We start from the raw sequence: 144179 nt of genomic DNA, 5'->3' as shown, positions 1-144179 counted from the left end.
TCCCGAAGGGGGCCAGTCTGGAAGGCGAGCCATCCTCTCTACCTGGCTCAAGGATAAGGAGAGCGAGGCCCCCTTCTTGGACAGACATGGGGTCTGCACCCCGACCCCGGGGCTGGAACTGAATTAAACTGTATTCTAAACGGAAAGCACACCTGTTCCAGGCCAGGAAGGCCTGCAGCTTCTCCCGGGGCCTCTCTCTGGGCAGGTAAGCTCCCACCCCCAGGAGGCCCGTCCTCCTACCTGACAGGCAGCGGGAGGCACTCCCCTGCCCTGCAGACATTTATCTGTCGCTGAAGGCCTCCCTTAATCCTTCCTAAATCTCCACAGGAGGCAAGAAAACACAGTGAAGCTGAACAAGGCGCAGTTAAAGCAGCCGGATTGGAAGCTGCTTCAGACGGGTTTTGTGGCCACCGTCACCTTTCAGAGTCTCCAGAGTGGCAAATCCCCGTCTCAGGACCCAAGAGGAAGCTGCCAACCAGGGTCCTAACTAGAGACGCCGTAGGCGGGAGCTCCTAGAGTGAGGCAGGATGGGATGAGGGCCACGGGGGGCAGGGCTCAGGGCTGCAGCTTTGGATGCAAACAGGTCTCCCTAACCCGTCTCCCACTGGGTTACTGAATCGCCCTGGGCCTCACTTTCCTCTCCGTGAAGTGGGGGTGCCCGCATGAACCGCCGAGGGTCCACAGGAGCCGAGTGAAGAACACAGCACAATGCCCGAGACACAGCAGGTCCTCAGCATGCGGCGGCCTGCGGGAGGCCCCAAGGACACCCACGTCCAAATCCCCGAACCTGCGAGTACGTCACCTTCGTGGCAAAAGGGCCTCTGCAGATGTGCTCAAGTCCAGGACCTGAGATGGGAGGTGATGCTGGACTATCTGGGGGTGGGGGGCCCAGGGTCCTCACGGGGTCCTTATGAGCAGAAGAGGCAGTCAGGGAAGGTGATGTGACCGTGGGGAGCTGCGCCGGTGCTGGTGTGAAGGTAGAGGAAGGGGCCGCGAGAAAAGGACAGCAGTGGGGCCTCGAGAAGCTGCAAAGGCAGGAAACGGATTCTCCCCGGAGCTTCCAGAAGGATCCAGCCTGCCCACACCTGGATGTTAGCCCAGGGGGACCCATGTTGGATGGAGTCTGATGTCCAGAAGAACAAGCTGATAAAATCGGTGTCTTTTAAGCTGCTACATTTATGGGTCACTTGCACCGCACTAGAAACGCATACAGTCCTCAAGCTAAGCAGATCCCTCCCTGGAAAAGGCAGTGTGGGAGCGGAAAGTCTTACAGCCCACACAGGCCAGGTGGGCTGGGGGCGTGGCCTCTGACTGCCCTGAGCCCACAGGTGTCTTGAAGGCATTAAACGTGAGTACATATTAGCATATAATAAGTCCTCAAAAAACACCACGTGCCCCTGATGCAGGCTGGAAGGGAAAGGGCCTTTGGTAGCAAACACTAGTCCAAGATAATTAAGTAGGTTTTTGTTCAGTTTTGTTCTCTTTTGTTTAAGGAAAGGAGTGGAGGTGGGGAGAGGTGGCTGAGACAGTACCAGAGGCCACCAGGAGAGGGCAGCCTAGAGCCTGGGCAAAAAGTCACCAAAATTCTTAGTTTTTAAGCAAAAAGGGAGCGCTTTTACCAGCCTGTCTTACAACATAGCACAGCCCTCTCTGAAGATTACAAGAAAAACAATGAGGTTTTGCCATGAGGTTTTACAAGAGCACACTGGGGAGAACTTTACCACCCTTGACGGAAAGACAGTCACGCAGCTTACAGTTTTTTGTATAGTGGAATTCACTTGGAGTAAGAATTTTTTTTAAATAAATGTTATTTATTTTATTTATCTTTGGCTGCACTGGGTCTCCGTTGCTGTGCGCGGGCTTTTCTCTAGTTGCATCGAGCGGGGGCTACTCTTTGTTGTGGTGCGCGAGCTTCTCATTGCAGTGGCGTCTCTTGTTGCAGAGCATGGGCTGTAGGCGCACGGGCTCAGTAGTTGTGGCTCACGGGCTCTAGAGCGCGGGCTTCAGTAGTTGTGGCACACGGGCTTAGTTGCTCCGTGGCATGTGGGATATTCCCGGACCAGGGCTCGAACCCATGTCCCCTGCATTGGCAGGTGGATTCCTAACCACTGCACCGCCAGGGAAGCCCCGCTGGAGTAAGAATTGCTCCTTCAAAGAGTCAGAATAACAGGAACATTCTTTGAAAAAATGAGTGCTGGCTTCCTCACTCGCTCTCAGTTTGTGGTTAGTTCTGGCATCCACCTAACCATGCTCCAAAGAAAAAGAAAGAAGGACACAAGGAAGGAAGGAGGGAAGGACCTAGAATCGGAGGCCCCTGCAAACACTGAGGACCCCAGAACCAGGCAGAAAGGACCACCTGCAGACGGAGGGCCCTCTCTCCCGCACAGCCCCCGCATACCACAGAGGTGGTGACAGGAAGCCCAGCCTGGTCAGGTGGGCGGCCTCCTTCAGACCAGGGTTGTCAGCTTTTCTCAGGAGCCTCATCGAGGTCCCCCAGGCTCTGAGCCGCAGCGGGAGTGGTTTATGACACTGTCCCGAGCCTCAGCCCTGCCCCCATCAAGTGTGTGCCAGGACGGCTGGCTCCTGTAGGCTTTCTCTGCTGTGTCCCCAACGTGGGCAGAGTCTGAGAGCTGAGTGAGAGTGTGGTTCTGGGACTGTCTGCCACATGCCCGGAATCGCACATTCCTGCTGTCATCGCAGAATCCTGCTCTTCTAAAACCAAGGCCAGTTTTGCCAACCCAAGGTGTCCACCAAGTTTGGACCCACTTCAGATGGGCCCTTCCACATCAGCAACTGCAGTCAAGCACTTCTGGATAAACTGGGCCTCTGTTTGTTCCAAACGTTCAAGGTGAGAAACAATTAGCACGTCTGAATGCCTGATAATTGCCGGTTTTATGACGGTGCCCCTGAACATCTGGGGTGTCTCTTGTCCGCTCAAGTGCTCTAGAAACCATCTCCGTTCACATTACAGGGGAGATGTAAATAAGCTAAGAGCGTGGGTCTGAACATGAGGGAAAACAGAGCGAACTGCATGCATTTAGGCCAATCTCTCAACCTCCTCAATCTTCAGTTTCTGATCCATACAATGGGAATAATTTTACCTCCCCAGAAAGGCTTTTGGGAGGATTACACGGGACGTGTGCCGAGGCTGGCACAGACCCGGCTGGGACGCAATGTTATAAGTATATAAAGTTTCACATTCCCTCATCCTAAGTCTCCATTAAAATACGTATTTCTGAAATGCAAAAATCTTAATCTTCAAACTGCAGTGTGGATGAGTCCGTCATCCTCACGTCTAACTGGTGTGTGTGCCTCTGAGATGAGGATTTTTATTTCATGACAGTTGACTAGAGAGGGCACAGGGGGTAGAGGGTGCTGGGGGGCGCTCCTGATCCATGGCCTTAGGGACCCAGTGAGGAAGGCCAGGCACTAGCACCTCCCTCCAGGCTGCAGGGGGAGCAACAGAAGCGGTGGCCGGGCCCGCACGCGGTGTGGTGGCCGAGGGCAGGGGCTGCAGTCCTTGGCCTCCTTTTGGTTTTAAACACGGCTATCAGGGCCCTCCATCGGCGTGAGCTTTGGCGCGTGGGCAGCGCATAAAGCAGGCTTTTTGTGCTTTATCACTGTGCTGTTCTTACCTCTTATCTGATAGAAGCCACTTTCTAAGTATATAAACTCTTTCTAAACCTCTTAACTCTGCGACCAGGCAAAATTATAGCAGGGAAAGGCTGCTGAGAAACCCAAAACAGCACTGGTCCCTGAAAAGGCAAGGCTGGCCCCAAAGACAGCCAGAGGGGTACCATGGTCTCCACCACTACCACGGGCTCCGGGTGGTCCTTTTCAGGGGACACCTGAGGCACCACCAATAGAAGGCAGTGAGGTCTGGGTGCTCAAAGGAGCCTCCTTTGGCTTCAAGAGCAAGGAAAGTTCTGGCTTAGAGCCAGTGGAAGCCACCCGCTGGGGCTCAGTCCTGCTTCACCTCCACTCACCTCCATGTCTTGGTTAAGACCAGGATTCCCAGTGCATAATCTCCTGGCTTCCCGGAAGAGGGCGGCTAAGACGGCCAGCAGAGAGTTCACATTCTGGGGTGGGGGGATGAGATAGACAGCCCTGACTTAATATATGTAATGATTCAGTCATGTCCTGGCCAAAGAGAGAGTCTGAAGTGGTGACTATTCATTTCCTCTGTTCAACAAATATGTACCGAGTGCCCAGACATGCTCTCTGCAATCCAGTGTGCTGGACGTGGATACTAATTTACAAAGGAGCAGAAGGCCGCTAGGGCAAGAGTTAAGGCCAAGGCCCAAGAAACAAAGGATGGATAGAGGCTCAGGGCAGAGCATGAAACATGCTCTGAGCCTCCAGAGGGAAAGACAGGCACCTGCTAGCATGCACAGCTCTTGCTTTCCCAAAGGTAGGGATTGCATTAGGCTGCACGTCACAAGAAACTCGACTGTGGTGTTTTATCCTTATTTTTCTCATCTCTCAGGGGACAGTGAAAGTCTGCAGTTTTTCAAGGTTGCCACCTGAGATCCAGTTCCCACGCCACCATCCTCACAGTCACAAGATGGCTGCTCTGCCCCGGACATCACATCCATATTCCAGGCAGGAGAAAAAGGTAAGGGCAAAAGAAAGAAGGCATGGCCAGCTGAGTCTGTTACTCTTTACCATGAAAAAAACAGCTTTCCCACAAGTCTCATCTAACAGAAAAACCTAGTCAGATCCCATTGACCAGAAAAGGGCCATATTGCCACCTTGGTGTAAAAGTCTACCAGAGGTGTGAGTATATTAAACAGGGCTCAGTGTGAGCCAACCAGATCAGGACAGAAGAGGTTTCATTAGTAAGGAAGAGGTTCCGGTAGTAAGGAAGAGGGACAGAATGGATACTGGACAGGCAACCTGCAGTGTCCAGTGATTCATAGCACACATGGTGGCTTTGTCGTGCGTGCCATTTATTTGAACATTCCGAGCAGCTCCCGCTTATCTGTGAGTTGACGGAGGGGACTCAGAAACACCACAGTGTCAGCGTTTTCTGGCTCATTCATGACTTCATTTGACAACACTGGTTGCACACCCACGGCCCCACAAGGCAGGCATGACACTGGGTGATAGGTGTGCAGTCAGACTTGCTCAGCGTCTGGTCCATGCCTCTAGCGACACCTTCCACCCTGGCAAGAGTGTTACCTGTCTTCACAGAGGAGGGTAAAGAGGCTATTCTCAACATACTTGTAAAGACAAGATAGCGGTACTTCTGGCCACAGTCATTACACTGTGGCAATTTCTTAGATGCCGATTCCAGACCCCTGCATGCATTTGGTCTCTCCTCAACCATCCCTCCCTCTGTGTGACTTGATACACAAATGAGCCATTCGTTCTACAAGGCATTGCCTGTTACTCTGCTTTGGGTAGGGTGCTGGAAGCTGGGGAAACCTTTATGTGGCAGACACTGATGCTTGTCTCCTCGGTACCCATTCCTCCCTTCTTCCTTCCTAAGACCCCCAACTCTGCTCCAAGTAGCAATTTACTCATCTACCAGGTGATGGATCATAACAGGTCTAAGTCAGACTTTGCAATTCTCTGCGTCCCAGCCTCCCCACCTGTCTCCACTGGGAGTGGAATGTGACCTAGTCCTTGCCAGTGAGAACTTCAGCAAGGGTTCTGAGAAAGTGTCTGCTTTTCTGATACAGGGAAGAGATGCAGATGGTGCTACTACTCCCCCCTGTTTTCTAGCTTGCTGTGAACTCAAATGCAATGCCTGGAGCCACAGCAGCCAGTTTACGATGATCAGGCAATACACTGACAAACTAAAGATGGTAGAATGATAAGAATAAAGATTAGGCGTGAGATGGTGCCACTGACCTGATCAGCCCTTGACTACCTGCCTCTTCACGGTTATGTGAGAAAAATTAAACCCCATTCATTTAAGATTCTGTTAATTGGGTTTTATCCTGTTGGCCCAGGACATTCTAAATGTTAAACCAGAGTGACGGGGCTGCTGCCCTCATGAACCTTACAGTTTAAGTAAGAAAGATGATTGACCAGATAATATAAATTCTCCAATGAGAAAGCAAAGTGTGGTCAAGGGCACAAGATGGTCATAAACTCACTGGGATATGGGAGAGGGAAGGCTTTTCTGAGGCAGTCTCAGTAAATGAAGTCATCAGAAACAAAGCACCTCTTTCTGTATTATCTGAACTCGAGGGGCAATGTCCAGACCCCTCTTCCCCTGCCCTGGCAGACAACATTTTCACACACATCACCCTCTTCTCCAGGAGCGAGGACAGATACGACCCATCCATGCTGGTTTCCCACAAAGCCGCCCCTCAATCTCCCATCCTTGTGGGGTTTTACCTTGAAGCTGGTCTGGGTTTTCGCGGAACTCTGCCCGCCATGAGAGAGCGATGCAGGTCAGTGCATCAGCTACGGCCGGGCTGACCGTTAATTATTAACAAAGCCGAGAAAAAGACACCAGCTTAGCCACTACCCAATGCTAAACTATGGTGTAGAGAACGCTCTGTTGTCACGGAAGGAAAAGGGCTCAACCATCCTATTTTAGATATTACCATGCACCAGTGATCATGGCCATCAGTGAATGATCCTGGAAACAAACCACGGTGTAAGAGTGTGTGCAGTTACATTCGAGTGCTCGCCAGGAGGAGCACAGACAGGAAACACAACGTGGAGGGGATCTAGGAACTACAGATCAGCTAAACAAACACTCCAGACGGCATACGTAGCGGTTCTGCCCGCCATTCAAAAGGATCCCAATACCATAGTATCTGCTACCCTACTGGGGAAAACTGTTTGGAGCCTAATTAGCGTGAAATTTTTTGAATGCAAATGCTTTTTCATTTAGACATAAAACAAAATGCCACAACATTTCTTCCATCCATTTATCATAAACAAGTTAATTACTGTGTAACAAATCTCTCCTTCTGGAGCCTGGATGTTTGGGGCTGCCGGTGAGCTTACTCCGGCAAAGAGAAGGAACCGCAAAGCGGTCATTAACGGCTTATGGCGCATTTAGAATAAAACGGGGACTCTGTGAAGCTTTGCTTGTCAAATTAAGGTTAAGCTCTCTCCGCTGGCATAACTCAATTGTAAGTAGTCATTATCTATTTAACTTGATTCCTACCAGGATAACAGAAATATTGGGCCACTTACTTATTTTCGACACATGCATCTTCACTGTGGTCCTGTCGTTTGCAAAGTTTTCTACATAAACAAAGGTTTTTATCTGCCGTGGCTTGAGTGTATGCAGTGGTAGCTTTTGCCTCCATATGTGTAAAATTATTTCTAAGATAAAACCTCTCTGTCCCTGAGAACACAGAGGGAGTGGCACACGCAGGTGAGGGAGATACTCTGTGATTTCCCCCTCAACCAGGTTTGGGTTGGGCCTCATCGCGGGTATAAGTAAGTGCCGAGAATATGAGTCTTGCATCCACACAGTCCGTGAGCTGGTCCAAGTTCACGTACGATGATGGACTCCTGGGGCACACGGGGCAGGCCAGCATCCAGCCAGTGACCAAGGCTTCCCCATCACATGGGCTAGGAGCAGAGGGCAGGTCAGCCTGGACCCGCACAGTGCACCAGGAGAGAGAGGAGATGCTAGTCGGAAATCTTACATTTTATTAAGAAAAGTAAGAGAATCATCTGTCATTCTCTTCCATAGTAGGTAGCACCTGCTGTTACAAAAATAGAGGTACTTTTTCTTAAATTCCTGAGTAAAATTGATATGCCAAGATCTTAAGCTTAGCTGCATACTGGGGAGGTGGCAAGGATGCCAGCCTCAGGACACACAAACAGCAGGACTGCAGCAAGCCGCCCCTGATTTGCACTGAGAGTGAGAGAGTCTTCCGGGCCTTCTCTGTGCACACACAGGGATTCTCATAAACCCACAGATCCTGAAAGGCGGTCTAAAATGACACACACTGTGCAATTAACAAAGCATCTCTTGAAAACTCTTACCATAGATGCTCACTCCCACAGCATACCCAGCCCGCTTCTAGGCCAACTGCCAAGAGGTTGGGTTTTTTTGTTGTTGTTTTTTGTTTTTTGATAATCAATGAAAGAGTCAATAGTATCACACCCCTATATTAATAGTCAACTCAGATGACAACAAATAAGTTAGAAAAGCTGGACTCGGTGCAAAGTAAGATCCTGATTAACATAACCAGGCACACACAGTAGGTCAACGAGCTGTCTCCACAGACAGGATGTGAAGAATCAACCAACTCTGTGAGCGTTCCCCCGCACACGAAGGATCTGCTGTTGGTGCTCGTGGCGGGGACGCTGTATTCCCTAAAACAGAAAACTGGGCAGGAAGTCAGCAGCCTGAGCATGATTTTGCCCTGAATATTGAAACTTAGCTTTGATGCTTCCACTAAAGTTTGTTCCCTCCATCACTTTGGAATCGGCTAAACACAGCCGCTTCTGGGAAGCCGATGCGGGGAGGGAAGGCACGCGCCGAGGTGTTTGTGGTGCCACTTTGAAACCTCAAGGAAGGAAGAACTGATTTATTTCCCCTCCCATGCAAATACAAAGGTTAGTTAGTTTGTCTTGAGAGGGAAACAGGTCGATATGCAGAATGATCAATTGTCATTTGAGTTCTGAAGCTGCCTCTGACTTCCCCATCACAAATGTGGATATCGTCCTGCAGTTACAATAAAGCTAACCGGCAGCTCCCTCCTGCACGTGTTTCCGTGCTGTCAGTGGGACAGTAATGAAAACTCATGGCACATTTGCGAACAGAACGTCTGTGGGCTTATTTACTGCATCCCCAACAACATCGTCTGCTTTATCATGCATTTCAAAGCAGGGATAATTTAAGAATCCAGAATTTCATACACAGAAATACTTGGTAAGAAGGTCTCTCTCTCTCTCTGCACATTATTTGGGTGACGCTACATCCGAATTCCAGTTTGTTGCCCAGGAAATGATTCACCTCACTCAAAAATGACAGGGATTCTGAACCATTCACCTGTGATGCAAAAGGCCATTTAGGTGGACCGAGCTGCACCTCCACTGACCTCGCCACCATTTTTTTTTTTTTTTGCAAAGAGCCTGGCTCAAAGCCAGCCGAGCCTCTTTTTCTGTGGGTGGTAATGTTTCCCTAATCCAGAGCATGGTATGCCATTTCATTTACATGTCTGCCTTACCTTTGAGGACCTTCTCTCCTTCCAGAATATTTTGGGAGATTAATGCCGTGTAATCTTCTTCAGAGAATCCAGCTTTGCAGGTCTCCCTGGCTGTAAGATCTCCATTGTGGGCCTGAGAACAAAAACAAGAGAGGTCAGAAAAAACACAGGTTCACGGAAATTGCATCCAACCCACGTTTAGTCGGGCCTCCTGCATGCAAGGTCTCCAGCTATGACAAGCCTTGGTCCACCAGAGCCTCCTCCCAGACATAATCTGGGGTCTGCCCCTGTGGTCTCCACGTTGGCCGGGGACAGGGGGCATGCAGCAGGGAGGGAGGGCCGGCGGATGGAGAGGCTGAGGGCCTGTCAGGGCCTCACCCACACGTGGCAGAAGGGAAGGTCTGAGGACTGTCCAGCAGCAGAGCCAGGAGTTAGCAAATGCAGACACAGAGGAGGGGCGGCCAAGGGAGCAGGCTCCTGCCAGGGCTGTGTCACCCTCCCACCCCAGTGCTCAGGCTTGGGCCGAGGTGGGCCAGCAGGCCTTCTCCTCCCTGTGGTGGCCAGGAGGAAGGAGAGGGGCAGGGCAGGAAAGGAGATTCTCCAAGACTCAGCTCCACCTCGGAGCTTGGCTCTCGGGAAGGCTGCAGGGAGGCGGCCGAGGCTTCCACCCACCCTCCACTTCTTGGACGCTTGTCCACTTTTGGAGCCCTCATCTCCAGCCTAACCAGGCCAGAGCTTCCCTAACTGACCAAAGAAGGTGGGTGTCCTCCTGTCCTGTCCCCCGGCGCACCCTGGGCTATCCTGCCCAGTGGGAGGTCTAGAACCCTGATCGCTGGGAGGGCAGGGAAGTGTGGAGGTGGGCGAAGAGCCCCTCCCAGGCTGCGGGGAGTGGCAGCTAGGTCAGCTGCGTAGGGATGGGGAACGGAGGGAGAGGCTGCATGTGCGACGGGAAGCCAGCCCCGCGTCAGAAGAAGGAACGCCACAGCTCCCGGCCCCGCGGCGAGCGCAGGAGCAGGGGCGCAGCCCGAACCCCGCAGTCGCGCCGTCGCGGGGCCACCAAGCGGAACGCACCTCCCCGCCTCCTCCAGGCCTGCGCGCCGCCGCCCGCCCGTCCTCGGCTCCGGAGGCTGCCCCAGCCCGCAGCTCCCGGGACCCTCACGCCGGCCTGGACGCGGCGCCCCCATCAAAAAGCACCAAGGGGAGGCAGGGCAGGGCGGAGGGTCACTCCTCGGGTAAAGCTCCACACCGCGGCTCCGTGCCTCGGGAACGAAGCTCCAAATAGGACCGAAGCCCGGGGATACCTAACTCGCCCAGGAAAGTTTCCACCCGCCCGGGCGTGGGTCGAGCGCACCCAAGCGCCCCGAGCCGCAGAGCGGGCCTCCGGCCGCGGGCACTTGTTTATTTCCGAGGTTACAACAGCGAGGCCCTGGAGGAGCAGCGAGGCCGATCGGCCACGAGAGGGGGTTCCTGCAACTCTCGCGGCCCCGCTGCCTTACCCTAGGGGCGCCCCCCGGCGCAGCCTGCACGCTGCCCTCGGGACCTGCACCCTGCAGGCGCAGCGCAGGGCTGGGGACAGAGCTCGCGGGGCTCCGCAGGAAGAAGGCGGGCGCCCGGACCGCGCTCCCGGGTGCACCTCACCCTGCTCCTGCCTGGCGCCTGGCTCTCCGGCCCCGCTCCGAGACGCGAGGGCCCCGCCGAACACTGGCTGCAGCAGGCGCCGCTGGAAGTCCACGCCGAGAATGCCCCTCGGTCCACATCCGCCGCCCACCAGCAGCGGCGGCTCCTGCCAGCACCCAGAGAACGAGGACGGAGGCGGCGCCGCGCCGGGAGCACCGGCCCCCAGCAGGGGCGGCCAGACCGGGTGTCCCCAACACCCTGATTTCCGGCCGGCCGCCGCCAGCTCCCCTCGTCCTCAGCCCTAGCCCGGGCTGGGCTCGCCAACTCCGGAGGAGCGCGGCGAGCGGGCGACGGAGGGCTCGCCGGCTCCGCCAGCGGGCAGCCTGCCCCAGCGCGGGAGAGCCAAGCTCCGGGGCAGCGGCCGCGGACCTGGGGTGGCTGAGGAATGCTCGGCGGGTCCGCTTCGGGCAGAGCTCCCCGCGTCCCGCACTCCGCAACGCACCGCCGCTCCCCGCTGACCCGGCGGCTCCTCGCTCCTGCCGACCGCAGGCGGCTCCGCGGAGCGCGGGAGCCGGCTGGATGCAGCGGTGCGCGCGCCGGGGACGCCCGGCGCGGGCCGGGGAAGCCCGGGAAAGCCCCGCCGGGCGAGTGCGCGCCCCGCCAGCTCCGGGGGCGGCCCCGCGCTGCCTGGGCTGCCGAGCGGCCCGGACGCGAGGCGCAACTTACCCGGAGCGCGCCGGAGAGCGAGAGCAGCACGAGGAGCACGCCGGAGCCCACGGTCATCTTCCCCGCCGCGCCGCGCCCCGGCGCCCGCCCGATGCCTGGCGCCCGGAGCCCGTTCCCCGCCGCCGCCCCGATCGCGCCGCTCCGATCGCTGCCGCCGCCGCTCAAGCGGGCCCAGCGCCTCCAGCCAGGCTGAGCCGCCGCGACTGCCGCCCGGCTCCGGGAGCGAGGCCAAGTCCGGCCGGCGGCGGGCTCCCTCGGGCGGGTGCGTCCGCCGGCCTCTCAGCCGCCCGCGCCTCTGTTCCGCGCGTTCGGAACTGCAGGTGAAGCCGCGCGGCGGCCCCGCCGAGGCCCCGCCCCGCCGCCCGGCCCCTGCGCTCGCTCGGCCTGACGCGGGCCTTAAAGGCGCCGCGCCCTCCGCGCTGCACCCGCGCACCCCGCGTCCCCGCCCAGCCGCCGCGCCCCACCTTACCACTCGGCCCGGACAGGGCATCTAGAACCCGGGTCAGCCGAAGGGGCCGAGGACACAAAGTCTACCGGGGAAAAAGGGGCGGGGGGAGCTGTGAGGTCTGAACAAGGGATGGTGGCCCCAGATCCCAAACTATGGGTACGCCTTCGGGATGGGGAGACCCAGATGCCTTAGTCCAGCTCCCTGCCTGGGCCCACAGTGGGGGTAGGCACCCCCATCCGTCCTGTATGCTTCAGGTGTCTTCCCACTAACTCTCCTGACCCAGGCCCACCTCCTGGCCTTGCACATCTTTGGGGCTCCCAGGAATTAGCCCTGAGAGACCAGCCCATTAGGAAAGCGGAAAGCGCAGAGAGAGGGCCTGCAGGCTGCATCGACACCCAGGGTGAGGGAAAGCTCCAGGTCTGGGCCCTGGCCGTGGTGGACCCTTAAGGACCAAGGAAGGGGCTAATTCCTGTTTGTGCATCAAAATACACTGTTAGGCCTGAGAAGCCAAGGAAGAATTTAGAGGCCCCAAGAAGAAAAGGCAGAAATTCCCCCGCAGAAGAGCGGTCAGGAGCTCTAGCCGGACAGGCCAGGCGGTGCCTGCTTGGGTGATTTCTGAACTGGGGGAACACCTCTTTAAGGGCTCATCAAGTGAAAAATATGGACAGCTTGGAAAGTGAGTAAATGTTTCTGCACGTTCCCTTTTGGTTTGAAGATTTTAAGAAAAGTGGTTTTGTTTGCTCAGATATTTCAAATTTTCTTTGTCTTGGTTTGGAGAGCTCTGTGTCCAGAATACATTAGTTCTGGTTTAAGAAATATGCTGCAAAGGAGGGGGAAGAAGATTGACTGAACTGTTGAGCTCCAAGGTCAGGGCCAACTTGGGCAGGAGAGCAGGAGAGCTGTAGCACAGCCCTGCCTCCCCTGGAACCCTTGCACCTGGGTTGGGGGGCCTGCTGGTTAGCGTGCTGCCTTGGACTGAAGGAAGTCAGGGTCTAGACAACAGCAGAGGGGCAAGGCAAGTGTGTATCTGAGAGCAAGCGACTTGTGGCTTCTCACCCAGTAACTGTGCGACGGTTAAAGGGGACACTGCATCAGTAACGGCCTGCCACACCTGGCCAGAGCCCCATCGGTTCCCAGCCTGGCGGGATAGGGCCAGGGTGCCCCTGTACGTGGCTGAGTGTGCCTGGCTCACCTTTACGCTCAGACTTCAGCACAGATCCTTTGTCACCAGTGACCTTTCATGGACAGACCCACCCAAGACCCACGCTGGGAGAAGTTCCACTCCTCAGCGCTGTGCTCACACCTCTCAAAGACCTCTCCAATTCCCCCCTTACTCAGGGTACTTCAGCACAGCAGGGAGCTGACAGAGGCCAGCCACGGTCCTTGCAATAGTTCTGAAATGTCCATCACGGGGACCTGCCTTTGTCTCAGAAGGTCCGAGTATGATGCAGATTTTGCTCTCGGGAGAGACTTCCAGAACCCAGCACTTGCTTGCTGTACTTCCTGAAACTGCTCCGTGCAAACACGTGTGACAACTTAAATTACAAAGACAGTGGTGTTGGGTTGGGGGGTCCTGAGGCCCAAACACTGGGGGAAAAACCCCTCCCCCTCGCCCTCCCCCCCCCACCGTCTCCTGCCGCTGAGTGTCTCAGAGTCTTGAGTCCGCTGAAGTGCGTGATGACTTGCAGACCTGGAAGGCCCATTCTGACTCTAATCAGCCTTGGGGGAGGAGCACGTGGGGGAGCTTTGTTTGAATTAACTCCTAGGGCTGTCCTGACTCCAGAGTGGGGTCTGCTGTCATACCCATTGCTCCCCTGGGCAGGGGAGGGGGAGGTGTGGGGAGGCCAGGCGGAGGCTGCAGGACCAGTGTTCTCACCCCGGCCCTGCACCCCTGGCCTGGGGAGCATTTTTCTTCCCCAAACTCATTTGCTGGAGGAGACGTCGTACACAATATATTGAATATGATGTCTTATGGGAACTCACATGTTTAGGAATATGGTTTCAGAAACACTGCAGTAACTGATGCAAGTCCAGTAGAGAGCATTGGTTTATCAGGCTTGCTGTGAATGAAGCAGAGGGCGCACTGAGAGGAAGGAAAAGACCGTCTGAAATACAGGGCAGTGGCTTCCAGAGGACGGTCCCCAGAGCAGCAGCACAGACTCCCCTCAGGGACTTGTTGAAAATGCGGACCCTCAGGCCACACACCAGGCCTCCTGAATGGGAGTCTGCATGGGAACCCACCCTCCCTCCAGCCCACCTCTGTCCTCACGTGATCTGCTTCAGAATCCTAGCGGGGGCTTGTGAAAAATGCAGACTCCTGGGCTCCACCTGACACCCACTGGCTTGGAGCTTTGGGGAATGGGGCCCGGGACCTGGCCTTTTAACAGCCTCTTAGGTTGGTGTTCATGCACCACTGGCCTACCCAAAGGCCATAGGCAGCTTCTGGGAGCATCTATAAATGCTACCTCCTGGGCCGCACCCTGGACCTACTGAATCTGGGTGTTTCAGGGCGGAGCTGGGGTTGGAGACACAGCTGCCGTGAGGGAGGGCTCCAGCCGCCCGGCTCTGCCCAGTGCCAGCAGGCTAAGCCCACCTGGCGAGGAGCTATCCTCTCAGGCTGCTGGGTAGAGCCCCCAGAGAAGAGCGTGTTTCTGTTTCTAAGAGAGAGTAGGAAAATTCCACGGGGAGGGTAGCCTGTGAGTGACGGTCTCCTGTTGACTGATGGCCCTGCAGGTGTTTGCTAAGACTCCTTGTTGAGGTTGCTGGTGGGAAGGGCTTCAGCTTTGGAAGCAAACCGAATGCTTGCATCGGGGCTACTTTTCCCTGCCTTGTCCTCTGACGTTCATTTGTTTCTCCTCCATTTATCATTATTTTCTAGATACTTCAATGTTAGACAAAAAACTGTTTTGTAAAGAAAGCAGGAAGAAGTTAGCAAAAGGCGGGTCCCTAGAATAAAACAGAATCTTTGTGGACAATTGAAGATATTCAGGCGCTACAGAAAAGATTGCAATCAGCCTGCCACCCGCTTGAGAAAACCTCCCCACATGGAACCCAGAAGAACAATCTTAAAGGAAAAAGCAAGAGAGAGAGAGAGAGAGACAGGCCAGCACAGACAGCTCTCTGCCTTCAATTCCACTGACTCTCACCCTTGGAGAAGGTTGATGCTGGGGAGAAAGAGAACAGCCGCTATTATTATTTGGGGGTTTTTTTTTGAATTTTATTTAATTTATTTTTTTATACAGCAGGTTCTTATTAGTTATCCATTTTATACATATTAGTGTATACATGTCAATCCCAATCGCCCAGTTCATCACAGCACCCCCCCACACAGCCGCTATTATTACTGTTTTTGTTTTCATTGACATCACCTCTCCCTTAACACGTGTTGATATGTAGGGTGGGCCGGGCCCTGCGTGGAGGGCTTTCGAACTGTTATCTCCTGTAATCCTCATGAACAGAGGAGGTGGTCTTTCCCACGTTCCCAGCCTCACCCCATCTTCTTCCTTTTCCCACCTTAGGCCAGTCACGCCAAGCCCGCCACCACCCTGGACCCCTGTCAGGGAGCACGTGCGTCCTTCCGGCTTCCGTGCCCGTGCCCCCACTGTGCCCTCTGTCGGGAACCCACCAGCCTTCGTGTGGGAGGCGACCCCTCTGTCTCCAACCGGCCTTTCTTCAGGGGCAAGGGGCTGTCTTTGGCTGCCTTCTGACTTCATATACACCTCACACTGTCCCACTGTCCTATTGTCGTGGAGGTTTTTTCTTTATGCCCCCTACCCCCCGAAACTCCAAGAGTCTGAGGGCAGGGGGCCCGGTGTAGTCACTTCTCCCTACATAGCCCAGGATCCAGTCCCCAGTGGCTGGATGAATAAAGCAGCGACAACAATTCTGGCTCGATTCAGCAGCTCTCCTGAGCGTCTGGGTACCTTCCTACACGCCCCCATTAGACAGAAGGGGAAACCAAGGCCTGGAGCAAGCAGAGGGCTTGAACCACCTCCCAGTCACCCAGGACTTTTCACATCTGATTCTTGGTTTGTCTAATGTCTGCAGTGGAGCAGGGCCACCTCTGCCTGGCCCACGGCTCTCTCCTCAGCCCTGACAGTGCCAGCCCAGCCTGGGCAAATTTCTGAATAAATAAACATCTCAGTGGATGATCAGAAAATCCGGGAGGGATGAAGCATCTTCTGGACAACTTTGGAGGAGTGGGGAGGGGTCTGGTGATGCTGCAACCGAACACTTGCCCCACGCCTAGGAGGAAGGAACACGGATGGTTTCTCTTCTCTCTTCTCATAAACTCTGGGGCAGAAGAACGAGAATTGGGGCCAGAGGAGGTGGTTCAGCGTGCAGGCGCCAACAGCAAGGGATTTGGAAGGCGGGTGGGTGAGGGAGTGCAAGGAGGATGATAAAAACAAATGTCTGAGGAAAGGAAACCAATTAAACAGTAAAATAGATAATATTAGATTCAAGGGGAAGGAGAAAACGGGGGAGACGCTGGAAATATGAGTAGACTGAGAGTGGCAACGAAACACAGGAGAGACCAAGAAAATGGAAAGGAAGTGGGAAGTGGCCTTTCCAAGTTAAAACATCTGCCTGGAATTATGAGCTTCTCTGAGCTGGATGATGTCCTGTTGGCTTCAGCTCTTCTGGGTTCCCAGGGGAAATGGCTTCTACCTACAGTCACTGGTCAGATCCTTTCAAGTTATGTTTAACCTGGTTTTAGTACTGAACTTTGGGGGGTTAGCACTGATCACCTTCTCCAGAACACCAGTCTCAGGGCTGTTGAGAGGTGGCTGGATTCCTTGGCAGGGGGTGACAGCCCCGGTCCACTCTGCGCAGGTGCAGTGGGACGTGCCTTGGAGGCCTAAGTTGGGGCACTCTGCTAAGTGCGGGGGCCAGGGATGCTGTCCTGTCCTCAAGAAGCAAGCCCTCAATTTGCCTTTGCTTCTTGGTCTGTGGCTGAAGCTGTAATGGAGAAGGCTCTGCAGAGGCAGATGGACGAAGCCAACTGCTCAAAAAACACAACCCCCATTAGAGATTCACTTCTTTGGGATAAGGCAGGGATTCTCAAACTTTAGTCAAGCCACAGGACCTCCTGACAAGTGTCTCAAAATATGGGTGCGTGGAGCCCAGCCAGACCCGGCGATTCCCATTGAGCTAATATCAGGTAGGGCCTGAGCAACTCTGCTCCCCACGTCCCCAGCTGAGTTAGGATGCACGCCGGAGGGTAAGGCATGAAACCACTTCTGAATGTTTCCATCTTGAAAGGTGACTTGATTTCTGATAACTTTCTAGAAAGGGCACTCCCATGGGTTGGCCAAATGAATGCGTGATTTGAGGGAGGGAACTGTGGCCGGGGTCTGGAGGTGGCAGGGAGATCACTCGTCCAGGCGGGGTATGGCAGGGGATTCTCAGGATGGTTGGGAGGGTCTCAAGGCTGCTGGGCTCTGTGTGTGAAATGAGAAAAGCCCTGAAGAAAGAAAGGAGGCGGGGGGGACAGTACACACACGGTCACCAGTCTACACAGCAGGCGACCCAGCTCTGAAGCTAAACTCCGTAGAACTGATCCCCAGGAATAAGGCTCCTACCGTAGAACATGGCCTAGGACTGATCCTCGCTGCACTAGGAAAAGGCAGGTGCTGGGTGGGTTGGTGGAGAAGGATGCTGGAATCATACAAGATGTAGCGCTTTCAGACTGGCTTCTTTGACTTAGCAATGTGCGTTTGCCTTTACATTTCCTCCACATCTTTTTATCACTCCATTGTATGGATGTACCACGGTTTAACTATCCATTCGCCTATTTAAGGACATCTTGTCTGCTTCCGATACCCCTGGGTTTTTAACTAGTGAAGACTACAGGCTCTTCTTTCCCACTTCCCCCCAACGTGAATTTCAGATAAGCCAACGGCTTCTTTCCTGACCCACGTGGTCCTTTGCATCTATGATCCCAACTTTGGAGGTGGTGGATGGGTTGGGTTACCCCCCCACCCCCAGCCTTTGGCATGAGCTTGCGCGTGGGGCCGGTGGTCATGGTGCTCAGGCATCTCCCTCCCATCACCGCCCCCTCCAGGGCAATAACCTCTGGCCCCGCGTGAGCCGCCTGCCGTGGACCCTGCTGGTCACGCCCGTCGTCTCCTGAGCCCTGGTGAGCACCGTTCACAGCAGGGATTTGTAGACACCGTTTACAAAGTTGCCCTCACCCTCTCCCACTTGGGAAGTGGCAAGCCCGAAGCACTCTGCGTTTATAAACAGTCTCCTTCTTTTGGAGATTTCAGTGCTCTCTCGTTTATAAATTACTGCTGGGGAAGGCACATTCTCAATAAATGCTCATTGCTCTTAAGAGAGAATGATCTTCGCTGGGCCCCAGGGCCTTCCCCACCCAGGGGCCAATTTACCGCACTGGAAATTCAGTGTCCAGAGGAATATTGGGAAAGTGCTAGAGAGGTAATGCAGCCAGAAGAGGGCTGGGGGCACCGGCCAGCAGCAGCCACTCCCATGGTCCAGATGGAACCAGGGAAGAAGAGCCTTCCCTACTGACCCTATTCCTGGGCCAAAGGGTTTAAACGCATCATCTCATTTTATTCTCATGCCCATTTTCTGAAGGAGGGTCCATTGTGATCCCCATTTACTCAGGAAGAAACGAGGCTTATAGACAAAGCAGCCACTCTGCCTGTAGGAGATTAAAGGTGGCAGTCAATTCTTTGTTCTCTTTCCGTTGAGAAGTGAAGCTGGATTCTCCTCCCCTGAATCCCGGCTGGCCTTCCTGACTTGTTTGGGCAAACGTGGTAGAACTGACTTCTGGGACCTCTGACAATAGATCGTAAGAAGCCTCGCAGCTCCCAGGGGGGCCATTGGGACCCCCCCTCTCTGGGCCCCTGAGCTGCCGTGTAAGAAGTCTAACCACCTGAAGCCACCTTGCTGAGAAAGCCGTGTGCAGGGGGCCTTCCAGCTGTGCCCACCTCATGAGCGAAGCTCCCCAGGACCTTCCAGACCAGTCCATCCACCAGCTGAGTAGCTCCGAGGGACCTTCGTTGATATCACGTGGAACAGAATTCCTGTTCCAATTCCTGACCCGCAACATGGTGAGATGAAATCGGAGGTGAATGATTTAAGACACTGAGTTACGGGTGATTTGTTACCCAGCAGTGGATAACTAGCTGTAACACACCCACCTTCAAGGCTGGGAAACCACAGACCCACCCCAGCTGCCTCCAGTGCCTGCTCACTTAGCTGCTCATGGGTGAGACACAGGGAGGAAACATCACTTCTAGGAGCCGTGTTGCAGGTGAGCTCGCAGGCCGTCCCACTGCTGCCCTTTGATGTGCAGGAGGGAGGAGGGGCGTGCTCATCCTGGGCTTGCAGGGAACAGCCATTCCACAACAGCAGAGTTAGCCAGGCATCTCGTTGATTCAGCCACAATCACAGGACCTGGACCCTGGAAATCCAACCGTGTCCCTGATGTTTGCTTCCCTCATACAGCCGGAAGGAAGTAGTCGTTCCCAGGAGGCCTCAGTGCAGCGCGCAAGCCCTTTGACATCCCCCACTTCACATATGAAATGCGTCATTCTGCTCACACTCTTGTTTGCAGGGGAAAAGCAAGATGGGAGTCTTGCATCTCTACTCATGTTTTCTCCAACCCCAGAAGGAGACGGGGAGGAGGAGGGGAAAGACAAAAAAAAAAAAGAGTGAAACAATGCATTTCAAAGAGACAAAATACAGGTTACACGTCCCTCCTTGGGACTCTGCCCTGGTGTTTTCCTAAACACTGAGCAGCCTGGGATGAGGCCAGAGGGTTCCTGGGAGATGCCAGTGGGCTGTGGTGAGTTGGGTCTGGAGCGATCGCAGAGAGAACTGGGAACATTAGTTGCCTCTTATTGCTCCCTGAATAGACATGCACCGTGACGGGAAAATCTGTTGGGGAAAATGGGGTATAACGCATCTCTAAGAGGGTAAATGTGGGAACAAAGCCAGGGATGTGTTTCTATCATTCCTGGTTTTCCTGACATCGGAGGCCAGACCCCGTGACACTGGCCCGAGCCCCTGCTGAGGGACCCCTGCATTGGAGGGGTGGCCTCTGTGAGGCTTGCTCCCCAGTAATCCAGCTGCACGGCCAAGGAAGGAACAAAACCTTCCAAAGGTGACTCCGGGGAGCTGGTTTGTCCCCCGAGCAGCAGCAGGAGGCTCTGTCCCGACTGGCCCTGCTCTACAAGCTCACCTTGCCCCAGACGTTTGGGACGTGCCGTTTGCCAAATGCAGTCCCAGACCCTGGAAGAGCAGAGACGTTTAGGGTCCTGGCCAGGGTCTCGGGGGCCCTGCGGTGGGCTCTGCGCTGAAGTGTGCGCTCTGGTCGGGTCACACCACTCAGGTGCACGTAGCAGCCAGTGGCGGTTGCCCAGCTCAAGCCCCTGCAGGGCCTTCTTCCACCTCCAGGGGAGACTCAGCCCCACACAGCTGAGCCCAAAGTGTGTGCACGGAGGTCGGGGTACAGATCACTTCCTGGGGGAAACCGGCAACCAGTGGTGGGTGGGATTTAGTGGATAACTACCCCTGCCCCCATTCCCATCCTTCGCCAGGACAACTTCTCAAGTCATCAGAGTGCAAAGTGGTCCCATTGTACAGAGCAAACGTTTCACTTAATAGTGAACAGAGAGCAGCACTTTTTGGAGCAGGAGCCCAGGCGCTCAGTCAGAAACGAGCTCTGTACACACCCTCCACCTTCCCTGTCTCCCTGCTCCTGAGACCATCTTTATTGTTTTATGAATGCAAGTTCATTCACTCATTGGCTCATTCATTCTTTTTTTTTTTATTATTGTGATAAGAACAGTTAACATGACATCTACTTTCTAGACAAATTTTTAAGTACACAATAAAGTATTGGCAACTATGGGCTCCATGTTGAACAGGAGATCTCTAGAACTTATTCAAGCTTTACACCCATTGAACGGTAACTCCCCATTTCCCCCCAGGCCCTGGAAACCACCGGTCTACTCTCTATTTCTGTGGGTCTGACTGTTTTCGATAACTCATGTAAGGGGAATCGTGCAGTATTTGTCCTTCCAGGTTCATCTGTGTTGTTGTATATGGTAGTTTTCCTTCTTTTTTAAGGCTGAATAATATTCTATTGTTTGTATGTACCACATTTTCAGTGGATGGACATGTAGATTGTCTCCACCTTTTGGCTACTGTGGATAATGCTGCAATGATCATGGTAGTGCATATACATTCTTCTCAAGCACACATGAAGTATTCTCCATGATAGATCATGTATTAGGTCACAGAGCACGTCTTAACAAATTTAAGAAGATCGAGATCATGTCAGATATCTTTTCTGATCATAATTGAATGAAACTAGAAACAAATAGCAGAAGGAATACTGGAAAATTCACAGGTATGTGGAAATTAAACAGCACACTCCTAAACAACCAATGGGTCAAAGAAGAAATCAAAAGGGATTTTAGAAAATGTCTTGAGACAAATGAAAACAAAAACACAACATGACCCAATTTATGGGATGCAGCAAAAGCAGTACTAAGAGGAAAATTTATAACGATAAATGGCTACATGAAAAAAGAAGAAACATCTCAAACAAACAAACAAACAAACCCAGCCTGACATCACGCCTCTAGGAACTAGAAAAACAAAAAACAAAACAAAACAAAACAAACTAAGCCCAAAGTTAGCAGACCGAAGGATAGTAAAGGTTAGAGAAGAAATAATTGAAATAGAGATTTAAAAAAATAGAAATCAATGAAACTAAGAGTTGTTATTTTGGAAAGACAAACAAAATTGACAAAACTTCAGCTAGACTAAGAAAAAAAACTAAGAAAAAAAGAGAGAAGTCAAATAAAATCAGAAATGAAAGAGAAGACATTACAATGATTCCACAGAAATACAAAGGATCATAAGAGGTTACTATGAACAACTGTACACCAACAAATTAAACGATTTTGAAGAAACATATAAATTCCCAGAAATATACAACCTACCAAAACTGAATAAAGAAGACATAGAAAATCTGAATGGACCAATAATGACTAAGGAGATTGAATCAGTGATCAAAAACCTCCTAACAAAGAAAAGCCCAGGAGCAGGTGCCTTCACTGGTGAATTCTACATTTAAAGAAAAATGAACACCAGTCCTTCTCAAATGTTTCCAAAAAATTAAAGAGGACAGAACACTTCCAAATGCATTTTGTGAGGCTGGCATACCCTGATACCAAAGCCAGAAAAAGACACAAGAAGGTTATTTTCATCAGGCACTATCCCTGACGAACATACGCAAAAATCCTCAACAAAATACTAGCAAACTGAATACAACAGCACATTAAAAGAATAATCTGTCCCAGGGATTTGTCCCTGGGATACGAGGATGGTTCAATATACAAACATCAATTAATGTGATGCACCACATTAACAGAAGTAAGGGAAAGTCACATGATTATATCAGTCGATCTGGAGAAAGTATTTGACAAAATTCAAGATCCTTTCATAGTAAAAATTCCCAAGAAGCTAGGAATGGAAAGAAACTCTCTCAACATAATAAAGGCCATATATGACAATCACACTGCTAACATCATACTCAAGGGTGAAAAACTAAAAACTTTTCCTTTACAATGAGGAGTAAGGCAAGGATGCCCACTCTCATCACTTCTGTTCAATACAGCCCTGGAAGTCCTAGCCAGAGCAGTTGGGCAAGAAAAAGAAATAAGAAGGCATCCAAATGGGAAAGGAAGAAGTAAAGTTATCTCTGTTTGCAGATGACATGATCACATATGTAGAAAACCCTAAAGACTCCACACACACACAAACCCTGTTAGAATGAATAACTCAGTAAAATTGCAGGATAAAAAACAACATACAGAAATCAGTTGAGATTATCTTTAAATAAACTGTCTGCACCTTAGTCTCTGTCTCAGGCTCTACTTTCAGGGAATCCAACTGAGACCAGAGGACCCAAGACACGGTCCGCGTGTATTTTCAGCAGGACCTCCTCCCCAGAAGCATCCCTGCATCAAGAAAGACTGGCCCTGTGCCTTGCACAACCACAGCAATTGACTCTGCAAAACCACGTTGCTGGCTGCCCTGAAAGTCACAAAACTACGGCAGAGGCAGACAGAAAGTTTAAATCACACTTATATAAAATAAAAATCCAAGTCCTGGTTTTCCAACCACTCATCTGACATGGGGCTCTTACCTCCCAGGCTCATCTGAATCAAGGAAAGCTTCCACTCAATGGGAGACACAGGCCTCCAGCCGAGCCGGCATTTTTCATGGTAATCAGAAACCCAGGTATTTTCTGAGCTCCCCGCTACTTTCCTGAGGTTAGAACAAAGTCAGGACGGTGGCCACACGTGTCACAAAATTCAATGGCAGCCCTGCCACATCCAGGGGCATGTTTGCATAGCCTTATACGTAATTGTGTGTACTCATTTACATAGATTTTCCTGTTGCGTTCAAGATGCCATTGACTCCAGCTATGTAAAATAAAGTAAATTTAACAGTTCGACTTAAGTGTGTTCATGCATATTATCTACACATGTTCCCTCCATTGGGAGAGGGGAGCCCATGGCAGCCAGCTGGGCAGAGATCTCAGTCATCTGACCCTTTCTCTGAATCCAAGGTCAGGAGCTGGGAGAGCTGGGACTAAAGCCCATCTAGAGGCTGGGAGAGTATCGGGTTGCCTCTAAAGCAGGAAAAAGTGGGTTGGGGATAAAATGCTGAGAGGAATAGGCGATACACAGCTGCAAAGAAAAGACCATGGAGAAAGTCTGCTTTCCCTTTTTATCTTAAAGTGATGCATTTCTTCCATACAAGCTGATCACTTTGCACGCTGACAGCCTGAGACGTTGGATTTACAAAGGACAGAACTTGAAGGAATTCAAAAACTACCACTAACTTCGAATTAGACTTTTGTGGTTGCAAGGAAATCTAAACAATTGCAAAGTGTTGGGGAGACTCTGATTCTTGGTATTTGGGTTCTAAGTTGTATTATCAGGATATTGTTTTTCAGTCGGAAGAGAGTGAACCCCAACTCACACTGGCTTATGTTTAAAAAAACAGAAGAATATATATTGGCTTAGGTAACCCAAAAGCCAAGACATCATTAGCTTCAGGCATGGCTGGATCCAGGTGCTGAATAGACTTCACTTGTCCCCTTCTGTATTGCATGCATAGCTTCATTTTGAATGAGGCTTTCTCCTTCTACTAGCAAGATGTTTATACTAGCAGCTCGACATTTATACCCTGCCTTCCCAGTAACACAAGCAGCAGGATAACTGACCTTATTCAACCGTCTCAGCAACAGTCCTGGAATGAGCCTCATTGGACCAAGCTGGTCATCTTAGCTCTCTGAACTAGTCACTGTGCCAGGCTGATTCGATGCTCTGATTGGCCAGGTCTGGGTCACATGACCACACTGGAGACAGGGGTGAGTCAATCCACCTGAACCTCACTGATGGGGAAGTTAACCCCCAATGAACACTGAGGGTCTGTTACCAGGAGAAGGGGGATGGATGCTGGGAAGGCAGGAGCCACAGACACCCACAAAACAATGACACTGAGCCTGAGTGCTCAGGCCTGGGTCTGGGGTCCTTCCCTCGCAGCCCAAGGTAGCCCTTACTCTGTAGGTATGTCCTCTGGGAGTTTATATATGAGTATATCTAAGCATAAATTTTGGGAAATGGGCTGTTGTCAAAAGGTCCATATATTTGTAAAATTCCTAAACGTTCATTTTGCTCTTTAGATGCAGCCCTAAAAGAAAATAAGTAAATAAATAAATAAAAGACTTGCTTTGAGCAAGCAACTTGCGTCTCTGGCCAGAACGAGCCACTTTAATTATTCAGACTACCGCATGGCGGACCCTCCTCATGACCGTGACTCCAGGCCACCGCGGGGCCAGCGTGGAGGGGGTGCACACTTGCCTCCCGAGCCCCGCGGCTCCTGCTACCCCGGTCCCTCAGCCCCTCTGCCCAGGTAGCCCAGCCTGCATGTGCTCCCCTCGTACGGAGTGGAGTGCTTTCAGCTCAGGTCACTGAACAGAGACCCGAGGAGCTAGGTGTCTCTTCTAAATCAATAGGAAAATGATGGCTGCGAATTTTCACCTTCACAGGGTGAGGCTCCAGCAGAGCGGGTTTGAGCAGTAACGCTGAGACTAAATGGAATTTCAGGGGTGATGGAGGCAAGGGCTGAGGGAGGCATAAATTCATATGCATTGTGAAAAATATGGCCTGGCTCTAAAGGACGTGGCGCGGGGCCAGGAGATGAGTAGACACGGGCCTCGTGTTTACCCAGCATGCTTCAGTAGACTTTCAATCTATTTACAGGTATGCATGACAAACTGCCTTGAATGTATGAGTTATTGGTTCTGCTATAAATGAAATTAATAATACAAGGTGGAGGAGGTGTAGTAATAACACATCACTGAAGCTGGCTAAGCTTGGAGACCAGAGATCAGCTTCCAAGAGAGGGAGGTTTCTAACAACTGCGGTGTATTGCCAATTGACCCAGACGCCCTGGGGGGTTACCTGACTAGGAAGAGGAGGGGCTGCCTCGTGCACGTGGTTAGCTAGTGGGTGAATCCAGGAGGGGGAAACTGTCAAACGAAATCACGTCCCTCCATCACGGTGTTTTTGAGGGTCCTCGATGTCCAGTCTTCTTGCCAAGGAGACTGTTATGGAAACAGGAGGTTGCCCCTCATTTACAGATGGAGAAACTTAGGCACGACATCTGTGGGTACATCTCCCCTTCTCTCCGAGGCGACGGTGGGAGAGGTTGGTGATCCTGAGCTGTCATGTGAAAATAACCACAAAGCTGTGCTTCTAGCAGACCATCACAAAGGGGCTCCAATGTCGGTCCAAGCTACACGTAAGCTTCGTGAGATTTGGGGGGGTCTCCAGTCTCATTCATGATGGCGACCCTGTTTCCCCGATGGTGCTGGGAGAGGCTAGCGCCTCACCACTGGGCGGATGGCGGATCATCTGCCCAGTCCTTGAGGGCACGTGTTGTAAGCAACAGTCCCACAGCTCAGGGCAGGGGCATTATTATTACCGTCACTGCCGCTTATGAATGAGGAAGTAGATGATGCTCGGAGAGATGGGCAAGTCTCTCCCCATGAGCTCAGGGCAGACGGGGCTCCCACCCACCGGGCGATCTTTGGTCACGAAGCACAGAAGATTTGCAGAAAAGTCTTTACAGGAGGTAGAAGTGGGGATTGGCAAAGGTGATGTTTGTTTTCCTGAAACGTGCAAATGCACACAGTTCTGTGTGCTCTATGGGCATTTTTTCCCATTCATCAAAATATGAAACCTGAATAATTCACCCAAACTCATATCCAATCAATCCATGTAAAACCTCACCAAGATTGACAGGGGTGGAAGGTGAGCTGCACGTCTGCCAGCCTCTGGGTTTCCCATAGCTCTGAGCAAACACAAATTAGGAAGAACAGAAACCGTGCAGGAGGGTGGCCCAGCTGGGGTGCCATTCCCTTTCCCAGCTCTGTCGGCACGTGGGAAGGATTCCCATTTATTTGTCAGAGGCCAGAAAGCTTTATAATTATTGCAATAAAGCAGTGGTTTGAAAGTGACATCAAGTTGCTGGCAGCGTAATGACGCCTTGGCAGGAAGTGCTGTCGGACAGTGGAGCTGGGGGTGCGGACTTGGTGGGGCCTTTGTTTTGGCTGCTACTAGGTGCCCATCTCTGTCAGACCCTTCAATGGGCAGCATTTGATTGGGGAATATGTGCTTTTTACGAGCAGTCAGAGACCCTCGAACAGGATCGAATTTGTCTGTACCCTCAGTTTCCCCCATCTTCGGAGCTCAGTGACCTATTCATTTGGTGACAAAGTAGCTGAAGGCCACTCAGAGTGAATTGACCGGGTGTGGCCTGGGGTGACCTGGGTTGTCCTGGGTTGACCTGGATTTGGCTTGGATTGTCCTGGGTTGGCCTGGGCTGGCCTGGGTTTGGCCTGGGTTTGGCCCGGGTTGGCCTGACTTTGACCATTCACTCTAGGCCCAGCTTCCCCTGAGGCTTCTTGGAGGATGGGCATTTCTCCTGGGAAGGGTTGCTCTGAGGCTACACGCCCTTCTCTGAACGCACCCGGGAAAGCTTTTGGGGTGGGCGTGGGAGACGCCAGGGGCTCCAGCAGGGCAGTTGGGATGAATACGAATCCAGGGGCTGTGAGTCCAAGACTAAGAGCTGGGACTGGGACCAGGGGAAATCAGGGAGGCGCCCAGGGTGCAGGTGTGAGGCAGCCATCACTCCAGGGCTCCGCAGGTGCAGGGGCATCCCTGGGGGGCCTACATCCTGAGGGCCTACCTTGCTTCACCCCAGTCTGGGGCCTGCTGGCACACTGCCTCAGAAGTGATGATGGATGAGAGCTTCTCACTGGTGGGAGAGTCGGGATGTGCAGCTCACCCCTTCACTTGAATCTCGGTTCACGTTGCCCTGCGATGAGGTGAGAAGCAGGCTGTTAGTGAGGGCAGAAGCTGAGCTCTAACTTGAGACCCTGTGCTCACCTGCTCAGTTAGTGACGGCATCACAGTCACTCAGCATCAGAGGGATAATTTACAACCCGGACCTGGTCCATTCAGATTGGACGTGGCTGATCCTAGCTCCTGGGGTTGCAACATGGAGGACCTCAATGAAAGCATCGTCCGCAGGGGTGGAGGGACATAGACACATTTTTGGAGACTTCCAGGGAGGCTGAGGCATGGGTTCAGTTCCCCGCTCATTGGCTTACTTGCTGTGTGACCTTGAGCAAGTGAGTTAACCTCTCTGAGCTCAGCTTCCTGTTCTGTAGAGAAATAATGACGACTCACGTGCAGGCAGATGGTGAGGAATGGTGAATTTGATACGTGTAGGGCAGGGGTGCATTTTGGCAATGTCTGGAACCCTTTTATTGTCACAGTTGGGGCCAGGGCAGGGGTGGGGACAGAGGTCAATACTGGTATCTAGTGGGTAAAGGCCAGGGATATTGCTAAACGTCTTCTAGTGCACAGGACGGCCCCACTGCAGAGAAGAATTGGGTCTTAAGGGCCACTAATGCTGAGGCTGGGAAGCTGGTGAAAGCGCCGTGTGTGGGCAGCAGGGCTAGAATTAGAATCACCTCCTAACCTCCAGCTGAAGGCCAAGGGCGATGGACGCGGGCCCCACCGGCGAGCAGCAGCCGTTCCCTCACGACCACAGAAACCTTTGCTCCTCTCTGGGCATTTGACGGTGAGAAGCATACTCTTTGGAAGTGTTGCCTTTCCTTACTTTAACACTTGCTGGTTGTGCTTGGCACATGCGGAAACAGTAGTCGGGCCCAGGCCCGGCTCACAGGGGCCTTCCCTTCTGGTGGAAGAGGCAAGGACAGACACGGGATGCACATACCAGAGGCTTGCAGTCGGGGGACCCTTGCTGAGAGGACAGGGGACAGAACTCCTGGGGGAGAATATCTGTGTGGGGGGGACCCACCCTTGCTGGGGGATCTGGAAGGCCCCCCAAAGAGGTGACCTCAGAGCATCCCAGGCAGAGGGAGTGGCCAGGCCAAAGCTGGGAGGGGCCCATTCTGGCCAGCCCCTCCTGGCCTCAGCTGAGCAGACAGATGGACATGGGACCCAGAGGTCAGTGGCCGGCAGCTGGGAAACCAGCCGGACACGTGGTGGGCATGGGGCAGGCAATCCCAGTCCTGTCTGGACAAGGGGGCCAGGAAGGAAGCAGATGTGACTCAGACAAAGAGCAGGAGCCTGACGCTTATGAGAAACAGCAAGACCTTGCCTTAAAAGGAGTCGGTGTGACGATCAAGTCAACCACTGAAGAAAAGAGGTGGTCCGACCCCTCCTTAGAAGGATGCTGGCCACTGTCGGCCAGGCGCTCACGACTCTCTGCCTCTGGTCAATCAGAGCTCCTCGTTTGTGGACAACTTGCTCTGCGGCTGCTGGAGGGACAAGGGTGTGCCCTGTTCCCACGGCAAAGGGACACTCCCCACCCTCACCCCAAAGCCAGCCATCGGGGTCTACGTTTCTCTTTGAACATCCAGGGTCTCACCGCACAGCCTGCAAAAGCACCCTGAGTGGAGAAATACATGTGCTCGGCCCTAAATACAATAAATATTTGGGTCCAGCGCTTCATCTTTAAGTTCAGGAGAGTGTAGCTCTATTACTTTTTCTTAAATACATGATCACTTATTTCCTTGGAATGTGTGTATATGTGCATACAGATAGGTAAGATAGATCCATTAATAGATGATAGATAGGTAGGTAGGTAGGTAGGTAGATAGACAGATAGATAGATCTTACTTTTGTGTCAGCACCTCCCACACACAAATATTAGGTTGGACCACTAGACCATTTCATCATTTCATATGGTTCTGCCAACCCATTAATACAGACACGTGTGCATTCTCTAATTCCGTTTCATTCATAGTTTGTTACCGTCTGTGAATGCCAATCTAGCTCTAGGATATGCAGAGAGCTCTAGGGACAAAACGAAAAAGTGATTTTAAAAAAACACCCGTTTTTCCATTGTATATATGCACCACATCTTCTTTATCCATTCCTCCGCTGATGGACATTTAGGTTGCTTCCATGTCCTGGCTATTGTGGATATATGTGTACGTATAACTGATTCACTTTACTGTACACCTGAAACTAACACAACATTGTAAATCAACTCTACTCCAACAAAAATTGAAAAAAAAAAAGTTTTTCCCTCAGTCACCGAAACCCGCCAGACTGGCAGCCGGGCATGCCTGGGGCTCTCAGCCGCTAAGTGGCGCTGTCTGCAGCTCGGCTGGGTTTGGAGCGGTAGCCACGCCTGTCGGGAGGTTAGAGGTTTGGGCATTATCATCCGACCAGTAGTGATGGATCCTGTCCTTCCCCAGGCCACGAAGACACATGAGATGCACAAGGTGGTGGGTTGCAGGGAAAACTGAAAAGAGGCAGGAATTTGCTTGCAAAAAGCGGTGAAGGGCAAATAAAGTGCAGAGATTGTGAGGCGCAAATACAAGGCCTTTGGTTTTATCTCCAGGAAGTAAGAAGAAAATAGAATAGTTCACATTTCAAAAAGCTCTGGCGTGTGGGAAATGAAACATCTTTCCCTCGTGTAGGGAACAATGCCGCCCTTGCCAGCACTGTCAAGAGACTGCAAAGGGCTGACCTCAGATTAGAGGCCCGAGACGGTTTTCTCACTTGGTTCCTCTTCATATTTTGTGTCTGTTCCATCGGCTGAAGGCTGCCGTCTGAGCACTGCATGGAGATAAGTGAGGCCCGAGTCTCCCCAGGGTCCAGCCAGGGTAGAGCTCCAGGGCCAGAGAGCGAGGCCAGCGGTGCAGAGGCAGAGGCAGAAAATTATCAGCTCCCCTCACCAGAGAATAAGTGGCCTGCAAGTCTGTAACTATTAAAAAGAACCCTGCCATAGGCCTCTATCTCCTTACAGCCACCCTATCACTATGAGTTCTGAAGTTTGCCTTTTGTGGCTCATAGCCCCTTCCCTTTTTCAGTCCTTTAAAATTTTTTTATTTCCTTTTTTTTAACTTCCTTTCTAAATCGTGGCTTAACTCCCATGGAGTACTCACCCGGGGCAAGCTCTCCTCATGGCAGATCTCATTTAACCCTTCAAACAGTTCTGCAGAGTAGACACGTCCACTGCCCCCACTTTGCAGAAGTAAAGGTGGGCAACCTGACTCCAGAGCTGCATTAGTTTCCTACAGCTGCTGGAACAAATTATCGCAAACTTCGTGGCTTAAACAATGAAATGTATTATCTCACAGTCTGGAGGTCAGAGTCTGAAATCTGTCTCATGGGGCTAAGATCAAGGTGTCCACACGGCTGTGTCCTTCCGGAGGCTCCAGGGGAGAATCCATTTCCTGGCTTTTCCAGCTTCTAGAGGTGCCTGCATCTCTCAGCTCCTGGCCCCTTCCTCTGTCTTCAAACCCAGCAGCAGTGAGTCAAGTCTTTCTCACACCTTCTTTGACACCCATTCCATCATCGCATCTCTCTTTCTCTGACCACAGCGGGGAACGGTTCTTTGCTTTCAAGGACCCATGACATTGGGTTCACCCAGATGACCCAGGACCATCTCCCACCTCAAAGTTGACAGCCTTAATCACAGGTGCAAAGTCCCTTTGCCATGGAAGGTGCATATTCACAGGTTTGGGGCATTAGGATGTGGGCATATTTGGGGGACGCATTATTCTGCTGACCGCAAGTGCCCACAGCTGCCCGAGTCGTCTGCCCAAGCCTTACAACCATCATTTCAGATGGTGATTTCACTTCTGTTTTATATCTCATGATCTGCCTTGCTACCCTCTGCTGTTGGCTTTTGAGAGTCTTCCAATTTCTAGCTGTAAAAATTGTTGCCTCTATGTTAAATGCTCCCCAAACAATGTGTACATTTTGCACATTCTGAATAGACAGTGTCCCAACCCCATGTCCCCATTCACAGCCCCTCCACGTCTGCCACTGTTTGGTGGACGGCTCACCTCTGCCATAAATCCAAACCCAGAGCTCCAAGGTGAGTGGGGCTTCCCAGGGCCAGTTCCAAAAAAGATGCCCCACCCCAAGGGCCGCTGGCTTGCTCGTTTATCTGACCCAGATAATGGGTTAAATGCAGCAGGCCTGGGTAGTGTGGCCACTTTACGCAGGAATTTAGCCAGAATATCAACTCCCTTTAAGACAATTTCTGCCTGATCTGATTTAACTTGCTCAGAGTGTGTGTGAGATAGATTTTCAACCTGAAATTGAGGCGTGGACCCTGAGCGTGTTCTGAGCGGCAAACGGCGTGAGCCTGTGCGTGGTGGGCAGAGGGGACGTGGGGATGGGGAAATACACCCTCCTTCAGCTAGGACCCGCTGTTTGCCTTGGAGGGTGAAGACAGTTTGAGATGCTGACATGGAGAGAAGGGGGCGGACGCAGTGGGCAGCAGAGAGCTCGGGCAGGACTCTGATCGCAGGCAGCCTGGCCAAAGCTCAGGGGCAGGTCCGTGTTTCCCTAAGTGGGAAGCATTTGTGAAAGATGCAGACTCCCGGGCCGCTCCCCAGGAAGCGTAGGTTCGAGCCGGGGTAAAGTCCAGGGGATTCTTATGAGTGGGGAACCTGGATGGGCTTCAGCTCCACCTCTTTTTAAAAAATTTATTTTATTGAAGTATAGTTAACTTATAACGTTGCGTTAATTTCCGCTGTACAGCAAAGTGATTCAGTTGTACATATATATACCTTCTTTTTCACATTCTTTTCCATTGTGGTTTATCACAGGATATTTGATATAGCTCCCTGCGCTCTACAGTAGGGCCTTGTTGTTTATCCATCCTATATATAATAGTTTGCATCTGCTAATCCCAAACTCCCAATCCATCAGTCCCCCACCCCTCCCCCCTTGGCAACCACAAGTCTGTCCTCTATGGCTGTGAGCCTGTTTCTGTTTTGTAGATAGGTTCATTTGTGTCATATTTTAGATTCCACATATAAGTGATACGGTATGGTATTTGTCTTTCTCTGTCTGACTTACCTCACTTACTATGATAACGTCTAGGTCCATCCATGTTGCTGCAAATGGCACTATTTCATCCTTTTTTATGGCCTTCAGCTCCACCTCTTGTAGCCGAGTCTATTCTCACTTGCTCTCCTCTGACCTCAAGGATGCTGAAATACACCTGCGGCTGCCCGGTGCCGATTTACACCAGGAGCACACTAGGTTCTGGGAGTATAAAGGTGAAAGGGTTTCAGGAAAGACCGACACAGCAGAGAGAGACATGCAAAGAAAACGCCCAGAATGATCCTCTGTCACTCCCCTCTCTCTTTCCTGCACGCACATGCAAGTATGAGTCCTCTTTTCTGCACACAGACACACAGAGAGACACAAACACAGATGCGTGTACGGACACATGCAGACTCACACACACAGACACACATGCAGACACACAGACACAGACACATACTAACCTTGTGCCTGAATTGTTTTGCTTTAAGGGCTTAAAGTCTTGCAGAAAAAAAAGAAAAAAGTAATTCCTTGTAATAATGGAAGGGATTTAGCATACTTACGGCTCTCACATATTTATTTAGCATTTACTCAATTGCTAGACCTCATGTTAGGATGAAGGACACAATACACGTGCTCACCTCCTGGCACCTTGTGAGTTCCTTAATTTAATTAACTTGCCAGCCAGGCGTGCTGTGGGAAGCACCCCCGTCTCCTCCGTGAGACACCCAAGGCCACAGTGGACTGTGGCCACACTCAGACAGCAGGTGTGTGAGTGAGTAGAACTGACCCTGGGGCAGCCAGACTCACTCCCCCCCCCACGCAAGCTCATTGCTGGGCAGAGCACACATGAGCCTCCCACATCCTACCCGGACCTTGGCTGGGCCCCAGCCATGGGGCTGTAACTTCTAAAGTTAGACAGGATCACCCACCAACCCCGAGAGACACAGGAGCCCAGGTAGGGATGGCCACTGTCCTGGCCGCGGCCCCAGGAGATGGACTGATGCTCTGAGATGCATCCGTCCCCTGGCATCCACCCTCTTGGGCTCCTGGTGTCTTTCGAAGGGATTGGCCTGCCCCACACACTCTACAAATGACCATCAAGTGAACAAGTTCTAAAACTACATAGCGGTGATGTTACGCTTAACGCCACTGCACTGTCTTCTTTAAAATGATTCAAACAGTAAATTTAGAACATGTGATGGGGAGAAGGGCTTTGTGGTTATTAAAAATATTTTGGAAAAATGTGGAATATCCTCTTCTTGCATTCAAAGAGGTTGTATAATTTTTTTTAACCCACAGACTAATACGCATGATTTCCACCCTATGGATAACAGAGGTGAAGGCTGTTGGGGTCATTTGGGGGGCCCGGCATCTATTCCCCCTCCTGGCCTTACACCAGCGTCCCTCCAGGGAGCGACCCTTGCCCCGTCGGGTGGGGCTGAGGCAGGAAGCAGAGCCAGCACCTGCCACCCATTCAGGAGGCCAGAGGGACGGGGTGGCTTCCTTCTCCCTTTACCTCCTGCCGTCCGAGGGCCTGGCCACGTCTGAGCGCCGTCAGCCTGCTCTCCATGAACTCTGGCCTTTGGGCCTGTGGCTTGAGGATGGCAGGAAGTGTGGGCCCTGTGGGCGGGACCACCCCTGAGGTTCTCGGGATCTTCTCTGTCTAAGCTGCTTCTCCGGCCACCTTCCCACTGGGAACGTTCCAGACCCCCCCAGTCTGTCGTGTCCAACCCAACTGCCTGTTAAAATCCCCTGGTGATATTTTTAAAAAGGACTGATTCCCACAGCCCGACCCTCGCAGAAAGTATTCTTTAACTGGCTCACGTGATCTGGGTATTGACATTTTAAAATCTTCCCAGGTGATTCTAACATATAGCCAGGGTTGAGGCTGCCGCTCCAAAACTAAACCCCTTTTCTCTCCCTTAGTGACTGGAATCAGTCTCTTGACTTGTAAAGGAAGAACACTGCAGTGTGCCCAGGAATACACACTGGGAACCAGTATGTGCCTAGATGTAGGAGGCTGGGCCAGCCCTGGTTGGTTTTCGGTTTTTTGTCTTTCCTTAGGAGTGATGAGTGTTGACTTCGTCTTGCTGGAACCCCCAAGGAGCCATCTCCCTTCCCCATGCGGAGGCCCCAGATGAGGATCTGAATGTCTGGGAGAGCATGTAACTGGCCTGCGGTGTTGACCCGGTGCCCTTTCTCTGGTCTAAGAGCAGCTGCAGCCTTAGCGGAACAAATATTGAAGAGCTGCACACCCCGTGGGTGCAAGGCTGACTTTGAGAGATCACGTTTCAGTAGGGCCGCCGCTCCCTTGCGATCAATACAATAACCTCAGAGCAAGTGTTTGGACCAGGATGCGGGTTCTCAAGGAGAAAAGACAATATCCTCGCATGGAGTTCGATGGGACGGGCGTGGCTAATCTCCGCCATCCCGCAGCGGGGCCAGAAAATCTTGGGCTGTCATTTTCCTGGGAAGCCCAGTCGGACAGCATCCTAAATAACACTTGTCAAATGTAGGGCTCTTAGCACGAGGATCGAAACGCTGAAACTGGCAAGTAAATCTATAAATCTTGTTTTCCTCGTTTAAAAATGTCATTCACTCTGGATCATGGCCTGGGTGCTCTGACGCATCAGGAGATACTTGCTGCTGCTGAAAACGCGAGTCTGGAATGGTCTTTATCCTGCCAGGGCGACAGCGGCTGCAAGGCTCCTCACCGGATTCCAGGAGTTGGAAGAGAGAAAAAGCCCTCCTCCCCCCGCCCCCCCACGCCCAGTGAGGAAACCTGGGTAGCGGTGCCCAGGACGGTCCTTACTTGACAAGCTGTCGTTTACATGTGGTTTTGTTAACTCCAAAAAGTTCAAGGTTATTTTTCATTACCAGCGATGTTTTAATTGCTGGCTCTAATTAACCCTTATATTAATTCCACATGTGCAATAAAAGGCACCGCAAGTGGGCCCCCCTGGGGTATGTTTTTTTCTTAATAAATTTATTTATTTATTTTAAATTTATTTTTGGCTGCATTGGGTCTTCGTTGCCACGTGTGGGTTTTCTCTAGTTGTGGCGAGCGGGGGCTACTCTTCGTTGTGTTGTGCGGGTTTCTCATTGCTGTGGCTTCTCTTGCTGTACAGCACAGGCTCTAGGCGTGCGGGCTCAGTAGTTGTGGCGCACGGGCTTAGTTGCTCCGCAGCATGTGGGATCTTCCTGGACCAGGGATCGAACCCGTGACCCCTGCATTGGCAGGTGGATTCTTAACAACTGCGCCACCAGGGAAGTACCCCAGGGTATGTATTTCAGTTTAGGTACAATGTGTAATGCAAATTGACAGGTACAGTAGCCAAAGAAATAGATATAAGACATTCAGACTAAAGGTTTTTTTTTTTTTTTAAAAAACAATGACAGAGTGATGGATGAATAAGCACAGTTTTCATGGAAGGATTATATATCTAGATCCTGGAGGTTGGGACGAGCCTGACCACAAGGCTGACCATCTGAAGACCAATGGCCAATCCCAAGGCCAGTGTCATGGACATGTTTTAGGTTCACCCATGTTTATTCAATTCTATGCTGTCCAGTACAAGAGCCAGAGGCGGGTATTTAAATTTAATTAACTGAAACGAACCTAACTTTTATATTCCTTGGGCGCACTGCGCTAACCACTTGTCGGTAGTTGGCAACATATCGGACAGAACACGCATAGAGCATTCCAGCATCCCAAAGTTCTACTGGACGGCAAGAGCCAACCCTCCGAATAATGCCCTTTTATTGTCTCCTTGAATCTTTGCGCTTTTATCTTCCACGGCTGTAATAAAACGGGCGATTGCCAATGCAGGTGAGGATTTCTCATATGTACATACAACTGACGCTTTTTTTTTTTTTTTTTTTTGGCGGTACGCGGGCCTCTCACTGTCGTGGCCTCTCCCGTTGCGGAGCACAGGCTCCGGACGCGCAGGCTCAGCGGCCATGGCTCACGGGCCCAGCCGCTCCGCAGCATGTTGGGGTCTTCCCGGACCGGGGCACGAACCCACGTCCCCTGCATCGGCAGGCGGACTCTCAACCACTGCGCCACCAGGAAAGCCCCTGATTAGCCATTTTAATTCCATTTGTGACCTTAATTTCCCTGTGCCACGCACCCTAACATATTCACGGGTTTGGAAGGTTAAGATGTGGCCATCTTTGAGGCGGGTGGCATTGTCCTGATAACTGCTACTGAAGGTAGTAAAAGGCAAGCAAAAATCTCAGTGTTTTACTTTATGGTATCATAGCTTTAATTGTAAAATGGACCATCGTGACGTGTCAAAGGTGGAGATGTTGAGACAAACTCCACTGTGTTTTTTCCAGTTTCTTACTAGTAGGGAGGAGGGTTGACAAATAAACCAACTGAGTCATGTTTCCTTTCTTCCACAGAAACACATCACAATAAGGCCTCCCCCAGATGCCAGCCCTCAGCCAGGCACAAAGGAGTAAGACCAGAGGTGGGTGGTTAGTGTTTTCTGCCCTTTCTGAGCTAATGATTAGGGAGGGTTATGCATTCTCTCTCTGTCTCGTAAGGTGTTTTTCAGACCTGCCCACACTCTCTTTTGTACACTGATGGCATTATATATGTGGTACCTTGTTTATTAATTAATTCCTTAGCCCGGAACCTTCTGTAACAATTACATCATGGCTGATGACAAATCGCCTTTGTTTAATGATACTAGTTTTCCAGTATGATAGGTAAGGAGATTATTTAATGAGGCTGAAGCCAATGTTACTTAACACTGCATTACTTAACATTACAGCATTATTTAATAAAACAAATTTTTAAATGATGCTGGGGAATTAGGTGCGTAACTCTCATTATTGTTAATGGTTGTTGCATACCTAATTCCCTGCTCAGCGCACTCACATCTGGGCTGCAGCTCCTCCTCCTGTGGAAATGAGCTTACCAGCTTCTGCACAGAACATCCGGGGCCCAGGTATAAATAACCGCAGCGCTGCTTCTTTGTGTGTGCAGAAAGCAGCCCTGACCCCAGGAGAGGTAGTGCCTGTACGTAGATTCAGTTTGACAATCAGAGGCATGTAAGGGTCATTACCAAGGAAATGAGGTAAACATCTAATTAGTTTTTATTGACTTTCACACTCGGAATATAAATCTTGGGACTAGGTAGGACTCATCGCCTTCTGGGGTCTTAGTCTGGCATTTATGTATTTTAACAAGATGGCTTATTCCTCAGTTGGCAGCTGGAGAATGGGCAGATCGGTGAGTGATGCTGGAAGGTGACGTCTGCTTGAACTGGAGCACAGCGGGGATGGGGTGGGGCCTCCCTTACGAACCACTGGCTGTGTGCTCTGCTCTCTGGGGGAAAGAAGTGCTGATCTACCTGGGATTCGGACTTTTGGCAGGAACCCAACCAGACCAGAGGAGAGTCTTGTTCTCTCAGACTGAGCAGCACAGCATGGCCACGGCAGGTTGAGAGCTTGTGTGGCATTAAAGTCAGCTCCACGAGGGCAGAGGGCATGCTCGTCTTGCTCACGCTGAGTCTCTGTGCTTGTCACAGTGCCTGGAACATAGCAAGCACTTCATAAATGATTGTCCAATTTCTGGCCAGGACAGATTTCAATAATTGACATTTAAATGTGGAGGTAGGTGTTCAGGACCTTTTTGTTGGCAAGTGGCAGAGATCCACATAAATCTGGACTGAACCCCCCCCCCGAGAAAAACATGTACAGGCTCATGTGCAAAAGAAGTCCAGGGCCATTAGACTTCAGGTATGGCTGGATCCAGGTGATCAAATTACTTTGTGAAGTTTCACTCTCTCTCTTTTTTCTTTCCTTTATGATGGTTTACCGAGTTGGTAAGAGAGTTCTCTTTCTCAGTAATTTCCAGCCAAAGTGCTGTGATTGTGTCTCATTGGTGTGTCTTAGGTGTGGGCAATGAGTTGATAGTTGTGGCTGTGGGGGTGGGCTCTGCAGACTCCGTGCCTGGGTCTGAGATCAGTCTCAGCTGAACACATGGACTCAGGATGGGGCAAGGTTCCTTCCCAAAGGAAAAATGGTGCCCTCATGGTAAACTGTGGAAAGCAGGCATGAGTCACCTTCTTCTGTGGGAAGGGTCACCTGTCACACCAGTAAAGCCATGGAGATGGGTAAAATAAAAGCCAGAAGCCCTGAGTCTGGTAAACGTTTTGCTACCCATGTTGTAATTTTTGTTAAATATCTTCATTTCAATGCAGCCAGTGACCTTTGCTCTGCCCACCTCATGGGCTTTTGTGAGGAGTGAGTAGAACGATATTATCCGACACGGCATTTTGTCGCTGGTGAGTACAGGTTGGGCAAATGCACCACGATCTCAGGTTCTCCCATCAATACAAAGCACTTGAATTTCAGAGAAACAGGGAATGATTTTCTAGGATATTGAAAAAATATCTGTTTATCTGATATTGACATATAACTAACTAGATTTTTTTTTTTTTGCTAAATCTGGCAACCTTACTATGATCATTATGTAAGTCCAATACATTTCCCCCTTTTCCACGTTGAGGCTTTGTCTTCTTTCTTCTCCAAGTGTCCAGGAAGGTGGTGGTCCCTGCACCTGGGTGCCATCTGTGGTGCTGGTCAGCGTGGCTCAGGGGATCCCCAAGGCTGTCACCCTGACATGGAGCAGAGACTGTGGCTTCCCCAGAAGACAGGCCCAGAGGATGCATCATTTCCCAAATGGAAAGGTCAGGGTATGTGTATGAAATGTGTTCAGGCATGAAGGGAATGAAGGGAGGGAGGAGAGTTTGTTTTCCAAATCCCAGTTCCCAATTTCAGGAGGTATTTTTGTGCAATGTAAAGAAAATTGTCTTAGATTAAATAAAGGAAGTGTGATTTCATGAATTTGGAATCAGGCATGTGGAAGTCATTTCTTAAAGGCCCAAAATATACATTATTCGTAAAGAATTTCAATTCACCGGTGTGTTTAGGAACATTTGCTGAGAACTCCGTGTGTGTCCTGGCGTGGCTGGTCCTGGGGACGCTCGAGTTTACTGGCCAGTCTGGGAAACCTGTAAGTTACAGATAAGTAAGGAAGGGGTCAAAGGTCAGAGATATGAGCAAAATGCTGATCCTGCCTTAGGTGGCTAAGGACACCTTCCCTAAGGTGACAGTGATTACATCTACCATTACACCTACACCTGCATCTACACCTACACTGACGTCTACACCTACACCTACATCCACACCTACATCTACATCCACACCTACACCTACAGCAACACCTACATCTACATCCACACCTACACCTACGTCTACTACATCCACACCTAAACCTACACCTACATCCACACCTACACCTACAGCAACACCTACATCTACATCCACACCTACACCTACGTCTACTACATCCACACCTAAACCTACACCTACATCTACACCTACACCTACATCCACACCTACATCTACATCCACACCTACACCTACATCTACTACATCCACACCTACACCTACACCGACATATACACCTACACCTACATCCACACCTACATCTACATCCACACCTACATCCACACCTACATCCACACCTACACCTACACCTGCATCTATACCTACACTGACGTCTACACCTACACCTACATCCACACCTACATCTACATCCACACCTACACCTACAGCAACACCTACATCTACATCCACACCTACACCTACGTCTACTACATCCACACCTAAACCTACACCTACATCATCTACACCTACACCTACATCCACACCTACATCTACATCCACACCTACACCTACATCTACTACATCCACACCTACACCTACATCCACACCTACACCTACATCTACTACATCCACACCTACACCTATACCTGCACCTACACCTTCACCTATACCTACACTTACATCTACATCCACACCTACATCTACATCTACATCCACACCTACGTCTACATCCACACCTACGTCTACACTTACATCTACTACATCCACCCTTACACCTACATCTACCTCTACACCTACACCTACATCTTCCTCTACACCTACATCTATAGCTACACCTACACCTACATCTACATCCACACCTACACCTACATCTACCTCCGTACCTACACCTATATCTACATCTACACCTACATCTACATCTATATCCACACCTACACCTACCCCTACATCTACATCTACCTTTACCTCTACATATATATCCACATCATCTGTATACAGAGAGATAGATATCAAAATGTGTAGGTCTTAAAGCTATGGCTTTCTTCAATGAATCCCCATCCAGATGCAGAGCATGCCCAGCACCCAGAAGCCTCTCTGCTCTTGAGGTGACAATTAACTTAGATATTGAAGCAAGGATAGAAAGTGGCCACTGAAGAATGGAAAAGGTGTATGCTTGGTGGAGAATAATGTGAATCTTAAAGTAGTTATGTCACTTGATGAAGACCTTGCAGCTAATTCTAAGGGCAGTGGTGGCTAATTCCCCAGGTGATGTGCTCCATCACTATGCCACATGGTATCAGCTGGAATTGGGGTAGCTGCTCAAAAGAAAAATACTCTCCTCCCACCCAAAAGCAATGGCTTATAAAAGATCAAAGTTGATATCTTGCAGGCAGAAGCTTGGAGGAAGGCACCTCCAAGGATGTGGTAGAAAACAGTTCCATGGTGTCATCTGGGGTTCTGGGTTCCATCTTTCTGCCCATCAGCTCAGCACATGGATTTCATCTTTCAGATCAGCCGATGGTCCGAGATGACTGCTGGAGTAGCGGCCTTCTGAGCTGTGGTCTGGAAGAAAGAAGAGAGGGAGAAAGAGGTGTCCTTCATCGAATCCCAAATCACGCTTTTGCTGGTGTCTCTTTAGAGAGAACATAGCCAGGTGGCTAGGTGTCTACGTATGGTAATGAACATCAGGACATTTGTCTAAGAAGGAACAGGGGTATATGGTTAAAGAACGCACACCACACATGTCATCTCATTCCACAGGAGGCAATTGTGCCGTAGAAATCAGACAAGTCACAGAATTGCAGAACAGGAGACAGTCGTCTGAGTGAGAGTTGATATTTACATAGCAGTGAGGTTGGAGAGGAAAATGCAGTGCCCAAGACATTTCTGGGGTAGATCTGGCAGAATCTGGTTACTAAATAGAGAAATTGAGCAACAGAGAAAGAAGGTGACATGTTTAAGACTGGGAGACTGGGTGGGTGGTGATGCCTTTAATTGAAAGTGAAGTGAGTAGGTTGGAAGTGTCTGCAGGGCATTGAGGTGGCCGTTGAGGATATATTTGTAAATAGTGGACTAGAGTTTAGGAGACAGGCTGCAATGGGAGATGGCAGCTTGGGAATTGACAGTGTATAAATTATTACTAAAACCTTGGGAGTGGGTGAAATCATCCAAGGAGAGACCAGAAGAACATCGTGCTGGCGTCATGGAAGGACCAACAGCAGAGACGTGTGTACAAGACAAGCCTGCAAAACAAGCACAGAGGCAGCAGCGGGGCTGGGGAAAGTGCAGCTGTAAAATTCAAGGGGAAACGTGTCAGAAACTAACAGCAAGATGTTGGCTTCTAAATAGGATTCTTTCCAAAAGGAGCCAGGGCCAATGGGACCCCATGGATTAGGGGACTAGGGATGGAAAGAACATGATGAAATGGAAACATGCTCTTGTGCCCGAATTCAGGAAGCGCTCAAAAATTATTGGAGACAGAAAAGGACACCATGGCCAGGCCTAGGAAATGGGTTACAACACACTGAATAAGAAAGAAACAAAGAATCCATGGGTGCATACTTATACAAATGAATGAACATTTGAAAAGTTGGGGTACATGGGAAAGCCCTTCTTTACAGAAAAATATCAAAGACTAAATGTAGAGGAATCAAAGAAATAGGAAATCACCACTTTACAGCTACCATAATAACTACTGATTCAGGCAAGAAACATCAATGGATGCTGAAATCACTGGGTGAAAGATTGCTGGCGAAGAGGGTATCCACATGATCAAAGTCTGGTATCATAAATTACTTATTCATTGCTTTGGGCAAAGGATAACTTAATAGGAGAGAAACTGGCGGACACCATCTTAAACAAATGCTCGAATTTAACATGGTGAATAATGGGAAACAGTGATCGCACTTATGCCCTGACGTGATGCCCAGGGAAGGAAACATCTCCTACGAGGTGTTCTGACCAAAAATGATGATATTGAATCAAATCATGAGGAAATAATCAGATCAATACATTTGAGGGCCATTCTGTAAAATAACTACCCCAGACTCATCAAAAGATCAATGCCGTGAAAGACAAAAATAAAAATAAAGCCAAGGGAACTGTTCCAGACTAAAAAGGGATGAAGGGAATTTTGCAACTAAAGGCAATTTGTGATCCTTAACTGACCCTGGATTAAAAAATAAAACATCTGTAAAAAGGGTTATTGGGATAATTGGAGAAATTTGAATATGGATAGCATTTTAGATAATAAAATGATTTTAGCATTGCATTTCCTGTGTATGATAACAATGTCATAGTTACATGGTTGTTTTTAAAAAATACATGGTGATATATTTGGTAATAAAGTGTCCTGATGGCTATATGATTCCAATGGTTCAATAAAACAATATATACTGCAAGAATATGGATCAGTGTCTGTGTGTGTGTGTGCACTTGTCATTGTACTAGTCTTGCACCTATTTTTCAAAATAAAAATTTGGGACAAAAGAAGAGGTAAATGTGTACATTGTGAGATATTGCAGGTATGTGTATGAATCTGTCTGTGTATCTACAAATACAGCACTCCTATGGATATAGGCATTCCGATATTTTGAACCAGTCCTTCAGAAATGAGAGCACACACTCATAAAAATGCACGCGTAAGGACCCTTTCTGCATCAAAAATAAACAAAACAATCCAGAAACAAACCATCCATCAATGATTAAAAAGTGGGACATTTATAATACAGAATTTTATGCAGCTATTACAAAGAATGCCTTCTGGCAGAATGGTGGCTAGATATGACAAATTCCACTGAAACCAACCAAAAATGATGGATTAAAGAAAAAGAAAAAAAGCAAACCTTTAAAATGCATGATGTGCCGTCAAGAAAGTAAATTATACGTGGAGGCCAGCAACTGATTATTACCTGGAACCCAGAGGGGTGATAAGAGCAGGGAAGCTGGCTCTACCTTGAGGGCGTCGGACAACCAAGCACATTTGAGCTTCATTTAGAGCCACTGGGTGAAGGAAGAGAAAGCAAAGCTCGGCATCTGTCCAAGGTGCTAAGTCAACCAAGAGTTCTTTCCACATAAACCTGGGCCCCCAAAGGGCTGCACCCAATATAAGGGGACGTGGAAACAAATCCACCCTCAGGGGCTGCAAGGCCACTGTCCTCTTAAACCTCAAGGCAGATTTGAGAAACAGAAAATCTATCCCGAAATTGATAACTTGAGAATTCAGCGTTGTGGGTGAATTTATATTAATACTGAACCTGTAGAACCTCAAAAGGAGAATGTAGTTTAATGTAGTTCTAGTTGGTAATGTTCTCAAAAACCTGTAGAAGCAAAAGGAAGTAATCTCACCTTCAACACAGAGCACAAGGAATTGCCATAGATAAAGTTCTAAATACATATGAACTCATTCAAAAATTGTAAACTCACAGGGACACCAGGCACTGTGAACAAGGACCAACAAAACAACAGACAGTAAAATAAGTATGTAGAAATTTAGATATTAACATTATCAAGTTATGTTTACTTAGTTTATGGAAATAAATGAAAAGATTGCAAATATGGGGAAAGTGAGAGAATATAAAATGGCCAAACACATTTGGAAAAGAACCAATTACAAATGTGAAAACGTAGAAAGGATCAAAATTAAAACTCAGCAGATGGTTTAGCAGTGGATTACACACAGATGAAAAGCTAATTAGTTTACGGAAATATGTATCTGAAAACATTATCCAAAATGTAGCCCAGATAGACAGAGGAATGGAAAAATATGGGAGGAATGCTGACGTGAAACATGAACGGTAAAAACACAATATGTATGTATTCAGAGTTCCAAATCAGAGGAAAGAAGTAAAAAGGTGGGGACAGTATGTGAAGATACAATGGATAGAATTTTCCAGAACTGATGGAAGACACCAATTCACAGATTCAGGAAGTGCAATTAATCTTAATCAGGATAAATAAAATTTTAAAGCCCCCCACAATTCTAAACACATTTTGGGGAAACTGCTGAAAACTAAAGACAAGACAAAACCTTCAAGCAACCGGAGAGAAAAGACAGATTGCTCACAAGTTTATGACAGTTAATAGGCAATTGATCGGCTTGTCAATCCTGACCGTACATATCCCCCTCTACAATTTCCTACAATCTACAAAAAGAATTGTCTTTCACATTTATTCCTTTAAACCACATTGAACTGGTTTTGCATGTGATGTGAATTAGAGGTATAACTTATTTTCCTGCAGGAATATCCAATTTCTCAACATCATTTATTGAAAACCCTGTCACTCGTCTATTTCACCTCTTGCTGGGACCCATCCCTCTACTCTGTATTCCTGCCCTACCAATCCCCTCCCCCAACATCCTTTACAATTTTACTTTCTGATCTTTCTGTTTGAAATATATGTCCCTTGCCCCTCTTAAGGCTCCATTATGAAGATTCACCTCAAATATGTCTCCTTTATGAATTCCTTGATTCTTTAATAAAATAAATTAATTAATCCTTTAATTCTTCAGACTACACAATGTATAACCCACACACCCTTGTAAGTGGTATCATTATATCACTTTTTATATCTGTAAAAGCTCTGTATAATCGTATCTTTGGTGCCAGACAGGGCAAGGCTTGAATCATGGCTCTGCCTATTTGTGAGTCTGACAGCCACTAGGAACCTGAGTGAACCAGAAAAACATTATTAAATTTGAAAAAGGTACCATTGTCTTCCCAGGCTCTGGGTTGGAGATCCATATGTCAAGGGAACACATAAACAAGATTTAAGAATACAAGAGATAACAAGTGTTGGTGAGAAAGTGGAGAAAAGGGAACCCTTGTACACTGTTGGTGGGAATGCAAATTGGTTCAGCCACTATGGAAAACAGCATGAAGGTTCCTCAAAAAATTAAAAATAGAACTGCCATATGATCCAGACATCCCACTTCTGGGTATATATCCGAAGGAAATGAAAACAGGATAGCGAAGAGTTACATGCACTCCAATGTTTATTGCAGCATTATTCACAATAGCCAAGATATAGAAACAAACTAAGTGTCCATCAACAGCTGAATGAATAAAAAAGATGTAATACACACACACACACACACACACACACACACACACACACAGGAATATTATTCAGCCACGAGAAAGAAGGACATCCTGCCATGAGCTGTAACATGGATGAAACTTGAGTGAGAAGTCAGAGGAAGACACACTTATGTGCAGAGTCTGAAAAAGCCAAACTTGTAAAAACAGAAAGCAAAATGGTGGTTACCGGGGATGGGATGTTGCTTAAGGGCACAAAGGAGTGGTAAATAAATCCTAGAGATCTAAGGTACAGCATGGTGAATATAGACAACAACATTGTATTACAATCACCAAACTTTCTAAGAGACTAGATCTCAATCACTCCAGATACTAAACAGATGGTAATTATGGGACCTGATAGACGTGTTAATTATTGCTACAATGGCAATTATATTACAATTTATGTGATCAAATTAACATGGACACCTTACATTTACACACTGTTATATGTCAAATACGTTTCAATTAAAAAAGAACCAAAAAAATCCCCACAACAGTTAAAGACATGTTAAAGACTTACTAATACTGAATGAAGCTTTCTGCCTGAGTAGTCAAAGGATTGAATAAGCTCATTGTTATTCAACACCCATACCTGTAGCACCAAATAACTCTGGTACTCCTGCCTGTGCAACTGTAGCTGCTTGCTGAAACCACATAGAGTGTTTCTAAAAAATACCCATGCTGAGGTCACTCCCAGGCATTCTGACTTCATTGGTGTGGGGCGGAACCCAGGCACCAGGATATTTTCAGAGCTCCACACTGTGTACAGATTTTCTAAGTCTGTAATTGTGTGTATGTTTGTGATGGTCATCAAAAATAGCTCAGTTTACAAGAGAATTCTCCATGTATTACCTCATTTAAATAGATTCAGCAAGTGTTTCTCTAGCGCCTAGTAGAAACACATCTCTGAGTCCCACTACGTGCTCTATAGGAAGAAATGAAGAGAGACTGAACTTATGGATGTTTCGAAACCTGGAAAATTATGTCAGGTGTTATGGAAATTGCTAAACGTATGTGCATTACAGAAATAGGTCACAGTCATCACACACATTTTTCCAGAACCTGTGATCTGTCCTTTGGCTTTACGTTTAATTTTGCTGTGGTAGGAATATGTCATTGTACTAAGTATTCTTATGGTGTGTCAGGGGGCTTTGTGGAGAGGATACACACAGGCCATGAGTCTTCCTTTCTCTTTTAGAGGAGTCTTGTTCAATGGTTAGTAACTGGTGAGTGTTCTGTGGCTTCCTGAAGGCAAATAAGTAGTTCTTCGAAGCTGGGAGCATTTTGGTCGTGTTAGTTTTTTGTTAGTGCAGTCTTTCTCAACTCAACTCACCAGAGTGGCTTTAAAAAATACACTCATACGTGGGCCCCATTCCTGGAGATTTTAATTTAGTTGTGTGGGGGTAGTATTTTCAAAAGCTTCTCATGTCTCTTTTACATTTTTCTATATCTCAATATAATGTTTTGAACATATGGAATATAGTTATAATGATTGTATTAATGTCTTTTTCTGCTAATTCTAACATCAGTTCTGGGTTCGTTTCAATGAGTTATTCTCATTATGGGTAGTGCTTTCCTACCTTTTTGTGTGTCTGGTAATCTTTGGTTACATGTCAGACATTGTGTGGTTTTTTTACCTTTTTGAAGGCTGCATATTTTCTTCTGAAGTGGGTTTTTTTGTTTTTGTTTTCCTGAAATGCAATTAAGTTCGTTGGAGACAGTTGAGTCCTCTGGGGTCTTTTATGACGGTTAAGGTGGCTTGAGAGCCGTTCTCAATCTAGGGCTAATGTTTACTTCTATTGATGCAGAAGCTTCCTGAATACTTTGCTAAACGTCCCATGAATTATGAGTTTCTTCAACTTGGCTGGGGAACAGAGATACTAGTCCTGGTCCCGTGTGGACACCTGCCGCCGCTCCCTCCAATCCTTTCAGGTGGTTCTCTCCCCAGCCACACGTAGGTCCCTTACCTGTATGCGCTAATCAGTACTCAGCTGAATATTCAGGGGACTCTGTATAAAGCTCCAAGATGCTCTTTCTGTGAATTTCCTCACAGTTTGTTCTAAAGGGAAGCCAAGGCTGATAACATAACCCTGGCTTAGTGGATCAGAAATGGTCATGCAGAGGTGATTTGCTCTATTCCTTGCCCTGCATCACTGCGTTTTCTGTACTTCTTTAACTTTCAATGAACTGAAGATTTATCCGTCAAGCTCTGTTGTCATTATTGAATGACTTTGAGATGGACAAGTGAAACAAATCAACAAACCAAACACCGATTGTGTTATAGAGACTTCTACTAAAACCGTGGCACAAAACGCTCAATAAAAGTCTTCGTCTGAGACTGGGAGATTAGTTTTAGTGAAATTTGACTAATTAAACAAACTAATTACTTTTTAAATTTGTTATGCTGTTATTGTTGCTGAGCCAAATAATAAGCTCTGTTAACACATAAACAAACACATACTGTTTCTTTCATCCCTCTCCAAAATGTTAGATTGCCTTGAAATTGACAAGCAGTTATCACTGCTGTCTGTGGTTCTTGACTGAAAGGAAAATAGTGACATCAGAATGTACAGAAACATGGAATCTCTTCCTGGGTTTTGTATTTCAAAAGTCTAGGTCCCTAGGCAAACAAAAAGACGCAGGGAATAGTCAGTAAATTTGGGAGGGAGCAAAGGACAGACTTTCCTGCCTTCAGGACAAGAAGAGCATCCTTGGGAAGATGGAGAGGTTGGGATGATGGAGAGGTTGTGGTGATGGAGAATTTGGGATGATCTGAGGGGGTCGATCACTAGCTGGCACAGTAGAAATGGGTCCTGTGCCTTGCTTCCTGGACTAAGCACCAGGAAAGGAGGCTAAGCCCAGAGAGGCTTGTTAGCTCCCAGAACAGAGGGAAACAATGCCTTTCTCCTGGGAATAGTTTAGAGAGAACGTGAATACTCTGATGAGTCAAAGAAGGTACAAGAGCATAGCACAGAGTAGGTCGGATCTGAGCACATGGCTGGAAATACAGAATGTCCCCATGTGATAGATGTGGAAGAGAGGGGCTCTGGGTCAGAAGGGCCTGCGTGAATGAGGATGTCTCCAGGGTGGTCTAAGTGGGCCACAACAGACAGACATCTCAGTAGTTGGCTGTACAGATGGATGACATTAATGGTCCATAGGGGGCCCTGCCCTCTCTCTGTCTTCTCACTTTGTAAACTTTTAGAACTTAGCTATAGGCACAGGGTAAAGAGATTGTGCAGAGTTAAACAGACAGATTGAATTTCTCCCACTTCAGTAGAATGGAGTCTGGGGATTCGGTTGAGTTTTGGAAAATGAAGAAAATGTCATATATTAATTATGTGTATCAATTAGCTGAGTTGCATGTCTACCACACTCATTGTACCATTTGAAAACTATACTGTAGGTATATCAGTTGTATCAGTCAGGTATTGCTGTAGAAAAAACAACTGCAAAATCTCAGTTGTATATAGAAATAAGCCTTTATTTTTCATGTGTCTGTGCACTGGCTAGGTGGGTTTGCCCATCTTGCCTGGGCTGTGCTTGGCAGTTTTATGCCACTGTCCTAGGCTTAGGACTAGCACATACCCCTCTATTCACATCCCATTAGCCCAAACAAACCATGTGGCCGAATCCAAAACTTAGGTGCATGGTAACAAAGTGTATGTTTAGTAAGAGAAGCTGGAAAGCTACAAAGCAAGGGCATGGATTCTGGAGATGAATTCATCTACCATGGGTGTCCACAGAGAGAGACGTCAGTGCAGACACATCTGGAAAGAAATTCATGGAAAGGGAAGACTAAGACTGGACCTCGAGGAAAGAATAAGGTTTGGCCAGGAGTGGCTCCCTGGGTGAGCGGAGCGGCCTGAGCAAAGCCTTAGCACCAGGCAGGAACAAGGCAAGTTTGAGCGACAGTGAGTTTGGTGGTGGCCATTTTTATCCTAGCAAAACAGTGAGTGAACCTGGGCTCTGTACACCCAATCGCAATCTACGCTTTGCTTTCAGCACAAATGAAAATGACTGTTCAATCTTTAGGTGAATATAATTTTCAAGCACCCATAAGGTAGTATTGGTTAAACAGAAGGAAGGCGTAGTAAATTTCCCAGCAGGAAACAGTGCAGTTATTCTTTTCTACGGAAAATAAATACTAAGTTCTAAGTGGTGTTTTGGATGCATCCATTGAGTTGCTAAATCAGCCAGGCCTCCTCTCCACTGTGTCTTGTATGGGTGATAGACAACTGCTGAATTACTGGAGGTAACTGGTGATTTTGCCATCCACAGCCTCGTTCCACTCATTTAGCATTAGGAAACCTCAATACTTTTGTAAATGACTTAAAATATTTGACATGTATGTCTCAGTCCCTTGAATACATTGGATGCTGTGGAAAGAAGTCTTTGTTAAAAACTCGGCTTTCGAGGAACACTGAGCAGGGGAGCTCCAATAACAGAAAAAAAAAAGGTGCATGAACGAACCAGTGCAGAAAATCCTCAGTGCCAGCTCCCCTGTCCTGTCGCACGAAATTCAGCATCACACACCTGGATGTATTCTTGGAGGTTAATGAAATAATGGGAAGGCTGCCACCTCCTAAACCCCTTTCAGAGAGAAAACCTTTCAAACACTGAGATATGTGATACCATGATTTCCACTAATGATTCCAGTGGAAAGCCAGTGAAATGCATCACAGATGTGGTGAGGATAATTATAGATATTACTGGCCCTGCAAAACGGTTCCATTCCAAAGGAGGCATCGCTTTCTGCCAGCAGTTTAAAGATTTGAGAAGTGAAGCGGCACCCCGAGAAGCAGAGTTAACGGGAGCTAGAAAGAGATGCATTTAGAATTTAGACACTGAGATCCCCGATGTGCCCCAGAAGAATTTCAGAGAATGAGAAATCAGTCCGAATAAAAGGAAGACCCAGTGGTGAACAGAGTGCCTTCCTCTGTGATCCTGCCAAAGACCACAACGGCTGCCCCCCAACCTGGTTTCCTACGCTTTGTGGGTAAATCTGAGTGCGGTGGAGGAGGCAAAGGGAAGCCTCTCAGTGTTTCATAGAGGCATGGGCGCCCTCACTCCATCCTGCGGGTTGTAGCCATAGTTCCAGGAGCCTCAGGTTCTCAGGATTTTTCTCGGTGACCGGAAGGAAGGGAGGATAAGCTCTCCCAAGGAGCCCCAAATTGTGCGTTCGGCTCTAAGTTACTTGCTGCTTCTTATCTGATTTATACTAAAAATCGAACTCAAACTGGTTTAAACAATAAAGGGAAAGTATTGGCTCATATAACTGAGAAGTCTGAGTGAGGGGCTGACTTATAGTAGATCTGTTTGTACTTCATATTGGGTCTCATCGTGGACACATGCATGTCGGGCTACTTTACCACGAGTGACAATAAGTTTCGTTGTTGGCTTAAAGAGGGGGCTGCCAGATGCCTCCACTGTGGAGTTATACTTTCTCCCATTAACCAGCAAGTAATCTGTGGGGTTACAACGCGGCACCAACACTTCTCCAACCCCCATCGATCTTTCATAGAAGGCTTTGCAAACTTTATACTAACTTGCCCCATTTTGAGTATCCGTAAGGACCCATGGTTTTTCACTGAACTGACTTAGTTCTGGTTGTTTATAATGATCCTTTTCTTGGTGATGGTCCCATTGTCACAGTGTGTCCATTGGGAGCTTGTTGGGTTAGCTTCCTTTGTCCTTTTCATACTATTCCCAAACATTTTGGAAAGAATTCTTGCCCTCTGGCAACAGGATGCTCTAGGACCATCTTGACTTTATTCTTCTGCTGAATGTCAGATCAGTTGCTCTCTGAGGATCTCTGATTCCTCTTATGGAAGACTAGTATTCAAGATCAAAACCAGGGATGGATCGGAGTGTCCTGCATAAACCCCATGGGGAAGGTACTTATTGTTGAGTTCACAATTTAATAATCACAGCACTAACTCTATCAAACGCTTTTTATTCTAATCTTTAAAAAAAGGAATTTTTGCCTTTAAAATATTTACCTGTGTTTCACTATAATTGCAATGGTAATTCTGACCTGTGCTGTTGACCACCATGCTGTGGGCTCCTAGTTGACCTGCGACCCCCTTCTTGACCCAAAGCTCACTCTTTTTTTATTCTGGAAGCCATTTGGTGCCAGGCCTGGAGCTGTGTCCTGGGCATAAGTGCTGAACCAGGCAGACACAGGTGTTGGACCTTGAGCTTTGATGATTCAGAGGAGGACACACATAGAACTGCTTGTGCTGAACCGTGAGTACCATGCAAGTGCAGCGTGGCTGGACTCCAGGCTCAAAGCAGAAACTGTGAGGTCAGGAAATGTGGCCATTTCTTCCATCTCTCAAGGGTGCATCACCTTTCCTTTCTGCTCTGTCTCCTCTTTCTCTCTTTGCCCATCCCTGTGCCCCATCCCCATATCTCTCTGGCTATTAAGCATCCTATACAAGCACTGTTTCCTGACCCCTGGTCCCGCCATCTGTGGTGGGAGTGAGATTCAGTGTTGTGTGGGTGGGCTTTCAGGGTTGAGTGGGGGCAGGTTCTCCGAGACAGGACTGTGGCGCAGGAGCTGGTGGGCTGGTACCTCCAAAATAACCCTGCCGGGGACACTGGGGTCTGCAATCCAGGTGCTCAGGAAGACTGTGAACACTTTCTCATTTGTGCGCCCCTGGTACTCACTTTCCACCCCATTCTCACACTCCAGTCTTGACTCTGTTAGGACTCGTGCCCTGGCTGCTCACTGTGAACTCTTCCTTTCAGAGGATGCTGCTCCCCTACGAGGATGCTCTAGAAGTTGCAGCCCCAGGGGGAAACCCTAGGAGTTGTTAACACTCACGTGAGATTATGGAACTTCTGTCCCTCGACAGCTTCAGGAGGCCGATGGCTACCTCCTAGACATTTTTGGTGATGGATTAAATATGCACGTGAGTATGAAGTTATGGGAGATTCCATGTAACTGATTGACACATGCTCCCAGAATTTGAAAAGGTGATCTTTGCACATCTGAGACTGGTCAATTTCTCCTTGAAACACAGATCTTGCAGTTAATGGACTCATATCAAAATGTTAGGATGTTATATTGAGATACTTAATTTTAAACTAGTTTAATTTAAAAATAAACATTTCTTATACTATATACTAGGACTACAGTAAAGCAAAACAGAGCTCCCCCCTGCCAAGCGTATAGAACATAACCTCCCCAAGCTAAGAGAACCAAACAACACAGAACCACAATAAAGGAGGGAAAAAAGTCAAGCAATAAATATGCCAGTCAATGGATGGTGTGACAGAGATTGAATAACCACAGCTGCACAGAGGAAAAAACAAGATATTTGTCAGGAACAATTACCCTTCAAGCAACTTGATTCTGGAGGATTTGCTCAAAAGAGAGTCAATCAGAAATAAAACAGCTGTTTTAATGGGAGGTGGGGGAGAGGACGTCGCTGCCTCCTGGAATAGCTTGTATTGCCGGGAGAGGACCGGAGAGGGGCAGAATGATCTGGGTCAGCAAGTGCTGCAGACACGGGGGGCGCAGCTCATTGCGGGGACCCCAGACATCCTGACCCCCGGAAGGACTTGCCTCTCCATCCTTCTGATGAAATAATAGACTCAGGGAAATTAGTTTTCCTAAAGGTATATAAGTCCAAGTGTGCATGTTTAAAGCTCTTCCCTGGGTACCCTTGAATCCCATTCGCATGCCTCTCTCAGGAGCGGGATCCCAGGTAGTTTGAACTTCTAGGGCACTTCTCTTTAATTTGGTAATGGAAGGTTAATTCCCATTGAATGCTTACTACGTAGGTTCAAGGTGAACTGTTAATTTTACTTCCGCTTCATTCCAGGAGGACCTGAATGCTTGATTGGACACCCAGGCACCCAGTGGCACTGCGGAGACTAGAGCTGTTTTTTTTTTTTTTTTTGCGGTACGCGGGCCTCTCACTGTTGTGGCCTCTCCCATTGTGGAGCACAGGCTCCCGACGCGCAGGCTCAGCGGCCATGGCTCACGGGCCCAGCCGCTCCGCGGCATGTGGGATCCTCCCACACCGGGGCACGAACCCACGTCCCCTGCATCGGCAGGCGGACTCTCAACCACTGCGCCACCAGGGAAGCCCCTAGAGCTGTTTTTTATTGAGAGCCTACTATGTGCTGGGTACTTTGTTAACCTCATTTTATCTTCAACCCCAAGAGGTAACTGTTACAGGGGTGAGGAGATCGGGGCTCAGAAAGTTTACAGAACTTGTTAAGATTCAAAGCAAATCAGTGGGAGCATTGAGGGATGGAGATGGGCTAATTCCAGCCATATTCCTAACTCCCAGGTTCCCCGGCTGGCTGAACCCTTGCCCTGAAGGGTACGAAGCAGGTGAATGTTTGCTCACACCAATGTCAATGTCTCCAAATTGTGCCCGCTGCCCCCTCTGTTAGTTACCTTGCTCAGCTTGCAAAGATGCAGCCCAGTTTTCTCTCCACATCAAAACGGTCTATGCCAGCTCTTCCGGAGAACTGAACCGCCTTATCTCATGTTGCGTATGACTGCAACAGCTTGACAGTCTGTGCTGCAGACAGGCCTGTTTCCTCGAGCACATGAATTCCCAGCCGCCGCGTTAGAATTTTTTTCAGCATCGCGCTGGAACTGGCGTTATAAAGGTGGGAACGGGCAATGTGATTTGTACGCACCGCTCTTTAAAATCCTGCTCCGTGCATTTGATCCACAGTGGGATTCTGCTTCCTTGCAGAAGATGCCGTACACAGGGCTACATGATGGAACTTCCGTAAAATTTCCTTACTTGATAAATTATGTTTCTTTAGATCGCGCCCTTGCCAAATTTCTTTATTAATTGCGTGCAGATCTCTTTTCAAGCCACAGGGTAATTATAGCTATCTAGGATTTATCGCCATTGTCTCAAAGATGCACTATCATTGTCTCTTGGGTTTTGCCTCAAGCATAAGGAAGCTAAACAATGAATTTCAAAATGTTGGCAAGAAACACCCATCCAAGAACACATGATACAAAAATGTCTGTCTTCAGTCCTCCACCTGGCACTCATATTCCTTTCCACAGCCTGTTAGAAGGAGCTGCTTGTTGTTTCCAAAGCCAGGCCAACAATGATGAAAGTTTAGAAACGGCCCATCCCACCCCTCTCTCTGGGTCTGTCTCCAGGGTCTCACAGTAGACCTGAGTCCATTGATAAACCTCCCGAGGACCGCTGGACCAGCCGGTTCTTCTGCAAAATACAGAAGGAAGGGTTGATGACGTTTGTCGGGAAACAAATTTCCCTTCCCACAACCTGAACACGCAGGTTAATTTTCCAAAATGAGTAGCCCTGGGCAGGATGGACCCCTGGTGGTGCTGATTTCTGGAGAATGCTGGCTTATCTTGGCTACCTTCCAAGGAGTTAATTACCAGAAGGTCACCATGGAAACACATTCTTAACTCGTGAGCAGAACCCATGTTGGCTGGTGACAAGACCATAACTCATGGGAAGGCAGGTGCATATTCTGTCTCATATCAAAGCTGTGGAGTTTCATTGTAATAAGGCTGCCTGCGGGAGACCTGTGGTCCCGTGTGTGAGAGAAAAGTCCCAGGACTCAGAGGATGACACGCGTGGTCAGCAAAGATGGGCCTTTTCTCGTCTGCAGTTCCCTCTTCCCTTTTATCTTTCCCTTTCCTTTGGACCTGGGCTCTCTCTCTCTCTTCTATTCAAACACAAATATTTATTGAGTCTCTGTACTGTGCCAGGCTCTGTTCTGGGTGTTGGGGAAACAGATGGTAAGAGAGATGGATGCGGGGCTTCCCTGGTGGCGCAGTGGTTGGGAGTCCGCCTGCCGATGCAAGGGACACACGTTCGTGCCCCGGTCTGGGAGGATCCCACGTGCTGTGGAGCGGCTGGGCCCGTGAGCCACGGCCGCTGAGCCTGCGTGTCCGGAGCCTGTGATCCGCAATGGGAGAGGCCACAGCAGTGAGAGGCCAACAAAAAAAAAAAGGGAGAAATGGATGGAACCAAAGGTCCCTTCCAGAGCTGGGACCACAGTGACAGCCACAGGCAGCAGACAAGTGAACCAGCCAACAAAATCATGGGTGTGGACGCCCAGAGAAAGCTGGGGTGTACATGCAGGATGTGAGTGAGGGAAAGTCAGTGTGTGTGTGTGTATGTGTGTGTGTGTGTGTGTGTGTAGCCCGAATCCACATGTGCATGACTGTAAGTCTGTGCGTGTGTAAGTGTGTGTGAAGGAGCAGGTGTGAGTTTGTATGTGAATGCATGTCTGGGGAAAGTTTCTGGTCAAAGTGTCCCAGACAGAAAAAGTTGGATCTTGTAAGGAATAAAAGAGGCCAAGTGTGTCTGGAGGGCCGTGATCCAGGACAAGGGACAGCCCCCGGGGAGGGCCGTGATGGAGGGTGGGAGGGCTGGACACACCCATGGAGATACAGAGGAAGAGCTGGGGCTCTTGTTGAAATGCAGTAGCTTTGGGACGGGGCCTGAGGCCCTGCGTTTCTAACACCCTCTCAGGCAATGCCCAGCCTGCTGGTCCGTGGACCACACTCTGAGAAGCAAGGCGTCTACCTTCCCATGCATACGTTTCCAGCCTTCCATAGTGCCCACGATCATGGCCTTTCTGCATCTGGGCTACCTGGGTTCCGATAGCAGAAAGTGTCTGAGGGTCTCTGGTGGGAGTTCCCCGTTCCCGCAAATGTTAACTTTTGTGAGGATGGGAGACTTCTGCCCGATCTCCTCTCCTTTGTTTCCCTGGCCTGCTGGATACCCGAAGTGGTAAATGGGAAATGCCCAGCCCACTCTACTGTGCTGAGTCCAGTTTTTGTATGCTTTTAAAGGTTTTATTTTGGAATAATTTTAGGTTTGTGGAAGAGTTGTAAAGATAGTCCAGAGAGTTCCCCCCCCTCACATCTGTCACCCAGCTTCCCCTAATGGAGACCTCTTATAAAACCACAGGATGTTTATCAAAACGAAGAAATAAGCACTGTCAACGCCATACTGCTAACTCAACTCCAGATGTTACTCAGTTTCCCCTGTTCCGGGGTCAGATCCAGGACCAAGCGTGGTGTTTAGTCTCCCTGTCCCTGCGTCCCCTCCAATCTGTGACAACCTCTCAATCTTTCTTTGTCTCTCTTGACCTCTAAGCGTTTGAAGAGTGGTAGTCATGGGACAGTCTGGGACCTGGGACCCTTTGCTGCAATGCTTGCACCTGGACAAATGTCTCATTGAGCAACAAAATACAAAGAAACCATAAAGAACTAAAAATAACTGCATGCATGTGCAGTTGGGGCAAATTCTGGATGAGAAGAGAAGATACAAAAAGACGGAAAAACCCAACTGCTACTTCTGAAGAGCAGAGCGGGATCGGGAGGAAAAACAGCGTATTGCTCATGCCCCCAGCACTCAACACCACCAAAGGGGCGGGCAGACCACCCAAGCCCCACCTCTGGCCCGAGCCCTGGACCCACCGCTACACTCACCCCATATAAGGAACCGGCTCGACTCCCCTGGGGAGCTAGCAAGGGAAGATGTTACTTGTTTCCACTCCCCCCCTGCTGCAGCAGGAGCCCCGATACAGCCTTGCCTGAATTTCTTGTCTGGCCTCTAATCAATTTCTATCGATTGCGGAAGGCCAAGAACCCTGGCCGGTATCAGTTAGGCATTTCCTAGAATGTTCCTCGATTTTGGTTTGTCTGATGTTTTCTCATGTTCACATCCAGGTTACGGATTTGGGAGAAGGAGACCCCAGAGGTGGGTCACCTCACACCACACAGGGGTACTTGCTTGTGGATGATTTGTTATGGATGATGGAAACCTTGATCACTTGGATAAGGTGGTCTCCCAGACTTCTCCTCTGTGAAATTACTATCTTTCCCTTTCCATGCTCTCTTCATTAGAAGTGAATTGCTAAAACCAGCCCATCCTCAAGGGAAAGAATCAAGCTCCATCTCCTGGAGGGAGGAATATTAAAGAAAGTGTGGACATATGTTAAACCCACTCCAAGAATTAATAAACACTTTGGGGAGAGAGACTTTGTGGCCATGTAAATGCCCTATTTCTCTGTATGACCTCTTGTAGTTAATTCCTCCCCCAGCCCCAAATTTCAGCAATCACTTGTCTCTTTTCCACCCTATGGTTTTGCTTTTCCAAAATGTTGTTTAAAAGGCACACTGCTATATATAAAATAGATAACCAATAAGGACCTACTGTGTAGCACAGGGAACTCTGTAATGACCTATATGGGAAAAGAATCTAAAAAAGAGTGGACATATGTATATGTGTAACTGATTCACTTTGCTGTACAGCAGAAATTAGCACATTTTAAATCAACTCGACTCCAATACAAATTAAAAACAAAAAGTGTTGTGTAAATGGAATCACACAGTGCGTTGCCTCTTGGCTTTGTCTATTTCCATTTAGCAAAATGCATTTGAATTATCCATATTGTTGTGTGAATTGATCACGTGTTCCTTTCTATTGCTGGGTATTATTCCATTTTACAGGTATACCACTGTTTGATAATCCATTCACCTGTTAACGAGTATGTGAATTGTTTCCAGTTTGGGGCAATTAAGAATAAAGCTTCCAAATAGACTCAGAGACGTAGAGAACAGACTTATGGTTGCCAAGGGGGAGGGGAGTTTCACTGCGGTTTAGCGTACATTTCCCCAATAGTGAATGATGTTGAGCCTCTATTCCTATGCTTGCTTGCCATCCATGTATCATCTGGTGAGGTGTCTATTCAGATCTTTGCCCGTTTTTAACTGGGTTGTCGAGTTTAAGAGGTTTTTATATGTACCATATATGTCTTTTATTAGGTATGTGATTTGAAAATATTTTTCCAAGTCTGTAGCTTGTCTTTTCATTCTCTTGACAGTGTATTTCACAAAGTAAAAGTTTTTATTTTTAAAAAGTCCAATTTACCATTTTTTTTTTCCTTTTAAGGATCAAGTTTTTGGTGTTACAGCTACAAACTTATTTCCAAAGCCAGGTCAGGTAGATTTTCTCCCTAGAAAATCTCTAGAGGATGTTTTCTTCTAGAATTTTAATACTTTATGTCTTACTTCTAGAGATTTAAAATATAAGAATATGTATTTGTTTCTTCTCCTCCTCCTTCTTGGTAATATCTTTGTCTGGTATTGGTATTAAGATAAAGCTTACCTTATAAAATAATTTGAGTAGTGTTCTCTCTTTTTTTAATTAAAAATCATGTTTATTTGTTTAAAAGGAAATAATACATAAACCTAACAAATTGATAAATATATGTGATTAAGAATTAAAATGGAGATTATGTTATTCATTATAGGAAGGACACGTGGTTCCAAATATACCACCCCAAGAAGTTAGAAACAGCAGTAGTGTTCTCTTTTTAAAAAACGATTTTTGGAAGATATTATCTCGATTTGGTAATATTTCTTTTTTAAATGTTCGATTGAATATGCCAGTGAAACTGTCTGGATCAGGAGGTTTCTTTTTTGAAAGATTTTTCACTACTAATTTAATTTCTTTAATATACGTAGGTCTATTCAGGTTATCTATTTCTTTCTGAGTAAGTTTTGGTATTTTTTATGTCTTTCAAGGGATTGGTATATCTCATCTAAGTTGAATTTATAACATAACATTATTTGTAAATTTTCTTCTTTTTCTTGGTATCTAGGGGATCAGTAATGATCACCTCTCTTTCATTCTTGGTACTGATAATTTGTGATTCATTCTTTTTTTCTTGCTCTACCTGGATAGTGGTTTGTAAATTTTACTGAACTTTCTAAGGGTCAGCTTTTAATTTCTCTGATTTTCTCTATTGTTTTTCTATTTTCAATTGTATTTATTTCTGCCCTAAATTTTAGTGTTTACTTCCTTCTGCTTCCTTAAGGAATATTTGACATTCCTCCTCTAATTCCTCAAAGTGGAAGCTTAGGTTATTGATTAAAAATTTTTTTTTACTAGTATAAGCATGTCATAATATAAACTGTCCTCCAAGTACTGCTTAAACTGCATCCCACACATTTTGATGGTATATTTTTATCATCATTCAGTTCAAAATTATTTTAATTTCCCCAGAGAAGTCCTTTTTTTATCCATGTCTTTTTGAGAAGTATGTTATTTAATTTCCAAATATTTAGAGATTTTTCCAGATGTATTTCTGTTATGGATTTTTATAGTTTAATTGAATCTTTGAGTATATACTTTATAGTACTTCTATTCTTTTAAATTTATTAAGGTTTCTTTTATGGTGTGGAACATAGTCTCTCCTGGTGAATTTACACTCACACTTTAGAAGAAAGTGCCTATTTTGCTGTTGCTGTGTGGCCTGTTCTATAAATATCAATTAGGTCAAAATCATGATGGTATTGTTTAGGTTAGCCATATCCTAATGATCCTTGCCTACTTTTTATGTCAGTTACTGAAAGAAAAGTGTTGAAGTCTCCAGCTGTAATTATTTTTGTCTCTTTTCGGATTGATTAGTTTTTTTGCTTCAAGTATTTTGAAGCTGTGATGTTAGCTGCATGTACATTTTAGAGCATTATCTCCTCCTGGATAATTGACTTTTTTATCCTTATGTAACAGCCCTCTTTAGCTCTGATAAAATTCCTGTTCTAAATTCTGCCTCTGCTTTGTATGAAATAACATAGTCATGTCAGCTTCCTGTCGTTTTGTGTTTGCGTGTATATCACTCTCTATCTTTCTACTGTTATTGCATCTATGTATTTACATTTCAAATGGATTTCTTCTGTACAGCATATGGTTGAGTCTTCCATTTTTTTAATCCAACCCGACAATCTCTGTCTTTCAACTGTCTTTTATTTAGACCATTCACGTTTAAAATGATTATTGATAATATTGGGTGAAAAGGTACCACTTTGCTGTGTTCTGTTTGTTTTACTTTTTAAAAATATTTCTCCTCTCTGCCTTCTCTAGGTTTAACTAACCTTTTTATGGTTACGTTTTATTTCTTCTATTGCATATTTATACTTCTTAATTCTTTTAATATTTGCCCTAGTATTTACAATATACTCTTTAAAAATCTCAGTTCACCTTCATGCTACCACTTCATATGCAGTGTGAGGGACTTATAGAAATATGTTCCTAATTCCTCCCTCCCATCCTTTGTGCCATCTTTGTCATAGATTTCATTTTTACATACAAACATGTGATACTTGGTGTGTTTGTGAGATGGTGCAAACCCTTCCCAATGCCTGTAGTCACTACGCACTTTACGTGCTCATGCTCACCCATGCTCGGCCCTTATCAATTACTTAACAGTTTAAAGCTGAATTTTATTATAGTATATATGTTATCAGGTGACATCTGCTCTGCGTAACAAATGTGTGGATCTTCTTTTTCTCTGCCAGCATCTGTCTCTCCCCAGGTCTTGTTTATTTTTAATTTATTTTATTTTTGGCTGCATTGGGTCTTCGTTGCTGTGTGTGGACTTCCTCTAGTTACGGAAAGCTGGGGCTACTCTTCATTGCAGTGCGTGGGCTTCTCATTGCAGTGGCTTCTCCTGTTGCAGAGCTTGGGCTCTAGGCACGCGGGCTTCAGTAGCTGTGGCATGTGGGCTCAGCAGTTGTGGCTCACGGGCCCTAGAGCGCAGCCTCAGTAGTTGTGGTGCGTGGGCCTAGCTGCTCTGCTACATGTGGGATCTACCTGGACCAGGGCTTGAACCCATGTCCCCTGCATTGGCAGGCAGACTCCCAACCACTGCACCACAGGGAAGCCCCCTCTCCATAGGTTTTGATTTTTTTTGTTTACTCTGCAACCTACGTTCTTTGGTGGGTTCAACAAGTCAGTGGCTTGCAGATTGTCCTTTACTTGTTCTGAAGATGGAAACAGTAATCCTTCCAGGTCTCTCCATCGTTGAAGTAAAATCTGAAGTCTTTGACTCTACTTTGCTTGAATTGTATTTCACTCTCTCTCAGTGAACAAAAATTCCATTACAGAAACTTGATCTTATCTGGCTATCTGGCTGGTGCATCTTCTAAGAAACTGTCGGAGCACCTGCCAAGGCTCGTGAATACCTACCAATTGTATCTCACACTAGAAATCTGCAAGATGTTATCTCACCTTTTCATTACTTTCAAGATTTCTTTCTTTTAACCTCCACAAAAGAATTCTCGAGAATTCTTCAGGGTGCCCTTAGAAAGGCAATAAAGCCTTGAATCATGCAGATCTGGGTTCAAATTCATGTTCTACCACTTTTAGCTGAAGGACAAAGTTAATTTTCTTAATCTCTCTAGGTCTTCTTTGATGGGGTGATATGTGTGATTATGCATTATTCCTTTAACATAAGTGACAACCTAGGCAGCCATCCTTTGGTTTTGTCTTGTAGGGTTGCTTCTATTAAACGATCAGTGTTTGAATAACTCAATAAAATATCGAGTCCATTTTTTTAGGAAAGATTCTTAGGTAGACACGCATGAAGACATCCATGAAAGCAATAATCCTTTCTTATTTCAGAATAGCTGCATCTTCATCCCCTGTGGCCCTTTCCCAGGGACAGAACCATTTCTTGGACAGTGTCCCCCCACTGCAGCCAACGTCTTTGCCACCCACCCCAAAACTGAAGCTCAACATCTAGGGGCCGTTCCTAATTACTTCTTTCTCCTTAACTCTCATATTCAGTCCACGTCCAAACCTTGTCTTCCTGACTCTCTCCTACATTTCCTGGCCTCCCTTCCAAAACGTCCATCATCCTTCCATCAGAACTGTGCGACTGCCCGTGACTTTGCTCCCCTGCAGCTGTTCTCTGTTCCTCTGCCGAGGGTTCTTTCTAAAATGGACTCACGGCTCCACTCCAAGCCTTTGTTGATTTCCATCCCTTGACTTTCCTATCACTGTCCCTGGTGGGTCCCCTTGACGCGTCCTGTGGCATCTGCCCTTCCACATCACGCCTCTGTTCCCTGATTTTAAGTTCTGCTTTGTTCACTACAACTAGCTGAGAATTTACCACCTGCTTATAGTAGGCACTCAATAAATATTGGTCATATAAATGAATGAATGAGTGATAATAGGAGTCTTATATTGCAGAAAAGGGGATCCAGCTTTAGAAAGAAGTAATACGAACTTTCATAGTCAACACTGCTGTAGCCCTTATGCCCTCACTACTGCTTCTAATTAAGTAATTTACCACACGCCAGCCTGCAAGACAGGTGCTATTATCTTTGCTTTACAGATGAGAAAATTGATATCTACAGATACTCACTAATTTACAAAAGTCATAAAGTAAATTGTGTGTCCATTTACAGAAATCCATAAAACTGACTCAAAATGATGTTTCCATTTTATATTATTGATACAAATGGGGACAACTAACTTTTAAAAAATTTTAAAAATTAGTACTAATATAACAGTAACTTAAGTCAATTCTACCCTGAAGCATTTATATTTAACTAAATGCATGAGAGGGCCTGAAGATCATTCTGGTAACCCTCGCATGCTTCAGCCCAGTGCACGGACCCATGGCTGTAACCGATGTCTTCTGAAATAAGAGTGTCTGGTCTCTGCCCCAGCAGGGTCCTAATTCTTAGAGGGGAGTTTCTTTCCTGAGAACTGTGACGAGTCCCAACACAGGTTGGAATTCGTTTGGGCGGGAAGGAGCCCTGGGCGGTCTGGTCCTCGCGCATGATGGCTGTGACCCCTCTCACGCCCTCTGAGTGTCACCTTACTGCAGAGCATCCTGATCAGTAAGCTGCGTGGTGTGTTGGGAGCTGGGATGTGGCCCCCAACAGAGGTGCGTCTCGTAAACTTCACCCGAGGGGAGCCGTGTCTGTTAAGCCTTCCCCAGAGCTTATGTGGCATCTGCTCAAAATTTGGTCTTTCAAAAATGCAGAGTTTGCTGTTAGTCTAAGAGAAGAGCTGATACTGCTTAGAAAAGGTGCCCTCAGGCCATTGTTCAAAACACAGTTGCAACCTCACATCTGCAAAATAGTCTTCCTTTTGTTTTTTAATGGTATAAAGGGCTGGCTAGGTGCCCTCAGAAACATTAGTAAAACAACCTCATGGAATAGTATGTTTGTAAGATACATGATTATCATTTGAAAGAAAAAATACAGCAAAGGACTTTGATCACTGGAACAGACGTCTGGGGTCATTGAGTCACACCTGCACGTTTATTGAGGGGAGACAGAGGCTGTGAGTGTTGCGGTGGTCAACCCCGGAATCTAGGGTGCCTGGCTGGTGGAGCTGCACCTTTGAACTTGACTGCACACTCTCACCTGGAGGTCCTATAGTCATTCCATAGGTGGGGACAGGTGCCCGGGGTTGTGCAGATAAAGGCCTGAGTGGGTTGTAATGCACACCTTGGATCAAGTCCCACGTTGGTGATGACAGGGACCTTCACTGGGTCAAGGCTGAGATGGATTCAAATTTTCAATCCCAAACACACTCTATTATCTATAAAATAATTTTTAAAACATATAAAAGTAACACATGCTGGAAAACTATTCCAAAACTCAAGTAAAAATTCAAAGTCTCAATTGTACCTTGTGGAGGTAAGTGTGGTTAAGAATTTGATGTGAATTGTCCTACATGATGAGGATACAAACACATACACACTCCCTAATCTGTTTATGCACAAATTTTTGCGGTGGTTTATGCGTATATGAACAAATATATATAAATGTGTGTATATCTGCATAGAAATGTGGCAACCACCTTGGAAGGCAGTTAGGCTGTTTCTTAAAAAGTTAAACCTTATACAAATATAAAATCATCTTATCGTACGCTTGAAACTGATATAATGTCGTATGTCAATTATACCTCATTAAAGAAACATTAAACCTACACCTAGCATATGATCTAGACATTCCATTCCTAGGTATTTATAGAAAAGGAAGCACGTGTCTGTGCAAGAACACATACAAGACTGTTCGTAGCTATTTCATTTGTATTAACCCCCCAATAAAACGATCCAAATGTCCATCAACAGAAGAACTTATAAACTGCAAGGCATCCGTGCAATGGAAACTTCTTGGCGATAAAAACGGGATGAGCCTATGGTCCCAGCAGCAACATGGATGGATTTGAAAGCAATTAGGCGAGTGAAAGAAGCCTGACAGAGCCGAATATGCCCTGTGTGCTTCCACTTACATAAACATCTGGAAAATGGAAATTAATCTAAAGTGACGGAGAGCAGGTCAGTGGTTGCCTGGGCAGGGAAGCAGGAGTGGGAGAGGGAGGCGTGAGGAAGGGCAGGAGGCAGACTAAGATGGGGATGTGGTCCAAAATATAAATAGATTGGGGATGGTTTCATGAGTGTGCCCTATGTCAAAATGTATCCAATCACACAATTTAGATATGTGCAGTTTATTAAATGTCAATTATACCTTAACAGAACTGATTGCTAAAACATCCTGGGAGAGCATCTTTTCCCCATTATATTTCGATCTGCAGCCCTGTATTAGCTGCACAGATCATGCCATTATATGGGCACCCTCAAATTAAACAGACCACTCTTGGTAAGTGTTTAGGTGGTTTCCAGGTTTCTACTATTATTCATGATGATTATCCATATACGTGTGTCTTTGTTCGTCTAGGCTATTATTTCTGTAGATAGATTTGGAAATGGAATTGGGTCAAAGGGGGTGCACATTTTAATTTCTAAGTGATAGGGTCCAAGTGCCCTGCGAAGTAAAAAAAAAGAAAGAAAGAAAGAAACAAAGAACAATGTAAAGATGTTCCACAGATTTACTCTCTCATCACCATCAACAGTGTGAGAGCTCCTTCCCCACAACCCTCAGCAGCGTCACACTCAGATAACAAGGCTGACAACTCTGCCATTTCCCTTAAGATAATAGGGTGGCTGACCCTACCATCTTGAGGGCAGTGGCATAGTTGGGGCACATTGCCACGGGGACAGGTCCCAGGGGGACCCATGAATAGAAGGGGAGGGTGGCAAGATCATGCCTTTAAAAAGTAGCTCAATTTGTAACGGGACAAGCAGGAATGATCACTGTCAAGACGAGTTCTGCTTTCAGACAACTGCTCACGCCGTTGGGCAGGTGCCCCACCACTGCTCCGCCATCGCACACACAGGGCTCCCTGTGCCCAGCGTCAGAGGTGATGGCGGATGGAGACCCTCAGCTGTCCCTGCAGAAAGGGGTGTTCCTCCACAGCCCCAGTGCCCAGAAGCTGGCTCTCGGCTGGGGGGCTGCTTCGTTAGTGTTGTGCATGATTCTGCGGCTCATACTTGACCTCTGACTCAAACTTCTGAGACGCAAATTTGCATAAGCAGCTGTGCTTCCAGCCTTGCTATTTGCCTCCGTTTGGATTATATAGCTCATCAGCAAAGAGGCTGCTCTTCCTCGTCTATAACCAAGACCCTCTCTCTCTGTCTCTGTCTCTCTCTTCGACATGAGCACCCCCGCGCCCCCAAACAAACACAGAACGAAGTCAAAGTCTGGAGAGCTTTGCAAGCCCAGGATCCTCTCCTTCCACCTCCCACAAGCCCCTTCGGTCGGCTCTTCAGGGCAGATGGGGAATCTGGTTCCCAGGCTCCCAGAGGCCCCAGGATCTGGAGTCTGATTCCCAAGCCTGTTTCACAGGATGTAAATGTTTGGGTTTCTATTCGAAGAGATGTGTCTCCTTAGCTACCAGAAGAAGGCAGGACCAGTGAGAGAGGTTGGAACTTGAAATATAAGAGTCAGGCTAAGCGGATGCGTTTCCTGGGCTCTGGTTCAAGGTAAAAGGAACTTGAGATTCGAGGTTTCTCATGTGTTTTGACCCCTGGTCTACATTTGCACATTTTACCATTATTCTTATTTTGAGGAGATCATTTTCATCCAGATATTCTAGAATGTTGCTTATGTTTTAAACGGAAGTTTTTAGAGCTGCGGGGATGTCTTCCATGACATATCTGAATTAGGTGTGTGGGCTTTTCATTAGGTAGCTGGGGAGCATTTCCAAATACTCTACAGACCTCCGGGAAGAAAATAGCTCGTGAGCACTTAGAAATGAGACTTAATCTAGCTTCTTCTAGCAGGTTCTGGTAGCCGGAGGCGGAAACCATCTTCCACTGGAGGAAGGAATCAAGACAGAGGTGATGAATAAGCACGGAGCTGGGCGGCGGGCCGGGCTTCCTCTGAAGAGGACGGGCAAGGCCTCTGTTCCCCTGAACATCACTGCAGGGATACCAGCACGTCACTGCAGGTGGAGGGGTCAGTGCTGTGAAGAATGTGACCCAGGGCAGGTGCAGGGTAAGGACCCAGCTGGGCAAAAGGGATGGAGATCTCGCAGCTCCTTGATCTTCTCGAATGAACCCCACAGTCCCCGGGGTGCTCCAGGCTGCTCCTGGGGCCCGGGACAGTTGACTGTGCTCACCACCTCTTCTGCCCTCCATGCTTGGGACACCACATCCCTGACCACCCTTGACTGCAAAGAGAGAGTTTACACCATGGAAATCAGCGAACACTGCAGATCAGGACCTTCCCTTCCTTTCTCCTGAAAGCTGGTGGTTAACACTTGCCAGCCACCCCTTCCCTGCGAGCTCTATCTGTCCGTGACGCCTCCCCCTGGCGTAGCTGAGCTGCTGGCTGGAAGGCGCAGGCTGCCTTTCCAGCTTGGAACCCATGCGTCATCTCCCCAGGCGTCCCTTGGAGCTCAGACGGGGGGGAACACACACGGCCACATTTACAAAGAGCACCTGGGGGTCAAGACACCTCTCAGGCAGGGGCCGTGGAGGCAGAAGGAGGCCCATGTCTCCGGAAGCCCGGTCCCTGTGTGTAGAACTTGGGAGGGAAATGTAGCTGCAGGACATTGGAAGCAGCCCAGGAAGGAAACACAGGTGCAGAAAATGAAGGGGCTTAAGTCTGGTGCTGGGAGAGGAGTTCAACGTCTCTGGGGTAAATTGTGATGGGTTGACCCCTCTGAAAATTGTAAGGCATGGAATAAAGGGATATTAGAGGGATATTAATGAACATTCAGTCATTCTGAATGTACAACGTATTGGATTATGGGAGTAATCAAGAAATAGCTTGACTAAATGGCTTATTTATTTTTAGGCTCAACAGAATTTGCAAAGTAGGGCATTGATTGATTGATTCACTCATTTATTCAATCAGAAGCTTATTGAGAGCATACTGCGTGCTGGGCAAAAATGTACTGGGGCTGTGATACTGAACAAATTAGATGAGGGCCCTAATTTCCTGCCTATCGGGAGAGATAAGCAAGAATCCAATAATGACATCAGTAATTAGGTGATTACAAATTGTAGTGTGTGTATGTGTGTGTGTATGTGTGTGTGTGTGTGTGTGTGTGTGAGATTGAGCTTTACCGACAGAAAAGAGCACGTGCAAATGTCCTGGGGTCCAAGGGAACAGTGAGCAGGAAGGGCAGGAAACAAAAGAGTGCCCAGGCTGTGGTGGTGAAGAGCCCCGAGGGCCAAGCTGGCCACGGCATCCACGTCGGCTCTTCTGGTCTCGACGGCAGAGTCACGGGAGCTGCTGATGGCATAAACCAAGCCGGCAGGCTGGCAGTGATGCCGCTTTAAAGACCACTTGCAGGAATGCAGTGGTGGGGGACAGAGAGGCCAGTGGAAGGTCCTTTTGGGAAAGAACAGCTTCCCCCTCCTCACTTCCTGATCTTCCAACTCGATGGTTTCCATGGCCTGGGAAGTCACAACCTGGTACCTGCTTCCCGAGCTCTCTTTTTGATTTTCATAAATGCAAATTCAAATACTTATCTACTCTATAAAGACTTGGCATGTTTAAATAACCATTATCCCTTCAATGTATTCCAGGGATGTTGGAATCATTTTTCTCACAGATAGAATAGGCATTAAATCCACAGGGGAGTCATTAAAAGATGACTCTTTCTCTCCGTTTGACCGAAGAGACAGTTGTAATGTATTTATTCAGGATTTAGAAAATAGAATTCAATTAGAACTGAAACGGTGTTAAATTAAGTAATTCCTATTGTATTTGCCTGACAGACAGGGGTGGACTGACCTGGAAGGGAAGTGCCCCTCCCATGCCCCGGGCTCCCTTTTGCTGGCTGACAGATGTCACTAGATCCTACTTAACCCCTTAAACACTCATTTAATTCTGTTAGTGACACCTAAGAGCCATGCAGGTTTATTGATACAATTTGATACGTTAGTAGGAATAATCTTCTTTATTCAAGTTCTCTGGTAGGGACTTCATTTTTGCAGTATTACTGTCAGGTACAAGTCATGTGGCTTGATCGTGTTCCCTTTAAATAACAAGGTATAATGAGAGGATAAAACAGATGGAAATGGATATGCTGGTTCCCTTTTTATTTTACTTTTTTACAGTGATAGAATTTGAGATTTCAGTGACAGGGAGACTTTGAGCTATTTGGAAAGAAGCTGTTCTAACATCTGCCTTGTTGCAGTTGAATTCTTGGTCGCTGTCTGCCAAAGAAGGTAGATTTAAGGCAATTATTATGGACCTGAAGACAGAATTTTCTAGCCAATTAGAAAACAAAATGAAAAATAATTATGATTTAAAAAACCCAAACCACTAAAAAGAAAAAAAACACATGGATTTTAGGTTTGGTTATTACACCCAATGAGTACTTCAAGCAACTCTTCAACTTCTCCCTCTGTTACATAGTCACGGTGTAATGTGAATATTTAGATACTTTATTGGGACAAACACCCACAGACAGGGTTAAAACTTGCACTACCATTATAAAAATTACACTTCCAAATGTGGATTCTGAAGACATAAAGAGAATTCTGAATGGCAGACCGTGTTTTATCCATTTGAGATTACAGCCAGAGAGCTCAATACATTGGTAAAAATTAGGCTCCCCTCCCATACGTTATACCATTTCTTGGTATAGACTGAGAACCAAATGCAGTGACATCTTTCCTATGCTTAGAAAATAGACTGTAGATAGTTTGGTTTTGAGAGGAAAGGGGGCGGGTGCAGGGCTTAGAGCCACGCTGTGGGTTTCTGAGATGGATGTTGAAATTGGTGCATGAATTGAGACAAATGGCAGGAAATGCTTGCAGTCCCTTGACAAATAGCAACCTCAATGCATTTTTCATACGTGTAGACTTGGCAGTTTTCAAAATATTTCTGCATGCACAGAAATGGCTAACATATGATAAACACCCCGTAAGACATGGAGGATCCCTTTGGAGTGTCTGGGAGCAGATGGTATGTCTTTGTAAAAATAAGGATCGGGTGCAAGACAGCTAAGGGGAGGGGCCCTCGAGGGTCCCGTTAGCAGAACGCTGCCCACCCAGAAGCCGGAAACTCTTTGCTGGTCAGGAGAAAATTCAGGAGTTCAAATGAGAGATTATTTCCCTCGAATACACAGAGGAAGTGATAACTCACGACACGGGCTTTTGTTGCTATAACATGCACGTTCTCTCCTTCCACTGCAGGCACCTTCCAGAAAACCTCAAGCTGTTAGTGCTTCCTCTTGAGGAATGAGGTCACCAGCTGGAAAATAGGATCAAATCCCATCGTACCAAATGACCAGAGGAGTTCTCGGTCCTGGCTGAGAATGTGGGGTACTGAGAGGATGAAATGCCGTCGCTGATGGTGCCGAGCTTGGGTGGGCGGCTGTTTCCTGGACGTGTGGGTGGTGAATCCGGTGTTCAAAGGTGCGCGTGTGCCATTTAATAAGAGACGCACTCAGCTTCCTTCTGGAGGGTGTAGGCCGTGAATCCCAGAGAGAAACCTACACTCCTCCTCTCCAGAATCACCTGTGAGCCCCCAGGCCTTTGCTCAAAGAAAGCCGAGCTGCCCCTCCAGTGCTTGGTGCCCTCCACCCTGAGGGCCCCTTACGTTCTGATTATTTGGTGCACCAACACCTGCCTTGTTGCAGTTAAGTTCTTGGTCGCTGTCTGCCAAAGAAGGTGAATTTAAGGCAATTATTATGGACCTGAAGATGGAATTTTCTAGCCAATTAGAAAACAAAATAATCATGATTTAAAAAACCCAAACCATACGGTATTTGTCTTTCTCCTTCTGACTTACTTCACTCTGTATGACAGACTCTAGGTCTATCCACCTCATTACAAATAGCTCAATTTCGTTTCTTTTTATGGCGGAGTAATATTCCATTGTATATATGTGCCACATCTTCTTTATCCATTCATCCGATGATGGACACTTAGGTTGTTTCCATCTCCGGGCTATTGTAAATAGAGCTGCAATGAACATTGTGGTACATGACTCTTTTTGAATTATGGTTTTCTCAGGGTATATGCCCAGTAGTGGGATTCCTGGGTCGTATGGTAGTTCTATTTGTAGTTTTTTAAGGAACCTCCATACTGTTCTCCATCATGGCTGAACCAATTCACATTCCCACCAGCAGTGCAAGAGGGTTCCCTTTTCTCCACACCCTCTCCAGCATTTATTGTTTCTAGATTTTTTGATGATGGCCATTCTGACTGGTGTGAGATGATATCTCATTGTAGTTTTGATTTGCATTTCTCTAATGATTAATGATGTTGAGCATTCTTTCATGTGTTTGTTGGCAGTATGCTAACACATATATATGGAATTTAAGAAAAAAAAATGTCATGAAGAACCTAGGGGTAAGACAGGAATAAAGACAGACCTACTAGAGAATGGACTTGAGGATATGGGGAGGGTGAAGGGTAAGCTGTGACAAAGCGAGAGAGAGGCATGGACATATATACACTACCAAACGTAAGGTAGATAGCTAGTTGGAAGCAGCCACATAGCACAGGGAGATCAGCTCGGTGCTTTGTGGCTGCCTGGAGGGGTGGGATAGGGAGGGTGGGAGGGAGGGAGACGCAAGAGGGAAGAGATATGGGAACATATGTATATGTATAACTGATTCACTTTGTTATAAAGCAGAAACTAACACACCATTGTAAAGCAATTATACTCCGATAAAGATGTAAAAAAAAAACCAAACAAACAAAAACCCAAACCACTAAAAAGGAAAAAACACATGGATTTTAGGTTTGGTTATTACACCCAATGAATACTTCAAGCAACTATTCAATTTCTCCCTCTGCTACATAGTCACGGTGTAATGTGAATATTTAGATACGTTATTGGGACAAACATCCATGGACAGGGTTAAAACTTGGTTATCTCTTTGGATGGCCTGTAGTGTGTTCCAGAGAAGATCCCAACAGCTCTCATAGCAGTTCCACTGTGATTGCTGGCCGGCCTGAGCGTCCCGCAAGCCCACGTTAACCTCGTGAGGTAGAAGATTTGACAAAGCCGTGGTAACAGTGGGTCTTGATGGGAAACAGCAAGAAAGCAAATACCTCCCTTAATCGTATCTTCGTGCTGCCCTGGGTCCTGGAGGCATTATCTCCACATGCTTTTATGAACTGAGTTAAATCCATATTTCCTTCCTCGAGAGTAGGAATGGTAATAATAACCAAGTCTACGAAAGAAAATAAAAGTTTACAATCGTGCATGAGTCATGAAACGCTTCGGCCACCAGGAGCAAACAGCACATCAGCACAGACTGTGCAGTGAGCCCTTTGTCTCGTAACAGGTGGCAGGTGCCCATGGGGACAAGGCTCGGGTTTCCGGTCCCTCTGGCAGGCACACCCGCGTGCACATTTTTAAAAATTTAATTAATTAATTAATTAATTTTTGGCTGTGTTGGGTCTTCGCTGCTGCGCGCGGGCTTTTCTCTAGTTGCAGCGAGCGGGGGCTACTCTTCGTTGCGGTGCACGGGCTTCTCATTGCAGTGGCTTCTCTTTTTGCGGAGCACGGGCTCTAGGCACACAGGCTTCAGTATTTGTGGCTCACGGGCTCTAGAGCGCAGGCTCAGTAGTTGTGGCGCACGGGCTTAGTTGCCTCGTGGCATGTGGGATCTTAGTTCCTTGACCAGGGCTCGAACCCGTGTCCCCTGCATTGGCAGGCGGATTCTTAACCACTGCATCACCAGGGAAGCCCCCCGTGTGCACATTTTGAATCAGTTAACGCAGTAGACGGGCTATAAGAAGAATTTTGCCCAGCCCTCATTTCCTAAATCGTTGTTTGAAAAAAGTTGTTCTGAGTTATTGGTGCCAGGGCCAACAGCCATCCAATTTATTAGGTCACATCCATTCAATTCCTGAAAGGTGAGTCCTGGGGAAGACATAGGCCGTATGTAGTAATAATAATAATATCTATATGCTTGCCTTGAGCTAACATTTTTCATGTTACCTCGCGGAATTCTTACAAAGTAGGAGTTATTATTCTAATGTTAGAGATAAAGTTTAACAATCAAATAACTTTCCCAGACGACAAATAGGGGTCCAGGATTTGCACTCCTTACCCTTGAATCGTTAACTTGAAGAGCAGCCCCTCGGCGCCGAGAGCCAGCACATCCCTACCACGTGCAGTGTGCCAGGCAGTGTGTTAAACATGTTACGTGTGCTGTCACTGCTCCCTGAGTGCTCAAGAATTGTTGTCGACCAATAAGGCACATCCGTATCCTGGAGGGACCACTGCCTAGTGGATGGTTTCTGAAGCCCACTTTTTCCCCACTGAGTACACAAGCCCTCTGAGGGGGTCTTGTAACAGAGATGGGCTCCCAGCCAGCTTGGAACACTGCCCTCACCTTCAAATGTAAGGAGCTTTTCCTCTCTCTCAGCAGCATCTTCATGTGGCACCCTAGGTCTACAACCAGGAGACAGGCAGCTTGTTACCATGACCTTGGCAAGTCCAAGGTCACTTGCTCACCTCTCAGTGGCTTCACCAGCCGTGAGGTTAGGCCCAGGCTGAGGGGCAAGTGCTGCATCAGGCTGCACTTTTCATGGAAAATAGATGGTCCCCTCCAAAAAAATCACAGCTCCCAAACCACACGGCTTCAATCTTTCACTGGTGATTTAAATTTTAAAATGTTTCTATTATAAACCCTGAAGAGTGGTTTCTGCTGGGTTCATTTTAAAGTCACCCCATAACAATCCCATCCCTGGAAAAATCAAACTTAATAATAGGAGAGTTGAAAATAGAATGATCCTGTCCTAACACTTCTTTTCCCCATTCAAGTTAGACGACAGTTTTATTTACTTGGTTCAGGTGAAATTCCAGTTGCATTGTGAGCTTTTTAGAAGAATGAGAAATTTGTCTTCTCCCCGGGCAACATGGAGCTCACAAACTCCTGTAATCTTCATATAATCTTTACAGTGATCTATTATGAAGAAAGCTGCTACTGCATATAAACGTATGAAGGCCAGGGCAGCCCATGTCTCCCAGCCCCTGGACCAAATGATACTGAGCTGCCTCATTTGTCTGTTAGGAAAGAAGATGCAGCTCACGCCACGTATGCTCTTGAACAAGAGGCCTCAAAAGGGGTCAGGCAGGGTGTGTAAATAAGTAAAACACACTTGGTGTGCAGAGGAGAGAGAGGAACTCCACCCTCCCCCCCACCTCCCCGTAGCTCTAGTGCCTTCCAGTCATGTGGTAAGGAGGCCACAATGCTGTCAGATCTTAATTTCCCAGGAAAGCCAGGAATCCCGGTGTTTGGTGCAAAATTGCCCAAGTCTTAAATATTGGCAGGTCATTAAAAAAGCGAAATGAAAAGCATTACGCAAGCCAAGCACGGCAGACCAGCAGGCCACAGATGCGGGAACACTGCAACCTGAATTCTTGCTCCGTTCCTGAGGTCAGGCTAGAGCTAAGCAGCTCCTTGAATCGCATCCTTGACAGGTTAATTATTCTGAGCGCCTGTTCTGGACATCATGGCTTTTATACTAGCACATTTTTACCTCGTTTTTATTAATACTTATAGTTACCCACTTTATGGCTCTGCCTCATGATCTGTTGTCACCCGAATTATTATTATCAGCAGCCTGATTTGACAGGTTTTCTCAGTTCTGCTCCCACTATTATTCTGCTCACATTCCCCCCTCCCGCGTTTTTCTATACTTTACACACGTACAAAGACATACTGGGAGCTTCAAAGGCATTCAGCACCAAGCAGTTCATTTAATAGGTGATTGCTTAGTGCCCTTTGCAATAATTGCATTTAAAATGTATCGTTCTCTTATTTACTGCTCTGGTCTGCACTCCTGCTTGATGCTAACATTACTTGACTTATCATTCAATCAACAATTCCAGAGAACAATTGGTTTCCCTGAACTCTCCCACAAATATCCTTAATTTCCTTGCTTTAATTCCCAGAGTCATTCGTATTAACTCCCCAGTCGAGTGAGATTTACAGCTTTACGGCTTTGGGCTGTTGGTTGAGAAGCACCCGTACAAAATGCTAGAGATACTTCAAGCTCGTGTTTTTCAGCAGGTCTATAGCATCTTCTCTTTCTGCCTTTTATTTTTAATCCTTCAGTGCAAACGCTATTTAATGGATGCATCCTAAAGTAACCTCATTTTGAATTCATACGGGTCATCATTTAAAAAAATGATCAAGCCACATATGTATCCAAATGTATGATAAACACCAGGCCTATACGGGATATAGAGAAACTTACAAACTCTTTCCTATAAATTTTCCATGAGGATACATGCTGGAACTAGAAACATAGAATGCCAGTGGCAATTGCTTTTCCTAGCAATTTGCTTTTACAAATGAAAGATGTGCTCTCAAAATTGGATATTAACAGTGTACAGTGGAAATTGACATGAGCGATGTTTTCACACCGTGTTGTTAGGTTTCCCGGTGCCGGTGAAGTGTTGGCTCAGTGAAAATCAATGATTGTATTAATATATACAGGACCCAGATCCTCATCCTGCTTAGAGGCTTTTTAATGATGTCAATGCTACAAACATGGGGTTTTGAAAAAAGTTGAATAAATGGCATGTCGGTTCTCTTAAGTCGTGGTTGGTTATATACATATTTTCCCTTTTCCTCCCCAAATGGAGCAAGCTAAATACCCAGAGCCCTTGGATGCAGGTGGTCTTGTTAAAACAGGCTCTTGGATCCTAAATTAAGTTGCAGAAACGAGGCTGAGACAATGCTGTACGTACCCCCAAAACCACCCAAGTGTCCAGATCCCACGGCGCCTGCAAAGCTGGTTCTCTCCAAAACGCCCAGCATCATCGAGCTCATTAGTGTCACGATTGGTGTGATATTAGGTTTCAGAGCTACTGAGAGAGGTCTAATTAGATGGAATGACTGATTTTTAAACACTTCAGCCTCTGGATGACACTCACTTTGCAAAATAAATCAAGCTTCCCGTGTATGTATCTGGGTCTCATGGGTTGGAAGAAAAAAAAAATGCAACCCTGTCTTTGTAGGAGAGTCTCTGTGACTCTCATTGCTAAGGTTAAAAGTACATTTTGCTGTTGTCAAGGGCGAGGGAGAGAACATTCGACTTCATATGTAGTTCCTTAGGCAATACTATTTAGTTACCAAGTCTTAATTGGAATATTTTATTCTTCTAAGAGAGGAGGGAGAAACATGTAGCTGTGGGGAAATCCTACTTCAATCCCCCTCTTTCTATATTTCCAATTGGATATTTCAAAGGAGAGACATGTCACATCCTGTTCACAAATGAAGCACGATGAGAAGTGACGTGACTTCGCGTCTCCCTGAAGACTGCAGCCCCTCCTAAGCAGAGGAAATTTGTCTCCGGCAAAGATACTGCGGGGTGTGAGGCTTGGGCTTGGCTGGGAATTCATGACCTTCGGCATGCATTGGTTATTAAGATTTCATAAGTGTTACGGTACACTGTCACAACATTATGTCACCTCCTCCCAAAGTATCAAAGATATTATGACAACATGTAGCTCGTCAAACAATTATCCGTTGAGGCTGATAAACGTAGACAGCCTATGGGAGTATTTCAGGTAAATGGAACATTTCGAGGGCTGGCATCTTGATGAGACTCATGCAGATGGGCGCGTTGACATCCCATGCCCGTCTCTTTGGAAGAATTTAATTTAGAGCGAAGAGAACACTTTATTTTTCCCATAGTATGATTTTCAGAAGCTCATTCTTACCTGGGCAGTCTGTTCCTTAAGTTCACGGATCAGTTCTATGCTACAGAAATACTAGCATGAGTGCGCAAGGATGTGTTACAAACAAGGTTCAACGCAGCATCTTTTGTGTCAGGAAATCGCCAAGAGTCACCATCTCAATGTGCAGAAGTGGAGAAACAGGCGAGCATGTTGAAGGGCATTCATAATGGAATATGGTGCAGCCCTGAGATGGGTGGGACGGTCCTGAGCCCTGACGTGGGAAGGGTCCTCGTATATTGTTAAGTGTAAAAGCAAATTGTAGGATGATGTGAATCCTCGAATCTTAATTTCGTTACAAAGTCTGTAGGAAACTCATGTTTCCTGTGTGCGTGAGAGAGTGTGTGTCTCTCTTTCTGCATGCAAATGTGTGCATGTGTGTACAGGCACGTGCATGTATGCGTAGGTATGTGTACATGTGTGCATGGGTGCGCATGTTTATGTATATGCTCATCTCTGTGTGTACGCGTGTGGATTTGTTTGCATGTGTGTCCCTCTGCACTTGCACGTGTGCGTGCACATGTATACAGGTGTGTGCACAGGTGTGCTCTTATGCATCACAGAACATGTCTGGACGATCACACCTGCATCAGTTTTCTGCTGTCATCTCTGTAGATGGTATTGTCTTGGTGGGGCTTTCACTTTACCTATAACTATGTGATCTTTATTTATTATAGCTGACCTGGAGTATTTTGTAATAAACACAATCAACCAAAAACCTATAGCACCAGGGACAGAAAAATGTGCGGTCCTTCTGGGGTGGAGGCAACATTTACAACACACCCTGTGGGAGAAAGTGGATAACTTGAGAGGAAATATTAAACCAGCTCCATCATGAGATGTGTCCGGTGAGGCTGCCTGGGGAGGACTGCTCTCGGCTCTTTCTAGAAGGAAGACTCCCTAGGGGAGGGACCCCCCCGCTTTCCTGTGTGTGGGTCTGCGGACCCGGGAACCAGCAGCCAGTGCTTGCTGTGGTACATTATTAGCAGAAACGATCATTGTCATCATCATTGTAATCTCTCTCCTCGACTTCCTTTTGTTTTGCAGGCAAGCGGCTGAGTCGGGAAGGGAAGAGGGCCGAGCCTGGTGGCACACGCTGTGCTCCAGCGCACACCCAGGAGGGCCCAGATATGCTCCCAGCGCCTCCCCTCTGTTTCGCTTCACTTTGCAGAGCCAACACTTTTTTGAGCAAAGCAGCCTTGTCCCCCTGGGCCTGCAGCTGCCAGGTCTGTTCTCTGGCTCCCGAGACCTGCCTGCAGGGCTGGGCTCAGCCTGCAGAAGCCTCCGTCAACCATCAAGTCCCCCAGGGCGCAGGGATCCTGAGGCTGCGTCTGCCTCACCTGGAAACACAAAGGGGGCCTTGCCAGCAAGTCGCTGTGGGGGGGATTTCATGGTGGCCCCTAGAAGCTGTCCCCACGTCCAAGTCCCCAGAGCCTGTGACTGTGATTGGAAAAGGGTCTTTGCAGATGTGATTAAGGGAAGGACCCTGACGTGAGGAGATGATTGCCCGCCTTGAAGAGCAAACCTTGGGAAATGGTAGAAAAGAAGATTGGCTCCTGAGGGCGTCTTGTTCCAGAAGCCCCTCCCTTAACTGCTAACTGCGGCGGAGACTCCGCTGGGCCCGGCCGGAGGGGCTGGGAGCCGGGAGTCCCGACAAGGCGAGGCTCAGCCCACGGTGCCCGGAGGCCTGCACTCAGGGTGGGAGCAGGGGCAGCGGTCTGGGTGCCCCACACATGCTCGTCAGCAGGACGGCCCCCGTGCCCTGTTCCTGCACCGACGCCCGCCTCGGTGGCCGTCACACCGGTGACTGGTCTCACGTGCTTCCGGCTCCTCTCCCCTCTTGGGAGGTGACTTTGCCCCGTCACGAGTCCTCGTGGGTCTGTTACTCACAAGCTGTCGTGCTGATGTTGTCGCAGAGGGATGCAGCCACACAGGATTGCCCTGCGGCTGGGACCCACCGCAGGGGCTCGAGGGATGGGGAGGTAGAGCTGGAGCCAGAGGGAGGGGACAGGGCCCTGCAGTACCGGCGAGGTGTCTCCAGGCCAGCGGCTCGGAATAGCTGCCGCGGGACCGTGCTATCCTCTCTGGGGTGTCTGCGGGACCCTCAGGCGTTTGGAGGAGGAACTGATGAGAACCCAGCTCGGGCAGGTGCATGTGGAGAGGAGGGTCCACAGGTGAGTGGGGTTGACACATCCAGGGTCTCACGATGCCCCACTCCCCTGTGAGGGCGGCTCCTGGGACCCACTGACCTAGTCTGTCCAGCAGCAGTCCCCCCCCACAAGGGCTCAGAAGCCCCCGCAGCTGCCGGGGGGAGTCTTCCTCAACAGACCGTGTCTGGAGCCCAGCCTGAGGTGAGGAAGTATGTGGAGTGTGAACGTGTGAGTGGGGGTTTTTGTGGGGGAACATGTGTGTGCACAAGTGCGTGTGTGCATCTGTGTGTGAGCGTGTAGGGTGGGGCTGGCAGAGGGTGAGCCCAGCCTGAGCCACTTGGACCGAGAGAGGGAAGGGCGGTTTCCCAAAGGAAGACCGGGAGCCACCAACCCCAGCAGGAGGCAGGTTGCAGCACAGACCCAGTCTGATGGAGACGGGGTCAGGCAAATGACCTTATGGCTGGTGGGCCATGACTCTGGCGCTTCCCCTCCTAGATGGACCCACCGTTGGCTCCCAGAAGACCTGGTCTCCGGGAGTTGAACTCGAGGTCCCAGAGCCATTTCCTCTGTCCCAAAAGGCAGCGGCCTCGACCACCAGCTGCTGCGCTGGAGCCGGGCGCGCTCCCCCTTCTGCCTGTGGGATGCCCGCACGAGAACATCTCTGTCACTGAGATGCAGGATATTTTAAGGCACGTTGGATGTTGGTCCAGCCAAAGTGCACACTTGAATTAGGATCCCTTTTTGTTAATCACAGCAATCGTCGTCCGCGTGTTGATTTATCAGCTCTCCGGGGGCCTTGCCCCAGCGTGGTAGTCAGACCTGCTCTGACAGCAGCCACGATACTTCTTCCCTTTAATTATGGAGCAAACAATGTTTGTGAACAAGACAGCTTCATTTCCTCCCTCTCAGTGGGTGTGGGGCTTTGTGCTGGAAGGAAGACCATCCCGTGCAGCAGCGGGGACTCTGCCTGGAATCCAAGGGTTCACTGCAAGGTGGGGGTAACCCTCGTGTGAATATGTCTGGTTAAGGACTAGAGTAGTTCAGGCTCTAGACGTTGGCCTGTGCGCTTAACCAGCCAGGAAAAGGCACACACCTCCCTGGCTCTAGCTGCAGCCTCGTCCCCGGGCCCAGCACATCTGTGACCAGCTGGGGCACAGGGGCCTAGCCCCGGGCTTGTGCAAGGGATGCAGTGGCTTGGGGAAAAGTGTGCATTTAGGTGTGGCTGCTCCCCTTTTGCTGCATCCTGCTCAAAAACTTTATCCCTGACAGTTTTGCAAATAAGCTGAGGTGGCTTTTAGCAGAAAAGTCCCGCATGCGAATGTTTCTTGTACAAGCGGATGCATTTGAATCACCCCCAAGCACTCGGCACCTGAGGGGTGTGATCACAAGCACCCTGCTACTCAGGGAACGTCTGGCCGGCCATGCGCTCCAGGGCTTCCTGGGCAGAGGGTGTGGTGGTCAATGGCCACCAGGACGAGCACAGTCTCAGCTCTGACGGAGCAACCATCCTGCATACCCGCTGGGAAGGTGACCCCAAAGTCACCTCCGAGGTGCCAGGTTACTGAAAGAGGTTGTGTGCACTGACCAAGGCCAGTCTCCTGCAAGGATGGTGAGGCCCCTAAGATAGAAGCATCAGGGGTCAGAAAGGCCAGAAGCCACTCCCTTGCAGCGAGTTGGGTGGAGCAAAGGGGCAGGCGTGGACCTGGGAGGCCAGTCTATGCTGCAGGGGCCAGGTCAGGGACAGTGCCACTTTCCTTGGCTGAACACAGTAGGGCAAAGCTCTGAGGACACGGGGCAGCTCCAGGGTTGTGCAGGCAGTGACGTGGCAGTCCCCTCCGGCGCTGGCAGCAAGAACAAACCCCAGCTGCTTCTTCCAGTTGCCTGGATTTCCAGCTGTGAACCAGGACCCCATCCCCTCTGCAGGGAGAAGTTTCAGCCCTGAGGGCGCCATGAGGAGCCCTTGCTACCCTGACTTCGCATGAGTCCTGTGGACACAAGCAGACCCTGTGGGCCTCTCAGACATGCTGGGGAGGGACCCCAGTGGGTGTTGCAGGGATACAGGACTGGACTCCATCATCTGGACTTGGAGGAACTCCTGCTGTATCGTGGGGCGCATGGGAGGGGACAGGACTCTGGGGTCTGCCAGGGGCAAAGACGTTTCTGCTTCTGTTCAACGCACCAGGCACATCCAGGAGCACGTCTATTAGTGAACAGCACTGAGCAAGGGAGAGATTTAATTAGTGGGTGGCTGGGCATAATGGCAAATGCTCCTCCTTCTAAGTTGGTCCTGGCTCTGGCACAGAGCATCCAAAAGTGAAAGGGGAGCCCCTGGACTGTCACAGGCCGCTTGGTGCCCTGCCGTTCATGGCCATCAATAGGCAGTGATCTAGAACTGGGGGCAGGCAGTTGCAATGCATTCCACACTAGCCCTTTATGTTTATGATGCTTAGAAAGAGCGCACGATTTACTGTTAGTGCTTCATCTAACCGTGGGCTAAATGCACCCACAGCATCCTTGGCTTGGTGACGTGCAAAGAGGGGGCTGTTTTTGCCACAGTTTGCTTCATATACAGTAAAGCAGGTCTGAGCGGGCTGACTCCACGCAGGACAGCTGGGAGGAGAGGCAGATGGGCACAGGGATGGTGCAGCGTCCACATCTGATGACACGTGAGGAGTGCAACGTCATTGCTGCTGTGAAAGGGCTAATCCTATCCTGTAAACAGGGGCAGGTGAGGTACATACAGCATGTCCTGGAGTTTGAGACGTGTGGACTCATTAATGGGCTTTGTAGTGGTGAATATTATGTGTCAGGTTGATGGGACGCCCAGATATTTGGTCAAACATTACTCTGGGTGTCTACAAGGGTGTTTCTGGATGAGATGTCCATTTGGATGGGTGAACAGAGGAAAGCAGATTGCCCTCCCCAGTGTGGATGGGCCTCATCCAGTCAGTTGAAGGCATGAATAAAACAGAAAGGCCGACTAAGAGGAACCCCTTCTGCCTGACTGCTGAGCTGGAACGCTGTTCCTTTCCTGCCTCCAGACTTGAACTGAAACTTTGGCTACTCCTAGGTCCCCAGCTTGTTGACTGTAGATCTGGGGACTTTCCAACCTCCATAACTGTGGGAGCCAATTCTCTATAATAAATCTCTTTCTCTCTCTCTATACATCCTATTGGTCTGTTTCTCTTGGGAACCCTGATGTACACAAGCCCCCCAGCTGGGTAATCCAGTGGCATCACTGCAGAGACTCCAGCCCCATACCAGGTCCATGCGAAGGTGTGTGTGTGCAGCAGGGGTTACAGGGCCCAAAACCTGGGGAGTCACCTCCTGACCTGGCTTCACGGGTCACTGTACATACATTCTTGTCCAGGGCCCACAGCCCCTTGAAGGGGGCTCTCTGAAACTTCCATCCCAAGTTCAGTCCACCCCTGGACTCCAGACTCCCAAGGAGCATCCCTGGGGCCACATCTCGTATAAGGGTGGGACTTGGACCCTCCTGACCACTCAGGACCTGCAGTCTCCATCTTCATCTCCATCCTCTGGCCGCCTCTGCTTCCACACTTTCAAAGGCACCATCTCTTCCTCATTGTCTCAGGAACTCCTCAGTGAATCTAAGCTCTTCTCAATCTGGGCTTCATGTGTTCTCCAGGCAGCCTCTCCACGTGGCCCTGCCTTTTGGGCAAGGGCACACATGCACTCTCAGAGAGAAGACGAAAACTCAAAGCCCCCAAAATCTCATCCTTTCACACAAGCGTGAGACTCCTGTGACATCGCCAGGATGAGTGAGGACGCCATAAACGAGCACGTTAGGATGGCTGACTGGCCTCTGCTTTCATTGGGAGTTCTGAATTAGAGACAATTCATTTTAAAACAGCTTTATTACTTGCAAGTTGACCTCATCTTGAATTCAGTCCACAGGAAAGCGCCCACTGGGATCCACTTATTAAAAACAGGTGGGGAGAGGGGCGAGCCATCTTCCCAGGCAGAGAAGTGTGATCATAGAACATGTCACGTTTTCCTTTACATACTTTGGAACTAGTTTCTTATTATAAGAAGCCACATGGGGCTTCCCTGGTGGCGCAGTGGTTAAGAATCTGCCTGCCAATGCAGGGGACACGGGTTTGAGCCCTGGTCCGGGAAGATCCCACGTGCCGTGGAGCAACTAAGCCTGTGCACCACAACTACTGAAGCCTGTGCGCCTAGAGCCCGTGCTCCACAATAACACAGATATCTGCTCCACAGATAACACAGGCCACCGCAATGAGAAACCTGCGCACCGCAACGAAGAGTAGCCCCCGCTCGCCGCAACTAGAGAAAGCCCGTGTGCAACAACGAAGACCCAGCGCAGCCAATAAATAAATTGATAAAAAGAAGAAGCCATGTGATTTCATAATAAAAATTAAACACAGGTTAATATGGTTTGTAATTAGTATATAATACGAATTTAGAGGGAAACGAATGTCCCCTACCTGCTTAGAATCAGTGTGTGCCCTTAAGTAATAGTGTGCCTGTCGCTAGTAATTCTATTTGTGCCAAGGTTTGTCTACTAAATCTAATATTCCTCCTAAAGATTATAAAGACATTTTTTAAGCCAAAGCTCGCCTGCATCACAAATTCCAAAGTAGCAGAGTCGACGTTAACGACCATTTCCTACGTTTAGGGTTGTTATCAGGCAACCCATCGGTCACTCCTGGCCGGCTGTGTGCTACAGCTATGTTCTGTGTGCTACGTATTTGGGAAAAGAACAAATGGGGGTACGTTCATTTTGCTGAATAAACACGTAAAGTGCTTCAAGAGCACAAACGCTTATTTTCCCTTTAGTCTTACGATATCCTGTTCCACGTCTATTGTAGAAAAGAAAAAAACCACATTTTTAATCTTTTGATTCATAATTCATATGGTTGGTGTACTAGGTCTTCTGACGATCTCAACTGTTAATGTTTTCTCTTTGTAAGACAGGGTTTGAGCAATGTTAATATTTTAATGTTGACAGTTAATGCTTGCTTGACATAATTTGTATATTACTTCCTTTAGAAACTGCAGACAAAAGAAAGCACCTTTCCTGAAATAAAGTTTTAGGGGATGAATATAACCACCACATTCAACATTCAGAAGCCGTTTATCTTAGGATTTTTAAGAAATGTGAGAAATATTCACAGCGGCAAGATATCACTGGAGCAGAGTCTACAAGATAAATTAGAAACAATGGTATCTTGCTTTTGATTTATTACCCAGAAAATGTAACTGTGACTCTATGAATATTACTCAATGAGTGAAAAATGCCGAGACTAGTTTATTGTGATTATTCTGGGCTAACGATCCTGTCCATTTGTTCTATCAATAGACTGGTTGCTAGGAAATCGAGGCGGCATCCTTCTCCTGAAGAATGCTGGACATTTTATCCTGTCTCCTGGCAGAGGTGAGAGGAAAGGATGGTGCTATATTTGATTACCAACAGGAGGGCTATGATTTCCTGGTTGAAAGGTTTTGCTGGACAGTGGCGGCTAAGGTGGAGCAGAGTATAAAAAAAAACGGTGGGCGCCATCCAAGCTCAGCTGTGATCGTGGTGGTTGACCTACGTGGTTAGTTTCCTTAGGCTAAGATTGCTGATGCACATGGCCCGCTCACTGCTGGGCGGGTGGCTCCCGTGTCTGATGTGAGAACTGGGCGCTAGGACCTTCTTGCAGCAGCAGCAGTGTCTACTCTGTCAGCGAATTAGCATGAAATTGGCTAGATAAGCCAACCAGAACTGATGCATTTTGTACGAGAATAAAGATTTAGAAAGAAAGAAATCAGGCCTCGAGCACCCTGTTTCTGCCAGGGCTCATGAAATCCTCCACTGCCCATGCAGCAAAGGCTCCTATGTCCACAGGTGGCTGAGGACTCTGGTTGACCACAGGTGAGAACGCAGCCACAGCTCCACTCCTGGGCGTTCCCAGAAATAGCCGGCAGGAAGAGCCAGATAACATGTTTCCAAAGCTTGGAACCATTGGTCTGATGTCACGGCTCCAGAGTCAGGGACCAAAACAGACGCGGAGCTGAGACTCAAGTACGGGTGGACGAAGCACCTGGGGTGGAAAGTTTCAACACATGTTAAGTTCACTGGGTCCTGAATCCCTCTTCTTCTCCTTCTCCTTCTCTTTCTCCTCCTTCTTCTTCTCCTTCTCCTCCTTCTCCTTCCTCTTAACAGTATCTAGCAGAGAGGAGTTTATTGATGGAAAGAAGGAAAGGAAAGGAGGGAGAGTAGAAATATGGGAAGGGCTTTTCAAACAGCTTTTTTTTTTTTTTAACATCTTTATTGGAGTATAATTGCTTTACAGTGGTGTGTTAATTTCTGCTGTATAACAAAGTGAATCAGCTTTATGTATACATATATCCCCATATCCCCTCCCTCTTGCGTCTCCCTCCCTCCCACCCTCCCTATCCCACCCATCTAGGTGGTCACAAAGCACCGAGCTGGTCTCCCTGTGCTATGTGGCTCCTTCCCACTAGCTATCTGTTTTACATTTGGTAGTGTATATATGTCCATGTCAGTCTCTCACTTCGTCCCAGCTTAACCTTCCCCCTCCCCGTGTCCTCAAGTCCATTCTCTATGTCTGCGTCTTTATTCCTGTCCCGCCCCTAGGTCCTTCAGAACCTTTTTTTTTTTTTTAGATTCCATATATTTGTGTCAGCATACGGTATTTGTTTTTCTCTTTCTGACAAACAGCTTTTAAAACAGAAAAGAATGGACCCCAAATTCAAGTTGCTTAGTTAGTAGCCCAAAGATAACACAGATGCATTTGGGCCTCTTCAAGATGTTCTATTTGTAGAATATGTGAGTTACATTGGGAGTGAAGTTTTTTCCCTTGTAAATTTATTTTAATTAAACTATTTATTGAAGTATAGTAGATTTACAATGTGTTAGTTTCAGGTGTACAGCATGGTGATTCAGTTATATATATATATAATATGTATAATTTTATATATACACATATATATGTACTTTTTCAGATTATTTTCCCTTATAGGTTATTACAAAATATTCTGAGAGGTAGTTTTTATCATCGTCAACTCCGTTTTTCAAACGTGGCATCTGAGGACCCGTGAGGCACCCTCTTGCCTGCGGTGGCATGCCTGTGTGGCCGTGGCCCACCATGAGCCCGAGTCGTGGCAGCTCCTGCCCCTGGGATCCCAATGGGGTCAGTGAAGCTCGCATAATGGGAGGGTGGCCCTCTAGGAGAACTTACTTGCAGAAAACCCTCTTCAAGGGCATCCAGGTGGTTGTCTCGGTTGTCCTCAATTCCTCTGCCCCAAGGTTGTGACCTTGCCTCGCAGGGCAGGCACAGGTCTCTGAGCTTCTGCCACCTCTGCGCCAGGCACACTGCTCTTTGCGGATGACATAACAACTACTTCTCATTGTGCAAGGGGCTCAGGAGATGAAATATCGTCCTGGGCGGTGGAGATGTCTCTCAGGAAGTTAATCACCTGGTTAAAACAACAAAACCAAGACACTGGAAATGGCTAAGAGCAGCTAGCGCTAATCTGTGGGGCAGTCTCTCTGGAGCAGGGTTCTCAACCTTTTGACCTTGACTATGGACATTTGGGCAGATAGGTCTCTGTTGTGGGGCATCCCCGGTCTATACTCCCTCGACGCCAGCACCACCCCGTCTCCCCTCTCCCAGTCGTGGCAACCAAAAATGTCTCCAGATGTTTCCAGATGTCCCCTAGGGGGCAGTCACCCCAGTCAGGTATCAGGGTTCTAATTTATGGGCCAGGGTGGAAAACACTTCAATATTCCTCCAGTATGAGGCTTCTTCCCTTCTCTTGTTTTTTTTGTTTCTGAGAGAAGCCAGGCCCTTTTTCTGGGCTTTCACGCACGTTCCCTTTGCTCTCTCTCTAGCCTGCGCCTCCCCAACCTGCAGATGGACCCTCGCCACCAGCTCTGAAGACCCAGGCTTTCAGTCCCAGTGCCAGGCATGATGTGGGTGTGCAGTGAAGAACCGTCATGTGGAGTGTTAGTGGGAGGTTCTGGGGAGCTCGTGGGCTTGTATTTGGAAGGTGAAATTCTAAGAAAGGTCAAAGGAAGTGAGAAAGAAGGCGATTCATGGTGTCTTGCGATCACTGGGTCAGTTTGCTCGGGATGGGGCCAGTTCCACGACACCCAAGATGCAGACAAGGAAGCTCCCAGTTCAGCATTGAGAGCTTTGGAGGAGCTACAGGGTAGCACCCATGGGCTTTTCCAGACTCATTACTGCATCATTTTTCTAAATCTCAATTCATCTGTCTTGGAAGGAAGGGAGTATCTCAAGTCGTAGCTCATGACCTCCGACACCTTCAGGGCTCTGAGAGGTGGCCTCTCTGTGCGGCATTGGCTGTGTTTCCGTGAGCATCGGGCCCAGGAGAAGGCAGCGCCCCATGTGAATCCAGCCTGGCTGCTTAGAGCAGGACTGAGAACTCACACAGCACTTCACCCAATGAGAAGTGAGTTTTCATAAAAGCAGCAAACTCACAGACACAGAGAACAGACAGGTGGTTGAGGGTTGGTAGGGGGATTACAATCTAGGGGTGCAGGGGTGCACAGCTGCTGGGCGTAAGACAGGCTCAAGGATGTGCTGTACAACACGGGGAACACTGTGTAATAACTGTAAATGGAAAGTAACCTTTAAAAATTGTATGAAAATAAAAAAATTATTTTAACATTTTTATTGGAGTATAATTGCTTTACAATGGTGTGTTAGTTTCTGCTTTATAACAAAGTGAATCAGTTAAAAATCTACAAACAATAAATGCTGGAGAGGGTGTGGAGAAAAGGGAACCCTTCTGCACTGTTGGTGGGAATGTAAATTGATACAGCCACTATGGAGAGCAGTATGGAGGTTCCTTAAAAAACTAAAAACAGAGCTACCATATGACCCAGCCATCCCACTACTGGGCATATACCCTGAGAAAACCATAATTCCAAAAGAGTCATGTACCACAATGTTCATTGCAGCTCTATTTACAATAGCCAGGACATGGAAGCAACCTAAGTGTCCATCATCGGATGAATGGATAAAGAAGATGTGGCACATATATACAATGGAATATTACTCAGCCATAAAATAAAATTTTTTTAAAAAGAAGTGGGTTCCCCACAGGGGAGCACAGTTTCACATCTGACACATGGACGCTTTGGTCCCCTTGCTGGCTCCAGGCTGGGAGGTCTTCTCGGCCTTCCCTTCCTTTCCTTAGGGAAGCTGGGGCTGCTTGTGCATTTTGGACACAAGAGGTAAAGAGAGAGAGTGAGTATCTCTGGTACAACCCCCTCCTTTGTTTTAAGCACTGTTTGATCACGTTCTCCATTTAGTCCATCATCCTGGAACAGAGCCTCGTTCTGAAGGTACATTTTGTTTCCCAGAGCAGAGGAATCTTGTCTAACTCAGAGTGTTTCCATTTCAAATGATCATGGAGCCCAGCTTGGGCTACTCAGTTCTGGCCGAACCACTCCAGACTTAATGTTCCCTTAAAAGCACAGTAGTGAGTGTGTCTATCAATTTCTCAATATTCAAAGAGTCAGAGTGTCTCTTAGGTCCTCACTAAAAATTACTAAAAAGAGCTTAACCTGCACGCATGGCCCACGGCTGCCCGTGTGACACATCCGTGCCTCTGACCTGTCATCCCCTGCTGACCTGGGTCCCCTGGCTTTTCTTTCTCAGCAGCCTTAGGTGGCCTTGATAAGATCCCAAAAGCAGCAAGGGAGGGTCCTGATGATACACGGAAACAGCAGCCTGTCAAACAACATGGAGACAGCAGCCTCTGAAAATAAACTGAGAAAGATAAATAAGGATACAAATCTCCTAAAGCAATAAAGAAGACTTTGACATTTTAGAGCCAATATGGTATCAGAAATAGATTTTTTATCTCTCTTTTTCATGGGCCCTTCAGTCGATAGATCACAATTCAGTAAAGCATAAAAGGACTGATGTTCCTGGCTCTATATTTTACACACGGCGGAGACATCATGGTAAAGCCTTCTCTTCTATGTCAGTAAATAAAAGAATACTATAACAAGAGGTAATCAAAGAAATAAGAAATATAATCGCCACTGAGGAAACAGATTGCTACTCTGGGCATCCTCTCAGGAAAGGAATAGATACCAAGGCAGGATGAATTCATATTTTCTCTCCCTGGTTTGTTTTGTCTCTTGCTGACATAAATAGAAACCCAGTGCTTCTGTGTCCATGGGACCGAGCACTGCACAAATCACAGAGCACAGCGTGGTTTCTTCTCTGACGTTGCAGGATAAATATGCTGAGTTCTGGGACTCTCAGCCAGACTCCCTCTTGGGCTTTTGGAGAGTCTGGGGACCTGTGATGACCAGCATCTGGGAGAGGAAACGTCAGAACCAAGACTCAGCAAAGGAGGGCGGTGGGTGGGAATGACAAAGGCAGGCGTGCAGGGGAGGGAACTTGGTGAAATGAATCCATATTGGATGGACATTAGCAGGAGCTCCTGCTTGGCTTCCACTCCAGAACAGCCCCTGGATCCCTGGTTTCTGGGGCGCTCCTCGGATGTTACCGTCTGAGCTGCATCCCAGCGCACGATGGTCTAGATCCATCAGTGCGCTGCACTTTGATTAGTTTCTTACAACCCACCGTTAACCCACTTTATCCCCTCCCCCAATTAACCTACCTGGTGTAGATTAATGGGGCACCTTGCCATCTTGTATCTATTACCCTTTGGGGGGCTACTTTCGTAGGGACCCTACACCATGTGTCTGGATCTTGCAGCCTCACGTGGGAAGAGGCGTGACTACAAATACGCACGTGGCCTTCCCTTTCCCTTTTTCTGAAATGTACACTGGTTTGGATTTTGGAATCCAGCCTGTGGCAACGTGGGGTTCATAAGGGCAGCATATAGGCCCAATAAAAGCCCAGGAAAGGAGCAGCACAGATTCAGAAAGAGGCCACTCAGGGAGGTCTTGCTTCTTGCCACACGTGGCAGCCTGGGCAGCCTGGGTTTGAAATTAAGCCTTTAGGGCATTGCCCTGTCCTTACCCCTGTGCCCGAGATGGTCTGGGTGCCGGCTTGTTCCACTGGGTAGATCTTTGTGACTTTGCTGCTGCTTTCCTAAATCTCAATATGTTTTGCAAAAGTAAAGGATGGCATAATTTATCACAGTTGAACATGTGCTTTGTTCAATGACAGGGTAATTAGACATCCTTTCAGCAGACACATTAAATATATACTTATGCATTAAAGCTCTGTGTCTCCGATCAGCACTGTTGATTTATTCTTTATGCTTGGATCTTTGCCTGTTGATAGCCATATAAAACGAAACTTCCATGCCAAGAAATAAAAGTGACAGGGAAGAAGAAATGGCTTCCATATGCTAAGTCAAGTGAAGGGATGGCGGGGGGGGGGTTGTCTAGGGGGATGGGGACACACACACACATACATGTATATATACGTGGATATGTATATATATAAACACTTAGCCCTTCTTAACAGGCTGGGGCTTGATTCTCTTCTGCCTCCCTCCGTAAACATTAATTATGCAGTGATCAAAATAATTTTGCATGCATAATGCTGACCTCTTTCACTAGAGGGCAACACAAGCCCAGCTTAAGGAGCCTCTACCTTCTGCTTCCAGTGACAGGAAGCGATTCATAAGATGCTGTGTGGATTTGGTAATGAGCACCCTATTAATTTTACATAAGTGCGAAGTTACTTTTGAAAATCCATTGATGCTCCTGAATACGCGTGACTCGGCCTTCTAACAGGTGGCAGGGAGCTGTTTCCTAATTTTTGCCACTGTGGACAGGGCACCACCCTGTTTTCACTTGGGATGCATTCTTACAAGGGGAGGGGCTTCCCATGGAGGGACGCTTCAAATCCACCCGTGCCCAACCCCTCTGGAGCAGAATGTCACCTCGGCATCCCAAAAGTATATGGACTGAGCTGCAGCTTGCAAAAGTTCCCATGGTTCTGCGACTACCTGAGCATCTCCTGGATAAGGCTTGCTTCTGAGCATGTGCCTGGCTTTCTGCCCCCTCCCTCCCTCTCATCCTGCCTTGGGAGGGCTTCGGCGGTAGGAGCTGCAGGTTTCAGGGCATCATTCTCTGGGTCTCTTTCAGAAGCCGTGGAGTTTAATTGGGAGGAGTTGAGTTGATCTTCATCTCTGCCCCAAATGTTGAAGGTAATTCGTCCACCACCAGAACGTGTGTCAGCTGTACTCATGCAATTTTTAAGAAGCCCATTTGCTTTAACAAACGGGGCTCCCGCAGCTTCTTTTCAACTTGTATGGAAGGAGCACCTGCTTGCCGCCATGCTCTGCTGAGGAAGAAGAATCTTTAAAAACCCTGAGAAATTGATTACACAGATTCCACCACTAGAAACCTCATTACAGAAATCTGTCTTTTGTTCCTTAATATGTTAAAAATATCAGGAGTCATTAGAAGAATGAAACAAAGCTGCAAGTTTCAAGCGTCTTTGTACCAAGTGTTACATATGCAAAGAACACATTGAATTTCTTTTCTCAGAAGCATTTCAGGCCAAGATGAATAATGAGGCCCCGGTTTTCCTTTGGAGGAGAAGCATGACATTCTATGAACACCCTTACTCAGCATTTATAGTTTTGCTTCCAGAAGTAACCATGGCCTTTTCTTTGAAGTGAGTTCTTCGAAAGAGGAGCTCAGGTTTGGAGAGGCTTTATTTCCAGAGGAGGATGGATGTGCGGGTCCTGGGGACAGGGAGGGGAGGAGGTGTAAAAAACATACAAGTGTATTTTTTCACTGGACAGCTGACGCCCTTGGGGAAACGGGGGATGGAGGCAGTGCGGCTGTGAGATAGTGTTCAGTGGTGTTTGCAATGTGAACTTGGCATCCTCACGCTCCAAGCCCTTAATCACTGGCAGCATATGGAGCTGAAAAAAATCTCCAGAAGCTTCTCTGGTGCCTTTTGCTTTCTCCCTTCTCTCTTCTTGGGACACTGTCGCTGTGGTTCAGCAAAGCCAGCCGGCCGCGCATGTTAAGTCACGTTGGCGAGATGCGTCTTTCTCCAATTCGCCAGGCGACGCCTTGGCCAGTCCGTGCTGGAGTATTTCACCTTTTCCTTTGAAATGTAACTCATTATACAAAAGCATAACTAAATAAAAAATCCTCCAGAGAGGGAACAGATTGTTAGCTATAGATTAGAAGCGCAGCCTAACCCTTCACAAGCATTAAATATTTAACATAATCGCACCACAGGTGCCAGGAAGATGTCGGCATTGTTTAATTAGACTTAATTAAACATAAGGAAAAGTCTAATACTAATTCAGTTCGAGCTTTTTCATCGATTACAAAACCTCCCCATTTGAGGTCCCTGTGTGTTGGCTGTATTGCACCTCACCCTCTTATTAACTAGAAAACCACTGGGTAAGAGTTGAAAAGTCAGGCACAAAGAATGGAGATGTTGTCTACAAGCAACGGGACTATATATACATGGACCCAGGAAAAAGAGTATTTTTACAGTAAAGGAACTGCATGGACACTCGACCAATTCCAACATCTGTAAGGTGGGCATAGGACCTTCTGTCTGTCTTGTGTCTCATTCTTGATCTGAACTCTTTTAACTGGGAATGGGTACAGTTGGAACTTGAATCTGTACATACATACGTGTGTGTGTGTGTGTGTGTGTGTGTGTGTGTGAAGGATAGCATTGAGATTGCACCATCTACATTGGAAAGCTAACAAGAAATGTGACAAATCCCACTTTGATCACATGAGCTTTCAATACCAACTCTAAGACCTATTAAAGGACAGGCAAATACATTTGCTACGCAACAGAAATGTTTCAACATTTAGTACACGTATCATTGAAATAATAACCTTTCTTCATACCAATGCTAGAGTGTGAAATTATTTTAATTCCCTGCACCTGTGTCTCCAAAATGAAGAAGGAACACAGAAACTGAGATGCTACCATGGAGCCATGTGAAACACGATGTTTAATGTCAGGATGTTTTCTGTTTTTTTTTACTTTTGCTGCTGCAGTACGGTTGTAAATGCACACGTCTCATATGAATGTGTGTCATAACCACAAGAAGGTTGGCTGCTGTCTCCAGGTAAGCGATGCAGGGTTAGCCATCTAGGACAAAAGACCTTTGGTTTTGTAGCACCATCGATATAGAAATTAAACTCTGAGAATTTTATCCTAAGGAAATAATCATGGACATGCCCAAAAGATTAATTAGATGTTCACTGCAGTGTTGTTTAAAATAACAAAAAAAAAAATAGGAAGAAGACGAAGAGAAACAATCTAAATGTTTAATCTGTACCAAGGAATTTACAAAAAGTAACATTGTAGGAAAATATTTCATGCCATGGGGAAAATGTCAAGTGGAATCTAGCTGGTGAAGCTGCCATTTTGGCTTCTAAACACATAGATGCTCTTACTGTCTTTGGAATCCTGAGCAGGTGGAAGGCAGGTGTGTCAGCCCTTCAGAGGGTGAGGCCAGAGGGAAGAGGGGTCTCCTTCCCCTCCCGGCTGAACGAGCTCGTGCCAGAGCTGGAGGGAAGCCAGCGAGATGCTTCTGCTCAGATTTTGGAGGCTGGCAGAGAGACCAAGTCTCTCAAGGTTATGTGGGGCAGCTGTGGGGAAGGTGGAAGTCCAGTGTCAGAGGGCGGTTGGGCTGATTGATGGAGGCCTGTGTTGGGCTGATTGATGGAGGCCTGCGTTGGGCTGATAGAAGCCCGCATTGGGGTGTTGGGTGATGGCTCCCTTTTTACTGGGCACCTTCCACAAAGGTGGCTCTGGCATTTTGCATACGATGTTCCTACCCTCACAGCAACCCACCCCGTGGGGGCATCTCCATTTCACGGGGGGAGAAATAAGGCCGTTCAGCCAGTGAGCAGTGAATTCACAAATTCATCCCATCTCTGCCGCGTCTGTCCTTGGTTCACGGATGCCTTGTCTATCTTCTTTCCTGCACCCTCCACCCATTTTCATGCAGGAGCCCAACCCTGGGCTTGTCCCCGGAGCTGCCTTCCAAATGCACTTTCTCTCCATCCCACCAAGCACCTAGGTGGGTCCCCCTGGCTTCCTAGGCCCCCCTCCCTTTTATACAGTGAGGATCTCCCCTCCCGCTGTGCCTCACGTTGTCAGATTATTGACTTCATTGTATCATTTCCCCTCTAAAATCCTCCCATAACTTTTCCCTGTTTATAGGGTAAAGTCCTAATACCTGGTATTGGATGCAGCTACTTCAAAATCCACCTCTGCCCCATTTAGCCAAAATCACCTTCTGTGTTCATCAAATGAACATTGAATTCCATCGTGGCAGTATCTGCTCTACGCCCAGAAGAAATCACACGCATTCTTACCTCCGGGACTTACCCACCATGCTCTTCTTCTTGGAGACGCTGATCTTCTCCCTCTACCTGTGTCTTTTAGGACTGTCCCAGGTCATTCCCCCTCCAAGGTGCCCAACCCCGCCCTCTCTTGTCAGTATTGGCTGCCCCTCCCTGAGGTCCTGTCCACAGGAAGTTTTCTCTGAACCACTCACATTTATGCCATCTTCTCCTCTGAAGTCTTGCCTGTTTTCATGAGTATCTGGTCTTCCCACTGGATTTGCAAGCTCCTGTAGGGCAGAGGCTAATTCACATAATTGTGTGCCCCCCACCAGCCCGCCCACCCACCAGCTTCTAGCACAGGACCTTGAAACACAGCAACGGATTAATATTTGTTAATAAACACATTTGCAATGGACTCAAAGCTACAGTACTGACACCAATCATAGCTCACAGGGTAAGGTCCTAAAAAAGAAGTCAAAATAGAAATAGAAAAAATATCTATAACAAAATACGCACAAAAATAAAATGATGTCCTCCATCTCTCATTTTGCTTCCCCTTTGTGATAGGCTGAATAACGATCCCCAAAGATGTTCACATCCTAACCTGTGGAACCTGTGAATATGTCACCTTACGCTGCAAAAGAGATTTTGCAGATGTAATTAGGTCAAGGACCTTGCGATGGGAGGTTATATGGGACCAGCTGGGTTAGCCTCATGATGTAACCACAGGGGTCCTCATAAGAGAGGGGTAGGAGGGTCAATGACACATTGTCAGACACGAAGGTGAAAGCACGAGGGTGTAGGGATGCAAGGATGGAGCCACGGAATGCACACAGCCCACGGGAGGTGGAAAAGGCAAGGAACCGGATCCACCCCTGAAGCCTCCAGAAAGAGCCAGCTCTGCCCACACCTTGATTTGAGCCTGGGGAAACTGGTTTCGACTTTCCGGCTGCAGAATCATACAGGAACACATTTGTGTTGTCTTAAACCATTGAATTTGTGGTCATTTGTTATAGCAGCCGTAGGAAAATCATACACCGACAGCTCATAATTTCTGAGAGTCTGTACCTGAGGCCATTGCCTTAAGGTGGGTTTCCTTATCTTTTTGGGTGTGATGGTCATAGGAGAGAAACCATGAACGAGTGATCAGTGATTAGAACGAGCGATGAGGGTTCTGGAGCCTCGGATTCCCGTTCTGCTCTGTGTCTGCATGTGGGCACCATTCAACAAGATGCTTATCTGCTCTTGGCCAAGCGTGAGATAGAGGTGGCACACTTTCATCGTCTCGTCACACCTCAAACATTTTTCGGAAGCTAAATTAAGGTAAAATTCAAGGAAAAGCTTTGAGACTGTTTAAAGATTTCTCCAAGATGTTAATGGAAAATGTGGAAGCAATGTTCTTTTAGGCAAATTCCTTATGGTTCAATTCAAAGATCAATATTTTTCTCTTTCGTATTTTACAGAAATTAGGCTGGGTCATAAAAATAAAAGAGTACAGTCAGTATTGTGCTCCCTCCCTCCCAGAAAGTTGTTTTCAATTTACAATGTGTAGTTTGCAATTTACGGTGTCAAAGAGTGGAGGAAGAATGGAACAGTTCTCTCTTTTTTTCACCTCAATGATTTAACAAAATAATTGAAAAGCTTTTTCGTAATGACTCTGGTCAGCAGGGCTGTCATTTGCTGTGACTGGAATTAGTGCTTCAAGTGAGGTGAGGGTTGAGTAACCCGGGATCTCATTGTTTCTGGTGAGACGAGGACCACACGTTACCCTCCTCTGTGAAAGGGGGGTATGATGGGATCAGGCTGCAGGGGGTCTGATGCCAAAGGCTGAGTGCCCAGTCACCTCGCCAGCTGGAAGCTCAAAGAAACCCAGACTTAGAAAATGCCACTGGCCATTTCATTTCTTTTTTTTTTTTTAACATCTTTATTGGAGTATAATTGCTTTACAATGGTGTGTTAGTTGCTGCTGTATAACAAAGTGAATCAGCTATATGTATATATCCCCTCCCTCTTGCATCTCCCTCCCACCCTCCCTATCCCACCCCTCTAGGTGGTCACAAAGCCCTGAGCTGATTTCCCTCTGCTATGTGGCTGCTTGCCACTAGCTATCTGTTTTACATTTGGTAGTGTATATATGTCCATGCCACTCTCTCACTTCATCCCAGCTTACCCTTCCCCCTCTGTGTCCTCATAATTCAAAAAGAGTCATGTACCACAATGTTCATTGCAGCTCTATTGACAATAGCCAGGACATGGAAGCAACCTAAGTGTCCATCGACAGACGAATGGATAAAGAAGATGTGGCACATGTATACAATGGAATATTACTCAGCCATAAAAGAAACGAAATTGAGTTATTTGTAGTGAGGTGGATGGACCTTGAGTCTGTCACACAGAGTGAAGTAAGTCAGAAAGAGAAAAACAAATACCGAATAAAGACCCAAACATTTCATCTCTTAAATTTTAGCCTGGGTCACAATTTTCTATGTGGTTTGTTCAAGGGCTTGAATTTGTCTCCCAAGTAAATTGCTTGGGCTTCTCTGGAAATCCAGACGTTAGCAGCAATTGTATACGATAGCTTAATCACAAGAAAAAGGAGATTGTCAGAAGGGAAGCTGTCTGGGGAGACTCAATTCCAAGAGCTGTGGACCCCTTTGCTATCTGGTCTTTGCACTTAGTGGGGACACGGGGTGGCCACCTCCAGCATCACTCCTCATTGCTGAAGACGGAAAGCCTTCGGTAGCACCAGGGAGGGGTCAAGCAGGCCCGCCCTGCAGCGTGGAGATCCAATCACCCGGCAGAAGCGGGTCACCCCACCCTCGTCTCTCTTTGTCCTGCCACAGCCCAGGGGCCCCAACCCCCGGCTCTCCCAGATCTGCCCTGTCTCTCACTCTGGCTTGGTACCTGGCTTCTCTGATGGAACTCTGTGACCAGGATCTTCCTTTTATTCTATGTAATAAAAATGCCCCGCCCTCTTCCAAATCACTCCAGGTCTTGTCTATGTGAAAGCATGAATCTGCAGACACTCACTGGACCTGGGAGGTTAGTAGGCAATGAGGCCAGGATCTCAGTAAGTGATGAAGCTGCATAAACCAACTGCATCTTACCTTCTGATTTATACAAGCACGATGCTAAAACTAGCTCTTCCGGGGTGGGACAATTGCTCGATTTCTCTGAGCCTCAGTTCCTCACCTGTGAAATATTAACAGCTCCTTCTCGCATCACAGAGCTGTTGTTGGCAGGCATCTTAAGACCTGAGAAGTTTAAGACATTGATGTTCCCTGGTTCCACAGTTGTGATTTCAAAGCCCTGCTCTGCCATAATAGCTGGACGATCTTAGGCAAATGTTCAAACTGTCTGACACTTGATATTCTCATCCTTGAAAGGCAGGCCGTCACATCTGTCCTGTAGATTGTTTTGAAGATTAAATTGAGATTTTGTAGGTGAAGGCTTTGGTATGATGCCTAAGCAAACTATGAATGATAGATATGACAATGGCTATTTTATATGCTCCCCACGCCCCAGACATTTTTTTTTTTTTTTTTTTTGTGGTATGCAGGCCTCTCACTGTGGTGGCCTCTCCCATCGTGGAGCACAGGCTCCGGACGCGCAGGCTCCGCGGCCATGGCTCACGGGCCCAGCCACTCCGCGGCATGTGGGATCCTCCTGGACCGGGGCACGAACCCGCGTCCCCTGCATCGGCAGGCGGACTCTCAACCACTGCGCCACCAGGGAAGCTCCAGACAAGTTATTTTTAACATCATTTTAAAGATGAAGAAACTGATTTGACACATTTTCACAGAAGTCTGGGGAAGCATTCCCCTCCCAGCTCACCCCTCCTCCCCAGCCCAGAGGGTGAAGTTTCTAAGTCTTAAAACTGATCATGTCAGCTGTCTTCTTTAAGACCTTCTCATGGAGTCCCATCACCTTCAGGGTAGAGTCCAAGAGCTTTAACCTGAGAAAAATGTGGCCAGATGACCAAAGCCCTCTGTTTCTCCAGCTGTATGTGATGTGTGGACAGACATCTCTCCATCTAGGTTTACTTGTCTAGCCGTGCCCTGCACCCTGACTGCTGACATGCACAGACCTCTTCTCTATTCTCACCAATGTCACTTCTGCCACCATTCTCCCCCAGATGATTGCAGTGGGCTCCAGAGCATCCCTGCCCACCCACTCCCCTCCCCATCCGCTCACACAAGTCATCTGTCCAAAGGCACATGTGACTGAATCAAGCCCTCAAAACCTTCCACTGCTCCCCAGGTTCTAGAGACGCAACCAGATTGCCAGGCATTTAGTGAGTGCCCGGGACCCTCAGCTGCGGTGTGCCCACTGTCCCTTCCTCAGCCCCGCCAAGCCCAGTTCTGGCACGCGATGGATCTGGGTCAGCATCCCTGGAGGTGGCTGGGCTTTGAGATGCTCCTAGGGGGTGTGGGGCTCAAGGCCTAAGAAGCTTGCCAGTCCTGGGGCCTGTGGCTCTCCCGTCTTCTGAGGGTGGTTTTTCCCCTCCAAGGCGGTGCCGAGCACAAGTCCAGGGGCATCCCAACCTGCACCTTGGAGTCACAACCCACCCCCGCCCCCCGACAGAGTGGGAAACTCAATCCTGCTGATAGAATCCATGGGTTCTTGGCACCCCCCAGTTTCCCTGTCACCTAGGAGCTGACCCCCTGGCCCAGGATTTCCAGGAACCATCTGAATAAAGGCGTCCTGGGAAGGTTGGCCTTGTTCAGGATAATAACACTTTATTCTGGCAAAACAAGGTGATTCTTTAAACTGTGGGCTAAGAATCACACACGCACCTGTTCAATAAGGAAGAGCCAGCACCTAAGTCTGTGTTTTACATGTGACACCCAAGAAAAGGAGATAGAGCTTTAAAAACATTTTCATGTGCCCTAGAATCATCGTGTCATGCTGATTTTGCTTCACAGAACCAAGGGCAAGCTGAACACACGTGTACTTGTGCTGACAGAAGGAACACTCAGCCTCACGTGCAGACGTCATACTCGTGGAGGACAGGCAAGTCACAGGCTTCCAGCAGGCGTGCTGGGTACACAGAGTTGCGTCCGTGTGTCAGACGGAGTGAGCATGAGACACTACCTGGCCTCCCCAATCCTCGGGCTCACTGCCCTTAGCCTCTCCCTTCAACCACCAGGCACCACTGGCCATGGGGGTCCTTGGAGACCAAGCAGGGACTCAGGCTCTCTCTGGTTGAAGGCTGGGGTCAGACGGGGGGCTGTGATGCATCTTGACCTGCTGAGAACAGAGGGGCTTCACACGCCCACAAGGCAGGGAAGCGAGCCCGGCCCTGAGCCTCCCATTCCTGGGAGAGCTGTTTCCCTGGCAACTTTCCACCACAAATCAGGTGAGTTGTAAGATCAGATTGAACTTATCAGACAGGCCACATTGGAAAATACACTTAACTTCCCATCCCAGATGTGCTCTGGAGGGAAAAGCAGGGACACAGCACACTTTGTAGGTGACATTATTAAAGAAATAACAGGGTCCTTGAATCATTAACGCAGTCGACAGACATTCGATGAGGGAGGCCCTGGGGTGAGGCCGGGGCTACAGCTGCAGTGGGAGCCCTTGGATGCATGGTCCACGTGCTGCTGTAATGTGGGCAATGCGGGAGCAGCGGTCAACATCCCTGACGTAGCAAAAAATAATAAGGAACTGCAGAAAAATCTGTCAAATTAACATATTTAAAAAACTGTCATCTTTAATACTGTTGGGGATATTGTGTGCTACGATCCTACATTGCTGATGGCACTGTAAATTGGTCTAGTTCTTTGGGAAAACAATTTGACGATATATAAAAATAAACATAAAAATATCAACAACCTTAGACACAAGACATTTAGCTCCCAGGAACCTACTCTAGGGAAGATGTTGCAGGACTAAAAACAGTTAAGAACCAGCCCCCCATGTCCGTTCTCCCCAAGGGGGCCCGAGAACCCAGTCATTAAACACACATCTCCCCGAGACTGCCGTACTCCCCAGATTACAGCAAGGCGGGGTGACAATGCAAAGTCTGACCCAGGAATGTGACTGTGTGTAATGGTTTATCCTTACAAATCAGGCCCAAAAGGGAACCAAGAAAGAATGGGAGGGGTAACATTAGGTCAGTGACTAAAACTGAAAAGAACATGTTAACGTGGTCTTAATTTTGTTTGAATTATTCATTTAAAAACTAAGTAAAGGAGAGGGACAACAATCTCTCAAGCAGATAAGAACAAATGACAGATCTGGTCATCGTGCCCCAAGGAAGCGTTGGGCAGCAGGGTTATTGCCGCCCAAATTAGCTTGGGGAAGGCTTGATTTTGGCCACTTAAAATATTTGAACAGATTCTACCCACCTCATGCTGGGCTCCCAAGTGAGACCCATGTAAAATCTGGCTCAAACTCATGTCCGGTTTCGTCTTTGTTTCATTTCCAGCCCTGTTGCTGCAACACCACTGTCTCACAAAGTAGAAGCACTTTATCCTTCGTCAGTGTTCCACTGTTGGGATCCTTTGAGCACGAAAGGTGTCACAGGAAGGCAAATGACCTTCTTCCCGTTTTATAAAATGTCTTCTGATTCCTCATCACTCCACTTTGAAGGGAGCACAATGAACTTATTCAAGCCACCTCCACGTGGACCCCCGCGTAAATACGTTGTAAACGGCTTGATTTGTTCCAGAGTTGACAGCTATCTCATGGGGAAAGTACCTCAAAGATATTCATGCTGACTGAATCCCGCCTAAGTCAGATTTCAAGGAGCAGATCCTTTCAAAGGCAAGACAAGCATCTGAACCTTTTGTGCAAAGCCCCGGTCTAATAGCCGCTGTGCTGATTATGGGCGTTTAACGATTGCGTTTGAGAATTACGCACTGCTTAGTTTCCACTGGAATTCCGCTTTCTTGCTTCTTTTGACTGGGGTAAAAGGCGAGTGGGATGGGGAGAAACACACCACTTCATCTCTGCTTCTGCTCAATCTTCGTGCGGAGGCACCCATCAGCCTCATACAATGCCCTCTGCAACCACAATCAAAGGCTGTAATTGCAAAGAGCCCAGAGTAAGGCGACTAATAAAACCCGATCCGCCCGGTAACCTGAGTTCTGAGCTGAGTCTTTAGCGACATGAGGACAGTTCATTAATTTGTCATCCCCCAGAACAAGCTTGGAATCAAGTTCTGATTTTTTTTTTTTTTTTTTTTTACAGGCAGATTCAAAAGAGTGAGGGAGAGAAAGCTGCCTTTGAAATTCCTTTTCATCCAGGGCGGTGCTTAATCACACCTTTGAGGGCACTGCATGGCTATGTTAATCACAGGGCCCATGTGAGCACCCACACCGCTCATCGTGTAGCGGGATCTATTATTGGGTATGAATTGTTATTGGGTATGAATTGTTATTGGGTATAATTGTTATTGCGTATGAATTATTATTGGGTATGAATTATTATTGGGTATGAATTATTATTGCGTATGAATGTCCAAGCGTAACAAGGCAGCTGTTGGTGCTTTCATAAGAGGGGCAGTTAACCTGCAAAGGTGCCCAGGCAAGGCGAGCATCTCAGAAGGATGCAGCTGTGCATGGGGCCCAACCTACTGGCGACTCAGGGGCTGTCTTGGGGAGCAGAGCCTCTCTCCCCAGCTCAGCCATCCATACTTGGAGTGCTTTGTAATGCCAGTTAGGTGGAGAGCTGGGCCTAGTTTTGAACATCCTTGGTGGGGACAGTTTGGAGGAGGAAGTGAAATAAACAGCCATGCTCCCTCTAAGGATGACTACAGACCTGGTGAGCTGGCAGGGTGTCCAGTGTCCATGGGTATCATCAAATTAGCCGCTCTGAGCCCTCGATGGGCACATGCATGGTCTCACTGTGCACATTCAGCCTCACTCAACTGCAAACCCAAAGAAGTCCCTGTGTGACAGTCACCAAGTCTAAAATGCCCATCATCGGGTGAAAGGGTAAAGAAGATGTGGCACGTATATACAATGGAGTATTACCCAGCCATCAAAGAAACGAAATTGAGCTATTTGTAACGAGGTGGATAAACCGAGTCTGTCATACAGAGTGAAGTAAGTCAGAAAGAGAGAGACAAATACCGTATGCTAACACATATATATGGAATTTAAGAAAAAAAAATGTCATGAAGAACCTAGGGGTAAAACAGGAATAAGGACACACACTTACTAGAGAATGGACTTGAGGATATGGGGAGGGGGAAGGGTAAACTGTGACAAAGCGAGAGAGAGGCATGGACATATATACACTACCAAACGTAAGGTAGATAGCTAGTGGGAAGCAGCCGCGTAGCACAGGGAGATCAGCTCGGTGCTTTGTGGCCGCCTGGAGGGATGGGATAGGGAGGGTGGGAGGGAGGGAGATGCAAGAGGGAAGAGATGTGGGAACATATGTATATGTATAACTGATTCACTTTGTTATAAAGCAGAAACTAACACACCATTGTAAAGCAATTATACTCCAATAAAGATGTTAAAAAAATTAAAAAAAAAAATGTCCAAACCCAGGTTAAGTTAGAGAGAGAAAGGAGGCGAGGGAAGGAGGGCGGGAGCCCCAAGAATTGATGTTAAGTAACCAGAAGGGAAGAAGAGATCTGGGTCTCGATGGTGCGTGGCCGGTCATGAGTGGCCCGTGTGGAGATGCTCAAGTGCACTCATATCCCCCAAGGCCGTGCAGCCAGCTCCATGCTTCGCAGGATGCAGCCCGGAGCATCACGTCCAGGACGAGGCAAGAGCCCTTCTCATTTACAAGTTGATGAGATTCTGTATATTTTTGCTCAGAAATGTGTCATCAAAGCCCCCTAGTTATAATAACGTGTCTTTGGAAACAAAAACCTTAGAATAGGCGCTGCATCCTGATGTGGAGAAACCCTGGACCTTGTCACAGGGATCCTGAGGGCTTCATCCAGGGCTCTGAATTTATTTAATGGGCAGGCAGGGCTCGTTGGTGGAATGATTCACCAGAGTCGGGAAGCCTTGAGGACAAAGAGACCACACGGAAGGGCAGCGGCTGACTTCAGGACACCAGGCGCTCGAGGAACAAAACGATACTCACAGGATACACTCAGGAGCATCTCGAAAGCTGACCTGTGTCTTTCAGGAGGAAAAACGCTTACCTGGGGAAGAACTGCTGTGACACCTCTGTTTGGGGTTGTGACAGCCAATCTCCAAGTCGTGCTGGCGGCAGGAAACTGAGACACAGCCTCAGATGCTCGGAGGGAAAGAGTGTGTCTGTCGGCCGATGTGTCTGGAAAATGCAGGGGGCGGGTGGGATTCAGATGAGGTGTGAGTGGGCCTCTGGTGGGTCCCTGGGACTCCTCCTCTGTCTGGCCCCCCTGTGGACTCCAGGTGGCCGTCATGGCATCGGCCACTCTTCCATTCACAGGCGGGAAGGGCCTGAACCAATTTCCCAAGATCCTCCTTGCTTGGGGCAGCTCAGGTCACAAGCAGGGTCCCCAGAGGGCTCGGTCTGCCTGGAACGAGGCGATTGTCCTGGGTTCGTCAGTGGTCGAGCCCCTCTGGCCTCAGTGCCCAGGTCGTGTGCCCCAGCCCTGCACCCACTGTGTCCGCACGTGACCTGAGACTGATGGGTTCAGGCCGCTCACCGTGGCTGTTCTTAAAACTCAGAGGAGGGGCCTGCCCCACTCAAGTCACAAGTCTGTGGGATTCTAGGCCTGTTGGGAGGGGGTAGGAAAAGAGACCCCGACTGTCCCATGAGCCACTGGGAAGCCTGATGCAGAGTCCTCCTGGCAGTGAGGTTGGAAAGCTGGAAGCCTCCCTCCCCTCCCCTTGAGCCTTGGGTCAATCACATGGTTGGTCTCAGTGACAATCGAGGATGGTTCTAAATTGTTTTTTAACACTTAACTTTTAGAAACACCAAAAGCTAAGAGTGTGGTACTTGTATAGATTTTTTTTTAAAAAAAGCATTAATTACTGAACATTTCTAACACACACAAAAGTAGAGAGAATGGTACAATGAGCTCCCAACATCCATCCCCCAGATCCAGCAGGATGAATAGGCAGCCGATCTGTTCTCACATTCTTACCCAGCCCGCCCACTCCCAGATCTCAGACACTGGATTCTGTTTTGACTTTTATAAACATCAACATTTAGCCTCTGAGAAATAGTGGATGTTACTTTCTCTTTGGCCTCTCAGCTTCCAAATTCAACCAGCTGAACATTATGGTTTAAAAGTTATATTTAAGCTAATTAACAGGTACTGGTTTATTTTCTCTTTAGGCCACCTGATTAGTTTCTCTGTAGGAATAGAATGGTGGTGGATGGGAAGCAAACATCGTCTAAAACATCGGTACCTTTAGACTGAGTCTGCCCTGAATAAGTCAGCTGTTCCCTCCTAATCATGGGGCCCTGCTCTCCACGGGTGGTACAGCTGTCCCTCGCTCTTGTCTTACGTCCCCGGACGTGGTTCCAGGGAGTCAGGGCTCGCCGACACGGACGTGCTGCCAATGATGTCAAACAGAGGGCCCGGCTGTCTTGAGCACCAGCCCTGGGGGTAACAAGTACCATGGACACGGTGGTCTTTCTGTCCGTGTGATGAACCGAAGCCACTGAGGCCAGACCTGCCGCAGACTCAGGGAAGATGGTGTGAGGTTGGCCCCAGACCCAGCCGGGGAGGTGAGGCGCCCGCGGAGCCCACAGAGGCATCCTCGACATGCGGGCCATCGACCGCAGCCTGGAGTTCATGGCATATCTCTGTCCTGTCACTGAGCCACGTGAAGTGTCTGCCGGGGAATTACTTCCGCATCTACCATGGCTAAGCTCCTAGTGGCACGGAGCGGAGGTGTCATCTCTGGACGGTGCTGCTACAGGGGGAGGCGCCCTGGCCCGTCTGGTCCCGGCCGACCCCTCACCTGGAGCGGGCAGGGCTCCTCCTTCCCCCGGGGCTGTATCTTCTAGTTCGGACCTGGGAAGGAAGTACTCCAGTGATTGCGTTGCCTTCTGGGCGAATTTTTAAAATTTCCTGTCCGTGGGGAGCATGGCTTCTCAAGGAACAGAAACGGATCTCTAAAGCGGGGAGTACAGTAACTGGAGGGGGTGGTGGGCTTGGATTCCTGCTCTACAGGGTGTGGGTGGCCCTTGTCCGTCCACTCATGGACCTTCCCAGCACAGAGGAGGCCCGCGGAAGGCAAAGCATTTGACCTTTTTGTTGTTTCGAATCATTTCCATCTCCGATTTATCACCACGGGAGTTTGGGAAAGAAGGCCGAGAGTCTTACCCTAGGAAACCAGGCAGAGAAACACGGGTTTGACTTTTACTAGAATTCTCTTTATGGTGCCAATGGAGCTGCTTCCACGTCCCATTTTGGAGGATGGGAGTGGTGACAGGCTCTGGGGGCCTCTTTATCCGCTCAAAGAATGGCCACGCCCATCACCTCGTCAGACTTCTGCCAAAGCCCAGATGGGGAGCTGCCCCATCACTGCTTCATGGAAGGGGAGGCGAGAGACCCCCTCAATCCACAGGGTGCATCAGTGCAGCCCTGGGTTGGGTGTCTGCACGCTTTCCACGGCCCTGTGCTTCCTTTGGGGCCTGATCTCATGATGGGTGGCTTAGGGTCACGTAGCAGGGTCTCATCTCTGAAGGGGTCTGGTTAAGAATGACTTTCAAGTTTGTTCTCTCTTTGCTTTCAGAAGCATCAGCTTTAATAACCTCCGGCCGTGTTTCAGCGCGATTTGGTGGCCAGGACTGTGTCCATCCCAAAGCATTTTCAAGAGCAGCTGTTTATTAAAATGCCAACAGCAGTGATTAATTTCGGATGCTCTGCAGTGGGTCTGCTTCCCGCTGGAAGACATTCCCGGTTCAAGCTGGAATCTGTGGCAGCCGGCTCTGCCAGGGCACCCCCTCCCCCAACCCATGTTTGTTCCATGAGATGCATTTATTTTGTCCAAGGAAGACCTGTCCCTAAGCCCAGTGTCCAAATAGTGTTCATGCCATTTGGCATCTTTACAGACAACTGGTACTCCTAAAAAAAAAAAAAAAAAAAAAAGCACAGAAATCTGTGGCTTAACAGTTTGCATTAGAACCTCTAAAGAGGAAAGCTGTTAGCTGATATTCCAAATGTGGTGATTGATTCATGATGCCTAAATCACATCTGTATGGGGACGGTGGGGGAGGGGTTGGATGGGCTGGGATCTCTGGCGGAAAAACATCTGTCAGCAGCCAAACATGGATCCGCGTTTATATAGCACAGTGCGCAAGACAGCATCTGATGGTGGATCTCACTGCAGTTGTGTGGACCAGAAGCACTCGCTTCACATCTCTTTCCCTCCTCCACGGGAAAGTAGGGGGAACTGGTTCCCTGACCTCATCCTTCTAACCCCTGAGGCGTTGGAAACAATGCTTAGCAGAGTCGTCCATGTGGTCAGCCCACGGATTGGTAAAGCTGAACCAATGGAACAAGGTTCTGAATGGAACATACACACGTCTTCAGACAGCAGAGGGCAAGCTCCTTGGAGAAGGTCAGAGTGATCAAGAGGGTCTGTGGTTGAGGGGGAGATGAGCTTTGTGCCCAAAACATTGATTGGCAGAACTAACTTGTGGTCAGTCAGTTCACCAAATGAGCGCTTTGCTGCAGGACCGAATCCCTGAAATCTAACCTAATTCACTTCACTGAATTCAATTTGCAAATATATCAATTGGGTGCATTACCTACTGAATGTGCTTCCGTTAACTGCTAATAAAATGTGTAGCGATTCCAGTTGCTACTGGTTTGAACAGCCTTTTGAGGATATTTCCAAACAGTTTGGGGGAATAAAAACACATCCTGGGTATCCCGAGTTTTAGGCGTGGTGCCTATCATGAATGTACACGCTGTAAAATGTTGGATGGGTCCCCTCCCGATGCATCTTTCATTTCCAGCTTTCTTTCCAGATTCTCTTAATTCATGGATTTGGTTCTTAGAATGGAAGAGAAAGGGTTGATATGCAGCCCTGGAAATCCAGCCTGGGAAACTGTTACAGAATTGGAAGGCACATGCCTGTTTTATTGGATTATCCTAGGAATCAAGTGGGATGGAGCATCAAAGTGCCCAGCACATCATGAGAATTCAGACAAGGTTTGTGTATCCCTCCTACAGCTGGGTGCTCAAACCATCCAAGGTCTTTTGGCTTCACTCCCAAGACTGTTATGAAGTTTCCAGGCTATACATTTGCCCCTCACAGGGCGTTCCAAGCACGCCGTTCATCACTTCGGGGAATCGTGTCATCCTCTCTTTAAAATAAGGAGGACCACAAGGAATCCTGCAAAGCTCTTGTATAGACTGGAGAGCAGACTAGGCTCTTGACCGCCTTGGTCTCCAGGGTCAGCACAGACTTGGGGAGCTGGAGTCTCGCAGCCTTGGTCCTGGAGCAAGGGACCAACCACAGCTGATGCAGGGCCACTGGGCGAGACCAGTACTCTGCCAGGAAGGTGGGCCATCCATCCAGCCCGCTGCTGCCCCCCCGGGGCACCGAGTCCTGTGCCTACTCCAACTCACCAGGAGGCGCTGCCGTCATCTCCCGCCCGCTAGGCACCCTCAGCCTCACGCCCTTACCCTCCTGCTATCCCGAGATAAAAGCCCCTCACCATCTCTTTCTTCCTGCACCTTCGTAGTCTTTTCTTCCTGAAGCAACCTCTCTTTCCTGGCTTCCCCCATTGCCCTGTTTCTCTTGTAGAACGTGCCTGGGCTAACAGAACAGTCTGCATTCTCCATACTTACACCCAGGCTACTGCGGATTTCTGGAGAAACCCCCAGCCATGCAGACTGGTACCACTATTAATCCTTGGCTTCTCCCTGTGCCCTGACCCAGCCTGGTGGTGTTTCTAGGTTTCCTGCTGAAACAACCTTCCCATTTCCTCCAATGACTTTCAAACGTTGATTTTTTGCCACCGGCCTCCTGAAGCATATGTTCTAGTGGGAGGAGGTGGGGGATAAATAAAGACATAAAATGAGTGGGAGTGGGGGAGCTAGAGAGGGCCAGGTTGGCTTTAATTTTAAGGAAGGTGTCAGAAAAGTTACCCCTGAGAAAAGACAGCAGGGCAATGACCCAAGAGAGGGGTTTTGGGGTCATTACCTGGAAGAGTCATTACTCTGGATATGATGTGAAATTGAGTTGAATTTTAGACCCAGCCTCATGCTTTAATTGCTCGTTGCTTCTGGGTCTGTGACCATATGTCCCCTGATCCATTCACCATCCCCAGGGAGGTGCCTTCATTAAAGAGAACTCAGCGGATGGTCTCTGCCCCGAATATAAGTCAGTCCCAGTGGCACTGATGTCATGATGGAACATGAAATGTCCCTTCCACTCAGAAACCGCCATCCCCGTCTGAGCCCAGGGTGCTGCTCTCACCTGTGACAGTTAAAATGCTCTGTAAGCCGCTAGATAGGTGGGTAGGAGGGTCCAAGCAACACACAGTTCTTGGGGCACAATTTCTGTCTCCCGTGCTGGGTTCCCAGCATGTTCCTTTGTTCCTTCACCATGTTCCTTTGTTCTTTTAATATTTATTTATTTATTATTTTTGGCTGTTTCGGGTTTTAGTTGTGGCACATGGGCTCCAGAGTGCGAGGGCTCGGTAGCTACATCACTCGTGGGCTTAGTTGCCCCGTGGCCTGTGGGATCTTAGTTCCCCGACCAGGGATCAAACCTGTGTCCCCTGCATTGGAAGGTGGATTCTTAACCACTGGACTGCCAGTGAAGTCCCTTCCTTTGTTCTTTCAATGTGTGTTTAGGGAGCCGTCTGTGTGCTCAGCCCTGTGCTGGTAGAGGGGCCAGTGAGTGAAATTTCATGGTCCCCCCCCATGTGGACCTGCCATCGCGGTGTTGGTGGGGGGCTCCAGGTCAACAATACACACCTAAAGGCAACAAACGAGATTCTTCCAGATAAGTGCTATGGAGAAAACAAAAACCCTAAAGAGACGAGGCAGTCTCGCGCCTCTGCGTGACTTGGGTCAGGGGCAGTGGCTGTTGAGGTGCCTGGTGAGACCTCTCTGGGGCCCTGGCCTTGGGGCGCATCTCCAGGGCCCAGGGGAGCCAGGCCATGCAAACCCGGTGTGAAAGGAGAGGCGTAGAACGAGGAGGGTATTAACTAGGCAGGGGAGAACCTTGTTACCACGGGCAAGGGTCGGGGGAGGGATAGATTGGGGATTTGGGATTGACATATGCACTGCTATATTTAAAATAAACGGCAAGGACGTACTGTATAGCACAGGGAACTCTGCTCAATACTCTGGAATAACCTAAAGGGGAAAAGAATTTGAAAAATGATAGATACGTGTATATGTGTAACTGAATTACTTTGCTGTACCCCTGAAGCTAACACGACAGTGGTAATCAACTATACTCTGATATAAAGTAAAAATTAATATAATAATAATAATAATACAAATAAAGTGTTTAACAACAGCAACAAAAAGGAAGCACTGACAGTGTATTGTAAGGTGAGAATTGTGTGTGGACACGGCAGGGGTAGGGGAGCCCAAAGCCTGTCCCTCCCCATCTGGGATTTGCTTCTTGGGAGGCGACTGCCTGTCAACCAGTCTGTCCCCAGCAGCGCCCCGAGCTGAGGGGCTGGAGGCACAGAGCTTGGAAACGCTTCCTCCCCAGGCCAACTCCAGGGACCCTCCCCTTCTCCCGAGGGACAGGTGTGCGCGAGGGCGTCGAGTTCTGGAAAGTCACATGACTGGTTTCCTAGACTGTTCCGCGTGGCCTCCACAGAGTTTTCTTTAGACCCGGCGCGGTTTCCCGTAGAGGGCTGGGTGGAATTCACATATATACACCCGGAGACAGTAAGTGGAAGATGCATCTTCGTTTAAAGGAAAGTCTCCCTCTTGCACCTGGTTGTCTTCACAGTTGTACATGCTGTAATTAAACATTTTTTTAAAGACAGAATGAGCATACACAGTAGATTCTACATCAGTAATCTTCACTTTTGCTTGGGAAACTAGAATCAATAGGAGATAACCAGGCACTGTAGGTACGTAGGCAGTTAGTCTATGGAAACAGCACTACTGGAAGGAGTATTTCAGGTGCCACCTGGGGCGGCGACCCGGCAATAAGTGAGAAGACACCAGTATGAATATGTATATCCGGACCCTGGTGGGGGTCGCCCCGGGGAGCACACTGTGGTCGGTTACATCTAAGCCATTTCCTTCATATCGTTGCAGGAAGGGGAGAGGGTGTCGTTTAAGGATGTCCTTGGGTGGCTTTAAATTTCAGTGTTTTTGTTACTTCGTTAGGAAAGTGTCTTTGACGCCGTCAGAGGATGACGCTGGCAGAGTTGAGAAATGCCGGCACGCTCCCTTCCTACCCTGCTGTATTTTTGATATGCAAATTGCATTTCAACGTGTGCTTCCAAGATGCTCAGACTGACTGGGCTTTGATTTGGCGGCACCTCGCTCGATGAGATGAGATGATGTGATCCAGCAGGGCTGGGCGGTGGGTGTCGGGGTCTTGGGGCGGGGAGATCAGGGTTGGTGAGGAGCCCACGCCTGGGGCTGTCCTCCCTGCAAATTTCAGAACCCCTGCCGCTAGCTCCTGCTGACTCTGAAGGTCGTGGAAAGGCTGTTCTTCTGGGCTGTGTTCTTGGTTGAGTTTGTGGGTGGCTAAAACGTGACCTCATTTTCTTGTGTGTATTTCTAACAACGCAGGCTCATCACTCATAGCCACGTGTTAATTCCTGGGCTCCCACGACATTCTCAGGGCCTGGACAAAGGACGGAGCAGAGGTGACTCCTGCCTGGGCCCGGGATTGCGGTGGGCACTGGCTCCAAGGGGACCCGGCAGTGGGATGCCCAGGATCGTGGTCTTGGCTCACGTGAGGACAGAGCAGCCTGAGCTTCATTACCGATGCTGGTTCTGCCCCCAAACTCTCCCCATTCCACCTTTGCTTTCAAGCCCCGGGGCCCCTGCTGTCTGACCCATCCAGCCTGAAACACCTGCAAGAGCTCACCTTCTGGGTGTGCAGGTGAGGCCAAGAGCTGGGCACCACCAAAGGAGGCTGCGGGTACGACCCAGAGGACTCGCACACGTCCTTCCCCGATCCCCCGACTCTGGGGGCTGTTTATCATCTGTTCTCATCAGGAGCTTCCTCCGGGAGGGTCTTGGGGGTTGAATCAGCCCTGCTGAGGTCACGGCACGTACCCAGAGCTCGGCCCAATGTGTGACACTTGAATGTGCCTTCCAAGGGTTCTGAATGAATGAATGAACCGAGAATGGATGAATGAATGAATGAATATGGTTGTGCAGGGAGCCGTGACCAGAGGACCGACATCTCACAGACCTGGGTGGGACAAGGAAGAGACGCCCCCCAGGACATACAGAAGATTACGAAGGAGACCCTAAAGAGTCTCCAGTGGCTGTGATAACAAGGAACCACACCTGGGGGCTTCACAGAAATCTATTCTCTCCCACTTCTGGAGGCCAGAGTCCAAAATCAAGGTGTGGGAGGACAGAGGCAGAGGCAGGAGGGATGCGGCCACCGGCCAGGGATGCCTGGGACCCCAGAAGCCGGGAGAGGCAGGAAGGACCCTCCCCTGGAGCCTCCGTCCTTGCAGGGCCCTGCCCCTGTCCAGGTGTCTCTCTGTGGCCTCCCCTCTGCCTATTCTTTACAAGTCACTGGATTTGGGGCCACCCCAAGTCCAGGATGACCGCATCTTAAGATGCTTGACATCATCGCCTCTGCAAAAGTTCTATTTCCAAATAAGGTCACATTCACAGGTTCTGGGTGTTAGGGCTTGGGTGTATTTTGGGCGTCCACTATAGTGGAGTCAACATGCGGGAGCTGATCCTCCTCGGCTGACCCCTCTTCTCTCACAGGGAGCTTGGGCATCTGGGAAGGTCAGGGCCGAGTGGTTTTATTAAGCATGTTTTCTTGTTACCTCATCTGTTCTACACGGATGACCAATTTTTAAGGAATTAGAATAAAATGCAGTTAACACTAAAGCTATTTTAAACTTAGTTTCAATTAAATTCCTTATGAATATCAATTATCACTGTATGGTATGATCCCCAGTTAATAAGGATTTCCAGTTGATGGAACGCCAAATTGAGCGGCTTTATCGCACGCAGTGCAGGGCCGCTTGGAAAGGCCTGTAATCCATGTGCTTTTTCCAGCAAGAACTTTGGACAACAAAGCCAGCTGAGGGCTGGCCACAAACTCTGCAGGTGCAAACTCTCACCTTCCCTGCACCTCGGCTTCCTCACCTATAAATAAGGGTAATGATAACAGTCCCACCAAACAAAGGTTGCTGTGAGACTAAAATAAGACCCTATAGTAACATTAGCTAATGCTGGCACAGCATGTACCATGAACCATTCTGATGGTATATAATTTTTTCCCACACTATATAATAATATATATTATAATAATATAATAATGATTTTGTTACTGTTCCCGTTTTATAGATATTGCTCCATTTTACAGATGAGAAGACTGAGGCTGAAGGAGGGGAATAATGGGGGAAACTTGCTTGAAGGACCCAGCAGGTGAAAGCCAGGCTCTTTCCAAAGCCCTAAAAATCCTCTGTGGTACATTCTGTGGGTTTGGACAAACATATAATGACATGTATCTATCATTATAATATTATAGAGTATTTTCACTGCCCTAAAAATCCTCTGTGCTCCATCAGATCACCCCTCCCCCCCAACTCCCACCCACACCTTGACCACCACTGATTTTTTTTTGACTGTTTCCATAGTTTTGCCTTTTCCGGAATGTCATAGAGTTGGAATTATGTAGCCTGTAGCCTTGTCAGATTGGCTTCTTTCACTAGGTAATATGCATGTAAGCGTCCTCCATGTCTTTTCATGGCTTGATAGCTCATTTCTTTTCAGGGCTGAATAATATTCCACTGTCTGGATGGATTACAATTTATCCATCCACCTACTGAAGGACATCTTGTTGGTGTGTTGTTCTAGCACCATTTGTTGAAGGGACTATCTTTGCTCCATTGTATTGCCTTTGCCCCTTTGTCAAAAATCAGTTACTACAGTGACATGAGTCTCTTTCTGGGCTCTGTATTCTGCTCCATAGATTAGTTTTCTATTCTTTCACCAACACCACTCTGTCTTGATTGCTTAGCTTTATACTAAGGCTTGAAGTCAGGTAGTGTCAGTCGTCCAGCTTTGTTCCTCTGCTTCATTACTCAGTTGGCTATTCTGGGTCTTCTGCATCTCTATATAACTTTAAAGTCAGTTTGTCAATATCCTTAAAATAGCTTGCTGGGATTTTGATTGGGATTGCAATGAATTTAGGTTCAAGTTGAGAAGAACTGACATTGTGACAATATTGAGTCTTCCCATCCATGAACATGGAATATCTCTCCACTTGTTTAGTTCTTTGATTTCATTCATCATAATTTGGTAGTTTTCCTTATATAGATCTTGTACATATTTTGCTAGATTCATACATAAGTATTTCATTTTTGAGGGGTGTTCACGTAAAGGGTATTTTGTTTTTAATTTCAAATTTTACTTGTTCAATGTTGGTATGTAGGAAAACAATTGACTTTTGTAGGGTAACCTTGTATCCTGCAACCTTGCATTAATTGCTTATTAGTTCAAGGAGGGTTTTCTTTTTGTCAGTTCTTTCAGATTTTCTTCACAGATGATCATGTCATCTGTGAACAAAGACAGTTTTATGTCTTCCTTCCCAATCGGTATACGTTTTATTTCCTTTTCTTTAAAATTCAAGAAATTGCATTAACAGGGACTGCCAGTACAATGCTGAAAAGAAGTGGAGAGAGGTGATATTTTTGCCTTGTACATATCTTAAGGGGAAACCTTCAAGTTTCTCACCATTAAGAATGATGTCAGCTATTTTGTAGACAGTCTTTATCAAGTTGAGAAGTTCTACTCTATTCCTAGTTCACTGAGAGTTTTTATCATGAATGGATGTTGTATTTTGTTGAATGCTTTTTCTGCATCTTTTGATATGATCATGTGATTTTCCTTCATTGCTCTGTTGATGTGATGGATTACATTAATTGACTTTTGAATACTGAACCAGCCTTGGGTACGTGGGATAAATCCCACTTAGTCATGGTGTGTAATTCTTTTTATTCTCTTTTGGATTTGATTAGCTACTATTTTGTTGAGGGCTGTTGCATGTATGTTCATGAGAAATATTGGTCTGTAGTTTTCTTTTATTGTAAAGTCTTTGTCTAGTTTTGGTATTAGAGTAATGCCTTTCCTCATAGGATGAGGTAGGAAGCATTCCTTTTGCTTCTAAACTCTGAAAGAGATAATAGAGATTTTGTATCATTTCTTCCTTAAACGTTTGGTAAAACTCACCAGTGAGCCCATCTGGGCTGGGTGCTTTCTGCTTTGAAAGGTAATTTCTTTAGTAGATATAGGCCTATTCAGATAGTCTATTTCTTCTTGTGTGAGTAGCTGCAGATTGTACCTTTCGAGGAATTGGTCCATTTCGTCTATAGGTTATCAAATCTGTGGGTACAGAGTTGTTTATAATATTCCTTGATTAGCCTTATAATTTCCATGGTATCTGTAGTGATGTTCTCTTTTTTTCTGATATTAGTAATTTTTGTCCTCTTTCTTCTTCTTAGTCTGGCTAGAGGCTTATTGATTTTTTTTTTTTAATTTTTTAATCTTTTCGAAGTATCAGCTTTTGGTTTCACTGATTTTCTGTATTGGTTTCCTGTGTTTAATTTCATTGGTTTCTGCACTAATTCTTATTGTTTTCTTCTGCTTACTTTGGGTTTACTTTTTTTCCTTCTTTTTAGTTTCCTAAAGTGGAAACTTTGATTATTGGATTTTAGATCTTTCTTCTTTTCTACTATATGCGATCAGTGCTATTAAGCACTGCTTTCACTGCCTTCCACAAGTTTTGGTAAGTTGTGTTTATATTTTCATTTAGCTAAAAATATTTTACAATTTCTCTTAAGTTTTCTTCTTTGACCCATGTACTATCTAAAAGTGTGTTGTTTAATTTCCACATATTCTAAGGTGTTCTGGATATCTTTCTGTTACAGATTTTGAGTTTAGTGTGTTGTAGTCTGGAAGCAGACACTGTGTCATTTCTATTCTTTTAGATTTGTTAAGGAGTGTGTTATGGCCCAGAATGTGGTGTGTCTTGGTGAATGTTCACGTGAGCTTCAAAAAAAAAGCGTATTCTTTTATCGCTGAAGTTGTCTATATATGGCGATTATATCCAACTGATTGATGGTGCTGTTGTGTTCAGCTATGTCCTCACTGATTTTCTGTCTGTCCATTTCTGAGAAAGAGGGGCGTCGAAACTGCCAATTATGATAGTGGGTTTATCTGTTTCTCCTTGCAGTTCTACCGGTTTTTTGCCCCATGTAGTTTGATGCTCTGTGGTTAGGCCCAGTACTTGTTAAAAATTGTTGTTTTCCCAGAAAACTGATTCCTTTATCATTGTGTAAAGCCCTTCTTTATCCCTGATAACTTTCCTTGCTTTGAAGTCTGCAATTGTGTAGTGACTCCTCTTTCTTTTGATTCATGTGGGCGTGGTACAGTTTTCTCCATCCACTTACTTTCAATATGTATGTGTCTTTATGTTTAAAGCGGGTTTCTTGTAAACAGCGTAGAGTTGGATCTTGTTTATTGAGGCACTCTGACAAGCTCTGGCTTTAATTGGTGCATTTAGGCCATTGGCATTCAAAGTGATTATTGACGTAGTTGGATTAACAGCTACTGTATTCATTACTGTTTTCTACTTGCTGCCCTGGTTGTTCCTATTTTTGCTTTTCCTCTTTTTATGCCTTTTGTGATCTTAACTAAGCAGTTAATATCATTCTATTTTTTCTCATTTCTTAGCATATCAATTATACACCTTTTTTTTTTTTGCGGTACGCGGTCCCTCACTGCCGCGGCCTCTCCCATTGCGGAGCACAGGCTCCGGACGCGCAGGCTCAGCGGCCATGGCTCACGAGCCCAGCCGCTCCGCGGCACGTGGGATCTTCCCGGACCGGGGCACGAACCCGCGTCCCCTGCATCGGCAGGCGGACTCTCAACCACTGCGCCACCAGGGAAGCCCTATACAGCTTTTTTAAAAAACTTTTTTTTGTACTTGCCCTGGAGTTTTCAGTATATATTTACCACTAATCAGAGTGCACTTTTAAAGAACACTGGACCTCTTCACGAATAGTGTATCTTATTATAACAAAATAATCCTAATACTTTTCTCTTATTCCTTGTATCATGCTGTTATTCATTTCACTTATATATAAACACACATAAGCATATATATTATATATATATATAAGCAAAACATAATCAAATTCATTTTTGCCATTTTTATTTTGAATAACATGCTATCTCTTAGATCAAAGACGTATTGGAAAAATAAGATTTTCTTTTACCTTCACATCCCCTCTTCAATGCTCTTCTTTCGTTATGTAGATTCAAGCTTCTGACCTATATTATTTTCCTCCTCTCTGAAGTACTGCTTTAATATTTCTTACAAGGCAGGTCTACTGGCACAAACGTCCTCAATTTTTGTTTGACTGAGAAAGTCTTTCTTTCTCCTTCACTTTTGAAGAATAACTTCACAGGTTACTGAATTCTAGTCTGGTGGGGATTTTTTCTCTGAGCACTTTAAATATTTCACTCCACTCTCTCCTTGATTGAATTGTTTCTGTGGAGAAGTCAGATGTAATTCTTACCTTTAATCCTCCATAGGTGAGGTGCTTTTTCCTCTGGCTGCTTCAGGATTTTTTTCTTAATCTCTGATTTTCTGTAGCTTGATGGTGATGTGCCGTGTGTAGTTTTTTCTGGTATTTATCCTGCTTGGTGTTCTCTGAGCTTCCTGGGTCTGTAATTCGGTGTCTGACACATTAATTTGAGGAAACTCTCAGTTGCTATTGATTCAAAAATTTCTTCTGTTCCTTCCTTTCTTCCTTCTCCTTCTGGTATTCCCATTACGTGTATGTTACCTTTTGGCGTTGTCTCACAGTCCTTGGATTCTCTGGGGGTTTTATTTCCCAATCTTTCTTCTCTTTGCTTTTTGGTTTTTGGAGATTTCTTTTGAGAAATCCTCAGTCTCAGAGGTTCTTTCTGCAGCTGTGTTCAGCCTACTGATAAACCTGTGAAAGGCATTCTTCATTTGTGTTACAGTGCTTTTTATCTCAAGGATTTCTTTGGGGTCTTTCTTAGGATTTCCCCTATAACTATTTATCTGCTTACGTTGCCCATCCGTTCCTTCATGGCTTTATCCATTACAGTGCTTAGTATATTTTCATAGTTGATTGAAATTCTCGGTCTGATAATTCCAACATTCTTGCCTTGTCCGGGGCTGCTGTTGTGTTTCAAATTGTGCTTTTTTTCCCTTTTGGTATGGTTTGTAGCTTGTTCCTGATAGCCGTACATGATGTTCTGGGTAAAGAGAACTGCTGTAAATAGACCTTTAGTCACGTTGTGAGGAGTGCCCGTGGGGAGGGAAGGGTCCTATAGCCTTTGATTTGGTCTCTGTCTTTCATGAACTTATGTCTTTTGACTGTGAACTTCTCCAGGGTTTCTCGGTGTTTTCTCCCCTTTGTAAAGAGAAAGGGGCAGGATGACGGCAATAGACTGGAGTTGGGTATTTCCTTTCCCTGGGTCATTTAGGCTCTGATAACCCAGCAGGTTAGGCTCTGGAAGCTCTGGTTAACTGGTTTCCCGTGAGGATAAATCTTGTCAAGAAGAACAGAGTCCTGGAGTAGTTGAAAATGGTCCCTGTCCCTCCGCCTGCTGGGAGCCTGAGGGAGTTTTCTCTGATATTTACTGCGGGAGCCTGGCCGAGCTCTGGGGCGTGCGTCTCACAATACCGTGGGACCTCCACGAAAGGTCCCCCGGGGTTTCTAGCTCTCAGCGCTGTCCCCGCTGGACGTCCGCGACTCATCAACTGCCCTTCGGGTCTCCCGCCCTGGTGCCGGCTTCTGCTCCGGGATGCTGCGGCTTCCTGTGTTTGTCTGTCTCTCCCACCTTGGGGCAGCGTTTGCCTGTGTCTCCCTTTTTTAGGAGCCAAAAAAATTGTTGATTTTTTAGTCAGTTCATCTTTTCACTTGTTAGTATGAAGTGGTGACTTCCAAACTCCTTCCATGTAGAACTGGAAACTGGTCAGTCCTTTGTCTGTAAATATTTTTCCTTAATTAATGCCTCTAAAGCTGTACCTTTGACTCTGAGCGCTGCTAGGACAGATCCCGGCATCCCAGATGGGCCGTGTTCCCTTTGCCCATTACTGTTCATCGTGAATGACCGTCCCCAGTCTCTGACAACCTCCCAGGGCTGCTTCTGCTCTCTGCACCACGTGGAACTCTCTAGTCGCCTGTGGGCCTCACCCTGCAAGTGCACTAATGTTCCCAGCCTCCAGGGGAGCAAACTGAGCCTCCGAGAGGTTACAGAGCCCTCAAGGTCACCAAGACAGCGAGAGGTCATCTGGCGTTCAAGCCAAGCTCCGCACACGTCCACAGCCTGAGCTATAGACCCTGAGCCCCAGCTGCCCCTTTCCTGCGGTGGCCGCTGGAGGGGAGTGGGGCACTCACAGCCGTCAGTGGCCAGGAAAACAGACCTGAGAACAGGGCTTTTGATCCTCCTTCTGGGAAGGCTAGGGTGAAATAATCAGGGCTATTGTTAATGTGGCATTTTATCATCTAATCTATGGAGGGGTACTACACAAGTTTCCAGAGTAACAATTTAGATGTCTTGTTTTGAATTAACATCTTGCAGCTCTTAAAGCCCTGGAAAAAATTGAATATTAGTCAGGTATTTAGTTGCTAAGAAACGGCACCGAAGAAGCAGCCCGTTTAGAGGAGACCATGGAAATGCCGCTCGCCGTGGGGTTTGAAACACTTGGTTCGTGGAGAACCCAGCTCCGCCATCCCAGCCACGAGGGCATTTTTTAAACAAAGAAGGTGTCTCTGATTCCTTATCATGGTCCACTGGTTTCTACATCCAGTCCTGAGAGAATCAAGACCAAGCCCAGACATGCTTGTGTCAGAGGCAGGCAGCGCCCTGGAGGAAGAGCTCGGGAAGCAGGGTGCTCCTTGCTTAGCTGTGCACCGTGCTGCCCTCCACCCTCCCCTCGCCTCCCGTGTTGGATCCGGCCGCCACTGCCTGGACGCTTGATCTGAATGGGCGCAATCGGATTCTGTGTCCTGGGAATTTGGACCTGGGTCTGAGACACTCTCGTGTGGGTGTCTCACCAATGCAAACACACAGAACCTGGGGGCCTAGGGGCTTCTGTGCTCACGGCCATTGGTGCGGGAAGCGGGGAGAGGGCTGGAGCAAACGTAGGTGTGCAGAAGCCCCGAGAGGCAGGCCTCCGAACCGCGGGGATCCTTATCATGACTTCTCACACTCCTGGCTTATGCAAGCTCAAGATGTTTTCTATTTCTTGCAACCGAAAAAATCCTAATTAATCTCCATCCATTATTGGAGCATGCTCAGAAACTCCCCTCCATCCCCGGCGTTCTCCCTGGGGACTTGGGTGTGTGGAGTCTCTTTCTCAACCATCCTGAGTCTTAAATCCTGGACTCGCAACCTCGATGCCGCAGCCCTTCAGGGCTGTCCAAAATCCAGGTTGATCCCCTTCTATTTCTCCTTCATTGGTACACCTACTTTGGCCTCCCCACCGGAGCCCCAGGTGACATGACACACTCACTGCCTCACTGTAGACGGGATGCCCGCTCTGCTTCAGAAATGCAGGTTGATGATAACTCAGAGCGTTCTGATGTCACGGACTGGCCCCATTATTTAATCTTTTTAAGCCTCACTTTCCACATCTGTAAATGGAGGAAAATAACACTCTCTGGTCTTGAGGATGAAAGGGGGTGGTCTATTGCTGTGAATTGAATTGAGTAACCCCCCACCCCGTTCATATGCTGGGCTCCCAGCCTCCAGGACCACAGAATGTGCCTCTATTTGGAGAGAGGATCTTTATAGAGATAACCAAGTTAAAATGAGGTCACTAGGGTGGGCTCTAAAACAATATGTCTTTATCAAAAGGGAGAACGCCCTGCAGAAAAGGAGGGGAGACCCAGGAGATGCAAGTACAAATTGAGGAACAGCAAAGATGCCAGCAAAGAAGCAGAAAGTAGGGGAGAGGCCCGGAGCAGATGCTCCCTCACATTCCCCGGAAGGAGCAGCCCTGCACACACCTTGAGCCACTGTATGTTCTTGCTGTAATTTCTGCCAGCATCACCTTCTTTCCTCTGGCCCTGAAGGTCACCATCCCAGCCAGAACCCCGTGGGGAGTCTCTCCTCTCCTTCCTGGGGAAACCGTCAGAGGGGTCCAGCAAGTCTCAGGCTGTTGCGGCAGAGAAGACCAGGCCCAGAGCCATGCGGGGCCCCGACTTAGCTCAGCGTGTGTCTGGAGGGTTCTCGCGTGCCCCTCCCTGCACTGCACACACACATGATGACTGAATCCTTACATGGGACCCACAGAGGAGAGTCTGGGCCAGAGGTCAAACGAATGAGAAGAGAGCCTCCGGGGGATGAGCACAGGTAACCTCTGGAGGCTGCGGGACGAGAGGTGATGGGAGAGCAGAGAGAAGCCAATCCCCCGAGCGCCTGGTGACCAAAGAGATATGCAGACAAACAGCCAAACCCCTGGCCCATCCTCTGGACTCTACGCCAGGCTGATCATCTATCTAGTCCTGGGATTTAGTTTTATTTTGTCTGGTGATACTTAGCATGGGCCATGCACTCCCTCAGCCTGAGGTCAGAGCAGCAGATGCAGCCTCCTGGGGGTCGCCTGGCTGACAAGCAAGGGACCGGGAGCTCAGCTTTGCCACCGTCCTGCCAACCAACCGTCTCTGTCCCCGGGGCCAGGGAGTGTCAGCCAAGTGTCTCTGCACCAGCCTGGAAGCGAGTGCGCTCACCGCAGCCACTGCAGGTTCCCCGAGGTCCATGAAGCCCGAGTCACCGTCAAGCTCCACCCTGCACACGCCATAGAGAGAAGGACGGACACTCTGACAAGGGCACTGGACCCAGGGGGGGCCACCCTGACCCCCGTGGCCTCCACGGACTTTCCTTTTCAAAGCTTGTCACGGGGGACACCGGGGCTGAAGTGACGTGCCCTAGAGGTCATCGTGTGCTGCTGCCCCTCCCCCTTCCCAGCCAGTATCCAGAGGAAATGTTCCTCTCCACCCGGCTCCCCGCTTCCCTGCTCCCATCCCTTCAACCTGGAGCGGTTGTTTTCCCGTTCAACCCTCGAGCAGCGCATCAAACCGTGAGCAGGTTAATGATGCTTTGTGAAGACGTTTCGCCTTCCAGAGACTCCAAGGGGCCATCATGCGGGCCATTTCCATGGAGACGGTGTAAACAAAGTGGCTTTCCTAGTGATCACTCCCACTGGTGGCATACTGGGGGACAAGGCTCCAAGATCGAGCAGTGAGACAGCAGGATGCACAGAGTAAACTCATATCCATCCCCTCCCGACCCATTGGCTGGTCCTAAGCCTCTTACTGACAGGAGTTTCTGTTTCTGGAAAAACTTGCTGGAGAGAAAACTCAAGAATATTCTTAACCCCAAAAGATTCCCCATCCTCTGAAAAAAGAAAAGCAAGCGCAACTGTTTCAAGATATTTATTCTCCTTGTTGATAAGGCAAAGAAATCCTAAATCATTGCATTAAAAAACCTTTTAGCAAGGAAAACAATAAATTCCCTTAATAATGTGTTTCTCCCTGCCACAGAGAGGTACACGTTCTGATATTTTTAAAGGTGGATTCTCAGTTAACCAGGGAGAGGACCAGAGGATTCTCTCTGGTCAGTGTGGTCCACTGAATAATGGTCCCCAAAGATGTCCACGTCCAAATTCATGGAACCTGTGGCTATGTCACCTGACTTGGCAAAGGGTCTTTGCAGATATGATCATGTTAAGGGCCTTGAAGTGGGAGCTGATCCTGGATTATCTGGTGGCCTTGATGTGATCATAAAATCTTTATAAGAGGGAGGCAGGAGGGTCAGAGTCAGAGGGAGAGATGGAAGATGCTTCGTGCTGGCTTTGGAGATGAAGAGTCCCTGAGTCCAGGGATGTGGGTGCCCCTAGAAGCTGGGAAGGCACAGAAAAGGATTCTCTCCTGGAGTCTCCAACAGGAGGCAGCCCTGCTGACCCACACCTTGACTTTGGACTTCTGATCTCCAGACTGGGGGAGGGTAAGTTTGTGTTTGTTGTCCTAAAGGGGTTGGCTGTAATCTCTTTCAGCGGCACAGGAAATGGATACAGTCAGCACTGGAGTTCGGTGTGTACTCCACACATTTCCCTCCAGTCCCCTCTGCTTTTCCTTCCAAAAAATATGATGGGACAAGTTAGGGCTGAGGGCATGAGGCAGAGTGCAGGAAGCGTCGGCACTCGTGGCTGGCAGCATCCTTCTTTATCCCCACCGGCTTCCTTGCTCTCAGTTGCACACTTCGCCAGGTGACAGACGGGCTAGGTGTTTGGGGCTGGGCTGTGTCTTTCCCAGAAGCGTGGAAGCTCCGTGAGAGCAGATGCTCGGTCTGTTTGCGAAGTGTGCTTCCCCGCCGCCCCCGGGCACATCTGCCGAGCACATAGTAACCTCAGTAGATATCTGTTGGCGGAGTGAAGGCATCCTGCTGGACCCAGGCTCTTGGACATATTGGGTCAGTAATTTGCTTGAATCCAGTTCAAAACGAAATTTTAAAAATGCAGTAAAAATTAAATTAAATTTAAAAAAATTTAAAAAATCCCAGTGTGCTCCCCGCAACCCCGGGGAAGCCAGGTTCCGACCTGCCCCCTTCTTACCCTGTGTTTTCCTCCTGAGGCCCAGGGCAGTGGGACGTGCTGCTCTGAGGGATAGTGCTTTCCTGCAGGTGTCCTAGCTGAATCCGATATCCTAAACATTTTCATTAAAGGCATTCTTCAAGGTATACATTATCACCCTGGGTAGCAAGTGTCAGGCTGCTCGGAGTGAATTACTATGGTTAGCGCCTGAGCTCTCACAGGGTCACTGCATACGATTCAAACCATTTCAGGCACTTGGAGAGAACTGAGCCTTTGGGAATCATCCAGGGCTGTCACACAGGGTGAGCTGGTGGGTCCGTGCTGTGATGTGAGGGACAGTGACCTGCCCTCACAGGTGCGTGATGGCTTTGCATCATTTATGTCCTGGATCAAACCAGACCTGAAGCTCACTTGCTTTGAGCCAAGACCTTGCTTTTGTTCCATTCCATATAAAGTACCTAAAATGATGTGACGTTTACAGCATCAGCTTCTCCACTTTACAATGGGGAGAGGTCAAGTATCTCTTCCAAAGTCTATAAACGGCCGGCAGCAGTCTGCCCCACAGGCTGATGCTAGAACCAAGGTCCCAACCCCATCTATGCCTCTTCCTCTTACAGGTCACCATAGAATTTACAGACGTAACCTTACTACAAAGAAGAGATTGCTGCAGTTGGTACAGCCTGCCCTGTTAGGTAGTGAGTTCCAGGTCCATAGAAGCATTCAAGTAGGGGGTAACCCATGGCCCCAGTCTGTGTCCTCTGAGTCGAGAATAACCTTCCCAATTTCACCTCCAGAACAACACAGTTAGCCTTGAATCAGCCTCAGTCCTCTCGGGAATAAAACGAAGGGACACCCAGGGACCAGAGCTCTGAGCAATTTCTCTTGAGTAATTGCTCCACTTTTTACAGTATCACATGCCTGGGTTTTGTTAGCCTTTATGGGTTTCTTGCTGTTTGGCAGGAAAGGAAGCTCCTGGGCTTGGGGCAGGGCTGGGGGGGGCGGTCCACTCCATCCTCCCCTGCCTGACTGAGACAAAGGAACCCCAGGGCTGTGAATACAGGGGCATTGCTTTTGAGTTTTCAAAAGGCAGTCGCTTGCTTGGCTTCTTTTTTTCCCCCATTAAAAGTGATCCAGGTTCACGTCACTGGGAATTTTCGGGGAAGGCACAGACAGAAGGGAAGCGTGAGCTCCTGACCTGCCTGCTCCTCTCTGAGTGCTTGGTGAACGCAGGCGGGCGCAGGTGAGCCTGGGTGCCCATTCTGCATTTGGGGGTACGGCCTCTCTCCTCTCCTGGGACCCCAAAGGGTAGGTTTTATCCTTCCAAGCTCATTCTGCAAAAACAAACCCCCTGAGAAACCACTGGACCACACGTGTGACCCCAATGATTCAGACGTCTGTTTGTAGAATGAATTTTGACACCTGCAGGCAGGAGAAGCCAGGTCGGGGTGGGAGGTGGTGGCGATGTCTTGAACGAGTCATTTTTTGAGCACATTTGGGGAGAAAATGCAGCTTTCTAAGGCTCTCAAAGCCCCATTTACCTTCTCTTTAAAAAGAGACTGACAACAGGATCTGACTCATAAGGTGCTTGTTCAGATTCGGGGCAACAGACCAGGGGAAGCTCTTGGAAAAGCCCCTGGCGTGGGCCAGGCACCTGAAAAACAATAGGATTAATGTTAATTTTTAATTGCTTTGTTATTATTAAATATTCATTATTAAATGAATTTTAAAACACAGTCTCTGGAATTTGAGCTGCAGGAGGAACAAAATCCCAGGGACCCAAGTTATTTCCAAAGTGCTCTTTCCTTTTGTTCCCCAGCCCAGAGCTGGGGACTCTGGGGCATCGCGGCTGACAGGCTCGTCCTAAAGAGTCTGTCAGTATCCACGGCCCCAGCCGTCTGGTTCCAGCTGCTCTTGGGCTGCACCCCACTCCCTGGAGCTGCTCGCAGGCAGGGAGGCATACTGCCCATTGGAGACCCTGGGGCAATTAGAAGCCCATGCAATGGCATGGCAGAGCTGCACTCCAGGGCTGACCACGTGCCTGGGTAGCCATGCAAGAGAAGGCCAGGGCCATGGAGAGGCCCAGGGGTGTCTGAATGGGCAGAAAATCTAAGGGCGGTGTGGCTGACCATTGAAAACAGCAGAATCTTAGTAGCCTGGATTGGAATACTTCTGGAAAGTCATTTGTTGGTTTGGGAAGAGTTACAGGAACTGGAATCATCTAGATCGGGTAGCAGAAGATGGCCAAGAGCATGCATGCGTCTCTTCATGGAGGAAATATTTACTGAGCACTGCTCTCTCCTGGGACTTCAACAGCCAGTGAACAGCGAGGAAATTCACTAGCCTTATCAGGACTTACGGACAGTGATCACAGAGTGAAGCCTGAAATATAGATCATGTTGGATGCTGCATGAAAACCATGCTCCCGTGGGTAGGAAAGCCAAATGGCTATGATGGTGCCCTCTGCCGGGACATCCTTACAGCAGGTCACCTCGTTTCCTTATTTATGAACCAGCAGGTGATGGAGTAACAGCCTGGTGGAGTCCCATGACGGGTGGTGGGGGTGACACATGCTCGGCACACCGTGGATGCCCACACTCGTAGCTCATTATTACCCTGTTGCACAGACAGCCACGTCACCCATTTCCTGTCCCTGCCCCAAAGACACGTGTGCAAGTTACTCGGAATAATCATAAAATAACGAAGCACAGTGTTTTCTCAGCAGCAGGGATGGGTGCACCACCTGATGAAGTCTGCTCTTTTTGCATCTGTGGATGCATCTAGTGGACCATTCTAAATAAATCCGGCCTTTCAACCTTGGCTGCAGGAGGGGGACCCACTGGCCTCATTTCAAAGCTTCAGGTGAGGGTGGCTTGAGTCTCAGGCTCCCCTGTGTTGCGGGGGCACCTCTCCAATGTTCGGAAGATGCAGACCCAGGGCAACCTGGCTGGTGTGGACTGAGGATCCGGTGGAGGTAAACACAATTGTTACTCTGGAAAATCGTAATTCGGATGGGGTTGTTTTATAATTACCCAGTTAGTGTCTCCTCACCCCCAGGAAAGTGCATGTATAACTCCAAAGTTAAGGCAGGGATGCAAAACAAGGAAATGCATTATTTTGCTCCCTTAAGCATCCACCTCCATATGCCCATATTTCCCAAGATTCTGCTTCCCTGAGCTTTCCTGGAGACCCATCATTTCTCCGATCCTGCAGGCTCCCCAGAGGAGCCCTTGCAGGTCACTGTTTAAATGAGGAGAAAATTGGTTACAAATCAACTTAATTTTCAAAGGTATCAATCCAAGGAGAACCCAATTTTGTGTGAGACGGTGGCTCCATTAAGAAGTTACCTGAACGCATAAGAAAGAAACATAAATGTGTCTCTTAAGTCAGAGTCAAAGAAACACTTTAAATTTTGCCACAATTACATGTTTTTAAATGTTTCTCCAAATTCACTCCCTTCTTGGTTTTCCTTTATTTCATTAGTCTGGCATAATGAGGAAATATGGTATGCTGGAGGAGAATGGGAGAAGCAGCGTTTATGTGCTGTCAAAAGGTCAGAGCATCTCTGACCCTCTGCTCCCTCCTTCCACCCACTGGGTGGAGACCCTCATTCCTGGGGTGGGGGGTGGGGTCTGGGCAGAGGACATGCTCTGTGTCAGTTCATGCTATGGGGTCATTTCAGTGTGTTTTCTGCCTCTGACCTCCCCCGGGGGGTGGGGAGATGGAGGCCTCCCAGGTTCCTCCTCCAGGGGGGCAGAGAGGGGACCTGGAGCCCATCCTCAGATGGAGGGACAACGCTGTCCCTGGGGAGCGGGGGAGGATGGTGGGCAGGGAAGATGGCCCCTGGGGCTGGAAACTGCATAGAGTGGGAAAGTGAGAAGCACGTCTGGGGAATGATCAGTGAACAAAGGTTTTATCTGAGTTTGAAATTTGTTATTCACGCACATGGATTTCCAAGATGTGATTTGGTGCCCTTGAGCCAAGGAAGGTGTCTGCTCTGAGCGCCTCACGGCCACTCCATGGCATGTTACTAATCTCTGGACTGCACAGTCTTTGGTACTGAATTTGCAATATTTTCTTTTACTTACTTATACAAATATGACATTTTTCTAATTAAAAAAGAAATGCATGTTTTTACGTACATTTGGGAAAATATTAAGAAGAAAATTGAAGTCTCCAGTCATCCTAGCATTCCTGTATGCCTCCTTTCAATTTTCTCCTGCCAGTGTTTGGGTTACTTGTGTGTGTGTGTGTGTGTGTGTGTGTGCACAACACAAAACTGAGTCAGTCCTTTATTCACAAATTTCTCTCTTGCTTTTTTTCTTATATTCATATGGCATCAGCATTTCCCGTATTCTCAGATGAGAATGAATTTATGAATTGTGTCATATTCCATCATGTGGCTCTTGCATCATTTTTTCTCTTACAGCTGTTCTCTTCTTATAGAACATTTCGGCTGCAAGAAACTTTTCATTGTAATTAATCTTGCTGCAATGCCCATCCCTGTACCTAAGGCTCTGGCCATGTCCTTTGGGTATCAATGATGTTTCAGAAGGAGTGTTATTGACTGTCACTCTGGTCTCAGGGAATGGACACTGGGAAACGTGGCCGAACCCCCTGCTTAGGCAGACCCTGACCCCCCTTTAAATGGGGTCTCCCTCCTGGCTGGGGGTTGGGCCCATGGCTGAGCCCACAAAAGGGGCTGGTTAGAAAGAAACGGTTTCTAAAAGGCTCACGTTGCCTTTGGTTCCAGACATTCGCAACAGGATGAACATGGTGCTGACTTCCAAATGAATAGGAGCTTTTTCAGAGATGTAAAAACAGAGAGAACAGGTTAGGAATGGCACCATCAATCTCTAACTGGAAGGAAAAAAATGATCCAGAGTAAGACCCTCATCATTCAAAATATTAGTGTTTTCTTTTCCAGCTTTGTGGTGTGTCCAGATGATCAGACTGAGAGGGATTTCAGGAAAATCACAGCAAAATCACTCAAAGCCCATTATGAAGAGGCAGCCTCTCAGGGCTGCCACGCTATAGGACCAGCTCCAGGCTGCCTGGCTCTGCCATGTGTGTGACACCCCATGCCCGCCAGACCTGCCATTTGGGGTCAGATAAGGGAAGTATTTGGGGAGAACGTGACCCCGAAACTCTAGGGCAGAGGATCTTGGTAGAAATGGTGTCATTTCTGGAAGGCTGTTAGAAGGACGCTTCCCCAGCACCAGATGGGCTGGTGAGAAGCAGATAATGTGGCAAGGACAGGGTCCCTCTGTTTGGGGTCCGTTGCAAGTGGCCCAGGAAAATGGCGAATTTAGAATAAGGACTGAAGGCGATGTCAGGGGCCCCAAGAATAGGAAGATGCCGGAGTCTCAGGAGGGGCTGTAACTAGGAAGGGGGTCCCATGGACCCAGGGTCTCTGCCTCTCCTTCCCACTCCCCACTGTTTTCCTTTGCTTCTCTGAGTGTGCGGGGCCAAGGTGGGCTTCCTTCGCGTTCTCTTCTTCACCTGCCATCGCACTGAGCTGCCGGCAGGGATGAAAGGCTCTCTCGGCCTCAATGACGTGTCCTCTAGAGGGACTTGCTGATGGGCTCCACTTGGGCGGGGTGACCACTGTGTTTCCACCTTCTACAGTCAGGACCACAGGGCTGATGCCCGGGCTTCTCCTCATCTCTTTAGACCTTTATGCTGCCAAGGTCTGGACAGCACGATGCACGGCAGTCTCCAAGAAGCCTGAGCCGTGCTGGCCTCGGCTGACCACTGTTCACTCTCCTCTGTGGCAAGAGTGGAAGGCATAGACCTAGGGTTTCCGAACCCACAGGACTGATCTGAATGTCATCAGCCAGGTCGTTGTGGCTCCAGCTGAGATGGTGCTTCTTCTCTTCCAACTGAGCCTCAAATAATTGTCCCCCTCTCCGCCTTGTCCCTCCACCTGCAATGGCCCATTGGAACATGTCCGGCGCAAAGGGATGTTGGTTACACAAAAGGTATCATTAACTGCGATTGAAAATCAAACTGCTATTTCATTAATGGACCCATTATCAGGAAATACAGTGGTATTTGAATACCTGCCTGTGGTTACTATAGATATTCCTCTCCTTGGTTGCACTTCAAACAAATAGTCAGCATAGCATTTCCTGGGCTTTGTGCACCCATGAGTGCTCTCTGATAGACGTAATTATCCCAGGTGTGCTAGACGATCTTTATTTGAATGCTTTGAATTGATGAAAAACGCTACAAATGCAGATTATAGAGGGAAAAAAAAGAACAGTGCAATTCATATCCTACCAGGTATTATTATTCTTTAAAAAATTTAAAATCAGCAGGTCCATCACCCGCTTCTTATTCTCATTTGGAATGAGCTGCAGGGAGATGAAAGGAGTCACGACACCCTAAAATGGGAGTAGCCGTGAAGATGCTGGCACCTAACACGGCTGAGTGTGAGACAGGAAACAAAATGCCCAAAGAAGGAGAAGCCACAGCTGTACAGAGCTGGACTCCTGTAAAATACTGGTGGAAAAAAATGCCTTCTTAATATTCTCTCTTTCCAAGTCTGCAGAGACTAAGAGAATAAGAGTCCAGCCCAGCAATGCAGGTGATGAGGTCCCCGCAGCGATGGAACAGAAGCCCTTGTCAGCTCAGCCTGTCCCCGGGATCTGCCTCTGGCCAAACCGTGTGGCACGGACACCCCCCTCCTGGACCCCTGCCCTCTCGCCCTGGGTTGGAAAGCCCGTCCAACAACATGGACAGCATAGGAAGGTGGCTTTCTCTGTACTGGGGTTTTATAGTCAAAGCCACCCGGTCAATGAGGAGCTGGCTCCTCGGCTTAGGTGTGTCCCCAGAGGCAACGGGTGGTTCTAATGGAGGTGGGAGGAGCCTCACCAAGCCCATCAGAGTGACTTCTGACCCGGGAGAGCAGAACAGTGAGGCCAAAGGTGCGGTGTCGGCCCCTCTCCCTCACGCCCACCAGAGAGCTCAAGGAGGAAGCCGCATGCCTTGCCATCATTTTCAATAAACATTGATACCCAAAGTTTAACATAAATTACCACCTCATTCCAAGATGAGGGGACCTGCCACCAGCCCATGAGTTGGCCTCCCTGAGGAAAGAGCTTGAATATTCTGCTTCTGACCGCATCTGAGTCCAGAAGGTCATGGCTGTGAACACACAGACTCTGGTCTGCCTAAATAGGGAGAGGACATGCAGGACCTGCAGGCTGCCCTCCCAGCAGGGCGTGGGGTCCAGGTGAAGGCTGCCGGGAATCCCTGCTGAGACCTGACGTCAGCATCTCCTCTCTGCTCCGGGTTCAGGATGTCATGTTGGTGGCTTGTCACCTTGATGGTAGAGGTATCTACACCACGGCGATTGGCAAAATCTACCAGTCAGACCTTACCTCTCCTCCCCCCAGAAATCTGGTGGTTAAACACTTGCCAATACCCACTGATTTTAGAGCTAGAAGGAGGTATGGAACTAATATTTTGGACCTACTGTAGGCAGGTGCCCCTCACATATTGTTGCTTTTAATCCCAATACTGGCTTCAGTCGGAGAGGCAGATATCAACGTCTTGACTTTTCAGCGTGGTGAGGTCGGGGCTGCAGTTAGGATGAGTCAGGGTTTCACTGAACGTCTGGGGTCTTTGTGCTGGGTGTTCCCTCATGGAGACGGGGAGGAGGTGACCCCGGGGTGTGATTGTCTGCCCCAGTCCTTGGGGGCACGTTGAGTTGTGCCCAATCTTCCCCGGAGCATCTTCCATTGTCACCCCGAATTCTCAAGGTTCTAAAAGGAAGGGCTTTCCCCTTTCTCCCCACCTGCCCACAGTTGCGCCTGATGTTACGTCATTTAGAAGTTGCAATGCAGTAAGTAGCTTTGTGTATCAATGCCCTTTGTCTATTGATGTCCACCTACAGCAAAATTTTCTTTTTTTTTTAACATGCTGAGGTTGATCTTTTTTTTTTAATTTTTATTGGAGTATAGTTGATTTACAATGTTGTGTTAGTTTCAGGTGTACAGCAAAGTGAATCAGTTGTACATATACATATATCCACTCTTTTTTAGATTCTTTTCCCATGTAGGTCATTACAGAGTACTGAGCAGAGTTCCTTAGGCTATACGGGAGGTCCTTATTAATTATCTATTTTATATATAGTAGTGTGTGTATGTCAACCCCAGTCTCCCAATTTATCCCTCCCCTTACCCGCTGGTAACCATAAGTTTGTTTTCTACATCTGTGACTCTATTTCTGTCTTGTAGATAAGTTCATTTGTATCCTTTTTAAAGATTCCACATATAAGCAATATCATATATTTTCTGTAAAGGGTCAGATAGCAAATATTTTCAGGTTTGAAGCCCCGAGGTCTGTCTCAACTACTCCACTCTGCTATCAGAGTGTGAAAGCAGCTGTGGAGGTAAGCGAGTGGGTGCGGCCACGTTCCAGTAAAAAGTTATCATTTGCAAAAACAGATGAAACTTTGGAGCAGCTGAAGTTTGCCTGCAGGCTGTAGATCGCGGAATCCTGCTTTAGACAAAAGTGTAATGGACCAAAATTTACAAGTAGACATTGCAGCCATGGAGTTCAGTAAAATTTCTTTTTTTTTTTTCATTTTGAATGAAGACAAGGGAACTGTAAACAATTTTCTCTTGAAAATTCTTCTCTCTCTCACGAAATATCAAGATCAGTGACGCTGCTAGTGACATCACCTCTAACGTATATAATCGATGGGGAACTTTTCAATCATTTATTCAGAAAATCTATCCTTAGTGCCCGTGCTGTGCTGGGCACCATGCTTGGCCCAGGAACGGGAGAGCAAACTGGACGTCGGAGCAGAGGCTTCGATGGCCTAAGGATGCGGTTTGGTGACTGCAGGTGAGACCCATGCAGGTTGATGCTCTCTCTGTGTGGATGCTGGGTCTCCCCCGTGGACAGGATGCAGAGACACAGGGATATTCTTCCACTGGGTCCAGAACTGGATCCCCGGCTCTGTTCGGGGTTCTGTCCATAGGACCTGTTTCACCTTCTCTCTTCGTCTTTCTCTCTCTGAGTAATCACAGTGCCTCCTGATAAACTCCATCCCTCTCTCTGTATTTTTGGGTTATAGCAGGCAGCTTTCCTTTCTATAGTTTGCATCTGAGCCAGAGAACCCCACCTGGACCACAGGGACCTGCAGCACAGACCTTTCATCCGAACGGCACTAAGCATGTAATAGCTGCTCACTCAGTTCCTTCACAAGGACTGATGGATATTGTCCCAAACCCATAGCTCCCCGAGAACCTGTGTCATGGCCTCTTTACTGCATCTCCCAGTAGAAGACGAACACCGCGGTGTGACTGCTGTGACGAGCGTGCTGGTGGCATCTCACAGGGATCGCCTGTGAGATGGTGAGACTGGTGAGGGTGGGTAGCATCTTTTGTTTCCCACGGGCCAGTTCAGGGACCATTTCATGCAACTTGTAAACTAGGTGCCCTTGTCTGGTCAAAGCATCTCAAGGGAGCACATGGGATAATTCTCTAATAGACGCGTCAGAATGGGTAGTGAAGGGTCTAGTTAGACTGTGTCACGGGACAACGGGTGGTTTGAACTTCTGCGGCAGAGCATAGGAGGAGACGTGAGGTTCAGAGCAGAGTCGCTGGCTGGATCTGACTGCAGCCGTCACTTTAAAAATAAAATTGGTGTCTAGGAGGTGAGTTTGGCTGAGGCCAAGCTGGCAGCCTTCAAGTCAGAGAATGTGCAGGGACGATGGATTAGCAGTTAAGCCTCGGCATCCGATGGCTCTTTCTTAGGGAAGGAGTGAAAGCGATGCCTTCCTGTCTCTTCTCGTGACATCTGCTGTGTCCTCCTCTCACAGAACAGGGTGGGGGCCTGAGAAGGCAGGTGCATTTGGTTTTCCCAGAGGTTCCCAGAGTTACGGCCAAACTGATCACCTAGGTCGGCTGGTCTTATCCCTCATTTCCAAAATAATGCTGGGATTCTGTCTTTGAAAAGGCTAAGCCGGTGTCTCCCCAACTCTGTCAATGGCACTGCTGCTGGATTTGATCGATTTCCCTCCTACCCAGCCACCTCTCTGCAGCCCCAGCGCCCCCGCCTGGCTCTCCTCCAAGTTGCTGCAAAGCTGCCGGTCAGGCCTCCTTGGCTCCAAACTACCCTTCAGGCCACAGGCAGACGCTTCCTTCAAAGCATGAACTTGGGTCACGTCATTCTCTTTCCTGAAACTCTTCCTGGTGGCCCTGGTGGTCACAGGACTCTCCCATTACGTGGCCTTGGTACCCTCCCAGCATCATCTTCTTTCCCTCCTCTCTCCCTCTCTCAGTCTCAGCCCCAGGGAGACTGGGCTCCTTGTGGGATGCTGACATCACCGTCTTTATATTCCCTCTGGGCCCGTGCAATGCATCATCCCCCCTTCTCCCTCCCTGGGGAGCTCCTGCCCGTCTTCCAGGCTCATTTCCGACGTCCCTTCCCTTCACCTGGAAGCCTTCCCCTGGTCCAGCAGTCAGGGAAGGAGCCCGTGCTCTGTCCCCATGGTGCCCCAGCTCTTCATCCACCTTGGAGACCCCACGCCCACACCTCCTTCGTGCCTGTAGCCTGACTTGCCTCTGCCAGCGTGTGCATCTCTGTCCAGGGCCCTCCCTGCTCTGTACAGTCCCCACCTCTGTGCCCAGCAGGCCAAGTGGCAGAGAACTAGAGCTTCCCAGGAGCGGCCCTCGATCGATCCATCTTGGGAGACTGGGTGGAAATACCCCAGCTCCCTCCGCCCTCGGGAGGGACGACTCTGAGGTGCAGGTCCCTTGCTGGATCCCGAGGTCCCTAGTGGGACTAACTCCAGGTGCCACAGTGGCAGCTGCCTTCATGACACACCTTGACTGCCTTCCTTCCTGCTGGGGTTTCCTGGGACTCCCTCCCAAATAAACGTCTGGCCCTTGAATCCTTGCCTCAGGCTCTGCTTCTTGGGGAACCTAAGTGAAGGCAGGGACTCTTGTCACACTTTTGTGGTTCCTGCTCTGAGCTCACTGGGTGGATGAGCTCCTGGGGGTTCCAGGATGTCTTCCTGCCAGTCTGACCATCGCATCCCTGGTCCAGAGCATCCTTCCTGGCACATGGCACAGCTCCAGTTAGTACAAATGAAGAAAAGCACATGTGCTCATTTCACTGTTCAGCCAACCAGAAAATTGAAGGAAGCTGTTTGGCCTGGGTTGGGGGGCCTTGGTTTGGGGCCCAAATGTGCCTAATTGTTTGACTCTCAGAGACAGAACAGACAGTCGTTGCTGAAGAGACTGTGTTATTTTCTCTTCCTTTAGGACTGTGCGGGAGGTGTTAAGCTTTTCACGGGACTTACAAACTGGTGGGGGTGGGGGGGGGAAAGGAGGACACTTGTCTTTAAAACACATGGGTGACCTTGACCCTTCTCTTGCTAGAGAAATTCACAAGCATTTGGGTGTTAAGCTTTTCACGGGACTTACAAACTGGTGGGGGTGGGGGGGGGGAAAGGAGGACACTTGTCTTTAAAACACATGGGTGACCTTGACCCTTCTCTTGTTAGAGAAATTCACAAGCATTTGGGATCCCTGCTAGAACTATAGCCCTGAGGCCATTATTCTTCTGACTTTAATTAAATTGAGAATCATATCTCACCTGCGAGATAAGCCAAAAAAAAGACAGCAAAACTATGAGATGTCCTTTACTTGTTTCTTTCTCTTTAGATCTGCACTGTGAGCATTTTTTTTTTAAAGGGAAAAATTTTAGCTTACTTATTGACTGAGATCTAGTACAACTTTCTTCCTTTTTAAAGTAACTATCCTTCTTACTACAGAAAGAGTATGCAAACAAACAGAAATTACCCTCAATTTTCTCTTGTCAAAGTTCACTGGAAGATTGAGCAGCTGAAGTGAACCCCCAGGAATACCTGGAAAATTATATAATTATCTACAAAGTGTACTAATGGTGCTAAAGCAAACGGCTTTTCATTTCCCTTGCCATCTCCGACCTCTTAGCACAAGTAATCCCAGAGAGGGGGACGGCAGCCACTTTCTCACTAATGGGTAAGGGGTAACTGCTGTGAGACTTGAGGCTGTTTTGGGCAACTTCAGATAATTAATTAACTGAAATAGAAAAGAGTGATACCATGTAGAGGATGGATCGGCAGGTAAAAGTGTAGCAGAGGGATGATGTTTGAAGTCTGTGCAGCTCAGGGGAAATGGGTACGGGGGCAGATGGAAGGGCCCCCAGATGCAGGTGTGTTTGCCCCTCCTGCTCTTGGGAAGTTGGCCAGAGGACTTGGGAAAAGAGGTCCCTATAGATGGCTGGTCCAGGTGGCCTCCCTCTGGAAGGGGAGTTAAAGAGTGTAATTTTGGGTTGTTGATAATCTGATGAGAATGATAACTACCACCATTGATACGGGGCCTTTCAGGAAGTCCGGGCTTCACCAGTCACCATGGTGGGTGCAGACAATGACCTTAGGGGTGGAGAAATGGAATGATTTGCTGAAGGTTGTTTGGTCTGATCGAAAATGGATGTTCTATTATGAGTAATCAGGAAGTTTCATTTCACGCCACACAATGTTCTCATTCCTGTCATATATAATTTTTTTTTTTTTTTTTTTTTGCGGTACGCGGGCCTCTCAGTGCTGTGGCCTCTCCCGTTGCGGAGCACAGGCTCCGGACGCGCAGGCTCAGCGGCCATGGCTCACGGGCCCAGCCGTTCCGCTGCATGTGGGATCTTCCCGGACCGGGGCACGAACCCACGTCCCCTGCATCGGCAGGCGGACTCTCAACCATTGCGCCACCAGGGAAGCCCGTGTCATGTATAATATTTGGATCATTTTCAAATTTGAGAAATCTTTTGCCAAATTTACTTCAAATATGAACTATAAGATTTGGGAGAACTTTCCGAAGACCAGCTTTGGGCTCCCTGAGTTTCTCTTGGACGGTCACTGTGCTTCTAGGACTAGTGACTAAGACCTAGTGTGTTATTTATGTCATGATAGAACTTCTCATGCCGGCCTGGTCTCTTCACAGCCGTATGACGGCTTTACGTGTTGCCCCTCTTTCCCAGAAGTTCTAGAAGTCCCTGGTCAATGACTGAGGGCTGCTTTAGCAATTTGCACATGGAAATTTGGGGAAATTTGGACCCCCAAACAAAGAAATCTTTATATTTTAATTGGTATTACCAACTTGCTAGGAGAAACATTTTCCTTTCAAAAGAAGAAAAGAAAACACCCCTGGGAAGAGTTTCAGGGACCTTTTGTCCTTCACTTTTCTGCAGACCCTGGGGGCCGCCACCTTCCCCCCAGGTGCTGGAGTCACTTCCTGTTGACTGAATCGTTTACAATAAATAGTTTGGACAAGTCGGAGAGGAAGTTAATTTATCTTCTTGCTGGAATATTTCATTAGATCAAGGGTCTCGTTTCTTTCACTTGCCGAGAAATTGGAAGGAGCGGAGAGGGAGCTTCCTTACGGGCCGTGGGTGTCGGCTGCTTGGCACCCGAGTGACAGAGGAGCTCGATTACCAGGGACTTAGGTGCCTGTGCGTCCTGCCGCGGCCCACCGTGATGCGGAAGGCAGTCTGCATTTTATCTCCCGCTCCTTGGCTGGCTGAAAATCCTGGGGACGTAGTGGGGCAAGTGAGGGAAATGAGGTGGGGCGAGTGGGGAGTGGGGTGTGGGTGCTGGTCTGTCTTTCCGGGGAGCAGCAGTTTTCCTGTTTGCATTCACGGTGCCGCTGGCCTCAGGGGACTAGAGCAGTGCTGCCTTGGTGGCTGGAGAGCCATCAGGGCACTGAGCCTTCTGCCCTGGCCACTGTGGTCCCTATGTGCTCTGGTTCTGCCTGCAGATAACCCTCGACTTGAATTTCATCTCTGGGTGTCACCTGCAGTGTGGCGTTCGGCTGGTTATTTAAACTTTGCGAGCCTTCCTCTTCTCAGCTGATGAACGGTAGGCCCGCCGCCCAAGGCCACTGTGACAGCGGATCAGACCACGCAGGTGACTGGTTGGAGCACAGCCTTGGCCCGAAGGGAGAGCTGAACACATGGTCTGAGTCATTGTTATTGTTGTGCTGTTATCACATTATTACCCATCATTCCAGTTCTAAACAGGCAGTGAGCCCTCAATCAGTGTGAGATGTCGCTGTTACCAGTGATCACTAGCTCCCTGCATCACACACAGGATCTGTGGGATTGTGGTATTTCTTTCAGGAGGTGAGATGGGGAAGCTGAGCTTGCGCCACACTGGGCCACCACTGTGGCACGGCACCATGTTCAACAGAGTGATTCACATCTTGCCTGTTTCTACTTTCTTTTCTTCTTTTCTTCATTTTTTCTTTCTGCCTTTTCTTTGCTAAAAAAAAAGAACTCTGTTGGCCTGTAACTTTTCTTTTTGCCAGATAAAAGAACAAGGAACCAAACCATAAGTGAAGCAGCAGGAATGGATTTATTCAATTTTTCAGACTTGTACCTTTGTAAATTATCCTGGCATCAAACACATATAAAAAGTGCGTCAGTGAAGATTATTTTATCACCTCCAAATACACTATTAGGGGAGGAAAAAGCCAAAACAGTCACCAGACACATTGGCCCAGTTGTCAAATGCATGTTTTAGGGGTTTGGGGGGAGGGAATGAGGGACAGCAGACGTGCCAGGGTCGATGTCATCCGCATGGAAAGATCAGTGAACAAACACAAGCGCACTTGACTACACCAGAATTTAGGTAAATACAACGTAAACAGAAGCGGACATCATTTCATACCGATCAGACTTTCAGACGCAAAAAAAGTCAGAGAACGCCACACAATGGCAAGGATGTGCAGAGGGCGGAAGCCACATGGCGGGGGCAGGGGGCATCTTCATTCCTTGGAGAGCAATCTGCGATTTGAGGACACCTAGGAACACAGGAGAAACACGAGTCTATACTGAGCAATTCCACACCCGGTACCTACGCGTTACGCTCTTCCAGCTGGAGAATGTCTACGGCTGTCCACTGTAGTACGTTAGTAAGAGGGAAATAGTGGGGGAAACAAACTACTCCTCCTTAGGGGAGACGGCCAAGTCTGGACTACCAGACAGCAGTTGATGTGAACAGACTGACTACGTATAGCAGCATGGATGGGTGTAAAAACTTGGCATTCTACTGAATAACTCACCATACAGACTCGTACAGTACAATACACTTTGTGGAAATTACAACACACATATACATTCACACACTATGTAAAAGACATGGGCTTCAACATAATTCTATTATAGCCTTCGTGAGCTCGGTTTAATTGAATAAGATAAAACAAAAAATGGGAATGGGGTGGGGAATTTTCTAATGTCAACTGGGCCTGCCCAAGTCTTTCTACAAGCTTGATGATGTTGTCAAAACCTCTCTTTTGACAAGTTGAAATTAACCAAAGTTAGGACCCATATCTGTGTATAAGAGCCAGCGGGTCATGAAACAGGGGAAGCGTTTATTGAGAATTCTTTATGGGCCCAGGACTCCCTCGGGCTTCCTGGAGAAAAAAATCAGCTCACATACTGCTGTTGCCTTAGGGGTCTCAGAGTCGTCCAGAACATTCGTGCACGAGTCAGGTCACCAGCTGTTTGGTGGTGGCTTGTTTTTAACTAGGATGGGGAAGGAGGAATGGCCGTGGACGTGGTTTTTGGCCAAGGCAGGGACATAAGACCACTCCTCCTCTTGGGGCTGTGATCTGAGTGTAGGATGCCTGCCTTCCACAAACTCCAAAGCCAAGAGGAAGTCAAAAGATGGTGAGGAAGAACCTTCTCTCTTTAGTGACTGAGAGGCTCAGAAGTGAGGGGTGTGGAATTAGTATTGACACAGAGCTGGCTCTGAGCACAGTGGGGAGGCTGTTTAAATAATAATAAAACACTAACTGAATGGGAAGATCCATTTGTGTATTGGTTTCTGAAATGAAAGAAGTGGACTGCCTTGCCTGTAATTGCTGTCAGGCTTTAAGCAATCCTCTTTTCAGAACTCTCCTGTTCACGTGGCCGTGAAAATTGTTACCAAGCAACAAAGCAGGTCTGGAGGGGTGAGAACTCAGGAGCGATGGACATGGAGACCTTCCAGCCAGTGGCCGCCGCGTGACGTCAGCGGCTCTGGCTGGGGCGGGACAGGCCTGATGTTCAGGACGGGGCGGGGGGACCCACGAGGTTAAAAATAAATAAATGAACAGGTGCATCCTCGAACATCACAGAGCAGCTCTGTATGGGTCTGACTTCCGTGCTGCCAAATGGTGCCACGAAAGGTGGGTGTGCGTCTCTTTGTCAGGACAGTCGTGTCCATTTCAGCCTGGGCTACCAGAAGCAGAAGGGAAGTCCTGCCTCGGGACTCCACGGGGGCCTGGGAACAGGCAGACCTGAAACCCCAGTCCAAGCCCAGCAATGGACTGACCATCCGGGGCCTTAACCTGCTCAATCTCCCTCAACAGTGCCTGGAAAGTGGATCAGTCGGGTCCCATGGGCACCACCGTGTCCCCTCCGACTGCCTGCTCTGACCTGGTGGTCTCTGTGCCTGGAGGTCCTCAAAGGCCTGACCCAGCTCCCGTTCGCACTGGTTGGTGCCCGTTTTGAGGAACCTGAGGGATGCTCTCCATTGTTTCTCCGCTGTAATTCCCTCCAGCTGGAAATTCTGCTCTGATTAGGGACTTCCTGGTCAGATTCTTGATCACCGATTTTTCCCTCCGACTTGAATTAATGGTCTACTGCCTTCGTGGTTTTCACCACATCCACCTGATACAGCTCATGCCACTTTAAGATGCAGCAGTGGGCTTCCCTGGTGGCGCAGTGGTTGAGAATCTGCCTGCTAATGCAGGGGACGTGGGTTCGAGCCCTGTTCTGGGAGGATCCCACATGCCATGGAGCAACTAGGCCCGTGAGCCACAACTACTGAGCCTGTGCGTCTGGAGCCTGTGCTCCGCAACAAAAGAGGCTGTGACAGTGAGAGGCCCACGCACTGCCATGAAGAGTGGCCCCCGCTTGCCACAACTGGAGAAAGCCCTCGCACAGAAACGAAGACCCAACACAGCAAAAATTAATAAATTAATTAATAAATTCCTACCCCCAACATCTAAAAAAAAAAAAAAGATGCAGCAGTTTACTTTCCTGAAACTCAAACGTATAAACATAAAATAAGTGAATTAAGCTTCACAGGAAGAAAGAGAGTGAACTTCTAAATGTACAACACACGGTCCCATCTGGAAGACAAACACGGAGCAAAAGAAGCCAGATGTGAAAGTGTGTGTCCTGTGTGTCTCCGTGGATGGGAAGTTCAAGAACAGGTGGTGGGCGGAGCCGACCGCGGGAAGCACAGAGGAGCCTGCGGAGTGTTGGAAACGCTCTGTCTGCAATGGGGGGGTGATTACATGGGTGACGAGTTAGGTACTCATTTATCTCTTAAGTTCTCCGTACTTTATCCTGGTAAGTTATCCCTCAATTCAAAAGAAAAAGGAGAACCAGAGTCATTTGCCCAGAGTCGAATAATTTGGTTTGGGTCCTTGCCGAAATCAGACACTCCCTCCTCTGGGCCGGGACTATTTGGTTACTTTGGGGGGACAACAGGGCAGAACTTTCTAGAGATCCAAGCTGGTTAGAGGTGGGCTCTACTGGTCCATCACTCTCCAGCCCAGATAGTGCTGCTCCCCACACCAATTCTGCTCTCTGATCAGCAACTTCTCTTTGCAAATGTCTGATTGGTTTGGATGTTTGTTTGTTTTTTTTTAAAGAAGATGGGACTCAAAGAGCTTTCGAGGCCTCTTCACTGCTGCAGAAGGATGAAGGTCTATGGGCCCATATTTTGTGTTCCCTGGGCCAAAAATGAGGCACAGAAATAGCCAATCATAAGTGGACGCCCTCAGGTGAGACTCAACGAGCCACCAAGGGCTGCATCTGGGGCCAAGACGGGTCTCTTAGGAGCTTCGTAGGGGTCCCTCCCTCAGCTCTGTGTCTCACATGACATCCAGATACTACCCAGAGTTTGGTAATTCTGTACTTTTTTCCCCAAAAGAACATAAAATCATTACTTGTAGGCTCTGCACCCAGGCATTCAAAGGGGAACTGGGTCCTTGTCAATGACTTGTCTGAGAGTTATGGACACATTAAGATTAATTCATACCATCAAGTCATTGATCCATTTATCATCTCTCCACCTGCTAGTGGTGTGCCTTCATTTCCTTAAAGATGGAGACAGAGGGTAATATCCAAGACTCCACTGACATGCCAGGCATCTGGGATACACAGATCCAGTCTGGGCCTAAATTCAAGTTGGGAGAAATGGACGCTAAACACACAGGGTGGTAAAAGTGCTCTGAAGGAGTACAGGATGGTGACGGTGGCCCTAAGCTCTTGGATCCCCATCCAGGAGAAGCTCTTGGACAAGTCCCTCTGAGCAGAGGTGCGGCAGGAGTGGTGAGTGCAAAGGCCCTGGGGTCAGAGGCCAGGTGGTGCACCTGGAAACAGTAAGGGGGCAAGTGTGGCTGGATCAGAGCTTTGGGGGAGAGGGAGGAAGGGCCAGAACAGGGCAGGCAGCACCCTGAAGGCCAGGGGAAGACCCTTGCTCAGCTCAGGGCACACTGGGAACCACGGGTGTGATGTGAGCAGAGGGATAACAGGCTGGAGCAGAGGACTGAATGCTCTCAAAGGGCTGTGCCTTCGAATGGAGGGTCCACCCTGCAGGGCTGTGTGGCAGACCCAAGGCCCAGGCAGGCAGCCTGGCTTCCCCACTAGGGACCAGGGCTCCCTGGACTTTACGGACAAGAAACAGTTTAATCTCCTTTAAAATCTGAAGAAACACAGGAACACAATCCGGCCTGGATTGTATTTGTCTTTATACCAACATAGTCATTAAAAATTTTACATCTATACGTATTTTACATACATATATTGTAGTCTATATCATATATACAAGTCGTTAAAATGTTTTGCATATGTTTTACATATATTTATATATATTTTATATGTATAAATATATACATATTTTATATATTTTAACGACTGTTTTATATATGTGATATAAAGAGATAGGTAGGTAGATAGACTTACAGCGGTCCCTGGTTATCCACCCTCATGGGGGTTTGGTTCCAGAACCTACCACAGATAGCAAGAACCAAGATAATCATGTCCCATTGTTGGTCCTCCATATCATATGTTCTGCATCTGTGGATTCAGCCAACCGTGGATCCTGTAGGAATAAATACATTTATTGAAAAACCTCTGTGTAAGTGGACCTGCGTAGTTCAAACCCATGTTGTTGAAGGGTCAACTGTAGATAGGTAGGTAGTAGGTAGGTAGATAGATAGATGATAGATAAATGATAGATAGATAGTTGATAAATAGATAAATAGATGATAGATGATAGATAGATAGATAGATAGGTAGCTATAATGGAAGAATGGGCCATGAAGGCAAAACCAATCAGTTAGGGCCCTTGAAAGTCCACTGCATCCCTGACTGCTCTTGGCCTGGCCAAGGCAATGGTGGCCAAGGCCCAAGCAGTGATAGTGAAAATGGGGAGAAGCGATCAGAGCCTCCGTGCATTTCACAGATGATTCTGGCCAGATTAGCTGATCCACTGGAGGTGGGGTGGGAAGGGGAGAGAGTCAGTGCTGACCTGGGGGGGTTTGTCCGGCAGCAGACACCCATTTCCTCTTGCCCAGCATCATGTGTCAGGTGGCCTCCGAGATTCCAAAGCCTGGTGAATGCAGCTCCTCCCCAGGTGAGTGCAATCTCCAGGAGACGCGGAACCAAGCAGAGGAGCAGGCGGGTGTCGGCGGGGAAGCCGGCTTCGGTCTCTTAGAGGAGCTGTCACCGTGCAAGGCATCCCTCGGGCACGCCCACCGTGACCCTTGGAGGCTGCTGATGTGCAGATGTGGCTCCTTTGACATCAGTCCCTGTGGCATCCGTGGGGAGGGGCTCCCTTCGGAAGCAGGTTGTCTTCCCTGGTGTTGGCTCGTTGGAGTCCTGACACCAGGACTCACCTTGCAGAGAGCTTGATGGAGATCAAAGCGTGTGTGTGCATCGTGTTATCCGGAGCCTGTTTCCCCCCTGCCACTTTCAACCAGATTCTGAGTCGTTCCGGGCACCTTCAGAGGAAGCAGCCCTCTCGCTCTGGCTGGCTCGTAGGCAGCAGCTCAAAAAGAAATGACTCTTAAAGCCTCCTCGCCTGTGCGCTGCTCCCATGAGCACGTCCTGCTCTCCTGGGCTCCTGTCTCTGGCCTGCAACTCTCCGATCCGTCTCGTTTCCACGTCTTTTGTGGGGAGTCCGAGCAGCCCGCTCAAATGGGAGCAATTAGCTTCAGCGGGTAATCAGGCTTCTTTGCTGGCGCTGGGCTTGAGCTGTAGGACACAATTGGTGATTTTTATTTCAAGTCCATTTTGTATCACTTCTCCCAAGTCTGAATCAGATGGCACGGTGTTTAGAGAACCCAATTACATTCCAGTAGCTTCCCCAACATTCACGATGTGTTCTAACGCGGCTTCTCGCCATTTACTTTAAAAATGTATCCCTTTCTCATCTTTGCCGTTCAACATCCGCCTGATTACAAGACAAAGCCATCCCTTGGCCTACCTGTCCCCACTGCAGGTCAGCCACAGGGGAGTGAGCCCAGGGCTGCTGCTTCAGCCGCTTGGGCTGTACGTGTCACGAAGGGGCTGAGCGTGAAGATGGGGAGAGTTGTGTTAGAAAGTATTCACCGCCCAATGGTCACTGGAACGGCACTGAAAGGTGATCTTAGCGGTCAAAGCAGACGGACTTATAGGAACTCCCGCGAATCACTTGCTAAGATCTTGCTTCCTACAGAGGTCACCACCTTCAGAGACACGGCCCTGTTAATGTTAGAGAAGGATCTTTGCGGAGAGCCTGAATAGTCAGGCACACCCCACATATCTCTCCGGACATTTCTGTTCATTGCTCTTAACTCTGGCCTCTGTGACAACACACAGACTTGGAATAAACTTTCTACACAGAGAGAGTGTTTCAAGTGCTTGAAGGGACCTCTGTGACCTTGGGAAGCCTTCCTGCTTCTGGTCACACACTCCCAGGCCCTCCAAAGACCCTGTTCACACCTGTCTCTGCAGCTTGGACAGGGCTGCCACCAGCCGATACAGTGGCTTTGTGCCAGGAGAAAAGCGTCCATCTGGGTGGGTGAACTAAGGAAAGGCACTTTCTCTGGGTGGGCACAGCCCTGTGGAGGTAGGGCTGAGCTAAAGGCCTTTCTGTGAGAGCAAAGAGGGGACCAAGGGCTTGTGGGAAACTTCAGCCGCTGTTCACCCTGAGGGCCGGGGTCTTTGGATGAGGCCCTGATCTTGCCAATAGTAGGCACTCATGTTTTAGAAATTAACAGATGGTGGGCTGGTTCTCACACAGCAGGGGTTTACTCACTGGACAAGCAAGCTTCGTGGGGATGGATTTAAGGAAATAGCGTCCAAAGGCCATTTTCACCTTTGGGTTCTTTTGTAGAAACTGGGGAGGATTTAGGAAATCAGGAGAAGAAATCAAAGGAAACCTCATCCTAGGGAGAGAGGGACCACAGCCGCCCTGGGATCTGGGCGGAGTCCTGGCTCCAACCCTGCTCACTTTGGCCGAGGT

General features: G+C 48.1%; 1 protein-coding gene across 1 annotated transcript; it reads left to right on the top strand.

Annotated features, from left to right (window-relative positions):
* Positions 1-37572: 37572 nt before the first annotated feature.
* On the top strand, positions 37573-142736 carry LOC149747524 (uncharacterized). Its single transcript, XM_089895444.1, has 5 exons — positions 37573-37614; positions 39472-40298; positions 40388-40548; positions 142224-142520; positions 142654-142736. Exons 1-5 carry the CDS (start codon positions 37573-37575, stop codon positions 142734-142736), a joined length of 1410 nt encoding a protein of 469 aa, XP_089751570.1.
* Positions 142737-144179: the final 1443 nt, after the last annotated feature.

The sequence above is a fragment of the Delphinapterus leucas genome, chromosome 15 (assembly GCF_059928025.1).
Source record: "Delphinapterus leucas isolate spDelLeu-1000000601 "Yukka" chromosome 15, BTC_Dleu_Yukka2, whole genome shotgun sequence".
NCBI classification, from domain to species: domain Eukaryota; kingdom Metazoa; phylum Chordata; class Mammalia; order Artiodactyla; family Monodontidae; genus Delphinapterus; species Delphinapterus leucas.
The sequence above is the reverse complement of the archived record's forward strand: the minus strand, read 5'-3'. Positions and strand labels throughout refer to the sequence as shown.

Coding starts and splice junctions, on each gene's coding strand:
- LOC149747524 (XM_089895444.1), top strand. CDS start 37,573: ATGGCTTATTCCTCAGTTGGCAGCTGGAGAATGGGCAGATCG. Junction 40,299..40,387: donor ACGTCTACATCCACACCTAC/GTCTACACTTAC, acceptor CTACATCTATAG/CTACACCTACACCTACATCT. Junction 142,521..142,653: donor GGGGCTCCCTTCGGAAGCAG/GTTGTCTTCCCT, acceptor ACTTTCAACCAG/ATTCTGAGTCGTTCCGGGCA.